The sequence below is a fragment of the Peromyscus maniculatus genome, chromosome 1 (genome assembly GCF_049852395.1).
Source record: "Peromyscus maniculatus bairdii isolate BWxNUB_F1_BW_parent chromosome 1, HU_Pman_BW_mat_3.1, whole genome shotgun sequence".
NCBI classification, from domain to species: Eukaryota; Metazoa; Chordata; class Mammalia; order Rodentia; family Cricetidae; genus Peromyscus; species Peromyscus maniculatus.
In genome coordinates, this window is record NC_134852.1 from 149,577,517 (window position 1) to 149,707,005 (window position 129,489).

General features: G+C 50.4%; 2 protein-coding genes and 1 non-coding gene across 4 annotated transcripts in view; 1 reads left to right on the forward strand and 2 right to left on the reverse strand.

Annotated features, from left to right (window-relative positions):
* Window positions 1-16,306, forward strand: part of Dpysl4 (dihydropyrimidinase like 4) — a 16,377-nt gene extending 71 nt beyond the window's left edge. The window contains exons 1-14 of one of the 2 annotated variants that reach the window (XM_006987576.3): window positions 1-81; window positions 3,804-3,892; window positions 4,676-4,860; window positions 6,447-6,611; window positions 8,124-8,185; window positions 8,285-8,365; window positions 8,885-8,953; window positions 9,366-9,486; window positions 10,730-10,886; window positions 11,237-11,378; window positions 12,298-12,468; window positions 12,942-13,121; window positions 14,204-14,369; window positions 15,425-16,306. The exon at window positions 1-81 is cut by the window's left edge and continues 71 nt beyond it. In XM_006987576.3, the coding sequence (XP_006987638.2) occupies window positions 43-81; window positions 3,804-3,892; window positions 4,676-4,860; window positions 6,447-6,611; window positions 8,124-8,185; window positions 8,285-8,365; window positions 8,885-8,953; window positions 9,366-9,486; window positions 10,730-10,886; window positions 11,237-11,378; window positions 12,298-12,468; window positions 12,942-13,121; window positions 14,204-14,369; window positions 15,425-15,516 (1,719 nt within the window). In that variant the 5' untranslated portion in view covers window positions 1-42 and the 3' untranslated portion in view covers window positions 15,517-16,306. Of the gene's footprint in view, window positions 82-415; window positions 689-3,803; window positions 3,893-4,675; window positions 4,861-6,446; window positions 6,612-8,123; window positions 8,186-8,284; window positions 8,366-8,884; window positions 8,954-9,365; window positions 9,487-10,729; window positions 10,887-11,236; window positions 11,379-12,297; window positions 12,469-12,941; window positions 13,122-14,203; window positions 14,370-15,424 lie in introns of those variants that run through there. The other variant, XM_016006118.3, reaches the window with a different exon arrangement.
* A 1,850-nt stretch (window positions 16,307-18,156) lies between these two features.
* Window positions 18,157-103,697, reverse strand: Stk32c (serine/threonine kinase 32C). Its single transcript, XM_006987578.3, has 12 exons — window positions 103,266-103,697; window positions 54,147-54,202; window positions 35,309-35,460; window positions 31,841-32,014; window positions 30,873-30,910; window positions 30,697-30,786; window positions 30,152-30,255; window positions 29,137-29,253; window positions 27,910-28,035; window positions 27,679-27,810; window positions 19,813-19,880; window positions 18,157-18,878 (listed from the first exon to the last, which is right to left on the reverse strand). Exons 1-12 carry the CDS (start codon window positions 103,528-103,530, stop codon window positions 18,734-18,736), a joined length of 1,467 nt encoding a protein of 488 aa, XP_006987640.2. The 5' UTR covers window positions 103,531-103,697; the 3' UTR covers window positions 18,157-18,733.
* Window positions 103,698-115,052: 11,355 nt separating this feature from the next.
* On the reverse strand, window positions 115,053-115,157 carry LOC121826969 (U6 spliceosomal RNA). Its single transcript, XR_006069121.1, has one exon. It is a non-coding gene; the product is annotated as a U6 spliceosomal RNA (small nuclear RNA).
* Window positions 115,158-129,489: the final 14,332 nt, after the last annotated feature.

Sequence of the window (129,489 nt, forward strand, 5' to 3'; positions counted from 1 at the left end):
CGCAGCCCCTACCGGGGATTCACAGCCCGCCCGCGGATCAGGATGTCCTTCCAAGGCAAGAAGAGCATTCCCCGGATCACGGTGAGTCTGGTCCCCCGCCCCCGCCCCCGCCCCCGCCGCGTCTGGCGCCCCTTGCCCACGGCGGGAGAGGCTTGCAAGCGCAGCAGACGGTCCTCCAGGCCCAGCCTGTGAGTCCCACGCCTGCTCTAGTCCCCGGCCAGGCACCAACCTTCCCTGTCCTCTCCTTCGTGTGCCACCAGCAGCGGAGCTCTCCAGGCCGCGCGGAACCCATTGCTCAGCGGGTTCACAGGCCCGGGGCCCGCCAGCTCTCGGGACTCGGGTGATTGGCTCGGAGAGGCGGGGTGAGCGGCCTGCTACCCGGGGCGTAGGTGGCCGGCTTCCTGCCAGGTCTTGCGTGGGGCAGATGGGGATCAAGTGGACATTGCCTAGAGCTCTGTCTCCAGGATGGCCGGCGGACGCAGCCTTTGTTGGCCCCGGGCCTCAAGGCACTCGGATGTCGGATGCTGTTCCTAGAACAGCCCATGGGCAGCCTACCCCCCTGGACGCGCCGCTTCCGTGTCTTTAGTGCTTTGTCCGAGACAAAGCGATTTAGCCCTGACTACTAGATCTGGTGCCCCTGGAGGCCCCGAGTCCCTGAATGAAGCTGGGTTCGGAGACTCCACGGGAGGTGAGTACTAACTGACCACTCTGACCAGCATCCTTTCAGCACCGCCTTGCAGGACAGACCTCCCCAACACAGACATGCAGAAAGCAGAAGGTCAGTGTGTCCACCCGGCTGGCCAAGAAACAAAGTCTTCTCACGGGTCACGGGAGGGGGTGGGGGACGAAGCCTGGGAGGAAGAGGGGGAGACTCCTGGGATCAGCTGGACCAGGTCAGGGAGCTCTAGGAGTTCTCATCAAAGCTCTGGACTTGTTCTCAGCATAAGAGCTCTGGAGTCTAATCAGGCTGTTGGGGAGGTCAGCTCCCTAGCCTTCTGGGGGGAGTTCTCTCCTTTAGAAAGAAAGGGGGAGAGCCTCAAAGAGGAAAGAGGCCCCTCTCACAGGGACCAGAATTAGTTCCTGCCTCTTGACTGCCTACTACTCTTAGGGATCCAGGCCTAAGGAGGAAGTGCCATCAGCCAGCTGGCAGTGAGTGGAGATGGTGATGGCAGACTCCTGCCGAGTCAGGCAGTCCTGTTCATGATGATGGAGTGGGCTCACTGGAACTTCCATTCATCTAGATGGGGCCTGTCACAGCATCACATGTTCCTTCTGGTGCCTGAAAACTGGAGTCTAATATAGGGACCCCGGAACTCAAGACTTGTGGCTCAGGGATTTCTCCTAATGGCTGAGTTTTCCTGAGAATGGCTAGAACAAGGGGGGAGCGGAGGGGTGTGGTCCAGAGTAGCAGCCCTGCAAAGTGGGCGGGTGTGGTGGGCCTGGGTAGACACCAGTGCTCAGTGGGACTGGTCAGGGAGCACCCGCTATGTGCTTAGTGCTTTGTCCGAGACAAAGGCTATGTATGGTCAACAAGCTACTTCCACGATGGGCCAAATGGTAAGTCCTGTCAGCTTTGTGGGCCATACCATGTCTGTCTCACTTAAGGACTCCTGGGCAGGGTGGTTTCATGGACATGAATGGATCTGCGAACTTCATTGGTAGACACGGAAATGTGGATTTTATAAGATGTTTACAAGCCATTCTTTTCAGTTTTCCCCCAACCAATATAAAACTTGTTTGTGGTTCTGGGCTGTACAGGCAGAGGGCTGGGTGGCATGGGCTGGGCCATAGTTGCCAGGCCTTTCTTTGGAAGACTGTAGTAGTGGTAGAACAGGAGAACCCCAAGAATTCAGCCCAACACTCGGCTGTTGGTCAGAACAGTGAACTATACCCCATCCTTGTAGGCTCACAGGGTTCTGCTTGCCACACTCTCAGCTGGTTCTCCTGGCCTCAGACTGTAGGTATAACAGGTAGATTCAGGTAATACAGAACTCAAGCTGGCCTGGAGGCCTGGCCCGGCTGCCACATGGACTGCAGGAATTTGTGGCCAGGCCTCCTTGTTTATTTAGCGTAGAGTGCCTTCCCTGGGCTGTTCACAGGGAGAGTTGTGGTTCATGATGGGTAGGAAAAGGACATCAGTAGGTCCCCCCATCACATGTGGTTCTGCATGTGCATCTCCATTTCCTGTGTGCTTCCACTATTCTCCACCAAAGCTAGGCCATCAGTTCTGAGGTCCATGCAGAGTTCACCTGCAGTTTCCTCTTTCTGCCTGACCCGTCCCTCCTGGTTGGTCTTAGACATGTCTGTCGTATGGGTGCTAAGCATTGGGACCAATCCGATTCCATGCCTCCGTTTTGAGAAGGTTAGCCCACAGGGAGCTGCCCTTACCCACAGACCCTTTCTTTACCCATGTGAATGTCTTCACACTGCCTCAGAGCCTGTGGCCATCTGAGCCACAGCCCCTCCCTCCCACCCTTCACGCCCATGGCCTCTCTATCTGTTAGTTCTTCACATCAACTCCCAGCAACCCGTCAAATCTGTTTTCTCGTGCTCATGTACCTAACGCTGGCCAAGAGCCTCTCACTTTCCCTGAACAACCCAGGAAGCCGCTCAAGCAGCTGCCATGCTCCCCTTTCCATATCCTAATCCATTTTCTTCCCGACAGCCCAGGTGATCTCTGCATCAGTGAGAAGCAACCAAATGCTTCTGCCCCCAGTGTCTTCCCATCGACCCCCAGACCTTGGGTGTCCCAGCTTGCATAGCTCTGATGCCTGCTCTTCCTCTTGCTCTTCCCACTAGTTATAGCCCTCGTGTTCTTCTGAGGCTTAAAACCAACCCAAGGTCGAGCGGCAGTGACACACGCCTTTAATCCTAGCACTTGGGAGGCAGAGCCAGGCAGGTCTCTGTGAGTTCGAGGCCAGCCTGGTCTACAGAGTGAGTTCCAGGACAGGCACCAAAAGTACAAAAAGAAACCCTGTCTCGAAAAACCAAAAAAACAAACCAATAAACAAACAAACAAACAAAAAAACCAACCCAAGCACTTTCCTGCCTCTGGGGCCTTTGTACACCTGCTTCTAATCCCTCCACTTCTGCCACACCGCGCTAGTTCCCCAGAAAAACCCTTGTGATGCTCAGGGTGGCCTGAATTCCTCTCATCCTATCTTTGTGCTCTTCTGTCTGTTCTGAGGGACTCTGGACGAGGAGGTCTTATGCCATGAACACATCCTGTAATTGGTCTTCCCACAGAAGCTGCCCTGACCATGCTGTCCTTAGTGGAGAGTGGTAAAGACACACTGCCTCCATCTGTCTGTCCCTAGGCTACAACCTCTGGAGTCGAGGCTAAGGTGTCCGCTCTGCCCCACACCTCCTGGCACCGCCATGGGCCTGTAGCACTGTGGTGTAACAGTTGGGCTCTGTTATTGCCCACCTAGTTTTGTCGGTACAGCAGCGAGGGATGCAGCCAGGTGCCCCTTGAGAATGGTGAGGTCACCAGCGCTGCCCGTAGGCGGGTCTTCTCTCTGATAGTCAGATGGAAGGCTTCAATGCCGCAGCTGCTTCCTCACACTGTCACCAACACGGCTTTGCCGCGCTGTTCTCACTCAGCCCCCGCCCTCAGCATCTGCTAACAGTTAGTGCCAGGGCCACAATGCTCTGAGCACCCTGTTTTGGAGTACTGCAAACAAACCTTTGAGCGGGTTCTCAGGGCTACAAAATGCATTGAAACATTTCAGTCATTCTAGGGGGGACGTTCCTAATAGTCCAGAAAGTCTCCATCAGCAACCCCTTGTTTTGTCTCTTGTCAGAGTGACCGCCTTCTCATCAAAGGCGGGAAGATTGTGAATGATGACCAGTCCTTTTATGCTGATCTGTATGTGGAAGATGGTCTGATTAAGTAAGTTTCTACATGGGGCTATTTATAGATATGTGTACGTGTGAATGTTGGTTACCTGGAACCCAGGTGTCTGCTTGGGAGTGAAAACCATGCAAATGTGTTTTTTTTTTTTTCCCAAAACCCTGACCCTGGGAACAATCCTTGAGGCATGGTAGTCTTGCCAGATAATCACAAGGCCTTGAGTAACACAATGGGTCCAGTGTCCACGTATCTTTATATTATCACAGCACTTAGTACAAGTCTGGGCTCCTGCAGATGAGCAGAAAAAACTGACCTGTTCCCTTCTCCGCTTTCTGTGTCACGGAGCTCCAGTATGGGTGTAGACAACACCAGGGACTCCAGTTGTGGTCAGTAGACAGCAAACAGGGCCTTCAGTGGAGACCAGGAGGAAAGCCATGTTGGCACAGCCCTGGGCCCTACACACTGCCCTCCCGGGATAGTGAGTTTTAGTCTCTAGCATCTGGACAGGCAGGTGGTGGTTGTTCTCCTCCTCCTCCTCCTCCTCCTCCTCCTCCTCCTCCTCCTCCTCCTCCTCCTCCTCCTCCTTCTCCTCCTCTTCTTTTACCAAGACAGGGTTTCTCTGTATAGTTTTGGTGCCTGTCCTGGATCTCACGCTGTAGACCAGACTGGCCTCGAACTCACAGAGATCTGCCTGGCTCTGCCTCCTGATTGCCGGGATTAAAGGTGTACATCACCACTGCCGGGCTAAGCCCTCGCTTCTTAGAACTACAGCATGGAGCTTAAGCTCTCTATGAAGTGACCACTCTTTTTTGTTGCTTCCAGACAAATTGGAGAAAACCTCATCGTCCCTGGGGGCATCAAAACCATCGATGCTCATGGCCTGATGGTGCTGCCTGGGGGAGTTGACGTCCACACCCGGCTGCAGATGCCTGTGCTGGGCATGACCCCAGCTGACGATTTCTGTCAGGGCACCAAGGCGGCCCTAGCGGGCGGGACCACAATGATACGTGAGTGCGCAGGCTTCTTGCCAGGCAGTCATGAAGTCTTGACTGACACAATGGCTCTGGCTTCTGTGCGTGTTTTGTGTTATCACAGCACTTAGTATGAGGCTGGGTTTCTGTCGATGCTTAGGTGTGCTGAGACAGTGCATGGCCATTTCTTTGTTGCACGAAGTGGTTTTTCTTAGTTCTGTTTCTCTATTATATCTCCATTTAAAACATGCTGGGCACACCCCTGCCGTCCCTGCTTCTCTTTCTGGCCCAGTTGCCTTGGCTAGCCCTAGGGTGCTGATGGGCTCTGGATAAGCAGATGTGTGCCCACTTACTCCTTCCAGGGGACTGGCTTCTGGCCAGGAACTGGGGTTCAGAAATCCCAGTGCTCTGAACCAGGAGAGCTGAGCCTGAGCCTCGCCTCCGATGTCTGTTTGCAGTAGGTTCTTGCCTGTGTTAAGAACCGAGGCTGTGCTGTTGGAAACAGGACATTTATACCACCCTGTTTGAACTCCTTCTGTACACATCTCGGGATTTGGTCTCAATATCATGACCCCACATACTCATGCTGTATGCCTTCACGGCAGGAGGAAAGGGTCTCTCCTCTCCTCTAGTGTCTGAGGATGAAAGATGGACCACACAAATGTCTTTGTGCTCCTGGAACACGGTAAATACTGTCCCTGCTGCTACCAGGGAGTACAGTCTGGAGACGCCGGGTACTTCACAACAACACTCAGCCATCGCTGCCACCACAGCCTGGTTTGGTTAACTCTGTCACAGACTGGAGGAAAATGAGCAGCAAGGTGGTCGCCTCAGGCTCCTGCTGCTGGAGGGCATGTGGTGGGCCAGGGCGGCTAGCACAGCGGCACTGTTAACATCACCTGTTTGGGCGGCATCTCCAGACACACCAATGGCTGAAGCACAGGCTATGTGGTGCTTGTGCCCACTCCCAGGGTCCTGGTGGGTGATCTGTGCGATGGACAAATGGAGTGGGGTACAGGGAGCATGGCATGGAGGTGAAACAGCCGCCGGTTCCTGGAGTGCACCCTTTTGTTTAGTGGCCCCTCAGCTCTCTCCTGGCACATCCCAGGATTTGGCCAGTGGGCAGTGTTTGGACCTTGGAATGGGAAGGAGACGGCATGATGGCCATGTACAGGAATGATTTGTGCTATCTGGGGCTTGTGGAGTCAGTGAGGCCATGGGGACTGACTCAGTGCAGGAAGTTTTCTAGAAGCATGCATGTCCTCAGGGCCAGCACTGTGGACAGCTAAAACCCCTGACTGTCGCTGCTGTTCTGCGAGGAGCCAAGGTCTGCGGGAAGTGGGGTGATGTGAACTTAGGGTCCCTTCTTGGTGCTCTACTCAGAGAGGCTGGAGAGAGGTGTGACAGAAGATAGCTATAAGCTGATGGGAATGGGGGACAGAAGGTACCTGTGAGCTGACTGGAAGGAAGTGGGAAGGTGGCAGGGCAGGACCTCCCTTTGCCCTGTCTTCCTCAAACCCCACTCTGGTCTCCAGAATGCAAAACCACATCCCCCTTGAAGACAGTAGTGGGACATCTTGGCCAGGCTCGGAGGCCTGGCTGAACATGCCGTCCCTCCACAGTGGACCATGTGTTTCCTGAGGCTGGTGTGAGCCTACTGGCGGCCTATGAGCAGTGGAGGGAGCGAGCGGACAGTGCGGCCTGCTGTGACTACTCCTTACATGTGGACATTCCCCGCTGGCACGAGAGCACCAGAGAGGAGCTGGAGGCCCTAGTCAGGGACAAAGGTGAGCGGCAGTGATGGGGGGGGGGTACCTGAGGATCGCTATACCTACAGGCAGACTGAGGGGTCCCTTCTAGATCCCCTGGGAATTGCTGCAGTCTGCCAGCCTGATCTGAAGGCAGGCATGTAGGAACTGAGTTGGAGAAGAATCGCTCAAAGTCAATTGTACTTTCGAAGACTCTGGATGAGGAGAGCCTATGCCATGCACACGTCCTGTAATTGGTCTTCTCACAGAAGCTGCCCTGACCATGCTGCCCTTGGCTCTCTGTTTTCTAGAAAAGAGATGCCCAGAAGACAAAGAAGCGGCCACGCTTCCTATCACTTGGGTTTTTCTATTAAGAGGTTCTTTAAAGCTCTGTATCGAAACTGACTCCCCTGTAAATAAAGATTGGCTCCATTCTGCACAATCGTCCTAAAGCTAAAACCACACCAGAGTTTCTCAGTGGGCTCGACAAAAGGTCATAGTGTGCTGGATGCTTGTCATATCACGGCGTTCCACACAGTGTCGGTAGTTCATAGACGAGCACGTTCATAAGGGACACTGCTGCCTGTGTGCTATGGTCCCGAGGCCATCTCCTTTAGGCTGCAGTTCCCAGAGAATGACAGTCCTCACACTGGTGCCCTTTGGAGCCTAGGGCCCTACACCTCCTCCACCTGGGGATAGTGGAATCTGCTGTCCCGAATCAGACTCCCTGCAGCCTCGTACCTCTGAACCGGGTGGCTGCAGAGCTCCCTCTCCCTGTCAGGATGGCCTTCTAATCAGAAATCGCCGTCAGGCATCACGCGCAGGTCATCACCTGGGAGGATGGCAGAGGATGACTCCGTTCTCCCCAGTGTGATCCACATTATTACTGCCTATCTGGCAAGGGGGCCAGGGCTCTGGGCTGGGCGGGTTTGGGGCTGCCTTGAGGCCTCAACGGACCTTCCTAGGTCCTGGTCCTGGGAGGTGGGCAGATTCTGGCTGTCCCAGAGTTAGGAAGGCTCAGCCTTGCTCTGCTCCTGACTGGACTCCAATAGTGTGAACCTCAGCCCCTCTTCCTCCTGTGTGTCTGAGGTCTCAGCCCTGCCCTTCTCAGAGTTATCCTGAACATTCGCTATGAGCTGTGGTAGAGTGAAGCAGGACTCAGGACCTGTAGGCAGGTGACATGCCAGATGGCCCAGGAGAGGCTCCCCCAGCATGCCAGGCCTGGCTGCCTTCCCCGAAAGGGAGAGGATGGGGCTGCCAGCCAATTACACTGCTCTGTGTCTTACCGGAGTGGAGATCTGCCTGACAGGGTGGTGGTGATGGTGGGTATAGTCTTACCTGTGTGCCCACTAGGTGGGCAAACAGTCCCGATCTTGAGCAGCAGGGAGGGAGTGGCTGGGGCATAGCGGACTCTGTCCATGTGGCTTGGCTTGTTGATGGGGAAGGTCTGCCTCCAGGAGGCTATGCTATCCAGCACAGCTTCTGTGGGAGGCATGTCCCTGTCTCTGGGCTCCTGGCCTGGTGTCTGAGCCCCTCTAGCCTCTTTTCCAGGTGTGAATTCCTTCCTGGTCTTCATGGCATACAAGGACAGGTACCAGTGTACTGACGGTCAGGTGAGGCCAAGTCCAGAGGGAATGAACAAGTGGGGTGTCTTGGGCTATTGCTGGAGGGACAACCCTACAAACACAGGACTCTGTCTTCCTTCTTCACAGATGTATGAAATCTTCAGCCTCATCCGGGACCTGGGAGCCTTGGCCCAAGTGCACGCAGAAAACGGGGACATTGTGGAGGAGGTGTGAGAGGCTATGGCGCCCCTGGGCTTGGCTGGGTGGGTCAAGCTGGTGCCTAGTATGTGAGCCCCAGTGGGCAGGCAAAGCTGAGTGGAGACCTTATGAGAACTGTGATCTCTGTGATACTTGGATGGGAGCAAGATGTCTAAGGAAGAAGGGAATATTATAAGTCAAAGGTCAAACAGCCCGTGAGTTAGGGGGTCTTCAAGGACACTGAAACCACAACATCGGTTTTTCCATGATGTCACAGATCTTACCAAAGTACCCTTACCCGCCCCTTGGAAGACTGCAGTGTGATATCCAGGGTCAGGAAGGGTAAGGGGGGCTGGCTGGCTGCCAGTCGCCTGCACCGTGGGCCAGCCTTCCCCAAGTCCACTCTGCTATGCGTTCTTTGTGGTTGTTCTGTTCTGGGATGTTCAGGGCCATGGTCTATGGTTAAGGTATGGGGCTTGCTGCCAGGCACCTCATATCCAGGGCCTGGGATCCTTGGGGCTGGAGCAAAGCATCCTATTGGTCATTTAGGAACAGAAGCGCCTCCTGGAGCAAGGCATCACTGGCCCTGAGGGCCATGTCCTCAGCCACCCAGAAGAGGTAAGTCTGCCCTGCTGAGAATACCATTTCTCCCCTGGCCCTGGGCTAAGATGGCCCTGCTTCATGGCCTAAGCTGTACCTTGCTCATCCTCTCATCTTGGAGGCTTTTAATACAATGACCTTCCAATATCCATCTTAATACAATGACCTTTCCAGTATCCATCTCAACCACTTGTTACCCCACAGCCCTTACCTGAGGCAAGAAGGCAGAGTGCACTTGGGCCCTGAGAACTGTGTGGGTCAACCCACATTCTAGACACTGAGCCCGAGGCTGGGCCCTTGCTCCAACAGGGATGCATACCTCCAGTGCCTCCAGTCTTGGGGGTGATCTTTGGGTATCCCAGAACTCACCTGGTCAGGAAGTCTCAAGGATTCTTGTGTTCTGATGGTCCTCTCTCTTCCCCATCTTCAGGTAGAGGCCGAGGCTGTGTACAGAGCAGTCACCATTGCCAAGCAGGCCAACTGCCCACTATACATCACCAAGGTGATGAGCAAGGGAGCAGCTGATATGGTCGCCCAAGCCAAACGCAGGGGTGAGTGCCGGCGCTCTCTTCCTACATATTCCTACCCTCCCTGAGCTCTGCTGAGAATTGAGAACCTCTAGGCGCTAAGGAGGGAAGAACCAATGGGAAAGTAGGACTCCTCATGGGGTACCTGCTTATGTTAGTCCTAGGGGAGCAAACTCAAGGGATGTTTAGGAGTCCTGTGTCCCCGTGAGGGATGGGGCTGGACCTGACTGAGTCTCCAGACTTGTTAGAATAATAACTGCCTACTAGAGGTCCTTAGCAAACTGGGACCCTGTGTATCTGTTCCCGGGTGACCTAAGGGCAGAATTCTGAGTGTGTAACTAAGAGGAGTTCTCAATTCCACAGCAGGGCTCACTTTCATATTTGCTATGGGTTCAGGAGCTGGGGTACACATCCTGAGGGCTGAGGGGCTCCCTGATGGTTATACCTAGACTAGTTAGAGGCAGACAGGACCTAAGTCCTGGCAGGTCCATAGCTATGGTTTCCAGGGGCTAGACTGTGTGGCTCAGAGAGAGTCCGTGAGCTCAGAGGGCCAGCAAAGGCCCAGCAGTCACCAGGGCACCGGAGAGGGTCAGGATTGGGGCATAGGACCAAGGTCACGTATAAAGAGGCAGCGTGTTCAATGGAGGATCTGGCATCCATTCCCCACCCTGTCTCATGATGAGACCTCATCTCCTAGGCCTGCCTTGAGACTGTGGAGTCCCTGGGGTGGAATGGATAAGCACAGGGACGAGTGTTCTCCCCAAAGATTGGCACAGAAACCCACCAGGTTTCCAAGTTACAAGATGAGCAGCGGTGCCAGCACAGGTCGAGCAGGGCCTGCAGGGCTCACCCAGGAGCCTCACTCCCCCCCCTCCCAAGAAGATGCTCTGCAGCAGGACCAGTCCCCACCCCACTCTGAGCCTGGTGCTTTCCCATCATTTACAGAAACAGCCTCAGCCTAGTTCAGAGCGCTGCTGGTACAATGCCCAGGCCTGGGACTCGGGCCTCTCTGTCTGAAGTGACAGGTTTAATTGGTCAAGTTCTATTCTGTGGCCCAGAGGGAGTGCCCAGCAGCCTGACCCCTAGTGGAGGTTGTGGGTATGGAAAGGATCGTTGTCCCAACCACTATCCTGAGAACCACCCCACAGGGCCAATGTCTACATGTAGACAAGGAACAGAGAGGTAGCAGTGTGAGACCCCTGCTGTGCTCAGGCTCCTAGTGGGTGCAGGTTGGTGGGGTGCCTGCCACAAGCCTTGCTCACTTTAGGGGTGGTCGTCTTTGGGGAACCTATCACTGCCAGCCTGGGCACTGATGGCTCACACTACTGGAGCAAGAACTGGGCCAAGGCTGCGGCCTTCGTCACTTCACCCCCTATCAACCCAGACCCTACCACTGCAGACCACCTCACCACCCTGCTGTCCAGGTGAGCAGCCACCCCACCAAAGCTCAGGTCAGCCTGAGGCCTCCAGGTGCCCCCCCCCCCCCCCCCCGAGGAATCCCAGGCTTCTGCAGGAAGGCCGGTTAGGGAGGTACAAGGCGCTCTGGTCCCAGCTGGGGTTCCCCACCCCCCTACACCCTGCTCTTAGCCCCTCATGATTCTGTTCTTGCCCTCCATATTATGCCCGCATTGTCCATTCTCTCCCTTCCGTACTTAAGTACCGGCTCAGCTCTCTCCTAGCCTTGGCTGGCTGCCTGGGAGGCTGGAGCTGACCCAGCGGTGGCCGGTTCGGGAGGGCCAGCCCCTGGGCCACTCTGAGCCTGGCTTGTTCGCAGTGGGGACCTCCAGGTAACGGGCAGTGCACACTGCACCTTCACTACTGCGCAGAAGGCCGTTGGCAAAGACAACTTCACGCTCATTCCGGAGGGTGTCAATGGTATAGAAGAGCGCATGTCTGTGGTCTGGGAGAAGTGTGTGGTAAGTCTAGGCCTGGGGGCATGGGGGTGTGGCGAGGGCTGTCAGCAGTATGCTGTGGGAGGACTCCCCCACCAGAAATGCTCGTGAGAGAGACCAGCCTTATCTCTTCAAGCTGTAACTTAGCAGTCCACAGGCACCTGGTATCCTCGGGACGGTACTGTCACATCTGTGGAGTCCCCTATGGAGGTTAATATTGTCATATTCATCACCCTGCACACCATAAGCATGTCACTGTTACATGTTAATGAAAAACTTTGAATTTTTAAAAAGAATTCGTTATAGCTAGGCAAAGTGGTGCAGGCCTGCAGCCCCAGTACCCTGGAAGCTAACATGGGGATATTTAAAGTCAGGCTGAGCTACGTAGCAGAACCTTGTCAAGAAGAAAGGAAGGAAGGAGAGGAGGGAGGGAGGGAGGGGGAGGGAGGGAGAGAGGGAGAAAGGAAGAAAGGAAGGAAGGGAAAAGGAAGGAAGGAAGGAAAGAAGGAAAGAAGGAAGGAAGAAGGCAGACAGGCAGAAAGCAGGCAAGCAGGTATACAGGCAGGCATGTACACAGGCAGAGGTTTAGAGGACAGGTCTTCTTCCTCTGCATCTTGGTCCCTGTCTCAAGATGTCTTGAGATCATCCCTCTGCCACACCTAAAAACCAAGGTGACTTTCACAGTGTCTCAGGGGGCACAGGTGTTGGTACTGAAGTATCATCATTTATTCACAGAGGCAGCTAGAAATGAGGCTGTGTCCACAGGAGCGGTCACACCATTGGACTGCCTAGTCACTGTCCTTGGCGCCCCTGTCGTGGGGGGCGGGGGATTCCGCTAGGCTGTTGCCATGGCGAGGCCGTGGCTGGAGCCCCTCTTGAGCTTGGGATACTCTGGGACACCTACAGCCCGACCTTCCCCTCAGCTGGCTCTCTTGCTTCTCAGGCTTCGGGGAAAATGGACGAGAACGAGTTTGTTGCTGTGACCAGTGCGAACGCTGCTAAAATCTTCAACTTTTACCCCAGGAAGGGGCGTGTGGCCGTGGGCTCTGATGCCGATCTGGTCATCTGGAACCCCAGGGCCATGAAAGTCATCTCTGCCAAGAGCCACAACCTGGTGAGGCCTCCATCCTTAGCAGGGCCTAGCTGAGCCTGCTTCCCAGGGGAGTTACCAGGACAGGTTGGCAGGTGTCCACCCTCCATGTGGCTCTTGGTAGCCTTGACCTGTCCAGAGCCATATCTGCCCAGCACCTCAGCACCTCACTCAGCCAGTGTCTTGTCTCTTGCCCCCAAGGGTATGTGACTGGGTCTGTTGACCCATCCTATAGATAAGGAGACTGAGGCAGAGGGTGCCACACCTGCTTAGGCAAGGACAGGTGACCCCTTTGCTTGCCTCCCTTTGACTCCATAGGAATCCCATGAGTCAGGGTGCTGGGTCGGCTGTGGGTAATTCCTTCAGTGTGTCACTTGTCTGACTCGGTTGCCTTTTTTCTGGGTGGGGCCTGAGCACAGCACGTGTAGGTTACCTGTAGTGCTGGCCAGCCCGGGGGTCAGGGCTGAAGGGAGCTGCACATGTGGGCCTCTCCCCAGAATGTAGAGTACAACATCTTCGAAGGAGTCGAGTGCCGAGGAGTGCCCACGGTGGTCATAAGTCAGGGCAGAGTGGTGCTGGAAGACGGGAACCTGTTTGTCACCCCTGGGGCCGGCCGCTTCATCCCCCGGAAGACGTTCCCTGACTTTGTCTATAAGAGGATAAAGGCTCGCAACAGGGTAAGAAGCTGACCTGGGTGACGGGACATTAAGTGGGTGGCAGGCGTCGAGGTCTCAGTACAGCTGGTGAGCCCTGGTGTGAGTGAGGGTCTGCCTCCTGGCTGACGTGGCTTTGGAAGGCAGAGTGGAAGCCATCACTTGCCCAAGGCCTACGGTTCATTGCCTGTTGTAGGGGAACTGGCCAGAAGGCCCTCGGCAGGCCTGGTCCCTCCTGTGTCCATCATCAACTGCCTACTCGGTGGTGGTATACACCTCCTGTTACAGCTGTCTGTAGAAAATACGGGCTCGTTTATAACCATCTTCCTGAGTAAATTACCATAAAGATGCTCATGCCGTCTGGAGCTCCCTCCCTGAGGGGTAGGGCAGGATTGGGGACCCGAGAAGGAGCCTGTAGAGGACAGCTCTGTATGAGGAAGGCCCAGTTCCATTTGCAGAGGGAGAGGGGAACATGGTGGTGGGAAATGGTTCAGTCTTGCCCACTGTCACCTGCTGTGTGGTGACACCCCTTCCCCCTTGCCAAGAGGACCTAGTCCTGCAGGGCTGGCTCAGACCAGATGGTCAAGTAGGCCCAGGAGTCCAGGGGGAGGTGCCAGCCAGGAGCACAGGCCCATCGAACTTCACTCATTGGGTCACTGGTCTGTGCTGGGGCCCTGGGAAATGCCTCGGGCTTTGGGAGCCATTTTCAGGGCAGACAGGACCTAGAACCTGACATCCCAAGCTGCCTCCTGACCAGTTGTGACCTGGGTCTGGTTCTAGTTCTAGATGGGGTTGCTTTGCTCTCAAGTGGCCTTCCCTGAACATCTTTGTGACTGAGGTTACACTGTTCTGTGTGTGTGTGTGTGTGTGTGTGTGTGTGTGTGTGTGTGTGTGTGTGTGCGCGCGCGCTCACACATGCACACGCATTCAGGAACTCCTGAGAGGTATAGATGTAACCATGTGTGTAGGCTGATTGATATGCTCCTCTGTTGCAGGGGAGCGTGGGATTACTGAGCTGGGACAAGTTGGGGTGCAGAGCAGACAGGCAGGGTACTGCCCCTCCATCAGCTTAACTGGCTAAACCCCCAGCTCTCTCGGCCCCACAGCTAGCAGAGATCCACGGTGTGCCCCGAGGCCTGTACGATGGGCCTGTCCATGAGGTGATGTTACCTGCCAAGCCAGGGGGTGGCACACCAGCTCGTGCATCCTGTCCGGGCAAGATCTCAGTGCCACCCGTGCGCAACCTGCACCAGTCGGGGTTCAGCCTATCTGGTGAGTTGGGTCTGGGCATGGGGTAAGAGGCTCTTCTGCCAGGTCCAGCCTGTGCCGAGGGCTCTAAGCTAGGGACTTGGGCCTGTACATACACAGGGCAGATCCCAGGGGTGGGCCTGTGGACTGTCAGTGTGGGTTCTGTAGAGTAGGAGGCACTGACCTTGGTGAGGGGTCTCATTTGGGGCCTTGTGAGGGACAAAGAGGGGGTGCTGCCCTGCTGTGGAAGCCCATGTCTGTCCCAGCATTTGCCTTTAGGGTACTGCTGAGATGAACCTGCACCTTGAACCAGTCAACCTGAGGGGGACATGTCATCCCAGGACTAAACACAAAATGTCCAACCTCCATGGAACAAGAGGTGTCACCTCTGTGGGGACCCAAGTTATCATATAGCTAGCTCCCTCAGCCCCACAAGCTGAGAATCACTAGTGAAGTATGAGGCATGGGTCTGAGGTATGTCCTCAGCACTTGGGGACACACTAGAACCTACCTGCCATGCTGACCTATAGAGTTGGCTTTTACCGGCTGAGGGGCTTCCCAATCCCCCATCTGGCCTGCAGACCAAAGCCAGACCCTCCCCATCACTTTCCCCACCCTTGAGTGGGGGCCACATTGCTATATTATCTTTGCTCTCTCATGTCTTTGCTTGGGAGGTGATGATAGTTCCTGGTCACCTGGTGATGTAGGGTAAGGGGGGAGTCCTTCAGAATCCAAGATCATCTTGAAGGGGGGGGGCAGATCCTGCTATCACAAGGACTCAAACAGCCCAGGCTTCCTGGAGAGATGGTCTTTGCCTTCCTGACCCCACAAGATTGTAGGGTCTTTGCCTATACTTTTCAGCCTTAGGGATAAGCAGCCTGCCTGGCCACCTGCCCTATCAGCCATGACTTTGGGGGAGCAAACCAGCCATGCATATTGTATGAGGTTGCATGGCTACTCTGTGGTCCTGGTTTAGTGGGTGCAGCCAGCCACGTCTACCTTCCATTTTGGCTGGAAGGAGAGTTGGTACTCCCCACACCCTCCACCCCCCTTACCACACTTCCTTACCCTTTCCTCAGGGTCTCAGGCTGATGATCACATCGCCAGGCGAACAGCTCAGAAGATCATGGCACCCCCTGGAGGACGCTCCAACATCACTTCCCTTTCCTAGACGTGGGGGTCTGGCAAGCTGGTGCTTCCCCCACTGGCAGGGTGTGGGGACCACTCACTTCAGTTAGCTCCTTCCTTTGTAGATGTTATTGTGAAAGGTGCTCAGCCTTGCCCTCCCGTACCCCATAAACTCTCCCTCTGGGATTCCACTAAGAGGTACCCCCTCCAGAGGGCTGAATCCAGGGAGAGTTCACTGCCAGAGTGAGAGGACTAGGCGTGGCAGTGAGCAGGCGCCTCTCGCCCACCTGCCCTTACCATGAAGGCCTTCCATGGGAGCTCTCTGCCTTGAGCCTCTGAGCCTTCCAGGGTCTGGGACCAGGCAGGGTGGGCATTTGCTGCTGCCTCCCCCTAAGGAATCACTGCCCTGTGGAAGCCCCCAAGCTTCCACCAGCTCCATGTTTCCAAGGTGCAGCTACCCCTTGGGGGCCTGTCCCCCTGAATCCCCTGGTGTAGGGAGGAGAGCCAGTGAATGGAGCCTCCGCCTTGCGGAGCTGCTGTGACTTCAGGGATCCACCAGTTAGTTCCTCAGTGCAGGTAGCTCCCTCCCACACAGACACTTCCAAGGACCAAACCTGAGCTCCTATAGCAGCCCCTTCCTTCTAGGGACTTTGATGATCCCTTAGCTAAGACACTTTCCTTTTCCTACAAAGTGTGTTTCCATAGGTTTATTTAGAGTAGCGGTTTTGTACTGTGAGGAAACCATAGCCAGGGATCTGCATGCTGCTGTACCAGATGCTGGCCACCGGCCAAGCCTGATGTGAGTCGGGTCAATAAAAAAGTCTGGGTGAGAAGCTGCCCGTGTGTTACCAGCCAGACTTCCCTCCCTCACAAGCATTTGCACAGGGACCGGGGAGCCCCTGCCACTACTGACACTTCTGGCCAGCTGCACGCGATCTAGCAGTGTGGTCTCTGCCTGCTCTGTGCCGTGGGCATTGCTGGACCTGAATGGTGGAAAGGGATCTTCCTCTGAGAGGGTCTTTGGCTGTGACACACAGCCAGATGGTCAGCAGGAGGACATCCATGCTCTGACTGGCCGGACTCAAACCACTCCAGCTGTGGTGAGGCAGTGAACGGGAAACTGAGGCATGCCCTGCAGGTGAGATGCAGTGTGGCGAGCAGCCCAGGAGACCAGTGCAGCCGTTCATAGCCAGGCCCCACCCCAGAAGGAAAGCAGCTGGCAGTTCCTATCAGTGCCTTCCGGAGGTTGGATTTGCTGGGCTAGCCTCCTGGCCTTAGCCTCTTCTCACGGAGGTGGTCTCAAGTTCTTCATTCCAGGTAAGGGACCCCCCTCCCCAGAAGCAGGAGGTCTTTCCCACACTGCCTGTCCCTTCTCCTCCCCACGTCCATCCTCAGCTGCAGGAACATTTCAGTGGGAGCTGACAGCAGTTGGCATCCAGGATCATAGAGTTTCTCTGGTCTTAGCAGCAGCTCTCCTGAAGACCTACCCTGCAGCCTTGACACCTTTGGGGGGGCACTTCCTCTGGGCCACATAAAAACATGGTCAGTAAGGCTTCAGACTTGATTTTTTTTTTTAAACACAGTCTTATTATGTAGTCTTGGCCGTCCTGTAGACCTAGCTGGCCTTCTTGAACTTAGAGATCTGCCTGCCTCCCGAGTGCTGGTATTCAAGGTGTGCACTACCATGCCCAGCAAGGCTTTAGAGTTGAACCCTGGGTTTTGGCTGGATGCTGTGCTCTATGCCAGTGTCTTTCTACTTCCCCCAGCAAGGACAGGGGTGATGAAGGGACCCAGGAAGTGACTACATCCCTGTCAGAATCAAAAAGGAGAGTGCACTCTCCCTACAGTCGCCCCTTACACACTTAGACAAACCCCCAGAATTATCCCTTATGTGTGTGCCTGACCTCAGAACCTGGCTGCCTGGAGGGGCTGCAGGGAAGCAGTGGTGACCGGGTTCTGTGTCCGGCATCCTCTGTGTGCCACGCTGTACTTAGGTGTGGGCCTCACTGGGAGCCCTATGGTTAGTCATCCTGCTGGGTGTGGGTGGTGGTGGTGGTGGTGGTGGTGGTCAGAGCTGCCTTCTCTCTCCTGGGGCTTCAGCTCTGTTCTCAGCACAGCCAGAAATTCAGATACTGTGGTCACTTTGGCCCCTGGTCACTTCACAGCCTGGCCAGGCATTTACCGGGGTTGGCTGGAACCACAGACATAGGTTCAGATACTCTGTGTGGTAACCAGGGTCGGCTACTGTCCTGGGAGGGCACCATACGTGACATGGGATCTCCCAAGTGAACCCACATCGGCCTGTGAAACCCTGGAATAGAGGGGCAGAACTCGTGCTCAGACAGGAGAGGTCAGCGTAATGACTTAATCAAAGTGCCCTCTGGCCACAGAACCCTGGAGCAGTGAGGGGTAGATGTCATATTTTTGGCTGTATTCCTCCTGCCCTGTAGAAGCCACTCCGAGGCTCCTCAGCTTTTGACAATTTTCACTTGGCTTGGACCTTGAAATTGCGCTCAACAGCCCACTTCCGGTGTCTGTAAATGCTGGGGTAGCCACCACAATGCCACCGTCTTGTGGCACCCGCTACCCAGTTGCCCCAGTCCAATAGACTTTCTCCATGGAAGACTGCAGGCATTGGATGCCATCACTCCACAGGCCCAGAACACACACAGCAGGCGACACAGCAGTTCTTAGACTGTAATTCTCAGAGGTGAAAACTATACACAAATTGCAGAAATTGCCAGAGCAGCGTGTATCTCTAGAAAACGTTCTTTGCCATCCCACCCACTCCCTCCCCAAACCCCCACCCTCAATGACATATCAGAATCAGCAAGACCTGTTCCCACCCCCACAGCCTTGAGCAGCAAGCTCAGGGACATTCTGGCCAGGCCACAGCAAAGACTGGCCACACGGCTATGTACAGCCAATTCCAAAAGGGTCCAGAAAGCCAAGGGCTCCTGCCCCAATGTACCACTCCGGCCATCTGTAATCTGCCAGCTTACAGTTAGAGGGGCCAGCCATCATGACGGCTGCCGGACTCCCTCTATGTTGCAAGTAACCATGGTCTAGGTACCCAGGGCCCTCCTCGCCCAACCACCACTCTCGACGGGCACCCATGGCTCCCAGCAGCTTCACCATACTGACAGCCTCACGGGCAGGCTGGGCGGTCAGGTCTTTGCCCCACTGCTGCCTCCTCCTGGCCGTCCTGAGTCTTCAAAGCAGCCTGAGAGAGAACTGCCCTTGGACACAGTCCAGATGGCCTAGCTGCTCCCAGATGAGGGGCAGATGGAGCCACACATGGGCAGGGCTGTGGGCTCTGCCTCGCTGTCTGCGGTGGAATCTGTCATATCTGAAGTCTCGGGGCATGGGAGAGGCTCATTCATGAGTTCCTGGCTCCTCTTCAGCCTAGGGAGGGGGAGGGGGACGACACACAGGTGTATCTATGTAGCCCACCAAACGGCACAGCATCACTGGCATCCCCAGGGCCCACTGATGTAGACTATATGGCTTTTCCTAGGACCCATGGGATGTGCCCTTCAGGGATGTGGTGTGGGATGATAAAAATGTCCCTTGTTGGAAGCCCTGTGTCTGGCACATGCTGGGAACACAGGGAGCTGGAATGTGGATGTGGGTGCTGAGAACATTAGAGGTATGGGAGGCTCAGCCCTCTGCTGCTGGCCACAGAGCCACGAGGCTGGGGGCCACAGGCTGTGCATCTCAGCTCATCCAGAAGCTGTTTCAGTGGGCAGCATTGGAACAGCTTTTCAAAGACCATGGCCAAGCCCATAATTCATCCTGTCCTCCAACCACAGGATGGGGCCAGTGTCCTCACCCAGACCCAGATCGCTCTCTGCATCCTCCCCAACCTAGTACAGAGCCACTGCCTCCAGGAAGACCTCCCTGCTTCCCAGGCAGGGGAGTGTTGACCCCTTTCTCAGGCCCCACTATACCAGGCTATCTCCACTGAGGCAGCTGTTAGCTGTCTGTGATCTGTCTTGCCCTGTCAGCCACCCATGCCCTGTCTTTGCCACTGGTACTAGATACTAAAGAAAGCTTTTCTGGGTGAGTGGCCAAGTGGCAGATGTGACTGGAGGGGCCACTGGGAGGTGACTGGCTCTGGTCTGAGCCAAGTGTGTCCCTGAGATTCTAACCACTGGATTTAAGTTCACCTGGAAGGTCCCCAGGGAGCCCCTGCAGGGGCCTGAGAAGAGGCCACTCAATTCTGCCTTCCATATCCACTGCTTGTCCTTCCCAGCGAGCACAGGCCACATGGCTACTGGGTCATCTGTGCTGGGTAACCCCTGTGCCCCTCTATGGTCCCACACATACATGCACTCACTTTTCTCGGTTAAAAATCACAAAGTCTTGCTGGATAGCATCCAGGCAGTCTTGCAGGTACTCATTCTCCTGTGGACAGAAAGGCCATCTGGTGACTTGAGCTGGACGCTATGGGCCGTCCCCAAGCACAGCTCCAGCCACCCATTCCTGAGCTCTGGGAAGGAAACTCCCGGCTTCCAAGGAGCTCCGCTCTTTAGAAGCCCACCTCCTATATTTGAGAGCAGACTCACTAAAGACCAGCTGTGGGGGCAGGGGCATGACATGGGAAAGACAGCTTCCTCAACTCTCCCATTCTCAGTGAACTTGTACATGGCGCCTGGTAGAGAATCTGGTAGGGATGCTGAAGGTACATTGCTCCCTCAATAGCTACCTCCACTTACCATTCCCCCTCAGAATCATATTTGTGTCTCCCAGCAGCACAACCAAGCTCAGAGGTGAGGGGCCCTCTGGGGAGCTACAGGGCACAGCTAAGGAGCACCAGTGAGAGCCAGGGCAACAGCCTGGGAGTGGGCATTAAGGCCGTGGGTGGGCTGTAAGTCAGAACATGAGACTAAAGAGTGGTGTCTGCAAGAGACTTTCCTTACTTGGGTTCGGTTTCCTGGTATGAGCACCCCACTTGGGTTTCAAAACACTACAGGACAACTTTTGGAAACCCGGTTATGGGGTTCAAGAGAAGATCCCAAATCGTCTTGGAAGAGTGCTGAGAAGTGAAAATGCATGCATGGGCAGGCTGAAGAGTAAAGGCTGAAGGACCTACAAGATGGCAGCGTTCTACCACAAGGTGGTAAGCTGGCGAGGGGGTACAGGGATGGGAGATACTGCAAGAACCCGGCCCTTGTGTCCATGGTGACAATGGCACATCCAAGAAGCTGAAGCCCAGGGGTGCACTGATTCAAAAGGAGCCTGTGGTGATAGCCAGCAGAGCCTGGGGCTCTTGGTGGTCAGAGAGATCAGGGTTAGATCGCAAAGGCTACCAGCTGCCTTGGGGCAGGAGACACAGTTATAGATTTGCTTTCCAGATCCAATAGCAGTCCTACAATCCTTTACCTGGGAGGGGTTAGGTCCCCTAAGGGGGAGGACAGGTAGGTCGCAGCAAATGCACACTGTGGGGACCAGGTGCCTGCTGCTGTCTCCACAAAGGGGGTGTCTAGTGCTTAGAAGTCTGCTTAGCTAGCTCTCAAGCCCTGCTCACAGGGCCCAATGGCCACAGACCCACCCTTTCTCTGGGTGCTGAAGGCAAGACCCGGGTAAAGCTAATGGCATCTGTCAGTGCTGCCTTTCCTGCCACCTCGACCAATGGGTAGCAGCTGTTGTGATGAGGGAGAGGAGGGGGAAGCAGATGTAGGTTGAGAATAAAGTGTAAGTTGTGCAGATCAGCACATTTTAGAGACCAAGTGTGTAGCATGGTAACAGTAGTTAACAACGCTGTACTGTATACTTGAGATTCCTGAAAGGATAGACTTGGAAATTCAGCCTTTTCCCCACATGCATACAATAATGATGTGGAAATGGTGGACACATTACTTGACTTTGCTTTGATGATTATTTACCATCTTTTCTTGAAATAACATAGCAGCTTGTACACCTTAAGTGTCTATAGCTTTTTGGCCAATGATTCCTAAATAAAACTTTTAAAAATAGCTATTGTAGGGGGCTTGAGCTCAGTGTATATAACACTGCAATACCAGGAGGCGAGGCAGGCAGATCTCTATGAGTATGAGGCCAGCCTGATCTACAGAGAGAGTTCCAGGACAGCCAGGGCAGTTTTGCAGAGAAACTCTGCCTTGAAAAACCAAACCAAAAAACAAACAAACAAACAAAAAACACATTTCAATGTAAGCATGAGGCTGAGGATTCCCAGCACCCACATAAAAAGTCAGGTAGGCATAGAGGCCTGCCTGCAATCCCAGTGCTCAGGAGGCAGAGGCAAGGGATTGCCAGGACAGGCTGTCTAGCTGGCCTAGCTGCATCAGTGAGTGAGCTCTAGGTTCATCAAGAGATCGTGCCTCAGTAAATCAAGTCAAGAGAGTGAAAAAGATACAGGACATCAGATTCTGTCCCCTCCCTGTATACACATGTGCCCACATACCCACACACATGTGCTCCCTCCCTCCCCCAGAACACATACATTAAAAAACAGATGCTATAATAAATACCCCTAGACCAACCAGCCTACACCATCACCAGGAAGCATGGTACCCAGGCTGAAGTAACCAAAAAGAGCCACAGAGACTTTTATCTTTACCTCTGTTTTTCCATTATGGTGTCTCATAAATTTGCCATTCTGCTCGCAAGACATTCTGCAAGAACCAAGGTCCCCTGGGAACAGCCTTCCAGGGTCAAGGATGGGTGGCTATACCTCACACCTCTTCCTACTGAGAATGTGGCACAGACCCTGGCCTGTAGGAGGCAGCTAGTTTTCTTCATTCCTGTCCAGTGCCCTCCAGAACCCTTCTTGACACCATGTCAAGGGTAGGAACATGAACTAGGTGTGTGTGTATGTGCGTGTGCACGCACACACACACATGAATGTTCACGTGCTGCTTGATTCTTTCTTGTGGCTTTGTTCCCTGACTTGGGCATCTCCTCTCCTTGTATCTACAGCAGGTACAGACCAATCAGTACTTAGCTGAAGGCTTGATGGGATCCAAAGACCTCCAGATCTCTGCAGGTCTCTCCTTTGCATGAGATATCACACACCCAACATTCTGTCCTGTTGCTGTGGCCACCCCGAGAGTGGACTCCATTCCAGCAGAGGAACTGACTTTGATCACCAAGAAGAGGTTGGGCTCTGTTCCTAGATGGGCCTAGCTATGTATGTCTATGTACTGTCCAACGGTAAGCAGACAGACACAAAATTCTAGGTAAAAGCCATCTCAGGGATGAGGGTCTGGATCATAGCCTTAGACAGGATTCATCCAACAAAATGCTGAGATTGGCAGGGGTGTGTTGTGAGGGTGGGGAGGAACCAAAGTGGCACTGAGGTACTGGTGAAAAACCCAAGTATCAGCCGTAGGCCTGACCATGAGAACAGCACCAGAATAGAGGTGGTGGTCTATCCACTAAGCTCCACATGGGCACATTCCTAGGAATTCAAGTCCCCGGCGGCCCGAGGAGCCCCTACAAAGACATCTAGTAAAAGTGGTTCTGAGTGAGACAAGAGGTAGGCTGCTGTGGGCTCTGAGAGGCCCCATGAGCCTCTTTCCTACAGACTGTCCTCTTGAGTAGTCCAGGTGCTGTTCCCAGGAGGACTCCTATGATGTCTTCCTGTGCTGGTTCTTCTGGGCCTCCCTGCCAAGCGTTCACATTCAGCTCTTCTCCAGTGGCGTATGGTAGGCTGTTGAGCCCTTGCCAATGCACACAGAGCCACCAAATCCTAGATCAGGTACAGGAGCGTGAAAGCTTGGCTCCTTTGGAGCTGGTCATGTCTGCATCACAGTCTGTACCCTTGCTGGCTCAGGCTGAGGCCTGGCCCCTCAGCAATTGCTCCCAGGCATACTTCCTTAGTGGCTCATATATATGCATAAGAATCTTCCGGTCAGGAAGACATCAGCAAGACTGAATAAACGCTCAGACTCAGCACTAGACTGATGTGTCACTCATGCCGACAGAGAGCCTGGGGAATGGAACCAGGTCCGACCCCTAACTCTGTTGCAAACAGATGTGTCAAGGAGCTCAGGTACTGTTCCTAAAGTGCTCAGAATTCACTAGAAATGCAACAGACCTAGACCAGTGCAATAATCTCAAAAGAACAAAGTGGCCAGAGTCACACTTTCTGGTTTCAACATTGACTTCAAAGCAACAGTAGCCAAGACAGCATGTGCTAGATGAGGACAGATCAATGGGGTAGGATTAATCCATAAATAAACCCTGCTATTTATGGTCAGATTGATTTTTGAAAATGGTGCCAAGAAGTTCAGTGGGAGAAGAATAGCCCTCTCAACACATTTCTGCAACCATCTGATATCCACAGACAAGAGAATAAAGATGAGCCCTCCCCTGACACCACACATAAACATCCGCTCAAAGTGGATCACAGACATAAATAGGAGACCGGGAGCTATCCAACACACAGGCAAAATCCTCCTGACTACAGCTTCGGAGATTCTCCCCCTCACAGCAAAACAGAAGCAGTGGATGCTCCCAGCGGCTCGGCACGAAAGACTCCAGCTGCAGATGACACACCCACAAAGAAAGACAGTCTAGCAAGCACATGACTGTCACCCATCTGACAAGCATTTGCACCCAAAGTATAAAGAATGAAACAAAACGTAAAGATTTCTGCACTGGGTTCTGCTCTGTAAACAGCTTCCACATTGCTGCTCCCATTCTTTCCACCAGAAAGAAAGAAGGAAGGAAGGAAGGAAGGAAGGAAGGAAGGAAGGAAGGAAGGAAGGAAGGAAGGAAGGAAGGAAGGAAGGAAGGAAGGAAGGAAGGAAGGAAAGAAAAAAAGCTGATGCTCGAAAGATCAGTGGCTTTTCTTGGACCTGTCAGAGCTGAAGACAGAGGGTCCCAGTGCCCCCAAATCTACAGAAGACAATAGAGTCCCAGATGAAGGGCTTCCCTGGAGCTGAGACCAGGGGATCAAGAGCTGCAGGAGTGCTTCCTGGAGGACCTCTGAGGCTGTATTCTAGGCTCCACTCACCCATTCCTTCCTGGGTTTCATTCCAGGAAGCCAACAAGTATTAATGGAGAACCCAGAAAGGTTCCCCACTTAGGCCTGGAAGAAGAGGGAAGACCTGCCAGGTGAAACACACCCAGGGTCCCCTGTGGAAGTAGAAATTGGTGTCCAAGGGAAAACCCACTGTAGTGGGGAGGAGATTTTTCTGAGAGCAGACTCCACTAGCCTTGGCACGTCAGCCGAGGAGAGGAACAGCTGGGAAATGTTGGTAAGGGCGCAGAGTTAATACAGACGACAGTCTCTCCCCACCCGACTTCTGCACCCAGCGAATGGCGGGGGCACAGCACAAGGTGAGCAGTGCTGACAGAAAGGGGCTTCTTCCTACGAGAACATTCTCCCACTTGGGTGAAGAAGCGGTGTTGTTTGAAGGTGAATTTTAATTGGCCAAAGACATATTGCAAGTTCTACTATAACTACTGGAAAAACTTTTACATTGATTTATGTGTCTGCGTACACACACACACACACACACACACACACACACACACACACACACACACAAACACACACACACACAAACACACACACACACACACACACACACACACACACACACACACACACATACATGCCAGGGGACAACCTTCAGAAATCAGTCTTCTCCCTCCACCATGTGGGTTCCAGGAATCAAACTCAGGCCACGGGCTTGGCAGCAAGCACCTCTACCCACTGGGCCATCTCGCCAGCCCTCCTAAAACTACTATGGAAAGAACTGTGATTGGTGAGCTGAGGGAGAAGATGGAGGAACCTCATGTAAAGGGCTTGATGAAAATCTGAGGCAAAGCTGGGGAGGAAAGAGCAAACACAGTAAGTAAACTGGCCACAAACACAGGAGATAGGAAGCCGACCGTGTCAACGTGAGTGGTCCAAACACACCCGGGAGAGACAGATATGGGCACAGAGGACTTGGAAAGATAACCCAGCTTTAAAAGAACAGGAAAGGGCAGCTCTCCAATAAGATACGTAGTAAGCACAAAAGATGTTCGTTAGTCAGTAAAACTCAAATAAAAAAGAGCTGTGGGAGCTGGGAGTGTAGCTCAGTTGGTAGAGCACCTAGCATGCATGGAACATTGTGGGGTATGGCAGGGCATGCCCCTAATCCCAGCACTTGAATGGTAGAGGCAGGAGATCAGAAATTCAAGGTCATTCTGGTTCAAGACCAGCCTGGGTTACATGAAACCCTGTCTCAAAACAAACAAACAAACAAACAAACAAACAAACAAACAAAAATCAACAGAGCATGCAAACAAACAAAATATTCCAACAACTACCAAAAAAAAAACCCTAGTAAAATAAAAACAAAACAAAACCTTCACTGCTTCATACTCAGTGTAGCAGTTACATTGAAGACACAAACTGAGCAATAAGAACTGGTGAGGACATAAGGCATTTACAGTCCACATCCATGGCCAGTGCGGGGATAAAATGATGTAGCTGCAGAACACACCAGGGTGGATTCTTGAAAATGGAGGCACAGAGGTGGCACAGAGGCCAGATGTCACACTAAGTTCCCTCCCAGGAAAAAAATGAGAGCACACCCCCACAAGGACCTACACACAAATTCACAGCAGTGCGACAATGATTCAAAATCAGAAGTGGCCCAAATTCCAGTCAGGTGACAAAGGGCTGAGGGGAATGTGTGATACAGTCTTGAAAAAAATACTAAACAGAAACAGGATGTTTTTCACAATCAGAAGAGGGGAAGTGCTGGCCTTTGAGACACAGCATCCAGTGCAAGAAGTGTGCAGGACCACACACTCTGATTCCATCTAGGTGAAATGTCAGAGCGGGGGACATCCACAGGGACAGAGGCAGCTGCCATGCCTGCAGGGGAAGGCTGGAAAACAGCGGCTTCTAAGAAGGGGCTATGAGAAAGCTCTCCATGTAGATTCTGGTGGCAGGTGCGCGGGAAGCCAGCAATGATGCACTTCGTGTGTGTGTGTGTGTGTGTGTGTGTGTGTGTGTGTGTTGTATGCTATGTGATTGTAAGAAAATAAAGGTATTCATTAAGGGGCCTCAGTCTCAAGGTTCTCAATTTTCCCTAAGAACGTTGGATGTTTTCCCAGTGTTAGCCGACTTCCAGAACACTTCCCACCCTCCAACTAAAGCTCCCACCAACTGCTGCAGGATGGCGCCAAGTTCCTCCTGGTGCAGGTGCCTACCCATTCATAGCCTCCAGAGGTCAGCACAGCAGTTAGAGTCTGTCCGTGTCTGGATTCTCACACTAGGTACCCACTCCCACACGGAGCCAGTTTCTATTCCCCACAGCCCTGGTTCTAAACACCCCAACAAGAACCTCTGCCATCCCTACTCTTGGTACCTGGCCCAGGAACCGTCAGGCTGAAAACCAACACACAGACGCCAGGGGTACCATGGGCAGGTGACGGAGAGAGAGGTCAGGAGACCCACCTACCTATCTAGGCCTGAAAAATCAGGGCATCTAGAGGATGACCCCAGCCTTGCATGCCACACCCACTCAGGAACAACACAGGGCCCATCAGATCTGGGAGGGTATACTCCAGAGAGACAGGCCCAAGTATAAGGCAAACACTGACCATTGATCACTACTACTCTGACATCAACACATAATGGTTGTTCTCACCAGCTGCACCGTGGTCTTAGGTACTAAACTGTGACCCCACCACCACCACCACCACCACCACCACCACCAAAAAAAAAAATGTTCAGTATCTAAACCCTAGAACCTGTGAATGTGACTTTATGTGGAATGCTCAAGATTGACAGTCACCCCCAAAGCCAGAAAAGCAGGGAAGGATTTCCTTGGAGCCTTCGGAGAGCAGAGCTTTGACAACATTTTGATGTTGGATACTGGTACACCTGAGCCCTGATGCACCAGGACACAAGTTGCCTGAGCGCTAATGCCCCTGGGCATAGCATCAGGGGATCCTCACTCTCAGTGCCAGCCGTTGCTCACAGCTGGTTCTCCAGGTGATCACTGTCCAGAGGAGCAAGCAGCTGAGGGCAGGTGTGTGGAAAGGCCGGGTATGACAAGGGAAGCTGGTAACGGTAGAGGGGAAGTCCTCAGCCTCCTTGGGACCCTGGGAACACTATTGCTGGACTATAGAGTGCATGCTGTGCCCAGAGGCCGTGCAGAGTGCTGTGACGGGACCCTGCACACCACACACACGGGGTGGGGAAGACCCACAGCCTGAGCCCAGCACTCACCGACTGTGAACTGTCCCTGCTGCTATCCCGAGACTTGTTCTTAGCCAACCGCTTTTTCTTCTTGTGCAGAGGCCTTGACTCCAGGATCATCTCCTCCAACTCGAAGGTGGGGTCACAGTGCAGGCGGCCTTTCTGTGTAGAGACACAGGGTACTGAGCCCTGCCTGTGGGCCACCCACCCACACACACCCAATAGCCTGGGATTGCCTGTCTGAGTGCACGGGCTTCTTACATTGGGCACAAAGCCTGGCTCCACCTTCTTTTCACTCAGGTCCTCCCAGAGCACGTGGGCCAGCGATGGAGCTGTCTGCATGTCCTGGAGACTGGAAAACCGGTGCTCAGGGTTCACGGTGAGGAGCTGCAAGGAGACCACCCTCTCAGACAAGTCCCACAGAAGAATGGTCACCTGCCCCAGGTTGGAGCAGCCCTTGAAGGTGTCTACAGGTATGAGGCTTGGAACCTCAGGATCGCCAGCGGCACGTGAGGAAAGGTGGCATCAAGCAATATGGCCCAAGGGACTATGTGATCCCAGTGCCCTGATGCCCAAGGACAACAGGACCTGCAGGGACGTCCTGCCAAGATTTGCCAGCAGGTGGCAGTGGTAGCCTGGCTAATGTCCTCTCACTAGCATATGGGCCCAACTCGCTGTAAGGCAAAGCCTCTTCCCGTTATGATGTGGAACTTCCAGGCTCCGGAAATCCAGGCATCCACATTGGGTTGGGACATCAGGTCACCAGGGCCAGGTGCCTTCTGTTCAGGTGTCATATATAATAACCCTTTCTCACATCTGTCCTGACCATGGGCTCTGCTTTCTGGACCCACCCTTTAGGATACTCCAATCAACATATTTAGAGAAAAGCTCTTCATGTGATAAGCAACCCCTAGTGCAGTCCCAGGACATCTAGTGTCCCTGTGTCCCTGATAGCTGTTACCCTCCATCCTTCTTCCAGTCGTTATAGACAGAACTTGGCTGTGAGAAAGGGAGGGGGGGCTGCCTTTCTCCTTTGCTCTCTGGGAGTGGTGACCCAAGCCCGGGCACCTTTCAGGGTGGGTGGGGGCAGGGGCAGAGGAGACTAGAGCACAGTCTGAGTCACGTGCCAGCCTGGTACCCTCTCCCTCCTACATGTGTGATGCACAAGGTTTGATGCCTGAATTCTTTGCCTGGGTCTGAGCATCCTGTGAAGTGGGAGATAGCCACATCCTAACACATGGGTTCCTGCCGGGGTTACAGAGAGGGGTATGCATACCATCATGAGGGCCCAATCAGGCTGCTGGAACTAGAAACCCACTTCTCTGTGAGCCAGACAGGGTCTCAGAGTGGTTGTCCAGGAAAGGTTACGGCTGTGCTAGTGACGGGGTCTGTGCCCATGGAAAAGATGGGGTGCCTCCCTGAGATCCTCAAAGAGTGAGGGCAGAAGGGATGGGACTCTGGCGGGGCGGGGGGAGGAAGGAGGCTCACCTTCCGCAGCAGGGCCACCATCTCCTTGGACCAGGTGGGCACATACTGGACACTCACAGTGCTGAACAGCTGAACGAGCGACTCCACAGCATTGTTCGAGTGGATATCATAGGGCCTCTGTGGGCAGGGATGCACTGCACTGGGTGCCCCTCCCCACCCCTGCACCCAGATGCCCTGCACTGGGTGCCCCTCCCCACCCCTGCACCCGGATGTCCTGCACTGGGTGCCCCTCCCCACCCCTTCACCCAGATGTCCTGCACTGGGTGACCCTCCACACCCCTGCACCCAGATGCCCTGCACTGGGTGACCCTCCCCACCCCTGCACCTGGATGCCCTGCACTGGGTGCCCCTCCCCACCCCTGCACCTGGATGCCCTGCACTGGGTGACCCTCCACACCCCTGCACCTGGATGCCCTGCACTGGGTGACCCTCCCCACCCCTGCACCAGGATGCCCTGCACTGGGTGACCCTCCACACCCCTGCACCCAAGCACAAGTGTAGGCACCCTGGGAGCCCATCTGCAGTCCCAGATGCAGGCCCAGCTCTGAGAAGAGCAGCTACCCGATCCAGAGCCTAGCGGGGAAGGCTTGCACCAGGACTGAACTGGGTACCACAGCCCAGAAACTCATCTGTCAAGAATATGCATTCCCTACCACCACTAAGACCTAAGGTCTGGGTGGGTCAGTCCCAAAGGCCAGGAGGTGCTGTGTTCATCAGGGCTGGGGTTTCATGGAATGGTGGGGGTACCCCTAAAGAGGATACCGAGGGCAGTATGTGGCCTAAGCACATCAGTGTCTCTGCTCCTAGAGAAAAAAAGCAATGTCCCTCCCAGGAACCTGCTGGACATACATCCTGTCCATCGCTGACCACCCCAGGAGACTCGCTTGCTCAGGCATCTATCATGCTTTGCTAAAAGCCTGAGTCCTCTGAGGTTTAGGAGTGCCATCCTCCCTCCCTGGCTCTCAGCCAGTCTGGGGCGAGGAAGTGGCTAGCTTAGGGTTACAAGGCTCCGTACCCATCCTCGTAGCAGCTCGTAGGCCATCACCCCCACCGACCACCAGTCCACCTCGAAGGAGTAGCCAGTCCCGCCATTGACGAAAGAGTGGAAGATCTCTGGAGCTTTTCCAACAAAGAGAAGAAAGAGCTGAGCTGTGGGGCTAGAGGGCCTGATAACCGGGCAACTCACAGTCAGGCCTGGAAAGCAGGCTGCACAGATCTAAAAGAGAGCCCTACCCACCATGATCCTGCACCGTTCCACCCGCAGGGAGCAGCGCCCTTCCGGAACAGCCCACAGCAGTTACAACATCGGCCACAGCTAGACCATTTGGTTCCAGCCCAGGTCCTCTGTTCTAGTGAGTGTGCAGGGACAGAGGGCGCCATCTCATGTTTCCATCCCATGACTCCCATGTACACCCGCAGATTTTCTGCATGTATCAGATCGATCATATAAAAAAGCCTTTCTGTCAATCCTCTTATGACTTTATATCTGACCCCGGAGGAAAGACTGAGGCGGTGGCATGGCCCTGCATGGCCGGGTGTCACTTGAGGCCTTTGGCTTACCCATGTATGGTTTGGTCCCAGCTAAAGCTGTCGCCCTCTCCCCATCCTTTATGATGGTGGCAATGTTGAAGTCGGTCAGGTGTGCGTGTCCTGTGAAGAGAGGGCAGGTCTGGTTTTCCAGATCCCGGGCAGGGTGCCCACGCTCCTCTCAGTGTCCCAGAGCTCCAGACACTCACCTTGCTCATCCAGGAGAATGTTGTCAGGCTTGACATCTCTAGGAGGACAGAAGGTAACAAGAAAATCAGCTCGAACCCATGCCATTCCTGCCCTGACATCTCTGACAGTCAGGGGCTCTCCAGATGCCTCACTAGAGGCAGAGGCCCGGAAGGCATGACTTGGTATTTAGGGTGGGTTCTACATAGGACCTGGTGTGAGGCAGAGAGGACACTATTCAGAGGGCACCAAGGCCACCCAGAAGCCAGCTACAGGGAAGCCACCAGCAATCCATCTTCTGGGTCTTGGTGGCCAGAGAGCATCTAGGACTGTACAAAAGGGCACCTACAGCTGGAAGCCCCCAAGGACTGCAGAAGACCCTCAGGGCCAGGTCCCCATGATGCCCTCACCAGAGCCCTGGAACTGCAAGGGAGCGAACTCATGTACATTGCTACCATAACTTGTTTTTGGTTCTCTCCCCTTGACTTCCAGACACAGAACTAGTGTTCAGAAACCATCACACACCTAAATTATGTCCGGACAACAGAATCCCCAGGGCAGAGAGGCAGAAATCAGATTTATTAGACTTCTAACACACCTCAGTTTACACCGAGGCTGCAGGATTTCAACCTAATTTCTGCTTCCTAATTCTACCTGCTTGCTAATTAGACATTTTCCAATTCCATCTGCTTTGCAAGAACACCGCAATCAGTGTGAAGTCCCAGGATGTGGTCATTGGACAAATACAAGCCTGGATGTAGCCAGGCCCTGTGGCCCACTCGTGAAGACTAAGTCCTCTGTATCCAGCCTCAAACTGGGTTGTTTGGACAGGGCCCACCACTGGGAACATCCCACCTCCTTATGAGAGGGTGGGATGAGGAGCCAGACCAGACTCTGCTAGACTAGGGATACCCCCTTAGGTGGTATGACCCAAGGTTATTACCAACCATTCAGCCCAGGTGGGTGCCTCATCCCCAAGGTGTTCACACACCTGTGGATGATGTGCTGGCTACGCAGGTAGTCCAGGGCCAGGGCCATCTCACAGATGTACAGCCTCACTGTGTCCTCTGAGAACTGGACATTCTGCTGTAGGTGGTAGCGCAGGTCTCCACCCAGAAGCAGATCCACCACCATGAACATGTCCTCCTCATCTTGGAATGAATACCTGTGGGCACCAGGGGAAGACTTGGCATATGAATGTCTGAGGAGCTAGAGCAATGGCTTCTGCCACACCTGGTCCTTCCTCCTTCCAATCTGATCGCCATCCTGCCTAAGGCAGTGACTACATCCCTCCCTGCTCAGAACTGCACCGGGACACTAGGGAAAACAGAATAGCCATGTCCCAGAGGGTGGTTCAGCTATGGAGCCAAGATGCCCATAAGTGACACGGGAGACCCAAAACAGTACACATTCCTGGGCTGTTTCAGGTCTCCCTGGTTTCTTCTGCGAGAATAACAAAACAAAAACACTGGCTAGTAAAAGAAGAACGTGAGTCAGTGCCAGTGAAATGCTTAGTACAGAGCCGGGCAAGAAATTGGTGTTTAATGACCAGAAGCCATGGTGATGATGGTAGTGGTGATGGTGGAGACGATGCTGGTAGCAATGGTGATGATGGTAGTGATGATGGTGATGGTGGTGTCGATGAACGTGATGGTGATGGCAGTGATATTGAGGGTGGTGGTAATGATTTCAATGGTGGTGGTGATGATAACGATGGTTGACAGTGGTGACTACGGTGGTCGTGGTGACAGTGATGGTGGTATGACAGCGATGGCGGTGATGATGACTGTAATAAGAGATGCTGGTGGCAGCTTCTTGCATGTTGACGATAATGAAAACGATGGTGACAGCAGCAGAACAGTGTTTTAAGGACTTCCTTCCGCTCAGTACTCTTTTGTGAGCTCTCGGAGGCAACTCTAATTTTTATTTTTATTTTATTTTATTTTACTTTTTTGGTTTTTTGAGACAGGGTTTCTCTGCATAGCTTTGCGCCTTTCCTGGAGCTCACTTGGTAGCCCAGGCTGGCCTCAAACTCACAGAGATCCTCCTGCCTCTGCCTCCTGAGTGCTGGGATTAAAGGCGTGTACCACCACCTCCCGGCTAGGCAACTCTAATTTTTAAACAACTGACTCTTTCATGAAGAAAGTCACAGAGAATTCCGTTTCATGTGATGTCCCACTTCCTGCCCTCCGTAAGCCACCCTGTCTCATCCTCAGTGGAAGGTGGCCTGGAGAAGGTGGCACAGGCAGGAGTCTGCAGAAAGGGTCAGGAAGAGGGCCAAAGAGCAAGAAACTTGGGTTGTCGTGGTGGCTCCAGTACACCCTAGACGGCAGGTGACATCCCCAGAGGGCTGGTGTGTGGAAAGTGCAAGAGCAAGAGGAAAGGAAAGAGCCAGGCGGTGGTGGCACAGGCCTTTAATCCCAGCACTCGGGAGGCAGAGGCAGGCAGATCTCTGTGAGTTCAAGGCCAGCCTGGGCTACAGAGTGAGATCCAGGACAGGCACCAAAACTACACAGAGAAACCCTGTCTTGAAAAAAAAAAAAGGAAAAGACAGACTCTGAACTCCTGGCTTGTGGCCCCCAAGTCACACCAACACCTGCACAGTTGTGACAGCCTCACTGGGGACCTCCTGTTTCACAAGTGAGAAGACTAACAACAAAGAGGTCAGGAGTGTGGTCGACAGCAAGGTAGGGAACTCAACCAGAATCCATGAACCCGACCATTAGGCAACACTGTCCTTTAGAAAGCCTGGGGAGGCTGGGTTGCTAAGGCCCCAAACAGGAAAGTCCTGGGCTTCCAAGATGTTTCATTGTCAACACTGTGTTCCCACCTCACAGCAGAATGCCCCCCTTTCTCCTGACCCTCCCCCATGCCCAGGCCTGACCTCCTGAGCTACATACAGCATGATGGGGCAGGTCTGAGGGGTACTTCTCATTTAGACCTCCCCACTTTAGATGTCGCTCAGCATGCTGAAAACAAGATGATGTGTATCATAAAAATGCTCTCTGGAGCCGGGCGGTGGTGGCGCACGCCTTTAATCCCAGCACTTGGGAGGCAGAGGCAGGTGGATCTCTGTGAGTTCGAGGCCAGCCTGGTCTACCAAGTGAGTTCCAGGAAAGGCGCAAAGCTACACAGAGAAACCCTGTCTTGAAAAAAAAAAAAATGCTCTCTGAATCTATCACTCTTCAGCCTGCCTGGAAAGCAGCAGCCACAGCACACCAGAGCTTCTGAGGAGGAAGGAAGCCACTGAGCCATGCTGTGTAGCTGCTGGGAAATGGCCGCTGTCCACTTTGAAGTTTCTTGACAACAGCAGGTTGCAGTTTGGGGGATGGGTCTGTGCTCTAAGCAAGTCTTAGGTTCACTGTCAAACAGAACATACTTGCTTTCCACTACCCCAAACAGCAGTTGGCAGCTCCTTCCTGAAGCTCTGCCAAAGGACACAGGGTCACCTACAGGAGAGGGCCACCTATGACTTCTAGAGGCTACTTGGTCAGAGATCCCTACTGTTGGAAAGGCGGTGGCTCACGGAGCCTTTGTCAATCATGCCTGTCCAGGAGCACAGCCCAGAACAGTCTAGATAGGAAGTCTACATAGCCCACTATAGGAAGTAGTCAAGGAGAGCCCCTGGGTCAGGGAAGATCCATGTACTGGAGAGGACTCCAGTGTTGGGAAGGCCCCCTTTGGGTCAGGAAGCAGTCCTGCAATGGAGAAGACCCTGGGTCCTTCCTGGAGAGGAAGGAATCAACCTCCCAACAGCTCATAGGTTCTTATGCGTCTGGCACTCATTTTGTTCAGTGTGGTGGCTTGAAAGAAAATGGCCCCCATAGGCTCATAGCAAGTGGCACTATTAGGAGATGTGGCCTTTGGAGTAGGCATGGCCTTGTTGGAGGAAATGTGTCACCAGGAATGGGCTTTGAGATTTCAGAAGCTCAACCTCAGCCCAGTGGCTCACTCTCCCTTCCTATTGCCTTCAGATCTAGATGTAGGACACTCAGCTACCTCTCTAGTACCATGTCTGCCTGCATGCTTCCATGCTTCCCACTATGACAATAATGGACTAAACCCCTAAACTGTAAGCTAGCCCCAATTAAATGTTTTCCTTAGTAAGAATTGCCATGGTCATGGTATCTATTCACAGCAATAGAAACCCTACCCAAGACATGCAGGAACCTGAAGGTCCTCCCCTAACTTGGTTGTACAACTTAGTGCTAAACCCTGGGATCCTCAAAGATTCTGGGGAGATTCTGTACAAATCCCAGCATATCATTGGTCCCTGGGCCCAGCAGGTCCTGAGCACAGAAGCTGAATAGATGGTGGGGGACACAGAGGCCTGAGGGGGGCGGGGCAGGGGAGCATCCCAGTGGTATTAGAGCCAAAGAACAGCAGGGCCCCTTATCCCATTCCAGAAGGCAAATCACACTGCAAGGAGCATCCGTGGCAGGCCCTGGGGCGGGCTCACCAGAGGTTCACCAGGAAGACATGCTCGATCTCCTGCAGGATCTCCAGCTCCCGGAAGACATTGCGGACCTCATCACGCTCGATGCATTGCTGCTTGTTCATGTACTTCATGGCATACATCTTCTCAGTGTCTCGCTTCTGCACGATGCACACCTGGAGGGCCAAGAGCGGTTGAGCAGAATGCCAGAAACCAAACTCTTTAGCTCCCTCCACCCTGAGAGAGCCAGGGTCCGCAGCCAGCAGAGGGACAAGGCAGTGAGCGGGCCCCTTCTACAGACTGGCAGAACCCTGTCTCAATGTGCCCAGACAAGAGTCCTAGCTTCATGGTGGGCTGCCCTGTGTGGAGTGCTAAGCCCCTCACCAGCCATGACCTGTGTAAGTGGTCTCACCTTATCAGGCTTCAGCACCCCTTCATAGCATGTAGCTATGAGGGCCACTAGGGGCTGCTGTGTGGTTTAAGTGTGAAATGCTCCCTCCACAGGTTCAAGTGTTTAAGCATCTAGCCTCCAGCAGGTGGCTCTGTTTTGGAAGCGGGACGAAGCTTTAGCAGGTAGAGCCTTGCTAGAGGAAGCAGGTCACTGTGCTTGGGAACAGGGGTGAGGTGTATGGCTTAGTCCTACTTCCTGTCTGCTCTCTGCTTCCTGGAAATGCCCTCACAGACCCATCCAGAGGTGCGTCTCTTAGTTGATTTCAGATCCCATCAAATTAACATTCCAGATAAGCATCTCGGGAATGAAGGAGAGAACCCACTTAGCACAAAGCTGTGCGTCCAGGAAGCCTCCATCCACACCACAGGATCACCGTTTCCACTGAGCAGGGACTGTCCTTGATAGCAGGTCCCTGTGCAGTCAGCCCTTAAGGCTCGGCATTTTCTGAGCATGGCACTGTCGTGGTCAACTACCAGCACCGGTACTACTTAGCAGAGAGGAACAGGTGAAAAGAAGGACTAGGTGAGGAGAAAAGCAGCTGGTAGCCCTTGTGGCCAAGAACCAAGGACAAAGATTCCCAAAAGAAAACAGGAGGTCAAAACACAAAAACCAGGTGCCCAATCAACACCCACCCTCACTGCAAGCCACAGTGGAGGACAGGTGACTCAGATAACCAGAGCCATTGCTGAGGGTTTCTACAGACTATGGTCTCCAGGTCTCTGTGGAACACTAGCTGCAGGTCAGAATGATTCTGGACCTCAAGGTGGGTGAGACTCCCAGGTGTCACCAGAAAGCTCGGCACGCACCATATACCTCAGTGTCACCGGCCTCAGACTACCCCAAGGGGACCCACATTCCTTTTCCTGGGAATACACACAAGGTAAAAGGTCTCTAGGATCCTTTCAGGAAGCTGACATCTAACCCTATGTCCAGCAAGGCCTCCTGGCACTGAGTGGTAAGCTTAACGACTGCCACTCAGCCACTGAAGAGTCACCAAAAGGACTTTTAATGACATGCAACAACTGTGGGACACCAAGCAAGGACACTAAGCGGTGCAGGATAAACATCGGGGCGACGCACACTGTCTGCCTAGGAGCTAGAAGTGAGCCATGGAGATGGAAGCAGCTGGGTGGATGGAAAAAGCTGTGCAGACACTTCTTGGCTATGTTTCTGTCACTCTACTGTGAAGTTCTGGTGACGGCTGCTGGTGCTTCTGTGGCCCCTGCCCTTATAGTGGCGGCGGTAGGGCTGTCTGGCACTCTGATCTTGGATGGAGGGTCTGTGGATGAAGTGGTTGAACAGCTTCTCTCAGTCCTGAGCCCTACATATCCTCCCACCATCCAGAGACACACCCTCTGTATCCACAGCTGCAGTTTCCAAGGCAACGCTGAATACATAGCACCTTGCCCACAGGCATGGTAAGCCCAAGGGAGCTCAGCCTGAGACATGATTCCAGCAGGATATGGAGGGGACATCTGACTGCCTCTAGGAGCCCACCCACCTCAGCATAAACTTGCCAGTGGTACAAACATAGCCAGGTTCCCCCACAGGCCACAAAGACTCTTGCGGAACTCTTCTGGAAGCTTCCTGTGCTGAGTCTGATGCCCCAGGGATGGGAGCTCACCTGAACATACACCAGCCCCTACCTCCAAGGTTCACCACCACCCCTGTACCCCAGTCTCAGAACTGCACTGACTCTGAGGAGTAGGCCTTTGGGAACAGGTGTGGGGTCCAGGGCCCGTAGAGGACATACAGAGAAGGGGGTCTTGTCTCTGAGGGTGACTTGGGGCAAAGATCCTTCTCAAATCTTTCTTTTCATTTTAAAAAAAAATTTAAAGCCAAGAGGAGCTATACTCAGTAGACAGAGCAGTTGTCTAACATGCACAAAGCCCTGGTTCAAGCCCCAGCACTGCATAAAACTGGATGCAGCAGTGTATTCCTGGAAACTCAGCAATGAGGAGATGAAGGCAGTCCAAGATCATCCTTGGCTACAGAGTGAGTTCAAGACTAGCCTAGGTTATATAAGACTCTCTAAAACACAAGAAAGAAAGAAAAAAGGAAGGAAGGTGTGGCGGTTTGAATACAAATGGCCCCATGGACTCCTAAGGAGCGGCATTATTGGAGGTGTGGCCTTGTTGGAGGAAGTGTGTCACTGCGGGGTGGGCTTTGAGGTTTCAGAAGCTCAAGCCAGGCCCCGTGGCTCACTGTCTCTTCCTGCTGCCTGGGGATCCAGATGTAGAACTACCTCCTCAGCTGCCTTCCCAGCGCATGGTGCCTGTGTGCCACCATGCTTCCCGCCATGATGATATTGGACTGATGGTGCCCTGCTCAGCCCTGCTCATGGTGTCTTTACAGCAATAAAACCCTAACAAAAACAGAAGGGAAAGAGAAAAAAGGGAGAAAGACAGACAGATAGACAGACATACACAGAGGGGTGGGGGATGAGAGGGAGATCAAAGGTTGTTCCCAAAAAAACCATACAGCTCACCAGCTGGCTTCCCAGGACATATAAGAATATAAACCTAGGCCGGGCGGTGGTGGCGCACGCCTTTAATCCCAGCACTCAGGAGGCAGAGGCAGGCAGATCGCATTGAGTTCGAGGCCAGCCTGGTCTACAAAGTGAGTTCCAAGACAGCCAGGACTGTTACACAGAGAAACCCTGTCTTGAACCACCCTCCCCCCACCAAAAAAAAAAAAGACTACAAACCCAGAATCTCCCAAAAAGGCCTCAGACAGCCAAGTTTAACTTGCCTTTCTGTGTCCCTGGACTATGTTCTGTGGACTGTCAAATTAAGTCAGTCCCCCAGAAATCAGGCTAACATAAAGGAGAAGGTGAAAATCACGGCTACTGGGCAGCTGTGCACATGTGTCTGAATAACCACAGTGGCACTCAAAGCCAGATCATGTGCTTGTTCATACTTGCTCTGCAAATGCTCTCTCAGGACTTCTGAGACTGCCGAGAAGGCGGCTGGATCCTCCTCTGCCCTCTTGCTAGAAGAACCACATGTCCTGAAGGGAAAGCTGCAGGCAGGGCCCTGGGCAATAGGTAGAGATGACCCAAAGGCTCTGGCCAGGGTTCAGAAAGAAGGAGAACTCAGAACGTTTCAATAGCCCTTCAGTAGTATCTGGCCACTTCTCAGAGTCCACCCACCCCAAAACCAGCACCGGCACAAGCCCAGGCAGGTTTGTGTACAGGCCACCAAGATCCCTGCAAAGCACTGCCTGGCTCTCAGACTAGCTGGGTCTCTTGGGCATTCTGAACTTGGATAGACTGATACCAATCCCACTCCGTGATTCTAACTGTACAGTTGCAGAGAAGGACCCACAAGCTTACAGCCTGGAATAAAGTGGCCTCTGGATACATCAGCTCAATCTAGGATGGGGGGTCAAGCCAAGTCAGCCATCCTTGGCTACTAAACAATATCTACCCATTCAACAATCCTGCCCACAAGGTTTCCCTCAAGTCAAGCACGGAGTTGTGACTGAGCACAATGACAGCCAGATCAGTGATGGAGTTAAAACTATGCCACACTGGCACATCGATTATTTGGAATTAAAGGTACTTTAAAAAAGGGGGGGGCAGGCATAAGCCAATAGCTGACTATCGTGCCTCCTAAAAGCAAGAGCTGAAATCCTTTCCCTAAACTGGAAGGGAAGCAACATCCTGACTCAGAACCCAAGACCAGAATGGGAGGGCTGCCTAGACCTTTCTTGTAGCTGTTCCTGTTTAATCCTCCTACATGATCTGGTTGCTTCTTTGCAGGTCAGTAGCTGTGTGATGCCGGGAGCTCTTGGTCAGACCACCTAGACAGCTAGCTGCCTTGGGTGCTGCCTAAGCCTTGGCCTTCACCCCTACTACCCTGCAGACCACAGAACTGCAGCCCTGTCCAAGGGTTCTGTGCTCTCATGGGGTCCCTCCCCATTGGCACATGGGTCAGGTCAGCAGCACCCACTCTCTCCTGGCAACAAACAGGAAGTCGTCCCTTTGGGGGATGGCACCTGGAGAGGAGCTTATGACATCTCTGGTTAAAGACGTCTTCAAAAGAAGATTGTGACTCAGACCTTCCCGGTGCCAGCAACCACCAAGGAGACCCAGGAACCTCACCCTCCTGTCTTCTGTTTCCCTACTGGTCACAGCAGTCCCTGCAGGAGCCATGGCCTTCAGGCACAGATGCAAGGGCTGAACTATCATGTGTCACCTCAGTCCTCTGCAGTATGGGGAGAGATGCTTTGCAGGGTTTTCTAGTAAGACTGCCAGGCTAGACCTCTTACCCTGTAGACAGCCTTAGACATGGCCCTCTGGCCCGGGCCTCCTGGCCCCAGCTTTCTGGTCATGAGATTGGCTGCAGATGAATGACCCCCACCCCCCTTGGAGCAAAGAAGCGGAAGGAGCACTGTGCTCATCTCTAAGCTCCAGGTGGCCCTCCCTGCCTCAGGTGTCCTCACAGCCGTCCCCAAAGCTTCTACACCAAGATGTTTTTAGGTGTCTGTTCACACTCTGCCACCCTCTCTTGCATGTGAAACCCACCCTGGACCATTCTGGAAAGCTTTGGGGGCTGTTCTGTGATCACAGAGGAACCCGCAAAGGTCAGCATGTGGCCCCTGGAGTCACCTGTCTGGGTCCGAGGCTAGTTCAAGGGTGTCCCTGGAGTCCCCGCTCTGAGACTCACTCTTCCATCACTCTTTCTCTCTTTCCAGGGTTATGGTGGAGGGGGCCGTGCAGGAGACAGGGCAGCTGCAGAATGCTTTGCAGAGGCTGGCAGCAAGCCCTTCTGATGGCATGTGAGGGACAGCTTGTGTGGACTGGGGCTGTAGGGTGGTGGGTGCTGGAGAACGTGACCCAGTTACTCACACAGGTCCTAAGTGAGACCGCTCCAGAAAGTGGGCAACACAGATCACTTTGCCCTACTCCGTGAATGTGACAGGAAGAGCCTGGGTAGGGGGCACCACTGAGACATCAAGTGTGTGGATAGAGGACTCCTGAGGGTTTGAGAGGCCACACCTGCTCCAAGACTGAGCCAGTGGCAGGTTGGCAGGCCACAGCGTCAGAGCGACAGGGGAAAGCACAGGCGGCCAAGTGTTGAGCCGCAGTTTTTTTTCCCCTGAGCTAGTTACAATCCTTTTTTCAAATTATTATTTTGAAAGCCTATTGAAAATTTCAGAATGAAAATAAGTGTCAGCCACAGCAGGCCACCCAGCCTACCTGGTCCTGGCTCCAGGCCCTTCTCTGAGTGACGCTTCATTCTGCTCCCAGGGAGCAGAATTAGAGGCCTGTCGGTCAGAGCCCAGGCCAGTCAGGGGAGTATGGGCACCGGGGCTTCTTGTCCCCCCCAAATACACTTTCAAGTATGAGGCAGAGAATGCCAGTTACTTCCAAGACAGAAGTGAGCAGGCTGAGAAACTACCCACGGAGGGCCTACCTTTAGGGGGTGGGAGGGGTCTTTGCCTAGCAAGTCGAGAGCCTTAGGTTATTCTGTCCCATTTGTGCCTCCCCTATGAAAGCTGCCTATATACCCCCTACCTAGGGTCAGCCATATACACCCACACACACCACAGGCCCTTTCTCCAGGACCCAAGAAAAGCCAAGGGTCCCAGTCTCCAGAGAGAGTATGAACTGTGGCTGTTTGGAGCTGGCATGTGGTAGGACTTTGCTTCAGTCCCAAGAAGTCAAACTGCATGGCCATCCCAAGCTTGCCTATCATGATACACCGGCTCCCTAGGGAGCCAAGACCTTGGCCTAAACTTGTAGCACACCCTCACCTGGGGCACCTTCTCTCTCTTTGGAACCTGCTGATCTAGTCCTTCTCTCCTTAGCGATCTGAACCTTCACTCTCTTCCCACACAGGCTGGCCTGCCCAAGTCATGCCGAGTGGGGCTGGCTGCAGAGTTCTGGACTGTGGACACACTTAACACTTGCTAGGGACGGTGCTGATTTTGCCCTTAGAATGGGTCATTAATTGCATCTAAGTGCCCTTTGGTGGCGGCAGCTGAGCAGGTTTAAGCCCAGCTGGAAAAGCCTGGCTCTGCTGGCTTCGAATGCCACCCCCTACGGGGAGGCTCCAAGGAAGAGTTTTAGGCTGCCCTGATTTAGAGGGACGGCAGGTGTGGCCGGTCCGGCCATGCAACACTTCAAAAGGTGAATGGAGACCCAGGGCCTCTTACAGCGAAGCCTTTGCAGCAGGCCCACTGAACTGTTTCCTCAAAGGAAATTGGTCTGGACGTTCTGGGCCACTTCCTCAGTAATCCACTTACACCAGACAAAGAGGAAGTGAGATCAGATCTCAGAGGAGTGAGCCCTGCTGCTCCTGGGCGGCAGGGCGCTCCGCAAAATGCCACTGCTCAGCCTGGAATAAGCTGGTGACTAATGGCGGTGTAAGCGCCATTCTAATTGAACACTGTTTACGCATCTTGCAGATTTAAGTGATTCACCCCAAGCTTTTTTTCTTTCTAAGTCATTTTTGTTCCCCAGAAAGCAAAGGGCTGACAACAGGTACTTAAAGCCTTGAAACACTATAATGAAAGCACCTCCTGGGAGTAGCAAAACCCAGGGAAGGCAGACTGGACCACAGGGGACCAGATAAGGATCCTGCCTTTCCCAGGATTCCGTTGGTTGCCAATGCCAGCAGCACAAAAATCACAGGATGGGTCCTGGAGAAGGTATATGTGGTTGTCAGACCTAGGGAGAGGTGCCTGGGTAAGGCACAAAGAAAACAGTGTCCTCCCCCCACCCCCAACAGAGCCAAGCAGTTCATGCAGAGGAACAGCAGGGCAGGGGCTAGACAGAACAGAGAAGGGTGCTCCGATGACTCACAGGCGTCCCTGACAGAGCAACAGCGACTACACCAGTCTCCTGCTTCTCCCAAGAGGGTGTGATCTTGAAGATCTCTAGGAGGTCCGCCCTCCTCAAATTCCATCCTGGGCCCCTTCCTGGACCAGCTCCTGCTGTTCCCTAGTACCCAGCACCTGTCCTCAACCTAGACCCACCCCCTTGCCTGTATTGGTTCTCCCTTACTGTCCCCTGACCTCTGTCCTTCAGAGACTTCAGAGGAATGCTTGTCCTGGAAGAGGTACCATTTGGAGGGGGTACCTAGCTCCATGTAGTGGGGAGAGGGACAAAAGAGGAACACACACAGGGAAGAGGGGGGGCAAAGACTTGGCTTTCTCAGCTCTTAAGCACTGTTCCTGGGGCAGCAGCTGGTGGGACTAAAGAAGCTTTGGACGTCACTATACATTAGTCACTTCTTGTCATTGTAACAAGACACCAGACAGAAGCATCTCAAGGCTCGAAAGATTGATTTTGGCTCACAGCTTAGTAAGGTACAGTTCACCATGGTGAGGAAGGCATGGCCAGAGTCCACGGTAGCAGACACTGAGGCTGGGACCTGCCATATCCCTTAGAATTAAGAAGCAAAGATGCATGCTGCTGCTCAGGTCTTTCCTCTTTTCTTCCTCTTTTATTCAGTCTGGATCTCCAGCTCATGGGATGGTGCTGTGCCCACTGAGGGATGGGTTTTCCTCCTGAGTTCAAACTCAGCAAACACTCTCATGCACACCAAGTGGTTGTTGCCTCATACACTGATACATAGAGACAGAGCAGGCAGCGGAACAGAACAGAAAATCAAGAAACAGACCAAGCTGCACAGAGATACTTCTTTTGTCATTACAAGTGGCTTCTCAAACTTAAGTTAAAAAAAGAAAAATGACTTTTTAGTAATTGATGTTGGGAACAACTAAGTCATTGTATGAAAATTTGATCCATGCCTGACACTACAAACCAGGATAAGCTCCAGGTTATGAGTTTTAACCTGACACATAAAACCTAAAAGCAATAGAAGAAAACATGAAGATGTCTCTCAATGGAGGTAGGGACAAATTTCTGTGGCTCTGAATCCAAAAGCAATTTGGAAAATAACTGATAAAAATGGTTGCATAAAAGAAAATTTCTGTGCATGGGAAAGGGTGTATAAATGAACCTGAAAGACAAGTAAACTGAGAAAATATTTGCAACTTAGGTCAGATCAAGGTTTTCATTCCTAATACATGTATATCAAGCTCTAGAAACAAACAGAAATACCAACCAAAGAGGAATGTGAACAAAAAAATAGGCAAATTAGCCTACCATAAGAGAAATGCAAGGCAAAGCTGTGAGTTGTTGTGCCTTTTCTGTCAGGCTGGCATAAATCCAAGCAGCTGGCAACAGGCCCTGTGGCAGGCACCCTGCGGACGACATCGGTGCCACCCCCTATGCGGGGAGACTTGGCAATTTCCAGCACAATTCATGTGTACCACCCTCCAGCCCACATACTCCACTTCTAGGAACTAGCCCAAAGACAGACTGCAGAAGCACATGGGCATGGCTAGTGCATGAAGCATGGGGACAGTGGGGCTTGTTGATACAGCTTCAGACGTAACAAATCGTGACATAAATGACTGGCCGAATGATGGCCTCCAGAGGCGCATGTGACCTAATCCTGGAACCTGTAGATGTGTTCCTATGCATGGGAAAGGGACTTTTGCAGCTGGGATGCTGATCTTGAGAGAAAGACAGCATCCGGGACCAAAGGTATCTGATGCTGCCACATGGTCCTTACCAGTGGGGTGGGGGAGCTCAAGTCAAAAGAGAGAGACAAGACCGAAACAAGAGACCCGAGTGGCAGCAAGACCATCAGCCAAAGACTGAGGAACTCCTCTAGACGTGGGAGGCAGATCTGAAATGGATTCTATCCTGGAATGTCCAGAAGGAATGCAATCCAGCCCACACTAGGCTGTAACATATAAGTGGTCCGCACTCATGGAAAACGACTGCCAAGGTCAGATGCACACAAGTCTCAGGCAGGAGCAAGGCTCTCTGATGATGAAGGCTTGCTTCAGTCACGGACCATAAAGACATCTAGAGATGGAGAGAAGCTCACAGGTAGGGTCTCTCAAAGACAGAGCAACCCGGGCCACCGCTAAAACCACACAGCAGGGGAAGGAGGGGCAGATACAGAGCAAGGAGACCAAACCACTCGTATCAAGATGCACTGTCAATCCAATTCAGAGAGTAGTAAGAACAACAGTCATGAGTGCTGACCCTGACCACTGCTCACAGGCCCACCGTTGGCTATCTTAGGCGTGAAAAGGTTCTGTAGCTGCGTTTAAGAAAATGATCCTTGTGTTTTGAAGACGCCTACTGTAGCACAGAGGGAAGAGGTGGGCTGTTCTCTGTAATTCAGTTTCATGCATAAGAGAGTCAAGGGAGAGGAACGACTTCCACAGGGGTGGTCAGGTCTACTTTTGCTCTGTGGATAGACCCAAAGCTACTGTTCACAGTCGTCAGTGGAGAGGTACAGTCAGCATTAGCTCTGCTCTATGCAGAGGCCTGGAACCCAAGGCTTAGGATGAAATGAGGACAGCAGCCTTCCACGGCAAGGGTCCACACTTGCTCTACTGTCCTGGCCCTAGAAACTTGTGAATTATCATGAGGCTCCCACAATGGCACGACACACAGAGGCAACTGATTCAGCTGTCTCAGAGCAGAGATGGGCTTTTGGAACCACCCGGGGCAGAGAGGGAAATGAGGTACATGGTGAGCAGGCTCAACCTCATGCAAGATACCCACAGCCTCCTGGGAACCTCAGAGCATGGCCTGACTCCTGGACAGCTGTGTTAGCCAGCCCCATGAGCTTCACCAGCAAGAGGAGATCCTCCAGGCCCAACAAGCAGGGGGCAACTGCTCCTGGCAGTCAGCAGGGCCACCCTCAGGACACCCTTGTTTGGTCTTCCCAAGTCAAGGCTACACAAGGACCAGGTTTAGCGGGAGGATGACAATGGCCTTCACACGCCTAAGCAGGGAAGAAAGCAAGAGCTCTCTGCCTGAGCCTGTCTCGAGGGAAACAGCTATTTTTAAGGCACCAGCACTGCCTGGGTGACCCTGAGAGGCAAGCCTGGCACATTCACATCGTGTTTTGGCCCACTTAGGAGCATGTGATAAATGCTCTGCTGCACGCTGGCTCTGTGGGGCAGTGGCTAGGAGGCTTTCTTTGTCCTATGGCGGCAGCAGAGGCAAGTCCAGAACCGAGCTGTTAGAAGAGGGACTTGCAACAGGCTGCTGATGCCCCAGACCGCAGCATTCTCAGCCTTCACAGCCCCCATGGCATCCTTGGTGCTCACGGTACCCACAGTTCCTGTGGCACTCCTGGGCTGCCACAGCCCTGGTGATAACCCCCAGCCAAGACTCAGAGCACAGCCCCTCTCAGGAAAACATCTCTTCCGATCTAGTAAGGGAGGAAGCCCCTCTCCTCGGTCAGCCTCTTGCGGCTGGTGTGGACCTCACCTCCTGACCTTTGAAGAATCCCGCAGTAGCTATGCTCAGAACTCCCATGGGCTTCTTTCACCTCCAATTCTGGAAGGGATGGAGTCCTGTTTGATCCTCAGCATTTTCCCTTCTTCAAAGCCACTGCGGCCAGCAGCCCTGGCTTTCATGAGAAAAGGCCACTGGTGCCTCCCCCCCCCCTCAGCGTGGGAGGGCACAGAGAGTGTCCTGGGGTGAGGACAGGGTCCAGATGGCTTCTAGAGAGGTCTGTGCTCAGAGGCCCACAGAAGAGAAGTTCATAGGACATCAGGCAGACTGAGTGCCCCAAGACCACTTCTCCAATGAAGGTCCGAGGCAGAAAAGTTCACAGTTCACTCAAAATTAAAACTCAGAGCCAGCCTGGGCCTGAGTGGCAGAGCTCTGAAGTGGTGGGGGTGGGGGTTGGGGGCAAGCACCCTGTCGCTGGGCCAGCTGTATGAGACTCACTCAGACCTGACAACCGTCCACTCTGGGTGTCTCTACTGCCCTCCTGAAGCCAACTGCTGCTGTGATCCCTTAAGAGGACATCAGGTCCCACTAGGAGTCTCTCACCTCTCTCCTCTTCCACTAGTGAGAGCATGTTTTCTGCCCTCTTTTTTTTTTTTTTTTTTTTTTACAATCAACAAAATCAGCAAAAGTACGAACAAGAGTCAGTTTCAAACCATCTCAGGTCACAACCAATATAGTCAACAGCTGCCATTGTTTTGAGGTCTCTGGGGCACACTCCCTGACAAATGAGATAGCCCACTCAATGTGCTTGGCCCTAGGAAGTTCTCATCCACCTCTGCCAATGGGGTAGACGCCACAGGTTGTCTGTAAGAGGGGACCAGGTTGACACTTTAGCCAGAGCCTGCGTGCTGCAGGACCAGACGGCCACGACTGGGGAAATGAGGCTCAAGCACGAGCAAGGAACACATGTGCTCAGGGTCAGCAGCACCTGGAGCAGGCAGAGACTTCTGTAGCTGTCACTGACATTGGTGACTCTAATGGCCACCTTGAGCTTACATTAGTGATGCTGGCCACAGACGCTACCCACATTGGGATAGCCGTTCCCATGATGGGACCACAAAGCAATGGCCCTGACATCCACAGCACAAAGATTTGAGATGCTAGACCCTAGAGTTCAGGATCCAAGGTCTGACTGTCTTGGGAGAAAAGAGTGGAGCTGACGGGAAAGTCAAGACAGTCACTTGACATTGGCACAAGCACCAAAGGGTAAGTTGCTTCCATCCTGCTGGTGTCAGAGTCCACTGGCTGTGAAGATGGAGGCTAGATGGTACCACCTGCCCAACTAAGCTGACACAGGCCGCCTCCCAATGACCTTCTCATCCTGGTGTCTTGGGTGATCCATACGGGCTGTAGGCTAAACTGGCTCCAGCAGCCCCAGAGGTGACCCAGGACCCATGATTCAGCATTAACAACTGGGTAACATCTCAGTAGTCAGGCATCTATGAGCTCTCTGTGGCCATGAATGGCCTCCCGCTGCTGTGTGGACCAACTTAGAACCTGATTCTCTGCAGACAGACTCAGTGAACCATCGGCTCAGTGATGTCCCACAATACTCCTGGCAGGATGCAGCCGCTGAGAGGTTGCCATGGCAACCACAGTGCTGTCTTGTCTCTGAAATGCTGGGCAAAGCCATAGTGTCATCACTGGGGGGCCACATTAACAGATCTTTCAGGGAAAGGCAAGGGGGTCCTGGCCCAGCCTCACACCAGCCCAAAGCCCCCAAATTGCACGTCCACATTGAGGATCATCTTCCTCTGGCTGGAGCCTCTCCTGGATCTAGCTGAAGATTTGGGGACTCAGCAGGGGCAGAACTGCTGGAGTGGTTGGGGACTATGTCAAAGGCATTTTGCCCCCAACTCTCTTAGTTCTTTCCCCATAAGCTTAAGGACACAGAAGCTGTCTGTGTGTTGGGCCTGAGCCTTTCTACCGGGGTGCACTCTCTCCTTTCCCATATCATGCTCCATCAGTTCTTCTGTGAGAGCTCTGCAGCCACAGTGCTAGGTCCAGCTCCTTGGGGTGAGACCTCATGCCCAGACTGCAGAAAGGGCAGAAAGGGGCCAGGTCTCCCTCCCCAGAGATCACTGTGTCTAGGCACCCTGGAGCCTCTGTGTGACTTGTGGCTGGTCATAGCCTGGGGACAGAAAGAGGGAGAAAGAGAGTCTAAGGAACAGAGAGTGACCAGGGCAGTAGGGAGGTTAGAGAGAAAGGTGGATGGAGAGATCCATCCAGTTTGAAACTGGGTCCATAAGGCCCTCGGCAGAGGAACATTCCTGCCATAACAACAAACTATGCCTGCTGTCCCAAAGCCAATCCAAGTACTAACACCCCACCTGGACTAGGGCCCCTGCACTCCCTAAAGGACATCCAGACCCAGGAGTCATGCATCTCCTTGGATCTTCCTAGGGCTCCCTTGATCTTCCACTTGCTGATGACACTTTTCAGAGGATCTTCAGAACCGCCACTTTGCCCTATAGATAGCACTGACTGACATTAATGTTCAGCCTTGAGCGTATTTGGCACATCATAGGAAACATGCTTCTAAAACTCCCCACACCTACTGGAAGCCGGAAGCTGGTCCTGTCTTCCCAGTAAGAACTGTCCATAGGCTGCAAGATCACTACCTGGACTGCCTGGACCCCTGACTGGGTATAAGTCCTAAATCCAAGGCTGTCCAGCCTCTTCCCAGCCATAATGGAGCTCAAGGAAGCAGGCTTTCCCTTCACTATGGGGAGGTGTTACAGCGAGGGTGCTGATGGGCAGGACCACGGCCGGGAGGCACAGACCAACCAGGTCTCCAAATGGAAAACTGAATTCCTCACTACAAGAATCAACACCATACAGAACAACACCACACACGACTCTAAGAACAACAAAATATGGGGCACATAAAGGAAGGAGTCAGGTGACATCCCCAAGCCTGCCACTTTGTGGTACTGAATATTGTGAGGTAAAGGACAGAGAGCCAACAACTGCAGGGAAGGCTTTCCAAGAATGCCCCAGAGCTGCTGAGGACACATCCTCCAGGGTCTTTCCTTGCCACCACAAGCTGGCCTGCTCCAGGAGGGCCTGCCCCTCATAGAGACCCTGGGAGCAGACCTGCCCCCAGATAGGCTTGATCACAAGCCAGCGCAGCTCACCTGGGCCAACAAGGACCTCTGGGTGCTCCCAGATATGTCATGTACTCTCCCTGAGTGTCCTTCTCCCAGGAAGAGGGAACGCTGATTCTCAAATCTCACCGCATTTTGGGGATACTCACTTTTGTTTGCTGTGATGTCACTATACATAAGAAATTATGTATATAGTATAAAAATGTTACTATACATAAGAAATCCTCTGTGGTCAGTTTACACACACACACACACACACACACACACACACACACGAGAGAGAGAGAGAGAGAGAGAGAGAGAGAGAGAGAGAGAGAGAGAGAGAGAGAGAGAGAGAGAGAGACTCCAGCAATAATGGTAGCTGGGGCTAGAATCCAATTTCCTGGAATCTGGAATTAAAACAAGAACAGTTTGGGGAGGGTGAACTTCTCAGATACAGCCTCTTTCAGCCTGAGAGGATACCAAGGTTTTAGTCAAATGAGCGAAAAGTGAGAGAGGACAATGCGGAGAAAGGTAGGCGCTGAAGTCGAAAGGCCGGACAAGCATCCATACCAACAGGAAAGTAGATTGATTTTCTCAGAGCCCTGATTATTCTCACCTGGATGATATGTCTTGGAATTAGTTATAGCCACATCACTCCCTAAACATCAGTCAGTGGAGAAGATGGGGTGGGGTGGGGGGGTGTTAAGTGTTGTGCCACCTCCTGCAAAGGCCCTAGAACCCTGGGGCAGGTGCACACTGACCACACACTCACGGGGAGGAACTTGAATGCTCCACAGCTCTGAAAGAGGCGCTGCAGCAGACAGGAGAGTATCCCATCTGAAGCTCACTCCCTCCTGGCATCCTCTGAAAGTAGCCAGGCTGTCATGATGCCCCAGAGGACCAGAAAAAAAAAAAAAGGCTTTATTCCATCCCCACACCTATGCGGATTTCATTCCCATGGATGAAGAATGAAGCTGGCCCAGCCCCAGCCCCCTTTCTTCTTGGGGAATAAAACTCCCTGCGCTAAGACGCGCCTTCTCTCAGTTCTGAATTACTGGTAGGTCTGATTATGTCTCCTGCTCTTCAAGGCCAGCCTACCATTTCCAGAATGCATGGAAGCCTGTCAGGACAGCAAGTCTGTCCAGCAACAGCACCCTTCCTACAGGAAGTCCAGGATTCTGACAGGATGCTTCTTGGGGCTTTGGTTAAACCGGAAAGCCGAGTGTGAAGTTCTGACACCTGAGTCAGGGGGCTACTGGATCCTGTTGCCACATGCAGGTGACCCTGGGCACCCAGTTCACACTTGATGAAGAAGGACCTTGCAAAGCCCATGTTCAGAGGGTGTCTCCAATAGGTGGTCAGGGCCAAGGTCACTTGTGCTCACAACGATGATGGTCATTTCAGCTAGTGGGTTCTTCTAACCTTCACCTTCACTGCCACGGCAGTTGTTTGTCTTTCTAGTCTGTGTTTCTGACTTCAGCTGTATTCCCAAGCAACTGCCTGTGTGTCCCAGTTCACTCCACCTTATGGAAACAACCCAGCAGATTCTGTTCCCAGGAAAAGCTTTAAGGTGCTTCCTGCTCAACAAACCCATTACAACAAAATCAGCCCTCAATACCCCAGCAGGAGGCCAGGGGAGCCCAGAGTTTCCAAAGCAGAGGCCTGAGTCCCAGACACCTAGACATTGCCCTCACAGGCTCCTATTGAGACATAAGAAACTTCATCAGCCCAGCGGCGGTGGTGGCGCACGCCTTTAATCCCAGCACTCGGGAGGCAGAGGCAGGCGGAACTCGGCGAGTTCGAGGCCAGCTTGGGCTACAGAGTGGGTTCCAGGAAAGGTGCAAAGCTACACAGAGTAACCCTGTCTTGAAAAACCAGAAAGAAAAAAAGAAACTTCATCAACAGACCTGTCTATCACCATCAGGGAAAACACGCAGAGACAGCCTCCCCCTTCCACTGGGAAGGCTACAACCTGACAAGTATGGGCAAGGATGTGGAATGGTGTGCCCTCTGTGGTGGCAAGGTAACATGCTTTAGTCTTTGCTGAAATAGTGTGGCAGTTCCTATAAGGTCATAGGTAAGACTGCCCTGTGATATGGCAATTCCACCTCTCAGCAACAGAATTTAAAGCGGGAAAATCCAGCTACTGTTGTAGGCTCACATTCATGGCAACAGCAGGACCACAAATGGTCCATCTGTGTAAGCAACCCAAGAGTTCATCAACAGGAAATCACTGCACACAGGATCAGTAGGATCGCTCTACCTTCAGAGGAAGGCATTCTGACACATGCTACAGCAGACACACTTGGAGGATATTTTGCTACATGGACCCAACCAGAAACAAAAGACAGGTGTTGTATAATCCCACTCACTACAGCATACTGAAGGCTTGTGTGGCCCCAGATTTGTACATTGACATTTTAAGCAACTAGGTGATAGTAGCGGATCGTGAAGGTGTGGGGGAGGGGGACTCATGAATAGGACACACCCTGATGAGGGACCCAGGGAACTCTGACCTCTTCCCACCATGTGAGGACACAGCCAGGAAGTCGGTCCCCACCAAACACCATATCTGCCTTCATTTGGGACTTCTGGCATCCATAACTATGAGAGATATTTATTGCTCGAGCATCCAGTATGTGGTGCTTCCGTCACAGAAGCTAGAAATAACCAAGGCAAGGTGTCCTGAGTACTCAAAACCAGAGATAGAAGCAGAACTCTGCTGCCAGGGCCTGAAAAGGGGGCAAGGGAGAGTTATCACTTAACGGAGACAGCTTCATTCTTTTGCAAGATGAAAGTAACTGAAATCAGTCACACAACATGACCATGGGAACATGGGACTGTACACCTGAAACCGCATAGATGACAAACATATGTTAAATGTAGTCTACCAGTTTCTTCTCAAAGAAACTGGGGAAAAAGTCAAGGACTAGTTATAACACATTGGTATAGCCCATCCCCAAGAGTCATAACCCCAACAGGTGAAGTAGCCCTTGGTTAAAGGAACTTTGGGTTGGAAACACTGATCTCAAATGCACACACTCTGCCACCACCAGGCACTCGGCAGGGCTTCCGTGGGCTTCACCTCACCTGTAGAGAGTCCTCTGCCGGGAACACACCCTCTGGAGCACAGCGCACAAGTGGATACATTCTCAGATCTACCAGACATCCCAGCTTCCTTTCTAGGGCCCCATTGCTTCCTGTCTGGGTCTACTACTGTGGCCACTGAGAGTAGCTGGAAGAACAGAACCCAACCTGTGACAGGCCTTATTCTCTCAGACACCCACCAGGCAGCCAAAGACCCAGTGGCCTAGACCCAGTGGCCTAGGTAGGCAGCTGATTGGGATCAGGAAGGAGTGTCCCAAATGTACTACCTGCCATCTCAGAAAATGTGCCTGTCTCCTCGACCCCACAGCAGCCTGTTCCCAGGCCAACAGCTTTCAAACCCAAGACTTGGTCAGAGGACCCATAATCCTGGGGTTCTGCAAATGTGTCACAGGACAGGATACCCCAGATGCCCTCTTGAGGATCAGGAATGTCCCTCCCCCAAGGAGTGTGGGGGACAGTAGATGAAGGAAGGGTTGGATAAGGAGTACCCTGAACTCCCCCCCAGGGGAAGGAAATGGGAAGATTTCCAGAAAACAGCACCTACTTCCTGTTCCCCATGACCCCAGCTTAGCCCACTAACGGTGGTCTTCATCGTGGGGTGCTACAACCTAGCCCTCTTCAGACCTAAGTTCTGAATGCCCCCTGATCCCAGTACGTCCATCAGCTGTTTTCCTGACCCCAGTTCCAGCTGCTGTCCTCTGCTATTCCACAAACCCCACCAGCCTGTCCCTCCTGCCCACACCCGCCATAGCTCTGGCGACATCAGCACAAAGGAGTCTCAGTCAGGCTAAGCATCTTCACAGCCTCCCAGCAGTAGGCCTGTAGGAACCTCTGGGACCCGAGGATGTTAGCCACGCCTCCCTGTGGAGTGTTTTCAACCCTGTGCAAAGTGCTCATCTGCTTTGACTTACATTCACCCCAGGCTCCAGCCACCAGGACAGCCATCCTTTGTGATACAATGAAGTAGAGGCAATTAATCACCCTCAATCACCCTGTGCTTTGTACTCTGGTAGCTGTACAATCTCTTTAGAGAGGACTTTCGGAGCCTAAATAGACACAGAGCCCAGACAGCTGTGAGGTCGGAGAGGAGGGAAGTGCCCGGACAGCTGAACAGAAACGTCTGTACAGGAGGGGTCCATCCACAGCACACCATGCTGCAGAAGCCGAGGGCTAATTCCAGCCTTTTCAGAGCCCTAGTTAAGTCTCTTTGAGTTATAATTACCCCCAATCTGTAGCTATCACAAGGCAGCAATCAGGAAGTTAGATCTGGCCAAGAGAGAACAAGGCAAGTGAAGACAGGCTCAGCGGCCGCCTGCTTGAGGGACAAGAGCTTCAGGGTTAATCTGAGAGAAGGCAGGCTGGGCCACCACACTGGGTTCTGTCACCTTGCACCTAAGAAACAGACCTGAGTACAGCCTGGCCTCTGGCCTCCAGTGTGGCCTGAGCTGCTGTTCTGGTTGGCAGGCCGATCAGATGTCACGGTAACCTCTTGAACCTTGGGGAACTGCCACACAGTGCAGCTCTTCTAAGATACACCCCCTGCTAGGCCACAGTGCGCCCCTTATTGAGGAAATCCGCTCAGACTGCAAGATGGCTACAGTATTGTGAGTGGGTGGGTGACAGGACCTTACAGGGTGACCAGGCCACTCTCTGTCCTCAGCTGAGCCCAGAGCCCCTGCCTGAAAGTTGGTGGAGGGCGGCACTGACGACCCCAGAAAGGCCAGAGCCCCTACTTCTTCCCTGACAGTCCTGAACTTTTTGCCCCAGTGATGGGGCTAGCTTCTCTGAGGAGAAATGGAGCAAGTCTGTGTGGCTCTGTGGTCCCATATGTCCCCACCCTCCACTGGCCCATCCCGAGAGACTCTTCCTTACCTTGCCAAAGCTGCCCTTCCCAATCGCTCGAAGGATCTGGAAGTGGTCGAAGTTCACTGTGGAGTGAAGCAAAGAGACACCAGGTGAGGTGGTGGCAAGGCCCTGTGCCAGGCGCAAGCGCCACACTCGAGAAGTTTGCCCCTGCTTGGCAATCCTGCAGCCCATCAGGGATCCATCCACTCAACCCCTCGGGAAGGCTGATCATGTCTCTGGGTGAACTCCAGCTGTACAAAGGATGGCTCAGACCCTCCTTGCAGGATGGCCATGGGGTGGGGACACCTATACGATGACAGGCAGGACTGGGGTCAATGGGCCAAGGCAGGCTCCCCGACTTCCTCTGCTGCAAAGCTGCACCCAGCAACTCCACTGACCTCACACCCCATGAAAGAAATGCAACCGGAAGCCCACGCATCTCAACACTTGGGGCACCAGCCCCTGGCTCTGGGCTTCTCCAGCAACAGGAGGAGGGAGCATTTGCCCTGGTGGAGCTCACTGGACAAGCCTGGGGCTGCAATGATCTCTTGATTAACAGTGGGGAACAGCACAGGACAAAAATACAACACAGCCTGGTTGTCCTCTCCAGGGATCACCAGCGCCCTACTGATGAAGCCTCTTTGCTGCCACAGCCCTGGTGAGTCAGGCACCTCCTGCCTGTGCACCACATCTTTGTCAGTGGAGATTCTGAGTCCCAGACTTCCAGTTGTGCCCTGACTGAAGCTTTCCCACGGGGTCAGAACGTGTCAGTCTTTTTTACTGTCCTTTTCTCAGGAAGGCCTGTGGGATGGACTCAGGCAGCCCTGATTTCTGTCCAGCGCCACTGAGCCAGGCCCCTCCAGGCCAGCAGCCTAGGTCCCCAAGTGTATAACTCCACACTGCACCACTTAGAGAGTCTACCCAGGGTCTTGGGCCTAGCTGCATGGACACTTACCCTGAAGAGGACCTGGGCTGCCTGTGGCTAGTGATACATTACTAATTCATTCCATAACTACTTTCCCCCTGGAGATTTGGGGCCAAGTGGGGCTCTCACTTCTAGATTATGGGCATGAGACAGGCACTCTGCTGCTGCTCCAGGGTGGAGATCTGATTAGTATAGGCCTAAGTGGAAATTGGGTTGGTTGTTTGGGGGTGGGGGGTAAGATGAAGTGGGCAGGGTGCCAAGCATCTGGACTGGCAACCAGGTCGGGAAGGCCTGTAGGGAATGGGTCCACTTTTCACAGATGAGAACGCACAGCCATCTGATTCAAGCGTGTGCAACATTAGACAGTATGTTGTAGGCCGCTGTCTATTGACCCCAGGGCTGCCTAGCTTGTGACCACGTGCCGGAAACCTCAGCCTCTGCCCACGGTCTGTCTGTTGCCCTCAGTACCCAAACTCATCTGAACCTCATTCCTCAGCCACTCATCACTTTACAGCATTTTTTTCTTTTGTTTTGTTTTTTGGAGAAAACTGCAGACTGCAGAGAGAAAGCAACCACAGCAGGGTGGGTGGCGGCCAGTCCCACAGCCCCTCCTTGAGCAGGAAAGCATGGTTGCTGTTTAGTGTAAGCCACTGCATCGACCAGCTCGGACTGGATGCCTGGCTGTCCAAGGCCATTCATGTGGCGAAGACAAAACTAAAAGAATTAAGGGAGAGAGTGGTGAGCACGTGGTGGGTAAGGTGGGAATGTGCAGACAGCGTCCAGCGGAGGCGCACATGTACCTTGCTCTTCTCTTAAGCCCTAGCCCGTCCCATAGGCACGGCTCTGCCCAGAGCTATGAAGCGAGGTGAAGATGCCATATGCTGCAATCACCACCAGAATCTCTCCAAACCTTGCGGTTTATGTGCATCCATGACAAACACTAGTACTGACTGGTGATGAGGTGCTACACAGGGTTCCAGAACGAAATGAGCAGGGCTCCAGGAAGGGGTCTGGCATCAGGTGTGGGAGCAGCAGGCTGGGAGTGGAGGCCAGACACTGACCTTAGGGTCTAAAATAAGGTCTGCATCTGGATGGAGGAGAACAGTATCAGAGGAACAAGCCTGGGCCAGCCACAGTGCAGCTTCTGGAGATGGGCTCTGCTAGCAAGCTTTGGCCCAGGGTTCCTCTGCCTGCCTAATCAGAACTCAGATACAGCTGCTGCTGCCTAGAGGTCCTTGGCCTCCTACAGCTGCACAAGAAATCTAACACACTCAGGCCCCCATAGTTAGGCAGCCTCACCCCCTCCCAACAGTTGAAGAGAAGTGTGGCCTCCATGTCCACCTCCAGAATGGCAACTTGGAGTCTGCTGGACCTGACCCTGGTCCCATTGGTGCCCAGAGTCCAGCCCAACACCACTTGAGAAACAGGTTAGGCATTCCCCTGCCCATGGGAAGCTCACTGTAATGTCCCTGGCACCCTCAGCAGCCAGCACAATGTAGGGCATCAAGCGTCAGCCTCACAGCTATGAGTTCACGCAGGAACTCAGCCGAGACAACTAGTCTTTGCAGAGTCCAGGCATAATTTCCTGATTTAGCCTTTACTGGAGAAAAAGGATGAGAAATAAAATACATTAAAGAACAGGTCAGAGGCATGTGGGAGTCTCCGAGCAGCTGTCCTGCTCCACGCTCAGACACCTGTACAGCCGAAGTCACCATTCAGGTTTGTGGGGATGCAGCCTCCTAGGAAGGCTGGGTATAATTAATTGCACATGCTTTTAATCCCAGCACTTGGGAGGCAGAGGCAGGTGATCTCTATGAGTTCAAGGGCAGCCTGGTCTAAATGTTAAGTTAAGGCCAGTCACGATACATAGTGAGACCCTATCTCAAAAACAAACAAACAAACAACAGGAAAGCCTCTAGGGTCCTAGAGAAGAACCGGCAGGATCAGCCGAGGGTCAAGGCCAGGGGGTGCACAGTGAGAGCTGTGGTTTCCACACTGGCTTGTCTGCGGCCTCTCAGCAGCTCTCAGCTTCCTGCCATGGGCCGGAGTAGTGCTGGCGCTGCTGCCCATAGTGTGCCCACCTCCTTGGATCCTTGGTCTCCTCCTATACCTAGGGCACATGAGGATCTTGCCTGCCAGCTCCTGCAGTGGGTGAGGGAGACAGGCAAGAACGATACTACGCTGGCTGCAGCCTCGAGAAGAAGCAGGTGCCAGGTGGCTTCAGGTTTCAGTACGCAAACCTCACAGGCACATTCATTCCATAGCCAATTCATAAAAACACCCAGAGACGTGGCTGCCACGGGAGTTTCCCCGGTGATGGAAGTCAACAGGGCCTGTACAGGAAAAAACCCTATCAAGACAAGGGTGCTGAGTTCATTAAGTTGACCCACCCTCCCAGGAATTGGCCAATGGCCACATGAAGATGCCCTTGGTGTGGGAAAAAAAAAAAAAAAACAAAACAAAACAGAGATTCTTGACTTTCGCCAGACCTGCCTCATTCACAACAGCCTTGTTCTTCAAAGTGACCAGGGTCACTTCTACTTGCCATCAATGCTAGCAAACTTAGCTGGCTTCACCTCCAAAGATTCTTAGAACCCAGCCCTGCTGCCCAGCCCCAGATGCAGGTTCCCATTGCAGCCAGAGGTCTGGCTAAATGCCCCCAGCACAGAACAGTCCAAAGCTCTGGGGTGTCTTTCCAGTCTTTTCTTCGTTGGGGAGACACAAAGAAAACTCTGGTGTGGAAGAAAACACACTAGACAAAGAAGTAAGTGGAGGACAAGACAGGGAAAGGGGGTGCAGACTGCCTGTTTTTACAAGGTCACCACAGGGGACACTTTTGAAGTGGACCCTGAGCTGAAGAAAGAGCCCGGGTGAGAGCTGATCAAGACAGCGTGCACAACTCCAGGGCTCTTCGCTGTGTGATGGCGAGGTGAGATCTCCCCCAGCGTTCAACACCCTGTGAATTATCAAGTAGATAAAAGCAAACACTGGCTCAGTTCCCCACAGGCCCTTCTTATATGTACACATCTCCTGCTCGAATCAAAATGGGTGTTTGAAGAGGAGACGGTCGGCCTTGTACGCAAGGAGAGATGGCCCAGCTCCGAGGTCCAGGCCCCCAGATGCTCTTCCTGTCCTACAACCGACTGAAGCGTGTGGGTACAGACTCTTCCTGGGGCAGATACATATTTCAAAAATCAAGGGTTTTTAAAATATTTATTCTTCGAAGAAGCTTTCATTTTGCAGAGTGTGGCTGGAAGTAGTCATTGCTATATGGGGACAATCACCTCTCTTGTTCCTGTAGCTCTGTAGCCGTTTTCTCAAGGACGAGGCACCATGCGAGGTATCAGAGAGTCAGTCACACAGAGTGCTGTTCAAGTCATTGGCCGGGGTCACAACTACTAAAATAAACCCAGCAGGAAGAGACAGGGCCAAACCCACCAGCTCAGAGAACTTCCATGTTCTCTCAATGTGGCATCTAAGATTCCGAGTGCCCCCATTTGATACTGAGGCTTCCCTGGGTGAGAAACACCCACCACAGGAAAGACAGGCAGGGCTGCCTTCTTCCTCTCTGGTTTCCCTGTGACCACCGGCTGCTTGACTGAGGGGCCTGAGCAGGAGTTTTCTACACACAAGAGTCCTTGGCACCTTTGAATCATGCACAGAGTGCTGCCCATTGGTCCTGCTGCGGCAAGCAAATCAAGGGTGGCTGGAAGGAGCGGAGGAAATATTCATTTTGATAACAACATCAAGACCATATATCAGCTTAAAAAAGCGGTCAAGAAAGAGAAAGCCAAAAACATAGATTCTTACACAGCACAAAATCCTAAGCAAAACCTACAGGTCTTCTTTGAACATGCTTCTCCTAAAACCAAACACATACCCTGCCTGTGACAGGGCCAGGCCTCCTCCCCTGCCCCACCATGGCACCTCAGGTCTGGCACTGGGTTCAGCACACAGACTGTGGCAGGCACAGAGGCAGGTAAAGCTGCAGAAATGCTAAGTCACTAGGTTCTCAGTTAAAGCCGACAAAAGCGTGCCCCTGTGAGGAAGGCAGAGGGAAGATGGTCCCTGGGAAAGTAAAAATAGACCCGCGGCTGCACTGTGAGTCATGCTATTGTTATCAGTGACACAATCAATTCCCAGCCTGGAGGCCTCCCCCGCAGGCCTGGAGGGGCAGCCATGCTCTCCACATCCCGGAGGAGACATCTCCAGAGAATCCTATCCAAATCCAGGACAGACCCGGGAAGTTAAGTGCTGGACAGAGAAAAGCCAGGGATGAGGGTGCCACCCACGGCCCCCCATGGATCTGAGGCTGGAAGCCTTTCTTGATACAGACTGCCTCTCCTGGTCACCTATGAGAGCCTCCTGACCTCAGCACCCTCCTACAGAGCCAGCCCCTCGCCCACAGGACAGTTCCACACGAAGGTAGAAACTGTCTGAAGGGATCATAAAAGACATAAAAGATCATAAAAAGGCAGGTTATAAGCCGAATTCGCCATTATAGCCTATGACCCAGAAAACTCTCATGAGGAAAATCTCCCACCCCAAATGACTCAAGGCCTGGTTCAGCATAGTCCTGTGGCTTCTATGAAATGTGTGGCCCAACAGCATCACTGGCTACCTGGGGTACAGGCTCTTCCCTTAGGAGGAATCAATGAAGAGTCAGGCAGCCCAACCCTGTCCTGCAACAGGCCACCTATATGGTACAGACAGGACCCAGGAGTGTCCCTCAGAGCCGCTCAAGGCTGTGGTGGCTCCCCTTTCCTACGTGAGCAAGCTTGAGTGGGGCAGACCAGCTAGCTGGCCAAGGCAATCAGGTATTATAAGGGGTGAAAAAGAAGAATGCTCTCTACCCTGGCTGGACCTCAGGCTACCTCTTTCCTCAGCCGGAAGATGTCTCTGGCCCCAAGGGAAAATGTTCAGATGCTATAGTAGGGAAGTAGATGTCTGTTCTGGCTCTGATGCTGGATTCCCCAGTTCAAAGTATCAAGGGGCAGGCGACAGTGAGTGTACTTACTGCTGTCTCAAAAGACTCGCTCAGCCTCCTTCCCCACCTCCCACCACCCTGGCCCCAGGCAGAGTAGGGGTGCAGCCCTCTAAGGCCATGAACTTGTGGCCTATGCTATGGCCTGGATGGCCAATGATGCTCTCAGCCATCACCCCAGCTAGCCAGGCCACACAGGGAGGCAACCACCCCCCAACTGGGAACTGCTCCTGAGATCCTCCTTGCCTGGCCATCAGGGGCTCACCTTCAAGCCTTCTCTCAGAAGCTGGCTGAGGTCTGGCACCCCTCAGAGCCCTGCCTTTGTATCTTCTGTTAGTCTGTGTCTCTAGCCCTGGGGCTGGAGCAAAGGCCTCTCCCTGTGTTTCCCTGCAGCTGACACAGGATTTAGAAGTAGTTGAGATAAAGCTGAGGTCCCAAGGGACCCTGGATCCCAGAACAATCCGGTCTTCTCATAGCCAGGACCATGCTGAGAGCCTGGGGGCCTGGTGCACCCCCACCACTGAGTCCCTGGGGCCAGTGACCTGGCCCATCCCCCACCTTTTGTTTACAGTAAATGCTCCCGGTAATGGCTTCCCAGACTGCTCTGCCCACCCAGGCCCCGCCACCTGAGCCAATCTGGAATCCTGTTCCCGTGTTCCATTCTGACATCCCCAGACTGCACCGGAAACTTCCATAAATTAATGATTAGGGCAGCAGCCAGATCAATACAATGGCTCTGGCCAGCCACAGCTCAGCTCCTGGGGCCTGCGGGGAAGTTGCCTGGAATGGGCAGAGAGCCTACCCCACAATGGTCGGAACGTGGGGTTCTCCCGCAGTTGTGGGCAAGCACTGCTTCCCCTAAGATTGCCCAGGGGAATCCTGTTGTCCAAAGTCCGACTTTTGCTAACCCTTCAGGTGCTCAACACCCTTAGAACCACCAGGGACAAACCTAGGGAGTCCCAGGTCCATTAGTATCCCATTAGACAAGGATCTACCTTGTTAGGTTCACAGTCAATGGACACAGGCCACACTGTGACACAGGTGTGTGTGTGTGTGTGTGTGTGTGTGTGTGTGGTGTTTTACTTTCCCTGGCCATGACTTAACACTGAGACCCAAGAGAGCACCCCTGCTGTGATACCCAACTAACTTCAGTCACCCCTGGCCTTGGGCCTCCACCACCTCCTGGGCTCAGGTGTTTGGGGAGTCTGAGATCCAAACCTACCGGAAGCTCCATCCTTCAGATCTCTGAGCTGGGAAGGCAGGATAGAGTGAGGGTTCTTATCCAGGCTCCCTTCCCAGAGACCATGAGGATTTGGGGTTCAGCTGTCTCACAGGATCCCAGAATTACAGACAGGAGGCCTGTGAACTCACCTGCTGCCCCAGGTTCCTCCCCTCCCCAAAGCTGAACACAGCCACACATACTCTCCGCAGACCTCGCTGCTAACGGCTGTCCACGCCCCAACTCTGCTCAGGGTCTCTGGAGCTCCCTGCACGGTGAGCCCTCCTGACCCTTTCCGGTACCACAGGGCCCCTCTCCTCAGCAGGTGTGAACTCAGGTTTGGAGTACACGGGCCTCTTGCGTGCTGGGGTGGGTGCTGGGGAATAGCAGTGGCTTCACGCAGCAAAAGTCCAGGCAAGGGCCCAGAACAGCAGGCAGCTCTCCAGAAGTGGTACCATGCCAGGCGGTGGTGGCGCACTCCTTTAATCCCAGCACTCGGGAGGCAGAGCCAGGCAGATCTCTGTGAGTTCAAGGCCAGCCTGGTCTACAGAGTGGGATCCAGAACAGGCACCAAAACTACACAGAGAAACCCTGTCTCAAAAAAGAAGAAGAAGAAGAAGAAGAAGAAGAAGAAGAAGAAGAAGAAGAAGAAGAAGAAGAAGAAGAAGAAGAAGAAGAACCAAAAATATATTAGCCTCACATGAAGGTACGGAGCAGTCAGGCCAGCCAGAGAGGAACCTGGGATGGCCTCGCCAGGGACTGTTTTTTCGTTTTTTTGTTTGTTTTGTTTTGTTTTTATGTGAGAAACAAGTCCTGTGCCTGAAGCCATGGTTGGAGAACAAGGGTCAGGGTAGGGTGGGGGGTGTAGACAGACCAAGGGCTGAAAGGAGTCTTCCCAAAGCTGCCCTTCCACTGGCCACTGCAGGCTCTGGACGTCCGCTGTAGCTCCACCGGGCTCCAGGCCATCATCCCCTGAGAGGAAGACAGGGGAGCTCCTAGGAAGAGGCAATAGGTACTGGACTCCCAGTTGCAGGCCCGGGCTGGGCCTCAGCACTTCCAGACCTCTTCACATGTTGGGGAACCACATCCCTGGGCAAGCATAATAAGGGTCACCGAACCCAGGGAGGCCCCACACCTGTGCTTAGCTCTGCTGCCTCTGACATTGATCAGCACCTGAGATAGCAACTGCCAGAGCACCCTGAGGGCAAAGCAGCCGCCAGCACTTTCACTCCCCCGTTCCTCCTAGGGGATGGGAATGGAGGCCCAGCTATGTTAGATCCCAGGGCTACTACGGAAGGAGGTAAAACCCAGCAGCAGGTCATGCACAGTCCTGTGCCCAGCACCTCCTCTCCACCATCACCTGCAGACGCTCACTGCACAGTGGTGCAGGCCGGAGAACTGCCAAAGTGGTACTGCGACGGCTGCCTAGTGCAGCCGGGCTTCGCACCCAGACAGGCGTGAACTCACATCTTACTCTCGCACACATTAGCACTTCCACAGAGGCGAAAACACCTTCCCGGGCTGTCAACAGCACCTTCCCCACAGCCTCCTCTTTTCCTGGAATGAAGGGCACAGAGGGAGCAACTGGTGCCCTGCCCCCCAGGGCTGCTGGCGGAGGACAAGGGACACTTCTGTGCCCTTTCTACTTGGTCTATGAGAATGGCACTGCCCCCACACTCATGCCCTGGCCCATGAGTGACAGGTTCAAAGCTTTCTCGACCATTCCTCCATACCCAGCAGGGACAAGAGTTGGGGCTCTGGGATGGTCCGCCGTGCATCTCGAGACCCAGTTGCCAGCTCCTATCCACACAGTATGCACAGACTCCTTTTCAAAAGGAGCCACTCACTGCCCCCTGATGTTTACATCTCTGTCCTACCTACATAGGCTAGGGCACATGGCCACGCATCTGAGTGCTTGCTGAGGACCCAAAAACTATGGCCCCCAGATCCCAGAGAACCAAGGACAGGGACAGAAAACACGTATTTCAACGCACTAGAATCTCATCCCACACACAGACTAGGGGTGAGAACAGGCCATTTCATCACGAAAGGGTTTTGTTCTAAAAATGTTTAGCAATAAATGGTAGGAAAATATCAACTTGCTAAAAGCTCCACATTGGCCCAAGGACGTGACTCACTGCTGGAGATCCCTTCAGGGCATAGGGACAGCCATCTCCTCCTCGGTGGCCCACGGGACTGAACCAGGAGATGCCAGAGTTGGACACTGCTGCTATGACCCTGAGGGACCAGTCACCTCCACCTTTTGGGCTCAGAAAGTAGAGGGGTTCCTGGAGATGAGCCAGGTCACAGCCAGAGTAGAGCCACCCCAAGGCAGCCCTTCATAAAGCCCACATCCTATGCAGCCTCCTCCCTGCTAGGGTACCCTGACCACAGGACAGCTCACACAGATTAGTGAATGGTGGAACTGTGCCCCCTACGCATGCTGCAGGTACAAAGACCTTGCTCAGAACAGACGCTGCTCTCCTTTCCCATTTGAGAGGAAGGATCATAGCTTACTTTGTGGTCTGAGCAGCCCAACACTCAACAAGAGCCCAAAGGATCTGCCTGAATTCAGCCTTGGTCTCTGAAGATCATGGGACAATTCCAATCACAGAACAGGAGACCCCATACATGTCTCCTGGAGGTGAGGCCCAGTGGCAGCATCCAGAAGAGAGACATACAGAGAGAGAGAGAGAGAGAGAGAGAGAGAGAGAGAGAGAGAGAGAGAGAGAGAGAGAGAGAGAGAGAGACTCTGAAGGAATAACTACCTTCTGAGCCTCACCACCAGGCACTGGGATGATGGTATGTAGCAGGAGAGAAATGGAGGAGGTGGCCAGGTTCACCTGACCTGAGACAATTGTTTATCAATTCCCAGGGTACCCACCAAGTCAGGAGGCCCCTGGGGAACAGGCTACAGTTCTCAGAAATGCAACACCATGTGGCCCCACATCTGGGCTTCATCTCCCTGTGCTTTGGCAGGTCCTGTCCCACCTCCCACCCCCACACCCTCCCCATCTCCTCCTACTGGAGGGTTGACCATGAAGGAAGCATCCAAGACTCAGCAGGATGCATCTTCTACATCCTTTGACAAGACAGGGGCTTGCCAGTGCTCAGAAAGTTGCTAAGGCAACGGGCAAAGTGCAGTGTGAAAGGAGTCTGTGGGGCGCACATGAGCATCAGTGTCTGTACATACACCAGAGCAACATGAGACTGTCTCCTCACATTCATACCCATTACAACCCAGGGCCCAGAACACAAGACACAGTCTTACACACTCATAGCACAACTCACACCCACACACTCACACATTCGTCTTACCCACACTGGCACAGGCACACTCACATTTTCACACATATTTCTATGATTTCACACCCACGGCATTCACACCCGCCCAAGACACACACAGACTCTATCTGCAGAGCACCCAATCCAGAAGCCTGGGTGGCTTCATTTCCCACTGGTCACTTAACGCCCTTCCTGCAATAGCCAGGGAACTTAAAACTGTGCTTTTCAAGTTGCCACCCTGTAGGGACAGGAAGGGATCTGAGAAGTCCTACCTGGTTCCATGAAAATATCAACCACGAACGGATAACACCAAAAAGACTAGACAGGCTAAACTTTACACAACAGGATCGGTCAGCTCTGAATCTCTGGGATTCAAAGAGAGGAATAGTTGGGATCCTGAAACCCAGGCAATGTCCTCTTGGGCACTTGGGGAATGTCCAAGGCAGGTGGAAGGATCACACCATTTTATCTGATTTTTCCTGGCTCTGCCCAACAGAATCCCAGGGGACACATACTGCTGACCTTAACAAGCCTCCATTACAGCCCAGCTCCCAGAACTTACTATGTTGGGGACATTGGGACACAGCAGCCAAGTTGGGCATGCTGGGATTCCCTCCCCACCAACAGAGTCCCACACTCTTCGATTCACATTGGTTCCTCAGTCATTTTTAAACATGTCATGGAAAATTTAAGGCACTCAAGTAAAAACAGAAGTCTCGAGGCCAGACAGGACTGGTCCAGAGCCTGGGGGCCCCTGCACACACCCTTACTTCTCCTCTGCCAGACATCCCCTCTCTAAGCCACCCTTGGCATCCCAGTTTTACATCACAACACCAAGAGTCTGTTCGGCATGCTCCTCAAACCTTCTCCAGGACATGTTTCTCCTAGAATTTCTTTCCTCTTCCCAGCTGTGGATCTACCTATACCAACCTGTGCGGTTCTTTCCACATCTGTATAGCTTTCTGCTGTGGGTGCACCCTCTCCCGTCTCTCCTACTGGGGTGTCTGTACCCCGAGATACCATCAAGAGGAACCCTTTGGTTGAGTCCCTGGGCTTCTTTCTTCACTTCCTACGAACACTGTGTGGCTTAACAGAGTACCCATTTGTCCTCTTGTGGTTCTGAGAGCTGGAGTGTCGTGCGGGTCTCACTGAGCTATAAAATCCAAGTGCTAACAAGCAGACGGCATGGGTCTGCCCAGACGCATATGCTGAACCTCCCCCCCCCCCCCTGCAGGATGATGGTACTGGGCAGTGGGGTCCTTTAGAGGTGTCAGGTCCTAAGAGTGGCTCATCCCTTGGTGCATTTATAAGGGAAGCCTCAAAGGACCTCCTGCCATGTCCACCAAGTGAGGGCATGGCAGAAAGACACCATTCAAGAACCAAGAGGCAGATGACCTCAGCAGATGATAAATCTGCCAATGTCTTCATCTTGGACTTCCCACTTACCACACTGTGAGATATAAATGTTTGTGACAACAGCTGTGGGCACCAGGACAGCACATCTTCCTGATGCTCCAGCGGAGAATTCTTCCTTGCTTTCAGCTTCCAGAGAGGGCTGAACCCTCGACAGCTCCCCTTCCATCCTTCCTCTAGTCACTCTCTCCCAGCCTCTGTTTCTGCTCTCCCAGCTCCTGGCCCTTCCGCCTCCCACCTCCTGGTCCCGAGGACAGCTGCTAAGGGCCCACCTTGGTGTTGCATGGCAACCTCCTGGCCCCAAGACCTTCCGCTTAGTCACATTTGCTAGGTCCTCTTTGCCATGTAAGGTGACAGTCACAGCTTCTGCAGATTTAGACACGGACCCCCTCAGAGCACGGTCTAATCCGCAACAGCAGGTGAGTGAATACTAAAGCCCCTTGGAGTCGCTGAAGGGAGGTAAAGGTGATGAGGGCCCAGAAGCTGCCGAGCAGAGCGCTCCTCAGAATCGGCAGGCTCCTGCCTCATCCCCAGGCTCTGGACTCACCGGACAAACACGACCTAAGAAGATTGTCAAGTGGTGACCTCTCCAGGCAGACTTCTTATGAGGCACTGTCCCTACCTGTCTTGTAGGGGTTTTATTGCTGTGAAGAGACACCGTGACCACGGCAACTCTTATAAAGGAAAACATTTAATTGAGGGGGGCTTGCTTACAGTTTCATAGGTTCAGTCCATTATTATTATGATGGGAAGCATGGTGCCGTGCAGGCAGATGTGGTGCTGGAGCAGCTGAGAGTGCTACATCTTGCAGGCAACAGGAAGTTGACTGTCACACTGGGAGGTATCCTTAGCATAGGAAACCTCAAAGCCCACCTACATGGTGACACACTTCCTCCAACAAGGCCATACCCACTCCAACAAAGTCACACCTCCTAATGGTGACATTCCTTGAGATTATGGGGCCAATTACATTCAAACTACCACATTCCACTCCCTGCCCCCCATAAGCTTGTAACCATATCATAATGCAAAATGCATTTAGTCCAACTTCAAAAGTTCCCATAGTCTATCACAGTCTCAACAAATGTTTCGAAAGTCCAAAGTTCAAAGTCTCTTCTGAGATTCAATCTTTTAATGTAATCACCTGTGAAAATCAAAATCAAAAAGCAGAACACATATTTCCAACATATAATGAATGGCACAGGATATGTACTACCATTCCAAAACATGGGGCAGGGAGCATAGTGAGGAAATACTGGACCAAAGCAAGACCAAAAACCAGCTGGGCAAACTCCAAACTCTGCATCTCCATGTCTGATGTCAAAACGCTCTTCAGATCTCCAACTCCATTGAACTTTGTTGACTGCAGCACACTTCTTTCTCTTAGGCTGGTTCCACTCCCTGTTAGCAGCTTTCCTTGGCAGGATCCCACAACTCTGGCATCTCTAACATTTGGGTTCTCCAAGGCAATCCGGGCTTCAACTTCACAGTTTCATGCAATGACCTCTCTACTAGGCCTCCATTCAGAGACACCCCTGACACATGCCTGGTCTCAGTTTCTTTCTTTAGTCATGGAGGCAAATTCCATAACCCCTTTCTTCTATCCTTAACTCTAAAGTCAGAACCACATGGCCAAAGCTGCCAAGTTCTGTTGCTCACTGGGGCTGGAACATGGCCCCCTAGTTCAATTACATCTTCACCAGTTTTCTATCCTTCACTGCCTAAGCTTGGCTGTCCTGAAACTTGCTCTGTAGACCAGGCTGGCCTCAAACTCAGAAATTGGCCAGCTTCTGCCTTCCCAGTGCTGGGATTAAGGGCATGCACCACAACACCCAGCTCTAAGCTTTTCTTTAGTTCCTTTTCACAAGTTGGAAACTTAGCTGAGTGGGATCCTGCCCTGAGGTCACCACTCCCCTTATTCCATTTCTTAATCTATTTATCTCCTTGAACACAGGATTTAGCTCCATTCTACTTCCTGGTGCTCCTTTTCTCCTCAAAATTTACATTTCATAATTTAATTACTCACCTTGTTTTTTTTTTCATTATAAATCTTCATTAGAGTTACCACTAAAATCTACATGACAGAGTCTACATTAGGCTGTCTTAGGGTTTCTATTGCTGTGAAGAGACACCATGACCATGGCAACTCTTTTTTTTTCTTTTTTTCAGTTCTGAGGACTGAACCCAGGGCTACCACTGAGCTAAATCCCCAACCCCCCCCCATGGCAACTCTTAAAAAGAAAACATGTAATTGGGGTGGCTCACTTATGGTTTCAGAGGTTCAGTCCATTATCATCATGGTGGGGAGCATGATGGCGTGCAGGCAGATGAGGTACTGGCTACATCTTGACCAGAAGGCAGCAGAAAGTCAACTGGCAGTCACACCAAGGGAAGCTTAAGCAAAGGAGACCTTAAAGCTCACCCACCCCTCCACAGTGACACACTTCCTCCAACAAGGCCACACCCACTCCAACAAAACCACACCTCCTAATAGTGCCACTCCCTGTGAGATTATGGGGCCAATTACATTCAAACTATCACACTACCCACCACTACCTGCCTGCCAAGTCGGCTGCTCTGGCAACTGTGGGCAATCAGCAATGCTGCCATCTCCCAAACCCATCATTACCCATTCAACCAGAAACGATTTCCATTTGGAGACTAACTGTTCTCCGGAGGAGGTCCTACCTTGCCCAGCATGCCTCCAGTGGGACAGGCCTCAGGACCTGAGCCACCAGGGGCAGTGCCAGACTCACTGATGCAGTGGTACTGCATAGATGCTAGCCAGTACCCGGGAATGGAATGTGGGTCCTGGAGCCATTTGGAAGAGTCAGAGAAGGCTTCCTAGAGGAGGGGGCTGGGCTGCCCCACAGCCAACATAGAAGGGAGTCAGGTACTTTGCGGGGGGAGGTTCAGGAATCCTGTGGGTGTGGCTACATTAGCAGAATGTGGGAGCACACACTATAAAAGGAGATTCAGGATCTCAGTACCAGAAGTAAGGCTGGACCCATGAGCAAATCCAGGGTACCAGGGCAGCAATGATTTGTGCTATCTAACTGGTAAGATCAGAGAATCTGAGCTCATGTGTGCTCACTGGTATATGTGCACATATACAGTGCTTGCATGTATGTGCCCATTTGAGTATTCTGGCATGGGTTGTGTGTGCCTGTATATTCATGTATGTATATTTATATCAAACACATGTCTGCATGTTTATGCTTAGTTAAGGTGTGTGTGTGTGTGTGTGTGTGTGTGTGTGTGTGTGTGTGTGTTTCTGTGCCCCGTGTGTATGTTGGTATATATGCATATGCAAGTGTGTTTGCATGTGGGCGTGTCGTGTGTATCTGTATGTGAATGTGTGTGTCAAACACTTTTGTTCCTGCACGTTGTGCTTAGCTGTGATTGCCTGCATGTGTACTCATTAGTGTGTGTAAGTTTTTAGTATATGTGCCCACCTGAATTCTAGCTTATTAATGCCCAGTGGGACTCTTACTCCAAACGGATTGACAACAGTCAGCTCAGGCTGCAGGTGATGTTCCCACAGCACTGTGGACTTCTTCCTGAGTACTACTTTGACCCACTTTATCTAAGGCCACAACCTGGGAAAGTGATCCAGACCCAGGGGGAGATTCTCTGCCCAGGTGGAGAAACTGACTTTGCACCTTTTCTCTTTTCCAGGACAAAACAGGGTAAGATAACTCATATTTCAAGAAAGCATCCAGAAGTCTCTCAGCTGGGTCTATAGGTCCCCATGCATTTTGGTCTTTCTGGGACATGTACCCTGCTGAGCAAGTCACACTAATTGGGGGGCATGCTTTCAACCTTCCTTAACACACACAGCTGGTCATTAGGGAGTGGTTGCTATAGTTCTCTGATGCCAGCGAGTCTTCCATGTGGGCTCCTGATGGAAGCCGTGTGTCACCAAGGCTGCAGTATGCACATCACAAACACAAACAGCACTGAGTTTAGTCCAAGGAAAAGAAAGTCCTGGTAAAACTCTGGTGCTCAAGAGTGATCACAAGGCTTGTGACTCCTGTATTGACACTATCCCATAAACAACTGCTTGACCTGCGCTGTTCAGACACAGCCCCTCCCCCGGGACTTCTTCAGTCCCACCCAAAGGACCCAGCCATCAGTTAGAACAATGGCTGTCTGTGCAAGGACAGCCGGCTCAAAAGAGAACAGGGCATCCATCGTGAAGCCTGCCCCTAGTGGGGCTAGGTGAGCAGCACCACATCCCTCACAGCCAAGCCGCGGCCACTGTGAAGTCCATTCCCTGTCACTCCCTCAGCCTCCATCAGCTCCTATGGGGGACAAGAGTGGGCACTACCACAAACTCCGGTGCCCTGAGCCCCTCCAAGTAGTGAGGGCACTATCCTAGGAGTGGGCACGGGGGCCTGGTTCCCACCCCTACTCTGGGAGGCCCCGACATTAAAGGAGGCAATGCTGCTACCACAAACACTCTAGCAGCAGGTACCGTCAGAGGCCATTCAGGCCCGCAGTGCCGCTCTCCCAGAGCGCCTAGACCAAGCTTCAGCCTGTGCCCTGCTTATACGAAATAGCAGTGGTCACAGGGCACTGTTTAATCCATATCCCAAGAGACATGCCATCACCCCAAAGCCAGCAAGGTGTATATGAGTTTCTCTTTGTGCAAGCTGGTTACCCTAGTTGGACAAAGATTAACCATGAACAGTTAAAGCAGCTTTATTCTGGCTTTTTTTTTTTCCTTTTCAAATGGCATTAAACTGTGTTAAATTAGAATTTGAGCCCTGCTTATCAAGCATGTACTTATACTGTATTTATACTCAGCCAAGTTCCAAGAAAAAAATTGGGGATGCTGTCATAGCTGTTTGGTGCATCTCCACATCAGAGAAACAAGGGAGGCCATGGGCAATGTGACCATGCCTTGTAACTGTGGTCCCATGATCCAGCTTTGGGGTGGCGGGGGGGGGGGGGGGGGGGGGGGCTGCGGGGACGGGACACCACCAGAGCATGGGGCCAGATCCTGTGGTTGCCCTGCCATGTGCCAACACCCTCCCCCTTTCCTGCAATACAGCCCAGTTCTCCAGGGCCCAGCTCCCGCTCCCGGACACACACTGCCCTGGGCTGATGGCTTCTAGACCATCATGGTAGTCATTGAGATAATGGGCAGAATATGAGCCTGAAGGAGGCTGGGGACATTCCCTGCACTTGGGAGACTGCACCAGAACCTGAACCAGTGGAGAGTGCAGCACATCTGAAAAACAGAGGCTGAAAAAGCAGTTGGCATCAGCCAGCCTGGGAGTAGTCGACCACCCAGGCCAGTGCAATTCCTTCTTACTGAGGCTTGGAGTGAGGGTCAGCCCCCAACCAGCCAACACATTAACAAACCAGGGATTAAAAGCAAGCAAAGGACTCAAACAGAAGACCCAAGACAAGAGAAGAGACGCTGGCCTTGGTTATTCATCAAGAGATGCCAACTAGACCCCAACCACAGTCCTGCCCCTACAGCAGCCGTGAAACCCACGTCACATGTTTGAGCAATTCAGGGCACCACTGGGATCATACATCACGACGGGAGTGTGACAGGCTGCATTCACTGGGTAAAACGTGCGCAGTTTCTTAGAAAGTCAAGCATATACTGGCTGAACAGCCCAGGAATTTCATTGCCTGGATATCAGCCCAAGAGAAATGAGGCGTGCTGACGGCCAAGTGCCGGAAACCACAGGGTGTGGTCACAGGACAGGCGCTCAGGGGACTCTCGCTTTCTGTACTCACGCAACAGACACCGCTGGAGGACTTGTTGAGCTGCTAAGATCGCTGATACTGAACAACGGGGGTGAATCTCGAATGTACATGAATGACAGAAGCCAGACTTAAGTAAAAAGCACTTATTACACAATGCCATTTGTGCAGGCTCAAGAACAGATATGCGGATCCATGAGACGAGCCTCACAGCCAGGGGGGTGGTACACTCTCTAACTCCAGAACCCAGAGTTATAGGAGGATGGCGAGTTTAAGGTCAGCCTGGACTACACAACGAGAAACTCTCGAAAATGGAACGAGGAAGGGGAAATAAAAGGAAAGAACAGAAAAAAGTTCTTGATGTTTGTCACTGGGTTGAGAGAAATGCCTGGAAGAGAACTTTCTAGAATGATGACGAAGTTCTGTACTCTGAGGGACCCCAGCTTCAGGGGACACACGTTTGCCCACGTTTCTCAGCTCGTGTGTGATTTTGATCTGCACCTGTGATTCCAACTCAAAAAGTGCCTGACATGTTTATGGGTCTTCTGGGGAATGTTAGGCATTCAATCTGTATTTCTGGAGAAGTGTTTGCTGTCTGAGAACAGTGACCCTTAATGACCTTGGTAGTTAGAATGACCTCTTTACAGTCAGCTGATGGGCAGTGCCAACAAGACCCAAATCTGTCTCTAGGATGAGCATCAGAGTCAGGCAGAAGATGAGAGAGTCAGACCACAGAACTGATCTGAAAAGGGGGCCAGTGTGGGGTGAAGAGGGAAAGAGACCAGGTGGCAGGGTGTTGACCCTAAAGGCTGCAGAAACCAGGAGCACTGAAGATGGGTATGACTGTGGGAGGGGCTACCAGGAAAGCCTTTAAAGCAGGGCTATTGTGGGTCAGAGCAGCAGAACTTCTGAGCCAGCCTGGGCTGGGGATGGCAACGGAGGCTGGAAGGGCTGGGGAGGGGGCTGCTGGAGGACAAGACCCCAAAGAGCCAACGCTCCATCTCTACCACTGCCTTGAGCTTCAGAAACTTGGGTCATCTGAGTGGACACCAATGTCCACAACCCAAGGCTGGGCCTATGGTGACCCTGAAGTCCCCTCTGGCCCATCCCCACACTACCTCGGCCCTCTGCCCCTGGGCTCAGAAGTGCACATCGAACCCGATGCACCGGGAACCACGCTCCCCCTTTACAAGCAGGGCACTTAGTATGGGTTGCTGGTCTGTCTTTGAAACCCCTGGGAAACTGGCTATAATGGGAGATGTCTGTGCACAGAATTCACTAGAGTTCTTAGGTAAGCCTCAGACCATACAACTCTGTATGTGCCAGTGAGTGCAACTCTGTCCATGTGTGTGCATGTGCATGCTGTATCTGTGTGTCATGCATGAGTCTGAGGGTGCAGCTCTATGCCCATATCTGTGTGTGTACATGCATATGTATGTATGTGTGCATGTGTGTGTGCATGTGTGTGCATGCACTGCACACACAGTGGGGCACAGAGGTCTCTGAGTGGGTTCACTTTGCTTCAGGCCTCACTGACACACATACCCTTTCCAAAGTCTGGACGCAGCTCAGCAGTCTGAGCCATAGGGGATATGGGATGAAGATGCTGCTAACTGAGTCAGTTCTTCCCTGGAGACCTCGGAGGCTCACTGCCATCCCCGCCTGCTGTTGAGGGAGAACATGGGGCTCACAACCACTTATCACCATCACTACTCCACCTGGAGCCACCACCTCCTCCCTGGGCCGGCTGCTGGGCCACAGCCAGCCCGCTGATGAAGGCTGCTCACTAGGCTGACAGGCAGTAGATGATCTCACCCCCCACAGTCTGGCTCATAAGTCAGACATCAGGCTGTTCTGCACCACACTCATCAGGAGCATTCTGAACCCCTACCTCATGTTGAAAAGGTAGGATAGACCAGGTTCCCCTTCATCCTAGGCTTTCTCCTATGGGATCACAAATCTTTCTGCCTGTGGAATCACAAACCCTAGCTGCAGAGGCTCAGAGTCAGTCGTGGGGAAAATCTAGGTAAGGCCATGGCCACTAACATCTGAAGGAGGCCTCTCTTGGATGTGACCTGCTGTTGTTCTCTCGAGCCAGGCCCATCCCCCAAGGCCTGCATTGTAACTCAGCTCCGCATTCCCACTCTCTGGTACCTGCCAGCAGGGCTCCTCACCCATGGCCACAGTTTCCTGGCAACCATGCAGGAATCTGCCAGCAGATCCCTCATCCTGGCCTCATCGGCCCAGTGCCGACTAAGAGTAGCACCCATGGATATGAGAATCTAAGGGGGCTGCCATGCTCAGCATGTGCTTGGCTGAATGATACCCAGAAGCTCTCTGGACCCCAATCCCTGGAGCCTGTGAATGAGTCACCTTCCACGGCAAGGAGGACTTTGCAGATGTGACAAAGTGAAGGATCTTGAGAGAAGATAAGGACCCTGGATTATCCTGTTGAGATAGAAGTAATCCCAATGTCTTTCTATGAACCATGAAGCGGGGATGCTCCCAGGAGAAATGAGGCCAGGGGCAGCTCAGGAGAGAGGCGGCGGTGCTGCTGACTTGGAGAATAAATGAAGAGGCCACAAGTCACAGCCCACAAAGAACGGAGCCTCCAGAAGCTGCAGAGACAAGTAAGAGTTTTCCCCCAGAGCCTGTAGAAAAAGGACGGCCCTAACCACCTGATCAGCCCAAGCACACTGATCTTGTCCGGCCTGGAAGGCAGCTGACAGCCATGCCTGATTGCACTCTGGGGAGGGCACACGGGGTCTTAGCCGAACATCAGCCCCACGTCAAATGGGATCAAGAGAAGTGACACATCACTGTTGAGGGAAAGTTGCTATTTTAAATTCTACCTCACAGTAAATATATGGTTTTATTTCAGACTTTTTCTTTGTACACGCTCTGACGGAAAGTCGATATTTGAAGATTAACAAATCACATGGTTATTTATTTTTACAGGAAATGTATGTTGATAAAGCCTTTTACTGGGCTGTGGAAGCTGAATCAAAGAGCTGACATTTACTCAAGGTTTGAAATCTAATAGGATTGATCACAGACCCTACCCTGACCCTTGCCCAGCATATACTTACAGGCATCAATCCTTCAGGTACTGGCCTGTCCAAGTGCCAACCGGAGATAGCCCAGTCCAATAGCTCCTCAGAATATAGGGCATCTCAGGCTCCAGGTCACCTGAGACTTTTCAGGGTCAAGAAAATTGGCCTGGAACTGGGTCATATCCAGAGGTCCTTTAAAAAGAGCCTCAATCCATCTTTCTCCCACTATTGGGAAAACACCTCAGATTTAGAGAGAAGCAACATCAGGGAGACAGTCGGGACAGGGTCTGTAAGAAATCAACCGCAAACCTCCACCACACACAAGGCCAAAATGCATGCTCAGATGGTGAGAAGCCAACCCTTCCTGTCAGTGCCAAAGGCCACTGAGGCCCTGAGGAGCTGTCCCTGGCGCTGCCCGCCTACCCTCCCCTGAACCAATTCCACCCAAGCTTGCTTTCCCAGGCCTCGGCCCAGACTACCATCCTAGGGGGCTCTATCCTCCTCCCCACACTCACTGTCTCCCAGGACCATGTTGCTCCTTGAGGCCCTCACATTCTTCCACATGGTCCTACAGCACAGCAAATGGAATCTAAGATACCGGGCTCCACAGAGACAAATCCAACATCATCCAGAGACCACAGCAAGGCTTGTGACGAGAAAAAGAGAAAAGGATGAATTCTCTCATCTGCCAACTGAAGAAAGCCAGGTTCCTGGCCTGGATTTGAAAAGTCTAGCTCAACACCAGGGATTAGTGATGAAAGGCAAGCCCCTTTATCTGAATCTTAGCAATGGGAGAAGCCTGCAAGCCCTGAACCCAAACTTACTCTCCAAAACCACACCAGTCTCCCTAGGTTCTCTGCCTCATTTCGTTGAAGTATATGAGCTAGGTCAGTATGAACACCCAAAGCTAGTTCTAAGGTTTTAGTGGGGTGCTGCTAGTATCCACAAATGCCAAGACACCCATCCACAAGGAACAGCTGTGGTTTTTGTGTGGCCAAATGCCTTTAAAATACAAACACCTTCAATCTCAAGGATTCCTCTACTGCCCTTGTCTGGCCTGACACTTCCTGGATATGTCCACAGCAAAGAAAGGGTTCCCATTATCCCTGAGGATCTCAATCACCCTGGCCTGGTCCACCCCTCCTTGTCTGTCCAGCAAACACAGAATGTATTGTTCCCAATGGCATCTATTACCTTGGCATGGCCCATCCATCCCTGACTATCCAGAGCAAATACAGCATCCAGCTATCCCTGAGGGCCCCAGTTATCCTGGCCTGGCCAATTCATCTCCAACTGACCAGAAACCACAGAGTCTGATAGCCCTGAAGACTCAAGGCCACAGCTAGGCTCCAGCTCACTTTCCAAGGGAACAGCCAGGGGTGCCCCTCACCCCAGCTCCTTCCCTCCCTCCTCCACCAGCTCAGGAGATGGGATTATTGCCCTGCAAAGGGGCATACCTATTTTTAACCAACTGAATTGAATTAAGGAAAGGCATTATTTCTACACAGAGCATAAGACTTCTGTTCTCTTTGATGTTTCCAAAAATAAGAGTCAAAGCCATCACAGAGCTAGGAGTCAGCTGAAGCCTGTGGTTTCCAGGATGAGCGTCTTGGCCAGACACAGAAGCCTGTGAGGGTTAGGACAAGGGCAGCCAGGAATTCTGGGATGGTTAGACAAGGACAGCCTGGTCTGAGGGCCTTCCCCGAAAGCCAATTCAGAGTCCAGTCCCGACATGAGCACTTACTTAGGCCTTCAGACCCCAATGCTGATGCCACAAAACTAGCCCCAGGCCCATCCACACTCAGTTCAGGGAAGGGGGCCAGGTGGATGGGTGGGGCCACCCACGGTTCTGGACCTTCAGACTGTGCAGTGCCTTCTCTCCAGCCCTCCTGAGCAGCTTCTCTCTCCCAGACAGCTCTCCAGAGCCTAGAAAGTCGGCCCGACTCCAGCCTCGGCACTGCACCTCAGAGCCCCACAGGCAGCCACAGTTAAATCACCTTCTTGTCTACAGTCCCCATGGTCTGCGTTCCCAGGTCTGGAGGGGTCTTTATTTGGCCCTAACTTGGGCTGGATCACATTGCCTTCATGCTTCAGGTAACTGGTTACTTATCCAGTGTTCCAACACACCAATGCAGCATCTCAGGGTCAGCCTTATCTCTGCCAATTGTCCTGTAGAAGCAGAGCCTCTGAGTTCCTCCTGGCCCTCCAGGGTCAAGCAGGAGTGGTCATGATGGATAGCATCCAGGGACAGAACCTAGACACAAAGTTCTCTTAGCGTCCCCTCCATCACTCCTCCTTGCAGACACATCCTATGCACTTGACTTTCAGCTGCGTATTCAAAGGAGATACAGAACCAAAGTGGTCACTACAGAGCAAGGTGAGGCAGGTCATCAGTCCCTGCAGAGTCTGGAAAGATCCAGAATCCTGGGAACTCAGTATGTGAGTGACACAGGAGGCGCTCCATCAGAGAGGAAACACTGAGGAAAGCTGGAGTTCCACCGCCTTCCCAATCCCAATGACAAAATAAACCGCAGATGCAGCAAAAGTCACAGACACACACACACACACACACACACACACACACACACAGAGAGAGAGAGAGAGAGAGAGAGAGAGAGAGAGAGAGAGAGAGAGAGAGAGAGAGAGAGAGAGAGAGATACAAACATTCTGTGGTCATGAGAAGTGGTGAGATTATCCTTAGCTCTGTGGCAAGAAAAGCCTTTCCTAGTCAAAAGTAAACCCCAAAGACTAAACAGGAAATCACTGGATTTTAGATGGATGGACATCTTGAAGTGCCTAAAACCTAACACTTCTGAACAGAGAAAAACCAACACCATTCTGCAACCCAGAGCACTACAAAATGGAGCACTGTCTTACCATGCGGTGCCTGCAGGCATGGGAAAATGTGCCAGGAAGCCCCATGGGCTGGCACTAAGCTGAGCTCTTGGGATTCTCAGCCTCCAGAACCATGAGCCAAATTTACCTCTATTCCCCATAAATAAACAAAGCCAGATGATGGTGGTGCATGCCTTTAATCCCAGCACTTGGTGCATGCCTTTAATCCCAGCACTTGGGAGGCAGAGGCAGGCGGATCTCTGGGGGGAGGGTTGAGGCCAGCCTGGTCTGCAGAGCAAGTTTTCCAGGACCACCAGGGCTACACAGAGAAACCCTGTCTCAAAAAAAAATCTAAATAAAATAAAATAACTAAACAAAAAGAAAAGGAAAATAATATGAAGTGGGCAAAAATGATACATCAGTGCAAATTCTCTTAAAGTACAACAAACCTGTACGAACCAATGAGAAAAAGAACCCACCCGAGAAAGTGAAGATGCTGTGGGGACCAATCTGCAAAAGCCACATGTCAGGTAGGAGCCTGCATCCTATCTGTCTCCAGTTTAAATGCAGCTGAAATTCCAAGGAGACACTGTTCTGACTTACCAAATCCAACAGTGCTCACAGCCTGTATGGGCCACCCACACACCATAGTGGCATGTTATCAGCAACCTATACACCATGGTGGCATGTCATCAGTGACCAAAAGTTGAGATAACATTGTAAACAAACTCACAACTTCAAACTGATCTCATCTCCCTGGGTCAGAGAGCAACACCCACAGTTACTAAGTGCAAAGTTAGAGCTGGGCCCTTCTAGGCAGCTATTTTCCTGAGACAGAGTCCGAAAATGGGACACAGTGTTAAACGTGAAGTGGATTTAGGCTAAAGAGATGGTTCCACAGTTAAGAGCATGTACTTCTCTCCCAGAGGACCAGGGTTCAGTTCCTAGCACCCACACCGGGTGGCTCACAATCACCTAGAACTTTAGTTCCAGGGGATCCAAGATCCTTTTCTGGCCTCCTCAAGCACTGAACACACATGGTTCATGCAGGCAGAACACACATTCTCTTTCATATCTGAGACTCCACTCACAGCTGAGGAGCCAGTGACAGCTGACAGGCGCCAGAGGCAGAAGAGTCGATTTTCTTTAGGAGTTTGGCTCCTGGTAGGTTGACCATGTTCCCGCAGAAGGCCCTACACTCAAGTATATAGGCGGCAAAATTTGGCCTTGGTGGATTGTAAAAAACAAAAAAAAAAATTTTTTAAGGAACATGAAGTTGGGATGGGGGTGGGGGAGATCTGGGAGGAGTTGGGGGAGGGCTGGTAGTAAATGTTATCAAAATAAATTGCATGCATGTGTTAAATTCTCACAAAATTAATAAAATATTATGTTTATGTTATATATATGTTTTTATGATATATATAACATTATTATGTTTTAAACCCATTGACAGGCTGCTTAGAAAAAAATCACACGGTGACAACATAATTTACAGAAATTCAGAGCACGCTTCATGGGATACCTCTCTTCATGCACACTAGACGCTCTCTGTAGTAACCACACATACATAAATGCACATGTGTAAAATACAGGAGAAGAAACATGTAAAGACACATAAAGGAGTGCATGCAAAGACACACATATGAACAAAGGAGCGTGAGATGTGTGTGCACAGAGTGCACAGATGGTGAGAGCCTCACATCCCACCTGCTCGCCTCTACTATGTTCATGTCTGAACTTGAACATGAGGACCCTTTCTCTGAGTGTGAGTCTAGGTCTCCTAGGAGTCTCTGACAACTAAAGCAGGGGCCTGCTGACCTTGTACAGAAACAGCCCCCAGCATCCGCAGCTTACCTTCCTGTGCCCCTCCCCACTGGGAAAAGAGCGGCCATTGATGGCTCCGTCACTGTCGTCCTGAACAAATAACTGCAGGTGTTTTTAAAGGGGGAAAATGCTTTAAGAATAAACACACACACTCAGTTTAGAAAACACCATCTTCAGAAACTGAACTCTTGTTGGGTGTTTTACAATTGTTTTGTTGTTGTTGTTATGGTTTTGCTTTTAGATGGGTCTGGGGATTGAACCTAGGACCTTCTGCATGCTGGACAACTTTCTACTTCAGAGGTACACCCCTAGTCCTCTTCTGTAAGTTCATTTTGAAACAGGGTCCCGCCAACTTGCCCAGACTGTTTTTGAACTTGCTTTGTAGTTAGAAAATAAAATCTTGCCTAGGGTAAATGTCTCCCAGGTACAGGCTGCTCCCACTAGCAGGAAGTTCCCAGGTCTGCTTGTTACTATCAAATGAAAAAATGAACTTTGCAGAACACTTGAAGGTCCTTTGGTTTTTGACTCAGGGGTCTACAGAAGCCCTGAAACACCAGTGAAAAAAATACCAGCTGTGGTCAGCTGGATTCCCCTCAAACAGTGGTCACCACAGACCTACCAGAAGAACCCGGGCCAGCAAGGGGAGGATTTGAACACTCCCTGGACTGCATCTCTATGGGAGCTGACTCTCCAGTGAGGGCTGTGGTCAGACGGGCTGCCAATTGGCCACCTGTGCGCATGGTACGGTGTGGGGTGCCTCCCGCTAAGGCAGCCCAAGAGCAGAGTCACCATCTGTATCCTACAGGTCTGGGGGTACCACACGTGCTGGGTGGGGGAGAGGTGTTAAATTGTATAACACTCCAGCCAGTCAGTGCATTGAGCAAGAGCTGGGCTGTGCTTAAAATATTCAGGCAGAACTTCAGAGGTGCCAATGATCTAGCAGCACCCTCGGGGCCTCACAGAGCCACCCACTGCCGCTCTCCAGAGAGAAGTGACACACCATGCAGCCCCTCCTGAGCCACGTGTCCTCATGGAGCAGAGTGCCAGTCCTGGCCTTCCCTGGGTGCCAGGAACAGTCAGCCAGGAACACTGTTTTTATTTCTGTTTTGTTTTTTGAGACAGGCTTTCTCTGTGCAGCCCTGGCTGTACTGGAACTCACTCTGTAGACCAGGCTGGCCTCAGACTCAGAGATCTGCCTGCCTCTGTCTTCTGAGTGCTGGGATTAAAGGCGCTATGACCATCACCCAGCTTGTCCTGATAGTTTCTTGAACACAGCTTCTCAGCGGCCAGATCCACTCATCTGTGGATTCCTATTTACCATAAGGTTGAGGCCATGACAGTGATGCTTAGAGATGGCCCAGCATCAGTCAGCTGTCGGGAGCCAGTTCTCATCAGCTTGTCTCAGCCTGATAACTGAGAAGGCCAGCCCCGCTAAGTTCTCTGGATCAAGAGATCCTCCCCACAAAGGATGAGCATCAACATGGCATTCTGCACTGGGCCCTCCAGGAACACATCTAGTCATCTCATTTCAACCAATGGTGCTGGATCAAATGTACACTAGACTGCAAGGGAGAGAAGAGGAAGAAAGAAGGAGAAAAAACCCTCAACCTTACCTTATATGGAATGCAAACAAAAATTAATGGCTATAAAACACTAAAAAGAAACAGGAGAAAATCTTTGTAACCTTAGTTAGGCAAAGATTTCATAGCAGAGTACAAAAAGAATAAACTACATAAGAATTGAAAAGATCAAAACACAAACACACACCTTTTTTTTTTCAAGACAGGGTTTCTCTGTCTAACAGCCCACTCTATAGAGCAAGCTGGCTGGCCTCGAACTCACAGAGATCCGCCTGCCTCTGCCTTCCAAGTGCCAGGATTAAAGGCATGTGCTACCACTGCCCAGCTATAAGTACACCTTTATCACAGTTGAAAGTGCCTATTTTTAAAACCATCATTTAAAAAAGGAATGTTGGCCAGGTAGTTGTGGTGCACAGCTTTAATCCCAGTACTTGGGAGGCAAATTTAGGTGGATCTCTATGAGTTCAAGGTCATTCGGGTCTACAGAGTGAGTTCCAGGACAGCCAGAGATACACAGAGAAATCCTGTCTCAAAAAAAAAAAGAAGAAAGAAAGAAAGGAAGGAAGGAAGGAAGGAAGGAAGGAAGGAAGGAAGGAAGGAAGGAAGGAAGGAAGGAAGAAAGGAAGAAAAAAAGAATGTGGCATGTACAGAATTAGTGGACTTCTATGTTAATTATGGCTCCTATGAGCAGTAATGAGCTACACATATATTGAGTCAATGGAAAGAAAATGTCCAAGAGAATGAATGTCACAGGTGACAAGAGTCTTCACGCTCTGAGAGCACCCATCATCACATGGTGGTGTGATTCTGATAAAACCCACTGAAAGCTGGGTGTGGTCACTCATCCCCTTACTGCCAGCACTCAGGAGGCAGAAGCAGGCAGAGTTTTATAAGTTCAAGGCCAGCTGAATCTAGTAGCAAGTTCCAAGCCAGCCAAGGATACATAAGAACACCCTGTCCTCAAAAAGTAAAATAAAAAATCAAACCACTCTTAGAATGGATAAAACTTACATTTTTGCAAACTATACTTCAATAAAACTGATTTTAGAAATCAACTGTATTCATGTGTATTGGCAACAAAATATCATATGAAAATGTCACTTATAATAGCATCAAATAACCATAATTACTTAGAGACAAATTTAACGTGAGTTGTATATGACCTGATTACCAGAAAATACAACCCACTAGTCAGAGAAATTCAAGAAAATCTAAATAAATGGAGAGAGTGAGTTCCAGTCCAGCTCTGTCTCAAAAATGAATGAATGAATGAGTGAGTGAGTGAGTGAGTGAGTGAGTGAGTGAGTGAGTGAGTGAGTGAGTGAGTGAATGAAAGATATATTGTGTTGATGGATTGGAAGACAGCTAGGAATACAGACATCTGGTCTCCCTAAAATTGGTTTGTATATGTAATATAATCCCAATCAAAACATCAGCAGGTTTTATGTGGACTCAAAACAAACCGATTCAAAATTTCTATGGAAATACTAAGGACCTAGAATGGTCAAAGTAAGTCTGGGGTCTGGAGAGACGGCTCAGTGGTTAATAACATTGCTGCTCTTGCAAAGGATCGGGTTTGGTTTCCAGCACTCACATGGTGGCTCACAAATGTCTCTAACTCTAGTTCTAAAGGCTTTGACAGCCTCTTCTGACCTCCACAGGCACTGCATACATGTGGTGCACATACATACATGCAGGCAAAACACTAATAGCCATAAAATAAAATAAATCCTAAAAATAAGTTTGGAAAAATGAACAAATTCGAAGTATACACACTACTACTTCCATTCAAGATTTACAGTAAAGTTAAATGTCCGAGGCAGTGTATTGCTGGTGTAAGGAAAGACAAGAAGAGGAACAAGAAAAAGACACTTATTTGCTGAGTTTCGTCCAAGGTGAGAAGGAATCCAGAGAAGAAATGTTAATTCCTTTCAGTGAGAAGGGCTAAAATGACTGGACTTTTACATGAAAAACAAGAACCTCTATGTACATCCATCCCAACTCACACTCTCTGTACAAAAAATGCTATCTAAATGCATCTCAGTCCCCAGAGGATGGGAGTGCAGCTCTGTGTCACGTGTTTGGAATGGAGTTTGATCCCAAGTGCCACAGTTGATTGAAGGACAAATAGAGATTCCTTAGTCCAAAATGAAAAAGATTGCTCATCAAAAGATAATACTGAAAAAGAGTGGGAAAGTGAGCAGTAATCTGGGAGACAGGATCATCTCGTATATTCATCCAGGAACTAGAATATGAGTTTAAGAAGTTCCTATGACTCAATATTCACACACACACACACACACACACACACACACACACACACACACACACACACACACACACGGTGCAGAAGACTTGAACACACACTTCACAAAATGACACTCTAATAAGTCCAGGCTATCAACAAATGACCATGGTCTGGGTAGCCTAAATACTTATTTTTCTTCTTTCCCATGGTTCTGGAGTCCAGAAACACAAGGTCAAGTCTAGAAGATGTCACAGCTGGTGAAAGTCCATTTTGGGGGTCATTTTGGGGGTCATTCCCATCCTTTTCTACACCCTTATATAATAGATAAGGACACTAATTCCATCACGAGAGATCTACCCATATGACCTATTCACCTCCCAAATGCCACACCTATTGTCTTAGGATCTAGGATTTCAACATATTGGGGGGGGGTGTCAACCATCCAGTCCATTATAGAAACCAATAAGCACATGAAGGAATAGTCAATATTATTAATCACCGGGAAATGTAGATGTTCCCAAAGCCAGAGTTTCTATGTCTCTACCTCTGAGAATGTCTGTCAGTGCCACAGAAGAAGCATCACTCTCGGGATCACAGTGCAGTCCTCTAGCAACAGGAGAATACACTACATGTTCCATGACACACCCCAAGAACACCTCAAGCTGTATGACATTCACGTGGCCAAACTTTCACAGGGTGCCTGGGTGTCTACTCAATCGTCTTTTTTCTTTCCAGCCCAACTTAGTTCACTGCAGTGATGGTTGACTAGTGTGCACAGACACCTACTATGCTAAGCTGAGTCAAGTCTTGCGTGAACATAACCTGGCCCCCTGACTTCACAGCTTTCTCAACCAGGTAGAGAAATGAATTCTTGACTCAGGTGGTTCCTGGAAAAGTGTTCACTGAGGGTGTGTAGGGGTTCATGTAGCTCCTAAGAGCTATCATTTCAAAGCAGAAAGCCAGATCCCATGGCTGGACCATGTGGACTGACACTCATGATGATGCCATCAGAAGGCCTTCAGGAGCCCAAAGCCTCCAGAATTCCTTTGTGTGATGCCTGAGGAACCCTCTTGCCCACAGCCTGAAGCATTAGTCACTGTTGCCCTGAGGGCCCAAGGCTGGAGCTCTTTACCCAGGAATATTCAGTTACCCAGGGATACCCAGGAGCACCACACACAAGGAATCATGAAGGATATCACACCTAGAGATACCCATTCAGTCATTCACCAGACATTGACCCAGGGACACCAAACCTAGGGATGACCACCAAGTGACACCCACCCAGGACACCCAAGGAGGTCAGCATGGGCAAGGCACCACCAGACCTGGAGGGGGACTTCTGCCTCATCCATCTTACCTGGCCGCTTTTCAACTTTCCCCCGATGACTCATTTGCAGCAGCTCAGTGTACAGAAGGAAGCCGGCAGAGAGAGTAACTGTACTACTGGGAGAAGAGGCTGCTAGACGGCAGGTGTGATTAACAGAAACTTCTGAACTTTCCAATTAGCTCAGTCTGTGAGGAGCAGGCTGTGCTCTCTAGGGTACTACAAGTGTAATTGAAAGGAATCTTCATTCATTTTAGCGAAGGTTTCTGAAGATTACCCCATAGCAGAGCCCACTGGACACCACCACAGACAAAACCAAAGCCTAGAAGGACCCACCTGGCTCTAAGTAACCACTGAACCCTGTGGTCCCTATCAGTCCATCTGTCCACTCCCAGACTGCACATATGGGGCCTTAAGATGTGTATAATTCTTGGGCTGGAGGTTACGAGCACTAGCTTCTCCTCCAGAGGTCCTGAGTTCAATTCCCAGCAACCACATGGTGGCTCATAACCATCTGTAATGAGATCCAGTTCCCTCTTCCGGCATGTAGGCAGAACACTGTATGCATAATAAATAAATAAATCTTTTTATATTTTTGGTTGTGAGCCTAGCCTTTAATGGCTGAGCCATCTCTCCAGCCCAAATAAATCGTTTTTTTTTTTTTGTTTTGTTTTGTTTTGTTTTTTTAAAAAAGATGTGTATCATTCTTGTGAAAGGGCAGACTCTGCCTTCCAAGGAACCAGGGATCCCCTGGACAAGACACATCTCCTGTCAGCCTTTCATAAGCCTCTGACTAAGCTCTGCTGACTGAAGCCAAGAGTCAGTGCTGCCTCTGAGGAACAGGCTCCCAGGTGAGGATGGGCAGTGCCATGGATCATCACCCCACTGCTGACAGAAGCAGGCCTTGAACCTTCCAGAAATCCCCTCCGTAGCCTGGTGTTAGTGTTACACCATATAACATCTGCCCTCCTCTACAGACATCTAAGGTCCTTGTCACCCACACAAAGTTGAAGTGATGCACTCTCACCTGGCCAGGTACAACCAGCACTGCCAACCCGGGCATCTGCCAGAGCCATTGGGTCAGAATTGGGAAGCATCATTACCAAGAACAAGCGTGTAGAGAAGCCACTCCTGGGGCTCTGGCTACCCAGGACCATCCCCGCCCCCCCAGCTCTGACCATGACTGCTACACTGGGGCTCAGTGTGCAGAGCTGGCAGACTCGGAGTGTGTGCCCACATATTACCAGCCTAACCCCTTGCCTCAGGCAGCCTAAAGAGGTACGTGTGTATGTGTGTCAGGGGGCGTCCACCTCCCACATGCCTCACAAACACCTGCAAGGAAAGCAGGAGGCAGGGCTCCTGAGGTGAGGCCCCGCACAGGCTGCTCACCAGCCTCTCTTCCCCTCCCCAGCTTGGGGGTGGGTGGGCATGCTTTAGACCCAAAAGCTCTGGCTGCTATGGGACAGAGTACCTTCTGGCTCCGGCCTCAGGTCCTAGCAGACACAGCACCTTGATGCTCCACCCACCTTCCTGAAGATGCACCATGTAAAGACTGCTCTGGAGAGCAAGATCCACCATAGGTGCCTGCACCAGGTATCCACACATGAGATGGTCAGGGTAGCAGAATCTTGAGTCCAGGAGCCCCAGCCTAATCCTGGCCTGCAAACCCTGGGACCACTTGACAGCCAAGGCTCCTTGCAGACACCACTGGCCTCCGTTCCCATGCATACACTCAACATGCTATGAATGCTCACACTCACACCACCATGCATGCACACAAACATACCCACATGCACGGTCTTGTGCATTCATTCTCATGCTTACACAACAAGCGAACACTTTATTTATATATGTAATCATACCTTTTTTTTTTTTTTTTTTTTTTGGTTTTTCGAGACAGGGTTTCTCTGTGTAGTTTTGGTGCCTGTTCTGGATCCCGCTCTGTAGACCAGGCTGGCCTCGAACTCACAGAGATCCGCCTGCCTCTGCCTCCCGAGTGCTGGGATTAAAGGCGTGCGCCACCACCGCCCGGCTGTAATCATACCTTTACACACTCACTCTTACACAGGCTCACCACAGACCCTCAGTAATGTCCTGGTTCTCTGGAACCCTTCCCCACCCCCATCAAAACAGGCCTTGTAGTTGGCAAACAGGCCAGCAAGGATGGGCTGTCCCATACAGCTAGTGTATAAGCCCTGGGAGAGCTGGTCCTTAGCCAGACTCTGTGATAATCAGGAGGCCAAATGCTTCTCACAGCCTTTTTAGGACCATCTCTCTCCGGTTTGCTTTCAGCCCTGGAAGTCTCCGGAGCCTGTGGGCCCTAGTCAGGCTCTGGAAGCAACACCCACCTGCCACACTCAGCCAAGGCCGCAACTGCGCCCCTCCCCAGCAGTTACAGAAGTAGCAAGCCTTGGGGTTCTCACTTGCCTGCACAGCTGCTCTCAGGGTATGTGGCAACCAGTTGCAAACACAGAGGAGGCTGCTACTGGTGGCAGTGGACAGAGGCCAGATGCTGCCAACATCCCACAGTGCTGGAGGGAGCTTCTCGCCTATGGAGCTACCAAGGCGAGAATTTCTACAACGTTGGGGCTGGGCCCAACCTAGGCTAAAATGGTTCAGGAACCCACTCAGCATGGGAGCCTCATCTCCAGCCATTCAGGGACGCTCCTCCTTTCGTTCAGGGGCTACCTGTGATGACACAGAAGAAAGCCTTGAACATGCATCAAAGCTGCCCCAGCACAGGGCACGAGGCTCATGCCCTTTTCCTAAACCAGATTTTCAGCTCATGTTGACTCATAACCAGCTCCATACAGAGCATCCCTCCCACCTCAAGGAAAAGACTTCCAGGAAGATGGGCCTGCAGTGACCAAAACCCAAGAGTTATACTCAGATTGTCAGCTCCTGGAAGGTCCAGGCAGCCACCCACCAGGCCACTCTCCTAGTTCGTCCTAGCACTGAGATGTGTCAGTTTCTTCACGTCATGGGCTGGCCTGCAGGGTGGTAATAGCACTGGACAGAAGACACGCCCATAAAATGATGGGCAGGAGTATGCACAGCAGCCCAAAACTGATCTGCAGGCCCCGAGAGCCTGATAGCTGGGAAGGCATGGATGGCCAGACCCCCATGACCACTTGATACCAGGTCCTCTCTACCCGCCACAGGAATCACAGCTCAAGTCACAGAACTGCTAGGCCCTATGGGAAGGGACAGGGCGAGGACCCTGGGAACATTAGCTGAGGTCCGACTGAGTGCTATTCCCTGGAGCCTTCCATGGGAGATGTAGAAAGAGGGACATTGAGCTGACAACCTTTGGCTGCAGGGAAACAGCACCAGAGTTCCACACTCCATGTCCATCACCCTACAGACATCCCCAACACTGGCAGGAGCCACATGCTCTAGGAACTAAGCCCCCCAGGATACATCAGTGATGAACCCCATAGGTCTGTGCCTCAGGAGCCACCTTCTTGAGAACACGTGAGATGCACTGTGGTCAGCAGCATGGGAAAGCATGAGGGAGAGCAGGTGTGGCTAAGCCAAGAGGAGGGCCGGTGGTGGCCATTCTCCAACATCTGGCCTGGGCTTGGCGAGTGTCCCTGCTGACCTCTGAGACTGCCACTGTGACTTTTTTGACGGCTAAACTGTGAGCCACTCTCAGGTCAGGGGAATCCTTTGCCAATAAGAGACCTTCCAGAGTCCTACGGTCCCTCTGACCCTCTCCTTGGGCTAATGTGACAGAAATGAGGCAAGTTGTGCCCCTGACTGGAGACAGACAAAAGTTCTGTGATCCTGAGCAATGACGAGGGACTTGTCACCCAAGGGTGTCCCACCATCCTGACTATCAGATGAGCCAGGTGGCCACCAAGCAGACAGAGCAGGAAGATGGAGCTAGTGCCCTGAGAACACTGGGGAGACCCCTAGGGACACAGTCAGAGCCTGGGTGAGGATGGGGCTCAGGACACACAAGGAAGCAAGGCAGAAGGCCATGCTGTGACATACTCTTCTGATTGTGGAGCCAAGAGGCTATCCTACAGGATGGCTCAGGGACATATGAGAGAAGAGAGACCCTGAAGATAGGTCAAAGGTCTGGCCCAGCATGGGAAGAACAAAGGGGAGCCATTGCTTTGGGTGGTGGTGACCCAGGGAGGTGCCAGAGAAGGACTTGGCTTCGGCCATGCTGAATGTGTGGCATTTTCAAAGACATATAGAGAACCACATGAGGTCAGAAGCTGGGCAGAACGTGTGGGACGTGGGAGACAGGACCCAGCTGGGGATGTAAATTTGAAATTGCTGGCATATAGACGACATTTGAAGCCATGAGATCACCAGCACATGGTGGAATGAGAAGAGAGAGGGTGTCCCAGCCTGATACAGCAGCCATGGAGCCAGGGGGTGGAGGTAGTCAGCCAAGAAGGCTGAGAAGGGTCCTAGAATGTGCATCACCAGCCACTGGGCAAAAAAGAAGGCATATCAGGAGCAACTGATCTTGTTGTGGTAAAGACTGTCAGTGCATTGAACATTAAGTCACGTGGAAGGGACCTTCACAAGACAGGGAGCAGTAGACAAAAGTCCTGTCTCATATTGCTGAGAAGGTGGGGGTGCTAAGAAATGGGGACATAGGGCCAAGAAAGTCTTCCTTACCATGATAAAAATAAGACATTGCCTATTCACTCAGCAATCACACATGGAATGCCACCCAGTGACCAGTGCTATGCTCTACTCCAGGGACACAAAAATACATGGCTCACCCTCATACATCCTCTGGAGCTTGTGGCATGGCAAGTCAACAACTCATTCAGCACAGTCCCCAGCTAACAGTTCCATCTTGCAGCTCCAGGCACCCCCTTTGCCCAGGGGATGCCGCCCACAGCTGGTACCTTGGACAGCTCACAATCCACCAACACCACCTTCACCCCAAATCCTTGCACCCACGGTTCTCTCCAGGGTCACTAATGGTACCTCCTTCGGGGTGGTGATGACTAAGAGTCCAGGGGTCTCTCTAACTTTCAGGTTGAGTTGTGAGGACAGGAAGGGCACAGAGAAAGCTCTGGTCCTAGACTGGGGACACCGACTAGAGGTCAAGATTCTTCTGGGTCTGTAGCTGAGAGGGGCTATAGATCCACAGAAGAGGGGGAGTGATGTGACAGGCAGGGGTCACAGGGGCACAAGGTCACATGTGGGGAAGAGTTTAAGGGCAGATGTGCTGGGATGGGATTTACAAAATTTTATTTTGTTCGTTTGTTTGTTTATTGAGACAGAGTCTCACTCTAACCCAAAAAAAGCCTTGAACTCATAGCCATTATCTTGACTCACCTTTCAGAGTACTGGGATTACAGGCAAAAGCCACCAAGCCCGACCACAGGACTTGCTCTTGACCACACTGAATTTGGGACCTCTCACAGGACATGCAGAGAAGGACGTCAAATCAGAGGCTAGAAAGTAAAAGACAAGCCCCAGCGGCAGGTGGCAGCTTGAAACCCCTCCCTTGAGCTTTCTTCAAGATGGAGCTGAGCAGCAGGGACCCTGTGCCCAGCTCCTTTCTTCAGAAGCATGGTTATGAGACTGTCATGTGTAGTGAGTTTCCTGTCCCATTAAGAAAGGGTTCTGCGGCATAAACACACAAGAATGTGGCATACATGTCATCTGGTTCCAACTCTTAGTACCACACACAGAGCCACGTGGGCATTCCTCCTGGTGCCTCTGAGGACAAAGACACGCACATCTTGCTGAGTCTCTACTTGGGGATACATTTGCCGGGCTATAGGCTCAACACTGCAGACAGACAGAAGCATCCTGTGGTTAAACATGGTTGATGTAAGGCTCATTGCAATAGGAGAGAACACACATCATGGAGAATATAGGGTGTCTCAGAAAGACGGTGCTAAAAAGACACGTGACAGGTTTAGGGCTTTTTGCAGGTGAACTCCAAGAGGGTTCGAGGTACCAAAGCCTCACTGTACTTAGCATATGGAGTAACCTTATGATTGGCATCTCCATAACTCTTCGTGGGAGCAATGAGGCTACCTGGAGCTGTGGCTGGCAAAGCAGCCGCTGTCGCCATGTGATCCAGTATGAGATAAGCAGCAGCTCTCACTCAGGTTAGCCCAGATGGGAGCTCATCATTTAGGTTGAGACATGTCATGTTTCAGGCTGTGTTCAGATGTGGAAGTCTTGTTTTGTACCGGTCCTAGGTAGCACAGGACCATAGGGTGTTCTGTGAGTCTTTTGTGTTCTACGGAGAACAGCAAAGCCCCATCGGGAGCGTCAAGCCAGCTACCACTGGCAGCGGCTGCTGCCCATCCCATAGGACATACAGAAATGCAGCTTCAACAGACAGACTGCTTTCCAAAGTGGGGCATCAGCCCACACGCCCACAAATAATGTGCAGTGAGTGCACAGGAAACATGATGAGCTGAATGAATGAAGCGATGGGAAAAGCAAGATCTTAAGTAGACAATACAACCAGGCTTGTATTTTAAAGACAACTGTCCCCAGAAGCAAGGAGCACACCCAGTCACCCAGTACATAAATCTCAGCTTCTACAACTTCCTTCTGAACACAAACAGAAGCTAGTGTTCCTTAGAGAGTTGGCTGACCCTAGGGTTGGGTCAGGAAATGTGCAGGCTAAGCCAGGAATAATGTGTGCCAGGAGGTAAGAACATTTTCAACAGGCAGCAGGCACAGTGTTGATGAGGCATGCCAACAGAGTCAGGGGAGCAATGCGGACAGCATACTGGGTAGAGCTGGATCATGTCCCCACACCATGGAACAAATGTCTATATGTAACGGTAATACAAGCGACAGAACAGCAAAATAATTGGAGAAGAAACAAATCCTCTATGCAGAAACAGGGGTCCCCTCAAGAAGGCATCTCTGTACAAAATCCTCATGGCTCACCAGTTTGTGCATGCTCACATCCTCTCTCTCTCTGTCTCTCTCTCTCTCTCTCTCCACACACATACACACACATATACACACACACATACACACACACATACACACGGACACACACACACACACACACACACACACACACACACACACGCACGCACACACATACACACACACATACACACACACACGCACACACATGCACACACACATACATACATACACACGCGCGTGCACACACACAGACACACACACATGCACACACACACACACACACACACACACACACACCCCTCACTGTGAACCACCCCACTGTTGTCTTCTCCCGAGCCAAGACAACGGTTCTTCCTCCCGCCCGATTCTGGGTTTTGAGCCTCCAGCAGTGTGAACTAATAACCCTTGTTCTCTGTAACAGAAACCTGGGTCAGGTATTTCATTACAGTACCAAAAGGCTGACTCACACAACCCCTTGGCTGTGTGATCTAATCTGTGTCACGATGAACGGGGTGGACTGTGTGAGCTCATGACCAATGGTCCTTTGCCTCTGAGGTCTCCCTCCCCAAATAGCACAGCCCCTGACTAATCCTGAGGCAAAGATGGAATTACCGCTGACTGGGGGTGTGCTACAAAACGTGTGAGTGGCCACCAAGAACACAGGACGTGAGGTGCTGCTACAACCATGAGAGGCCTAAGGAGACACAACACTAAACCTCATGTGGGATCCAGGTGGGGGTCTAGGGACAGAGGGGACACTGAAGAAATCTGAACACAGCACAGACACTGTTCATCACAGCAGATCCCTACTGTGTCGAAGGCTTGGACACACATTGAGCTTTGTTTGGAGAAGGGTCCCACTACATAGCCAAGGCCAGCCTCAACCTCACAATCCTCCTGCCTCAGCCTTCCCAGTGTTGAGATGACAAGTGTGTACCATCACACCAGACTGCAAATATACCATATTAATGTAAGATCTTACTGTGAAAGAAAATAGACATTGGGTGGGTTTGCAGGACCTCCACCAGCTTCCCAGCTTTCCTACCCATCTAAATATTCTAAAATAAATTTATTAGAAAAAAGTTGTTAAGAAGAACTGCATGCGTTGTGTATGTTCAAGTGTGGGTGGGACAGAGAGATGACAAACAAAAAAAATGGCTGCTCCACGAGAGCTGGGGTTACATAAGACAATGGATTTCTTAAGGTTTTTGTCACTTTCATTACATAAGAAAAAGCTCTAAAGGGGGGGAGATCGTCTGGCGAGTATCTGGCAGTTAAGTAGAGGATCTATATAATTTATCACCCAAACCAGGACACTGTCACCAGGGAAAGGGGACACTATTAATAACCATGCTAGGTCAGCAGCTGGAAGCCCATGTCCCAGGTGACCCTAGGTGCCTGATCACCGTATGGAAGCGTAGCTCACGGGTCGGCTTCAGTGACCCCAGGAAGGACTGTGAGGGTCAGCAGGGAGGTCAAGTTCGGCAAAGAAGGGCAGGAGGAGTCTCTGGAGATGGGAAGAGGGGATATGATCTAGGAGAATGAGGTGAGGGCCTGGGCCTCCCCCTGTCCAGAACAGCTCCTCCTCGATTGCCCCCATCCACACCCTGCCTGTCAGGGCCTGTACCAAGCCCAGATTCAGGGTGACAATTCTCTCCGTCTTCCTGTCTTATGGGATAGATAGGCTTGTCAGAACTCAGTCATGGAAGACCCATTCAGATTTGCATGCTACCCCTTCTGAGGCGCCACCTCAGCTCAGGGCACCCAGGGTTACCCTCTCGGCAACTGTGCCCTGTATGTTCAGAATAGCCAACCCGTTCATGCCCTGCCCACCTACTCCTGGTTCTCAGCCCCGCCTGTTGGGGCCACCACAGCACTGATGGAAGGGCCTGAGGTCCTGCTACCTCTTCTAAAGCCTTTTGCATCGCCCCTTAAAAAAAAAAAGTTTCATTTTTCCCCCTACTTCCTCTCTGTCACTGAGTTTTATAAACTCCCTTTTCTGCCTATGGAGCTAAAACAGGACTCTAGAGATACGAAGTAATCTTAATAGTCAAAAGAAAATGAAGAGATTGAGGTGGTGGCATATTTGGAAGTGCCTCCAGGGTAAACGGGAGGATCCGAGTTCAGATCTCCAGCCACACACAAAAGGCAAGGCATGGTGGTGCACACCTATAACATAGCACTTAGCAGGCAGAGACAGGTGTATCCCCAGAGCTGGCTAGTCAATCTATCCCCAGCCAGTCTAGCCAACCTATGAGCTCTGAGCTGAGTGAGAGATGCTACCTCAAAAAAATAAAGTGGAGAGAGCCTCAGAAGACACTCAACATTGACCTCTGGCCTCTACACATGTGCACATGTACCCACAGGAACTCATGCGCATACTACACACATATACACAAACACAAAAATAAATAAATTGGAGGAAAAGGCAAAATAATGGGACTAAAACTAACAAGACCCATGGACAGCCATGGGCAGATCCTACAGAGGCCACCCAGGAACTGAATCCAGAGTCTTTAAGCGGTTTCCAGAAAAGTCCCCACAACCAGATGGAGACAGGGCCACAGCTGAGCAGCGACTCCCCACCCCCACCTCATACACACACACACACACACACACACACACACACACACACACACACACACACTCCCCCAAAGGCCTTGGTGTTTCAGGTACTGCGTGCAAGCTGGTTGGGGGAGGGGGTATTGAGTGTGCTGAGTAGCCTTGGCCAAATGGGCACCGTGCATGGTCCAGGTCGGCACTGCCAGGAGAAGCCTTGTATAAGGCTCTCTAAATGGAGGTCACTGTGGGTAGATGTGCTAACCATGGTGCTTCCAGCCTGTCTCAGCTACTCCCTGCCCCTGTTCAACTCTTGCCAACAGCCAGCCTTGACCCACAGCAACCTCAGTCCACCTGTAAGTGGGACCTTGGCCCTGTGAAGTTCCTTTCCTGGGTCCAAGTGGAACCTGGAACTGACCTCCACATCAGATGTAGGAGAAGGGATTCTGCCGTCAAGCCGGCCCCTCAAGAAGCATCTTCCACGTCTACCCTGATATCCCACCACAGAGACTATGGGAAGTGAGAAGCCCGAGACCATGAGGACAACTGAGTTCAAATGTGTCCTCTGGTTCTTGGGTGCTCCCTTCAGAAGGCCAAGTCCAACCCCCGACCCTCATGCCTAGTACACACTTAGTTCCTTGCTTCTAGAAGGCTGAGGCTTAAGGCGGTGTGACTTCTGAGGCTGGAAGTTCATTTGGTGGGGACTTGAGGCTGGAAGCAGATCCCACAGCCCCTCCACCCCCAGAGAACAGCATCCCAGTGGACATATCAAAGTCTTGGGAGAGACCTGAGCAGCTCTACTGTGGAGGTCACCGGAGGAAACTACTACACTGTGTAGCAGAAGGCTACTAGGTCTTGAGGTGACCCATAAGTAGCAGGATATCCTAACACACTAGCAGCAGCAGCAACTCTTGGGTTCTGACTCCCAAGTGAGGAAGCCACCTTGATGCACGATCCCCACCATGAATGTCACAAATTCCCTGGCCACATAATCACCACAAGAGACAATAAAGATATTTCTGAAGTCACGATGTTTGGGGGTACCTTATCAGGAAAAGATAACCAGCATGATGGTCTCCAGAGCACCAAGTGAGTCTGCCTTGAGAGACACAATGCCACAGGGTCCTGTCAAGGGCCATGGATGGTTTTACCATACATAGTAGCTCCAAGGCTAGATATGTATGGCAAGTGACAATGGCACCTGGGGAAAAGCGGAGGTGCCAAGAAGATGGCACTCAAGGCTGCCATGAGCCCTTTCCTACCTTCGGGACCTCATGTCAAAAACAACAACAAAATAACCATACACACAAATGCTGGAAAGTGCCGGTGACACCCATGATGAACTCAGAGAAACTCCACACATGCTGTTTACTTCTTGCTGTGGTCACAAGTGAAACCCTCTGCATTCGAAGCATGAAGAGTCATATGGTAATTCTTAAAGCCCAGAAACCTTTCCAAAGTCAACTTCTTAAATCACTGTGAAAAAATGGAATGTGCCTGTTCCTATTTTTAATAAATTGGGGGCGACACTGCCTCCCACCTACAGCATCTCCTTGGCTTCGGGACCGAAATAACAGCGAGCTGGGGTTTCACACAATCCACGCGGGCCAGAGTATGCGAGGAAACATGCTGGAGATCAGCGTGGGCTCCCAGGTCACGTTTGGGGGGACAGGGATAGGAGGAAGTCCTGCCTCACGGCTGGACCCAGGCAGGCTGGCAAGCATCCGGCATGTGCTGATTTCCCAGCCACGAAGACCTCTGTAACTGCCTCGGCTCTCTCAAACATCAGGTTTCCAGCCAATGGGAAATGAGCTTTGTGATGAAGCAGGCCGCTTTTCCCTAAGTGCCATGGTCATTTGCCATATCTATTTTAGTTTTCAAAAATAACAAAACTGCATTAATTACAGTTTCCCCCACATTGTCCTAAATTTTGATCCCTCTTATTATTCAACATGTGGGACGATGGTGATTAATATCAACAATTGGATAGGATGTAGAATCTGGAGAGACAAACTTCTGGGCAAGTCTGTGAAAGAGTTTCTGGATTTGGTTAACCGAGGTGGGAAAACCTACCCTGACTCTAGGTGGCGCCGTTCCAAGGGGCTTAGATCCCTGCACAGCATGAAAGGGAGACAGCGGAGCACCAGCCTTCATCTCTTCCTGCTTCCTGACTGCAGATGCCATGTGACCAGCTCCCTCACGTGCCTGTCATCATGCCCTCCCTGCCACGATGGATTGTGCCCTCAAACCGTGATAAATGCTTTCTCGGTGGCTTTTGTCGGGTATTTCGTTACAGCAATGAAAAGAGGAACAGGTACAGAGGCCCCGCCTGGTTGAGGTGGGAGAGAAGCATGGGCCCGACCCCAGCAAGAGTGAGACACCTTGGGAGAGCTCACCCTGGGGAGACAGCACCATACCCAATCCAAGGGGGACAGCTGAGAAGACCAGGGCCGTGTCATGTGCCAGGGTAGCAGTAAAAGCTCAGTGGCCCCGGAACTTGTGGCACAGAGCAGAGGGCGGGGCACAGAAACACAGCTCATCATAATTTCAGATGCAAAGTTAAAGTCCAGTTAGAAAGGCGCCAGCCTTTTGGCTAAAGTGAACCACAAATGCAACTCTGAGCATCCTCCCGAGACAAGGAAGCGTGACCAGGACCACAGGGCCCCAGGCCTCAGCATCAGGACCAGGGGCAGTGTGGACAGCCCCCTCGGCACTCACTGGTTTGGAGGCTGGGGGATGTGGGAACACACATCCCTCCTGTAGCTACATCTGCAAAGCAAGATACAGTGACCAAAAGGACAGCTACCCCTCAGCGGCCATGCCTGGAGTGGGAATACTGAGCAAATGCTAAGGCCCAACCTAGAGGCAAGTGGTTGAGCTGCCCAACAAATGGACCACATGAGCATAGTGTGCCAGCCATGGTTTGGTTACACACGGGAAAGGAGTGGCCTGCAAGCATGCAAGGGGCAGCGTGCGAATAACACACTGACGACGAGGTCCCAGTGACAGTGGGGACACACGGCAGCTCAGTGAGAAGTGCCAGTCGTCACAGCTGTGAGTCTCCTGTGGAGCCAGCACCCAGCAAAGCCACGCAGGCGTCTACCTCCACACTCACAGCTCATGAGGGCCCAGGGCGTGCAGGCCTTACCAGCTCCCTGTCCTCAACAACATACCTGCTGTAAACTCACTGTATACTCGAAGTTCTTGTTATTTGAACTGCGTCCAGGGACCAGTGACACATCGTGGGATTTGGCTGGAGATAAACCTGTCAGGCTTCTAGACCCCCATGAACCAAAATCTGTGCCTTTAAACCCCTCCCCCAGGGGCATGTGGGCACCAAAGATGCTTTGAGAATCTATGTGAGCTATCCAATCCAACTATTTGGAAGCAATCCTTTCCCACAGCTTGGCTTCCCTCAGGACCCCCTCAGCATTTCCATCTCATCAGCAGAGAGAAGCCCTGAAAAAAATCCGACTTCCAATGCTGCCTGCATTGCTTCTCCACTGAAAACTGGGTGGCTAAATTTTTAAACAAAACGCTGGCTTATTTTTAGCATTGTAAACTGCACAACCAGATGGATAGACACACAGAGATGACATTTGTTACATAAAAACGCCTGACAGTGGGTCCCAAGTCCACTCTAGAGGGGCCTCATTTGCCAGAAGGACAAGGAGCACCGGGCTCCACAGCCACCCAAGGATCCTCCCGGGCCTACGCACTGTACCTGGAACCCAGGAACTCAAGCGCGAACATCCAGAGAAGCAGCAACCAGTGACCAAGAGAGGAACTCCTGGCCAAGACCACATGGCCTCCTTCTCAACCTCATTATCTGCAGCCAAAGGCTTCTGGACACCAAAGCCTCTCCAAGGTTGGGGGGAGAGAGAATCGTTAACAAGCCAGGCCCGAGCTACACAGAGTCCTCCTCCTCTCCCTCACCCAGAGTCAGAGGTGAAGGGCTGGGGAGACAGTTCAGTCAGGAAAGTACTTGCCATGCAAGCACGATGGCCTGAGTTCGAGCCCCAGAACACACGTTTTAAAAGCCAGGTGTGATGACACTCTTACTATAAACACTGGGAAGGCAGAGACAGGAGGCTCCCTGGAGCTCACTGGCCAACCAGTGTAGCCTGCTTGGCAGGCTGCAGGCCAGTGAGAAACCCTGTCTCAAAAACAAACAAAACGAAAGGTGGGTAATGACTGAAGGACACCACCTAATGCTGTCCTCTAGCCAACCACACACACACACACACACACACACACACACACACACAAACACAGAGGTGTTCAGTGCCTAAAGAACAACACAACACACCTGGACTGGAGAGATGGCTCAGAGGTTAAGAACACTGACTGGTCTTCCAGAGGTCCTGAGTTCAATTCCCAGCAACCACATGGTGGCTCACAACCATCTGTAATAAGATCTGGTGCCCTCTTCTGGTGTGCAGAGATACATGCAAGCAGAACACTGTAAACATAATAAATAAACAACATAAAAAAAGAACAACACACCTAAGTCACCTAAGGCTGTCCTCTAGCCTACACACACACAGTGCACGCACGCACGCACGCACGCACCCACCCACCCACCCCTCAAGGCTACAGCTGCCTTGACAAGATCTCTTAGTAAACTGGGCCAAACAGACACTTTGAAACAGCGAAGAGCTTGAGCAGGGGCCAGCAGCCTGGGGCTCAGCCCCTTACGCTCTGCTTCCTGAGCTATGGGTAATAACAACAAAAGAGAAGCCTGAGCTATGGGTAATAACAACAAAAGAGAAGCCAGTGTCACCGTATAACTAGAGCCATGGGCTGCAGGTGGCACAAAATACCTCCCGGGACACCCAACCGAAGTCACCAGAATACTACAAAGACAAGCAAGGGTCTCAAAAAGTATCCATATTCAAGATGAGTAGATTTCGGTTGGTTGGTCTGCTCTCCGTTAAACAGCCTCACTACATAGCCCAGCCTGGTCTCAAACTCCTGATCCTCCTGCCTCAGAGTTCTAAGTGCCGGGATTACAACCAATGCTTGGCAAAGGAATGTTTGAACCAGCAGTCTCTTCAGCCAGCATTAACCATGTGAAGCAGAGCCAGTCAAAAAGCCCCAGCCCAACAATGAAATGTTACTGACATACAGGAAGACAGAGACTCTGAGCCTACAAACACCTTCAACGTGTTCAACCTAAGAACATTCGGAACTCAGAAAACAAGGAGTTGTTCTCAGTGGGCAGAATTCTCAATGTAACAAGTAAAACTGGGCCCGTGAGATGACTCAGCAGGTGAAGGCACTGTCCACCAAACCTGACCAGCCTGAGTTTGAACCCTGGGACCCATATGTCAGGAGAGAACCAACTCTCTCAAGTTGTCCTCTGACTTCCACATGTGTGCCATAGTATGTGTATGACAGCTGTCTGCTGTCTTTCAGACAGAGCCTCCATCCCTATCCAAGTGAGCCAGCCCTGGATACCTGTTGTAACATAGTTATTGTATCTCTAGAAATTCTTCCTAAGGGGACAGTGCCAGACACAGAGATGAGCATGCAAAGGCATTCATGGCCATATAGTTCATGATATTTCGAAAACGTCCTCCAGTAGGAAATCAAGTAAACAGAGCAGTCACCTCTACACAGAGGAACATACCCTGACTGCTTCTCAGAGTCCCAGGTTCTTAAGGAAGGAGATGCCTAGGCAGGTCATGGTAGCACACACCTTTAATCCCAGCACTTAGGAGGGAGAGGCAGGCCAGCCTCGTCCATAGAGCAAGTTCCAGGACAGCTACACCCTGTCTAGGAAGAAAGGGAGGGAGGGAACAAGGGAGGGAGGAAGGAAGGAAGGAAGGAAGGAAGGAAGGGAGGGAGGGAGGGAGGGAGGGAGGGAGGGAGGGAGGGAGGGAGAGAGGAAGGGAGAGAGGGAGGGAGGAAGGGAAGAAGGGAGGAAGGGACGGAAAGGAGATACCTGAATCTCACCATGAGCCAGCCTACCTCCTCAAGCTGAACCTCAGCTTCTACAGGAAGGGACTTGGCATCTTTCAAGAATGTCTGCTCAGGGATAGAGATATGGCTCAGCAGTTAAAAGGCTACTCTTCCAGAAGACCCAGGTTCAATTCTCAGCACTCACATGGCAGCTTACAACTATCTGTAATTCCAGTGATAGGAGATCTGAACCCCTCACACAGACATGCATATAGGCAAGACAAAAATGCACATAAAACGAATAAATAAATTTTAAAAACCAGATTGATTTAAAAAAAAAAAAAGAGTGTCCACTGAATGTGATACACCACCCAGGTGGAGAACTGCTGATGTGAATCCAGCAGCCAATTGATACTTCAGACCTCTTAGATGTTGGTGACATGTTGGTAAATAAAAACAGCAGGTTACAACAAAACAGTGTCGAGAACGTGATCCCATTTCTGTACAAAATGGGAAAGAAAAAAAAGGTGTTTCTACACAGCTGTAGGTGTGATTGCTTTCCTAGATCCCTGGAAGAAAGCCCGAGGACAGCACCCAGGCGTTCACTTGGGGACCTCACCATGCTGAATATGCACTTTGGCATCAAGTAGAATTTCCTGTACACTGTGATGCACCTATAATTAGAAAATGTTTTTCTTGTTGTTGTTGTTGTTAATTTGGTTTTAAAGCAGTGTTGTGTCTGGGTCCCTGTCCTATGCTGACTTACTGCCCTGGAGAGGCACCCTTACCCAGTCCAGGGTTCTGGATGGGAGCAAGCCTTCTCAGCTCTCAGGAACTCCCCGTTGTTAGGGGGACACTACACTGGGTCTAAGGTGGCAAGCCTCAGCCGCCGGGCTAGGATGGACCAATGTCTCAGCAGGTCACACTAGCGGGAAGGCGCTGGAACCCTCAGCATCACAGGAGCACCAAGGCAGTGACAGGAACTTCCTCTCCAGAGGAATCTCTAGCACAAGTCAGAGCAGAGGGCCAAGGCCAAGGGGAAGGAAAAGGAGCCCTTGGTTGGGGAAGAAGTGCAGGGAATTCTTCATTGCTCCAAATGCCTGTTAGGGAGGAACAGCACACTGGGGTTCCGGGAGGATTCCCGGGAACAGAGGCCATTCGAGATGCTATTTGGCCCGCCTAGACTCTTTCAGTTGCAATTTACCTGCTACTTTGTTAAATTGCCCTCCTATTTCCTTCCTTTTTTCCCTCCTTTGCTGAGCAAATTTGATATATTAATTAGGTGTTTTAATCTAAAAAAAAAATTCATCAGAAGGTCTCACATTACCATGGCAACTGTACAGTTCCAGTACATGCAAGTCACCAGCACAGCACGGCCGCCTCTGAGGCCCCACTACATCAGGGAAAGGGGGTGACTTAGGCACAGGAGTCCAGGCCCTCCTCCCTCTCTGAAGGCTGCTCTCCTGCCTAGCTGCACCCTTTTATGTTAGTGAATCCTACCTAACACCTTCACACTAGGCACTGTGGGGAAGGAAACACCGTATCCTGAATGGATGTGTGCCCTGCTAATGACCCAGACAAGTGGTCACTCGCCCAGAGAACATTCTCAGCCTCCGGGCCCAGTACTCCACTTGGTCTCTTAAACCCACCCAAACCCAGTTCAGTTCTGGAGGTATGTCAATCCGGGGCCACACACCAATGATGAGCACCACCAGTGTGATACATCATACAAAATAAGGCCTGGTGAGCCACATCAGTGGATCGTCTTCATAAGCCTGGAACATCCTACTATAACACAAGACATGCCGGGTTAGGTTCCCAAGTCACAGCGAGCACCACAGCTGACCTTGCTCCCATGCCCCTCTGGGAACCCTCACAGCACACTGTGAAGAAGCGAGAGTGGGCTCACACCACCGACCGCAGCAGCCCTTGTACTAACTACATCAATCTCTGTTTCCACCCTGCTGCCTTGGAGACATGACGCAGAGACAGGGAAGGGTAGCCAGCCCTTGGCTGGCACCAGCAAGTACTGAAATCAAATGTGTTTCCCAGACCACTCATCTTGTAGCCAGAAACCAGATGCAAGCCCATTTCCTGATCTGCTCCTTCCAATTGGGCAGGGTTTTTGTTTGTGTGTTTGTTTGTTTTTAATTCTGAATACTGATGTTGCAAATGAACACGTAACATGTGAGTCCTGCTGTCCCCAAGTTCAGAGCACAGTGACCAGCCACCTCAGAACACACTGTGCCTGAAGCAGACAGACTTGAACGCCCATCCCCCACGGAGGATACTCAGCAGAGGCCTGGAACTCACTGGCCTGACCCCATGCCTCCCATTCCGGAAAGGAATGCCAGCATGTAGCCCCACATGCTCTCCAACACAGGCCTGGGTTCTGATTATTGTAATTTCCTAAATGCTTAAATTATTTATTGGAAATAAGTAGCCTGGGCTCCTGTGCCGAGCTGTGTTCTAAAATTATAAAAAATAAAAAAAAATCCATCATATCTCTGCAGGCTGCCTACAAATGAAAATGCATATTTCAACTATTTTAAGAAAATGTCAAAAAAACATCAAATGTGTCATGGTTGTACCATTTAAAATTATCCTTATGGCATCTGTAGAAAAAAAAAAAAAGCTATATGTTGCATGTGATTCCATCACAGTTCCCCCAAAGCCACATCCAGCAGGTGCTAAGTGAAAGGTCCCTGGACCCAGCATGGACCCAGCGGTTGTGCTTGCAAAGCCAGCAGTCTGGCACCTCTCATCCTCGGCTTCTCATCAGAGGCTACCTTGCCTGAGACACAGGTCCTCCAGGTCAACAGTTACTCTTGCAGAAAGATTTCACTGAACCCGAGTTCCCCCGAGGGCGGGTCTCTGCACAAAGGCTGTGCAGCACAATCCAGTGTATGTTCTGGGCTTGCAGGGTGCATGGCAAACTGAAGGGCCCAGGCCCCCGTGCCACCTGTAGGGCAGACACCTCACTTCACAAACTGCACACCAAGCGAGCACCTCCTGGAATTAAAAGTAACCACGCAGCCTGCACACCACCCGTAAAGGAAACTGAAAACATGCGGTGTGCCTTAGCGGGTGGTGTCGCGCCCGAGCCTGGAGCCTCCACGGATCACCCACTCTCACCTCGCAGGGCGGGCCAGAGCCTGCCCTGCCCGCTGCACTGTCACTGGAAACAGGACGCACATGGGGACTTCAGGGGTGGTCTAATAGTTTCTCCGGAAACGCAGACGCCCCACGCGGTCCCACCCAGGTGGCGACTGTGTCCCAACGCAGAGAAATGCCACCTCCGCGTCCGCCCTGCGATAGTGCGCGAGGTCTCCAGGGGCCCGGGTACCCGGCTGTCCCCGGGAGTCCCCAGTGGGCGGTTTCACTCACCGTCCTCCTTGTCGTCAAACACCGGCCTCCGCGTGCTGGCTGCCGATATGGACGACATAGACATCCTCTTCTTCCACTTGCTCCACTGAAACAGGGGGCGCGGCTGCGCGCGGGCATCGCCGGCGTCCCGGGCCCGGGGCTGGCTGGCTGCGGGCTGCGGCAGGGCGGGGGGCGCATCGGAGCCCGCGGGGCGCGCGCGACCGGGAGGAGGCGAGCCCGGGGGCGCCGCGGCGCTGCTGCCCCTGCGCTCGGCGCCGCTCCTCATCGCCAGGCCTGGGTTTGCGCAGCGGCCACAGCCCGGAACATGGCCCGCCGCCCGGCCCGGCAAGAGCAGCAGAGCTAGGGGCCGGCAGCGCGGGCAGTACGCCTAGTATCAGCTCTGGCTCTCCGGGGCAGCCGACCCGCGGATTGTGAGCAGCGGGGCGGGGCCGGAGAGGTGGACTCGGGGTGGAGTCCGGAACCTGGGCGGGGCCAGGCGGGGCCAGGGCGGGGCAGGTATTAGATTCAGAACAACGCGCTCCGCGTGGGTTACCGGTGGAGAAGGGTCTGGTTCGCTTGGGCTCGAAAACCCTTGCACCGAAAAGGCAGCGGGGATGAAAGCGAGAGCGGACAGATGTCAGTCTCCTTCCTTCTATCCTGAAGCGCCGGAAAGGCCAGGGACAAGGACTCTTTGCTTCACTGGGCAGCGGAGACTTTTAGGGGCCCTGCAGGAAGGCTGTGACCGGCGAGCAATCGGGAATCCCCTAGGCTTTCCAACCTCCGCTGACTTTGTAGAAAAGGTTGCGTGCAGATTTCTGCCACTCAGTCCTTAGAAACCTCAAACTTAAGGCCGTGGCTTTGCGTTGTGCACATAATGGGGGTCGCAGGAAGTGGCTGCGCTGCCCTGCGGTGGCAGCAGGGTGCTATCCCTCTCGCAGGCCACAGGAGGCGCGGGATCTCGACGCTCGACGAGGGTGGGAGCAGGGCGGTATCTGGCACGCAAGCTCCGCCCAGCGCGGACACGGGGACCCTGCCTACGAGAGCGCGCATACACACAGACGCTTGTGTCCTGAAACTTAGGTGTGCAGTACCCTAGTCTAGCTCCTTTAACCTCTCCTAGTATGGCTCAATGGACACCGAATAGAGTCCACTAGTGCAGGTTCGGGCCATAGTCCTGGCGAGGAGCACAAGTCGTCCAGGGTCCTGTGTCTGCCCCAAGATTCCCCTAGGCTCTTAGCTGCACATTGGAAAGCCTGGAGCGCAGTTTAGCCTCTCTTGTCTCTGTTCCTTCACAAGGTCGGGATGCTTGGCTTCCAGCGTCTAAGGCCTGGTCACGTAGACCAGTGAGTAACCTTTTTTGGTTACTCACTGGTCTAACTTTTGGAAGTCTGCCCGCTTCCGTCCTGCCCTAAAGCCTGGTCACAAAGATAGCCCTTCTCTCCACCACCTGGAAGTCTGGGGTGGCCTTCCTTCTGCCCCCATGTGAATTAAAGGTGACCACAAGGCAGCAGGTTCCTCCCTCAGCATAATGTCTACAGCATCCTTCCTTCAGTCACGGCAGGTTCTTCTCCTGGAAATTCAGTAAGGCCTCCCAGCTTTATTGGCTGGAAAAAAATCTAAGTACAGGTGACCTTAGTCAGTAAGGCCTCCCAGCCTGCTTGGCTGGAAAAATCTAAGTACAAATGACCTGACTCTCTTCTGGGCCAACATTTTAGGAGCTAGAACCCCATTGGTTTACAATCCCCTCACCTCCCCGCCCCCTGCTAAACAGGAGCCCCCCCCCTCCTTTTCTTTCTTGGCCAAGACAATGGATGACACCGAGGACAAGGTACAAGGGAGGCACCAGCTGTTTGGAGGTTTTAGGGAGGATTTGCTATGTAGCATAGCTGAAGGTCAGCCTGGCTTATCTACCGCAGGTCTCCATGGAGTCTCAAGGTAAACTCTCCAGGGCAGAGACAGTGGGATATATCCTGGCTGATGTCTGTTGTTTTCTGCACTTGGCACTGTTTCCACTGCCTAGACCTACACCCACCTGCTGCATGCCCTGCTCAGAGGAGCTCCTCAGCTTTCATTGTGGGGAAGAGAGTGGAGGCCAACCAAGCCACCCTGTACATCAGAATTCCCCGAGGACCTTGACCCAAATAGTGGCAGCCTTTCCCTCCCCAGACCTCTGCAAATGGCAGGAAAGAAAGAATCTACAGTTCTGTGGTCCCCGCGCTCCCCACCACCACCACCACCAAGAGACAGGGAACAGAAGGAAGAGAGTTTCCCAGACAAAATACTAATGGGAGAGAGGCTGGGAAGAGAGCTTGTCTGCCACAGAAGCAAGCGTTCCATCCCCAGCACTCACATAATGAGTTCCACTCCCAACACTCACTTGCCTGCCACAGAAGCGTGAGTTCCATTCCCAGCCAGACAGCATGAGTCTGTAGTTCTAGCATGGGAAGGCCAAGACAGGAGGCTCTCTGGGACTTGCTGGCCAACCAGTCTAGCTAAATTGAGTGAGTTCTGGATTTAGTGAGAGACCTTGTCTCAAAAAAGTAAGCAGAGAGTGAATTAAGAGGGGCAATGTTGATGTCTCTGACTGTCCAAGTATTATAATTAATACTTAAGGCACCTAAGAGGCTAATAAAGCACACTTCTGTGTGTGTCCTTGATGGCGTTTCCAGAGAGGACTGACATGTGGGACCACAGCTGAAGGGTAAGGTCCACCCTGAATGTGGGCCACACAAACCCACAGGGTAGAGTCCTGAGTGGGATAAAGGGGAAGGAGGAGGAAGCCCACCAGCACAGACGTGCTGTCTCTGCCCCCTGCTCACCACAAGAGGAGCATCTCTGCCTCACCACTGTTCTAATTCCGTTCTGCTGTTATGGAAAGACACTCTAACCAAAAGCAACTCAGGGGAGACAGGGTTTATTTCAGTTCACAGGTCACACAACCCATCATCCAGGGAATTCAGAAGCAGACACCACAGAGGAATGTTTCTTCATGGCTCACTCAGAGGCTTTCTTATACAGGCCAGGATCACCTGTCTAGGGATGGTGCTGCCCACAGTGGGCTAGGTCCTGCTGTGTCAATTCCAAATGACAGTCCTCTACAGACATGCCCTCAAGCCGATTTTATCCAAGAAATCCCTCAACTCAGATTCCCTTCTGAGATGACTCTGGACCATCAAGTTGAGAATCAAAGCTAACGAGAACACTCAGATATTTGTCACAATGACAAAATATCTGACTAAAAACTGGGTGAGCCAGGCTTCCAGCCATAGCTCAGGGTCCAGAGGTGTGTAGATCAGACAGCAAGAACCAGGCTAATGAAGGGCTTACAGCATAAACAGACAGGAAATGCTGCACTGAGATGTACCTTGCACCTAACTCCCCACCAAGAGGCTGGAGTTTGAGCCAGCCATGATTAAAAAGAGAGCTAGAAGGCCAGTAGGGGGTTCCCAAGCTCCCTAATATCTTCAGGAGTCTCAACACAAATGCCAAGTCCCAAATCCCACCTGAGTATTTTCAGCTCAGATGTCTCGAATCTCCTCATCTAAATCAGGCACACAGCCCCTCCCCTCCATCCACACACATTTTCGCTTTCAGCAGCTCCAGTTATCCTGGGTAAACTGCTGTCCAAAAATCTTAGCTACAGAGGCTGAGAAGATAATTCAGTCAGTAATGTGTTCACAGCACATGCATAAAGACCTCAGCGAGATCCCCCAGAACTCATGTAAAAAGCAAGGTAGGATGTTGCACACTAGTCATCCCAGCTCTGAGGAAGGAAGGGCAGGCGAGTGCTGAGCTAGCCTAGCTAAACCACTCCCCCCCCTCACTTGGTGCCCCCTCTCCATTATTAGATTCACTGTGGTGATATCTGGTACTCATAGTTAAGTAATCCTTACTTTACTTCACACTGGCACCAAAGAGTAAATGTAAAAGTGACATTAGGATTTGGACATATGCCCAGGAGAAGGTATAAAGCCCTTCCTGTAAATAAAGGGGCAAAGTGCCTCACTTAGGAAGGAAATAAACAATCCTGGATTGAGACTGCTAAGATCAGTGATAAGAATAAACCTTGCCTGTGAAATTATGAAGGAACGGGTGCTGGTTTTGCTGTCTCACCAAACTGCTAAACTTACACCACAGTGTGTGACCAGTGCTTTGCCAAAGATGGGAAAGCCAGTGAGTGAGTGTGTGTGTGTGTGTGTGTGTGTGTGTGTGTGTGTGTGTGTGTGCCCTCTCTTTAAGGCTCTTCTGGGAGTTTTGGATAGACTCAAATCTGCTCTCCACCTGGGTTCCCCGCAGCTAGAAAACAAGCTATCTGCTTCCACACTGCAAGAGCAGGAGGGGTAAGAGGTAGACATTTCCATCCCAGGGGAAGAAATAAGGGATGAAGGAACCACCAGGCCCAAGTAAGATGAAACCTAGTAGGAAAAACCTAGGCCTGTGCTACACTTCAAGCTACTCTGCAGCTCCATGCTCCACTCTCTAGGCCTGGGGAGACCCCTGAAGCCCCTGGATGGTCCAGAGGGTGTTTCCTGTGGTGATATTTTGTTTGTGCTCTAACAAATAAAACTTTCCTGTAGATGGGAGTGAGGAGCTAAGTCACTAGTTAACCATAGAGGCCAGGCAGTGGTGCCACACACCTTTAATCAAAGCACTTGGGAGGAGGAAACAGGAAGATCAGGAGTTGAAGGCCACCCTGGGCTACAAGAGATTGAGCCTCTCTAAAAGAGAAACAGAGTCAGGCGGTGGAGGCTCACGCCTTTAAGCCCAGTACTTGGGAGGTGAAGACAGGAAGTGATATGGCTGGACGGAGAAAGGAATATAAAGTGGGAGGAGACAGGAGCTCAACCCCCTTCAAGCTGAGGAGTTGGTGAGGTGAGATGTGGCTGTGGCTTGCTCTTTTGTCTCTCTGATCTTTCAGCATTTACCCTGATATCTGACTCTGGGTTTTTATTATTAAGACCAATTAGGATTCACGCTACAGTGTCCCTCTGTCTTGAAGTGTAGCACAAATTTTCAGGAAAATAATGGCAGCCCATTTTCTGCTTGCAGAATTGTGGAAGTCCAGCAGCTTCCCGCACTCTGTCCTGAATCTGTCCATTCCAGTCAAGCTGAGGGCATTTCTGCTGACAGAACGTTCTTTAAGGCCTAGTGAATCTCCTAGTTACATCAGAAAAGCACTCTGAAGATCATCCCGAACATCTCATCTCTGCTCCTCACTCAGTTTTATCACTTCAGCCACCATTTAGGGTGTATTTTCCCCACAGTGGATTTTGTAAATTTGAATAACTTTTGTGACCTGGATAGGCCAGGAAGCTCCCAGATAATTCAGTGCTCACTTATTTTCATTTAACAGATCCTGTCTGTCTTCCCTTTCTTCCCTCTGCCTTCATAAGGGACAGTGAGAAACCAGCCCAAACACCTTTAATGCTCTGCTAGAAAAATCTCAGCTAAACATCTAAGGTTCATCACTCCACATTATCCTTTTCACCAACAGCAGGACACTATTTTCTCCGGGTGCCTGCTGTATTACTTTGGGGAAGCTTTTCTTCCCATTTCTAGGTATGGGTTTTCACCTGTCCCCTCTACCCCAAGCACCTCCATAGTCTGCATCTCTAACCATCACTCTCAGAACATTGAGCCCCGTTTCCTGTTGTGGAATATTATTTTAACTGGAGAAAGATGTGTTACATTTGTTTAATGAGGTAAGGATGTGTGTTTAATTATTAAAGATGTGTTACATTTGTTTCACCTTGCCTGCCTAAGGCACCTGATTGGTCTAATGAAGAGCTGAATGGCCAATAGCTAGACAGAGAAAGGTCAGCCTGAGTGACTGGCAGAGAGAATAAATAGGAGGAGAAATCTAGGCTCGACAGAGAAGAGAAACAAGAAGAACGAAAGGAGAGAACGAGAGAGGTCATTCCCGGGGGCAAGAAGCCAAGCAGCTGCCAGACAGACATACACAAGAAACAGTGAAAGTAAGATATACAGAAAGAAAAAGAAGAGAAAAGGAAGGAAGGACAGAAGGAAGGAAGGGAGAGAAAGAAAGAAAGAAAGAAAGAAAGAAAGAAAGAAAGAAAGAAAGAAAGAGAGAAAAGAAAGGAAGAAAGGAAGAGAAAGAAAAATGTAAAAAGCCCCGAGGCAAAATGTAGATAAAGAGAAATAGGTTACTTTAAGTTAAAAGAGCTAGCCAGAAATGAGCCTAAGTTGGTACGAGCATTCAAAATTAATAAGTCTCTGTCATCATTTGGGAGCTGGTTGGTGGCCGAGAAGCAAAAACCTGGTATAACTTCCTATGCTTAAAGTCAGCAACAACCACATGATGCCTTTCCAGACACACCTACATCAGGGTTTGCTTGAGCTCCCCCCAGACAAGTGGGCACACACAACTAGCTCCTGCCCGGTAAAGGATCGGCTCTGTGGGGAAGATGGAGTAGAGTATCTTGTAGTTCACACAGGGGCATGAGATGGCCATGGGTGAGACAAGAATGTTACTCAACCATGCATACAGATCTTAATAAGTAGACACAATTTAATTTGTCAGTTGACAAGAAGATAATAAATTTGAAGAAGATATTATATACTTTAAAAAATCACTTCTATAAGCCAATATAGCAGAGGTGGGAAGTTATAGTCAAGGGAAGACAGATGGGTGTGAAGAAAGGAGGAAGGGGAGGAGCTTCAAAGAAAGAAGAATTTAAACACAATGGGAGTAAAAGGGTGGGGAAACAGAGCCTATCATAAATCTACAAAGCAGAACATTACAAATGATATCAAAATGAAAAAATGGTCAGTCCTTTTATGAAATCATGAAGGGGCAGGCAATGAGGCTCAGCTGGTAAAAGTACTTGAAACTGATGACCTGAGTTTGACTCCAGAACCCACAGTGCAGGGGCGGAGCTGACTCTCAGACTGCACTCTGACCCCTACATGGGCACCAAGGCTGGGGCCCATGCGCGCACGCAAACACATACAGAAATAGACAGAGACAAAGAAACAGATACAGAGGCAAAGAGACAGAGAGATCTAAAAAAAAAAAAAAGTAACAATATAAAAACTCTAGCATTATAGAATAAGAAGGAAATTTTCATATCAGAAATAAGGAGGGGGGCTGGAGAGATGGCTCAACAGTTAAGAGCACTGGCTGCTCTTCCAAAGGACCCAGGTTCAATTCCCAGCACCCACATGGCATCTCAAAAAAACTGTCTATAACTCTAATTCCAAGGGATCCAACACCATCATACAGACACATAGGCAGACAAAACACCAATGCACATAAAATAAAAAATAAATAATAATAATAAAAAAAGAAATAAGGAAGGGTCAGCACTAGAGTCCCTTAAAAAGACACATTAAAAGAACATTATGAAAGTTTCCCACCAATATAGCCTCAACTTGGATGATGAATGGAGAAATTCTTTGAAAAATGTAATTCTTCAAAACTGTCAGAATAGGAAATAGAGCAGTTCCATATTACTGCGTGTGTAAGTTTCCCAAAGGGTGAAGTAGTGAAAGCTTGGACCAAAGCTGGTGGATCACAAGGCCACTTGTGTCATTGATGGGTGAATCCGCTGAGTGCAGTGCAGATGGGCTGTGAAGATGTGGGGATCGATTAGAGGAAGCCGATCATGGAGTCACTCCAAGTGTGTCATGCCTGACCCTTCCTGCTTGTCTTTCTGCTTCCTGGCCATCAGGTGAGAAGACACTTTGTTGTACCACAAACTCATTGCTGTGACACTCTGCCCGAAGCAGTGGAGCCAGCCAGGCATGTGTGAAGCCGTAACTCAAAATGTCTTATCTTTTTTTCTCTCTCTCTTTTGAGACAGAGTCTCATACTGACCTCCAGTCTACTATGCAGCTAAGAATAACCTTGAACCCCTGGTCCTCCTCTCTCCATCTCCCAAGGGCTAGAATTACAGGCATGTATCATCACACCTGGATTTAGGATGATGTTATCTTAGGTATGTGTACACGTGTAAAAGAAGCAGTGTAATTAAACTGTGTGTGGGCACACACCTGTAATTCTACCAGCACTGTAGAAGTTGAGGCATGTGGGTTCAAGGCTATTCTGGTTCTATAACAAGGCCATATAAGCTGTATTTGCTGTTGTGCCTGAATCTACAGAATGAAAGAAGAGAGCCAACTCCTGCAGTTGACCTCCGGCCTCACATCCCCTGGGGCACGTATATGCCAGCATGTAAGCACTCTCCCCCACACTCACAAAATAGATAAATGAATGTAATGATGATTTTTTTAAAAAAAGACTCTGTCTCAAAGAAAGGGGGAAAAACAGAAAGAAAACAAGACATGTAATTAAAAACTTCCCCACAAAGAAAACTAAAGCTGCTGAGGCCTCGAATACCCACACAAGAACAATAAATAAACCCTTAGACAATAATGCAGAATGAAGAGGCCAGACTAAAGCCCAGCACTTACAGAAACTAGAAGAAAGGTTTGATTTGGGGGTAGACAGAAGGTAATTAGATATAAAACAAAAAGCACGATCCATAAAAAAAAAAAAAGTAAACTGATCCTGGTTAACATTAAAAACATTGGTGCTGCAGAGAGTACCATTAAGACAATAAAAAGACAGATTGGGCCAAAGGCAGTGGGTGGGGCCAATAGCAAATCCTATTTCTAGAACCAGACTTGTCCCCACAGCACATGAAAGACTCTCACAGCCAATTTCAAGGAAACAACTCAGCCACACAGTGGAGAGAGTTAAATAGACTACACCAAAGAAGTCCTATAAACAGCTAACACACCCATGAAAATGGGACCCACGTCACAAATCACTAGGCAAGGAAAACCTAAACCACAACAAGGTGCCATTATCCACTCATAAGAATAAAAAGGCTGTAATCAAAAGGACAAACACCACCAAGGGCCGGTCTGGGGTTCACATTTTGCTCAGAAAAATGTAAAGTACCACAGCTGCTTTGGAAAACACTGCCTTAAAATTTTAAGCACACTTACCATGCAACTCAGAAATGTAGGAATATAAAATATATGCCAACTCAGAGTATGAATATTCATAGCAGCATTATTTCATAATAACCGGAAGCTAGAAATAATCCAAATGTCTGCCCCCTGGTGAATGGATACACAACAGCATATCAATGCCCTGGAGCTCAACTGAGCAAGGCACAGCAAAGGAACTCTGACACTCGCGAGAGCACAGATCAGCCTCAACAGCAACCTACCCAACAAACAGGGCCATGTGAAAAGACTGCACACTCCAGGATGCCGTTTGTGAGAAAGGCCCGGAAGAGCAAGGTACAGAGACAGCCAGGGGGTCAGTGCTCATTGGGCTGGGGTGGGATTGATACTGACAGGCTTTGGAGTGTTGAGTACAGAGGTCTCAGTGGACTGAGGCCGAGGTCTTTCTTCCCTCTTTCCATCATCTTTTCATCCCCACCAAGTGCTGTGGTTAGAATGTCAAACGTCCCCCATAGGCTCATGTGACTGACCAGCTGATCCCCAGCTGGTGATGCTGTTTGGGAAGGTTGCAAAACCTTTGTGGTGTGTGTCCTGGCTGGCAGTGGTGGGTTATACCCACTTCTGGTTCTGGCCCAAGTCCTCTACCTCCTGATCTGGCTGACATGGGAGAAACTCAGACACACTTTTTGCTGTCATATGGCACACACAAACCATACACATCATCACCATCATCATCGTCATCATCATCATAATAAATAATAATTTCAGATAAATGAAGTAAAGTCTTGAATGGTGAGAGATCCCACCTTCTTGTGCTCTTCTGCTCTAGGATAGGGAAAGCAAAGTACCTGGAGATTGTGCAGATCCTGGGCACTCAGGAGCGGGGACAATTTGCTACCTTCCTTCTCACTTCCAGGGGATGCCAGAGTCACTCAGTTTGTTAGGTATCAAATCAGAGCAACAGCTCCAGCTTCCAGCACTTCGGAGGTTGCTGCAGGGTGCAGAAATGTGTGGTTGGAATTCAGATAACTATGACAAAAGCTATTACCTGGACGGTCAAGGACTTTCCAGAGGAAGCCAAGGCCCAAGGAGAATTGGTGTTGTTTGGCTTCTTTAATATATCAGCTGTTTTCTGCTATGAATTTCATGTGTGCTATCATAGCTTCGCCAATTGATTCTTTTTCCTAAGAACTTCTAAACAGTGTGGATTGATCATTCCTTGGGAATATATGATTAAGGTGTTCGGATACAGTCACGCAGGCAAGGCTTCCTGCTTCCAGGCTTCCTGCTTCTTCTTTTTAGCATTAGAATCAGATGTCTGCCTTCTGCAATTATCTCCTTTAGCAAGCATCCAAAACCAGGGCCAGCTCCGGACAAACGCATCCAAGGACAAACGGCAGACAGAATAAGCTTTCCAGACCACCCGCTAGTCTCCTGAATTAAGATCAATACCTATACCGAGACACTGCCTAGGCCATACCTCTGCTTCTAGTACAAATTAAGTCAGACCCCCCCCCCTTTCTCTCACAGCCTAAGTGGCACCTCTAGACTTCTCCTCAAGTAACTAACTTAGAAAAAAAGGGCTTTTTCATACCAGGTGATTCAAGCTACAACTCAGGTTTCCTAGCTCGAGTAGACTTCCCCGCAGCAGAGTATTGCTGATTGTAGGTGTATGGAGACGGGTCACGGGGAGAGGAAAGGAAGGAACAGGATGGAGAGAGGAACAGAGACAAAGATGAGAACGAGATGGAAAGAACTTAGAACTATGAGAGGACAGCAGGAGAAGGGAGAGAGAGGAGCTAAGTATGAGAACGGAACTGAAGCCGCATAGATAGAATTTTGTCTTAGAAGAATAAGGTGAGTGGACTAAAGAGTTTCGCGTAGGTAGATTAATTTGATATCCCTCAGATTACTATCCCTGCTACTTGTAGCGTCTTCCCGGGACTCTGGGAGAAATCTCCTCAGGCCAGGCACCTGAGGGGCTTTCAATAGGAGGTGGTTATGTGGTTCTCTTTCGGAGCATCCAGAACCACTCTAAATTAAAACTGAATTGCAAAATCTACCTATTGGCTTGTCAAGAGCGAAAACCCCACTGAGGCACTGGGAAGGAAGCCATCCTCCCTTCTGCATCAACCCCACCCATGCCTTGCTTCTAAGGGAATCTTGTTCAAATGCTTCCAGAATCTTTAGAAAAGGGCCAAACCAATTCCTCGCATCATCTGGGTTTAGCAGCCCACGATCCTCTTTTCAAAATAGGCTTAGTGTCTCATCCGCTTTTGACACTGACAAAAAGGGCAAGTTCTGTCTTTGGGAGTATTGAGGAAGCGCTGTCACTGGGGGGCCAGCCCCCCACCATGGCTGAGGACTTCCCAACAGAAGCTCCTGGGAAGGCTTAGGTCTCTCCAATAGGCATTATTTGCCAATGATACAGATCATAGCCTTCACTAGAGAGGTAGTAGCCCCAAGGTCAAGGTCATTGTCCATAAGTCATTCCTATATACTGGACAGCCCCAGCCCAGCATCCTAACCAGATCAATGGGTCGTTCAGCTCAGAGCCTGCCCAGAACAGACACCTATGAGGAATAGAGGCAAGACTCCACAATACAGTTACTCCTTGGATGTTCGCCTGGGTCAGGATCCCAATGGTATCATTATTCTTGATTGAGATCTAATATTGTGGTCAGAACCACTACCTGGGCGGGGGATGCTGGGCTGTAAAAAGTGGAGAAAGCAAGCTGAGCTTAATTAAGTAGGCATGTACTTCTTGATTGTGGATACAGTGTTACCAACTCCCTCCAGTTCCAGTCACTGTGACTTCCCCACCAAACGGACTGTAACCTGCCTGAACTCTGAGCCCAAATAAACTTTAAAAAAAATATGGAACAGTTTAGAAATTTGAATGTCTTCCTTGCAAAAAAAGGCCATGCTAATCTACTTGGTATCATCCCTATTTTAGTATACATGCCGCCAAAGCAAAATTAACTTGTAAGTTGCTTTGGTTGGAGCATTTTGTCAGAGCTGTAGTAAAAGTAACTAAAAGGCTAGCTGAATTTTTACATTTCTGTTGTGTTAAGATGGGTATCTACAAAGGAAACATGACTCTGTGGTTTGAACAAGAATGGCCCCCATAGGCTCATATATTTGAATGCTTAGTCACCAAGGAGTGGACCTCTTTGAAAGGATTAGAAGGATTAGGAGGTGTGACCTTGTTGCAAGCAGTGTGTCACTGGGGGTGGGCTTTGAGGTTTCAAAAGCCCATACCAGGACCAGGCTCTCTCCTTCTCTGCCTGTGGATCAGGATGCAGCTCTCAACTACTCCACCACGCCTGGCATGCCTGCCGCCATGTTCCCTGCCATGTCCATGATGGACCAAGCTTCTGGAACTGTAGGAAAGCCCCTGATAAAATACTTAAAATACTTTCCTTCTAAGAGTTGCCCTGGTCATGGTGTCTCTTCACAGTAGCAGTGACATATGAATGTCCTGAAGAGTAACAAGGAAACACCCATAGGTGGCCTCCGCTTGCAGCCCATCTTCTTGTTCCCAGTCAGCTAGCTAGAACCCTCTTGCCTTGACAGGAATCCTGGGTAGGCAAGGACAAGCTTGTCAAACGCTGGTGAACATGAACAGTAGCTCCAGGCCTGCAGGAGCGGCAGCCAAGTGCTGCCCTCTAGTGTTAGAGCTCCGGCGCAGCCCTTGGTTAACTAAATCCTTAAGACCCTGGGTCCCCCTCTGGAAGTCCAGGTTGCTTAGCCCTTGACCGTAACTGCCATTACAGCTTCAGAATCTGGGGGTGTCCGAGACTTGTAGCCCTAAAGACTTGACAGCTCCAAGGAACTCTTCAGTGACCAGGACCTGAAGTTCCTCTTCTGGCTTTTTATGGCCTTCTATCCTCCTTCATCTTCTCTCTACTTCTGCTTCCTCTCTTGTTCCTCCCCTCCCCTCTCAGACGTTCAACTATGTCTTCCTGTGATGGCCATTGTCACAGCTACCGCCATTCAGGGTGTTCTGGAGGCGGCCACTGCTGCTCTATGGCTGGTGCTGTCTCTGCCACCGGTGCCACCACCGTCACTGCTGCTGTTCAGGCACTGGTGTTTCTTTCTTCATATTACCGGCTCTGCACACTCAAGGGAGCCTAAGACTGGAATACCAGAGAGGGAGCACAAGAGGCTAGCTCTCCTAAGAGGCCCTGAACAGCACCAATCAGAGCACACTGCCCATGCAAACCAAGGCTTGAGTTTGAACCAATGGCAGAATTGACTTTAAAAAAAACAAACAAACAAACAAACAAAAAACAACCAATAATGTGCCGGGCAACGGTGGTGCATGCCTTTAATCTCAGCACTCAGGAGGCAGAGGCAGGTGGATCTCTGTGAGTTCAAGGCCAGCCTGGGCTACAGAGTGAGTTCCAGGATAGGCTCCAAAGCTACACAGAGAAACTTTGTCTCAATAAAATAATTTTAAAAAATCACTTTATTTCTATCTAAATACACATTGGAGCATTATAGGAAGATTTCAACACCAACATAACTGCAAAAAATGAGCAGATTTGTTTTATTAAGCTTAATAGAGTTTCATTGTGCTAAAGACCTATTAACCAACTTCTTTTCATCTGTTGCCTACAGCAGTAGATACAATTAGCATTACTGAAAAGCAGACAAGTACCTGTGGTCAGGCTGCAAATAACAGCAAACATCATTTACCTTTTGGACCACTTGTCTCACTGTTCATAAAATACCAAGTACCAGGGGGGCCTTTATTAACAGTATTTTTAATTGAAGTTTTAACTTTAAATATATAATTATACCTCAAATACTCAAAGCCACTTGGGTGACCCTACAACATTAAACTCCAGGCTCTCTGAACAAACATGATATGGTTAATATATAACATATATCATCTCACCCAACCTCTTTTAAGTTAGGCGGTAATTAAAAGGTTTAAAAAATTGTTTTCAACTGATGCTTGGAAGAATGATGTGGTATCCTAGCAACAGTGATACTATCCCATTATTACAACTGCAGAATGTATTCATGAATTATAGTTGCAAAGAACTCTATGGGCACTAGATACACGGCCCAGTGGTTAAATGATCTTGCAGAAGACCTTGGCTTGATTTATAGCCCCCACATGGCAGCTATAACCTATAATTTCAACTCCAGAGAATCTGATGGCCTCCTCTGGCTCCTGTACTCACACGATACACATAAAGTCACACAGTCCTTGTTATGTGACACTCTTGTGTTTATATCTTCTTCCAGAGATATAAACAAACATCTGCCTGTGCCAGACAGGGCACCAATGACAAACTAACGCAAGGGTGCCACGGAAACTCAACTGGGCAAGCTCCTGAGATTTGTTGAGTAATATGAGCAATGGGTTACTTACAGGAACAGAAATGGCTCAAAGGCAGCTGTATCATTGCAAAGCCCTCCCCAGCATGGGTGACAGTTCACAAAATCTGGAAATCTAGAGCTCACTGCACAGCCTGCAGGCAGCTCAACAAGTTGAAAACTGTCTCCTCCAGGCAGCTCAGTGAGTCTGAGCCTCCTCAAGGAATCTCAGCTTGTCTCAGCAGTCCTTACTGCTTATATATGTGTGGAGTGGAAGAAGCCTCGCGAATCTGCTCAGTTTTAGGGACTTCCTGAAGCCCTTCATTGTTTACTCTCTGAGCTTAATGAGTTTCCCTGAAGGATACCATGTTTCACGTCTTCAGATATCCTGCTGTTTCCCCCTCCTTTCTAACATCCTGTGTCTTAAGGAGCTTCCCTCTAAGATGGAGAGTTTAATCTCACAGGAAATAATAATATAATAAATAATTTTAGGTACAATGGGTCTATGCTCATTTTAAGTATTCTTTTTTTTATTGGAAATACTTTTTTCCACATAATATATTCTGATGCATTTTCTATCCTCCAGCTCCTCCAGCTCCTCTAGCTCCTCCCACATTCTCTGTCCACCCAACTCCATGTTTCTCTCTCTCTCTCTCTCTCTCTCTCTCTCTCTCTCTCTCTCTCTCTCTCTCTCTCTCTCTCTCTCTCTCTCTCTCGGTTTTCCGAGACAGGGTTTCTCTGTGTAGCTTTGTGCCTTTCCTGGAACTCGCTTTTCTTTCTCTCTCTTAAGAAAACAAACAGGCAAAGGAAACAAACAAACAAACCAGAATTTAGAAAGAAAAAAAGAGCACAAGGAAAACACACAGAGAAACATCATAAAAACACAAAATCAGGGGGCTGGAGAGATGACTCAAAGGTTAAAAGCACTAGCTTCTCTTCCAGAGGTCATGAGTTCAATTCCCAGCAACCACACGGTAGCTCACAACCATCTGTAATGCATTCAGGTGCCCTCTTCTGGTCTGCATTGCAGGCATACATGCAGGCAGAACACTGTCTACATAATAAGTAAATCTTTAAATAAATAAAAAACAACCCACAAAACCAGAAACCATAATATACAAGCCACAGACCAGTAAGACAAAAAAATGCCCAAACAAAGCAATGTAAGTCAAAAAGTCTACAAAAAATACCACTGAGTTCATTTTGTGTTGGTCATTTACTGCTGGACATGGGGCCTGCCCATGTGGGAAGTGAGACTCCATTAGAGGGAAATCATTTTTTCCTTTGCAAGCAAGTGTCAATTAGCTTTGTGGTGAGAGGTGGGCGATCGTGTCCACTTCCCCCTCTCAACATTGGAATGTAATCTGTGAGTTCATACGTGTGTCTGTCCTGTTGTGTCTGGTAGATACTTGCTTCTTGCTGTCATCCATCCCCTCTGGCTCCTAAAATCTTTCTGTCTCCTCTTCCACAAAGATACCTGAACCCTGAAGGGGGCAGGGGTTGATGAAGACATTCCGTTTAGCTCTAATGCTCCAAAGTCTCTCACTCTCTGCACTTTGTCCAGTTGTGGGTCTCTGTGTTAGTTCCCGTCTACTGCAAGAGGAAGTGTCTCTGATGATGCCTGAGCAAGACACTGATCTGTGGGTAGAGCAGAATGTCCTTACCAGTCATTTTATTGCTGTGCTCCTTTAGGAGAACAAAGGCATTTGGTTTCCCCCTAGGCCTCCATATGGTCACATGGTTTCCGCAGGATCCCTCAAATGGATCCTTACATCCTTAGTGTTAGTTGTTCTTCCCTGTACTCCCCCCTTACCTCTTCTTCCCTCCCGCTCTCCATTTAATCCTCCTGCTCCAGTCTCCTTCAGGTCTCTCCATAACTATATATTCTACTTCCCCTTCACTGGAAGACCCTCCCTCCCTCTTAGCCTATAGCTAACCTCTACAGTATATGGACTCTAACATGCCTATCAAAAGCTAACATCCAATATATAAGAGAATCTATACAATATTTGTCTTTTGGGTCTGGGCTACCTCAGAATGATTTTTCTGTAGCTCCAATCACTTATCTGCAAATTTTAAAATTTTGTTTAACAGCTGAATAATATTCCATTGTGTAAATGTTCCATATTTTATTATCCATTCATTTGTTAATAGGCATCTAGACTGTTTCTAATCTCTGGCTATTATGAGTAGAACAGCAATGAATATGAATGAGCAAGTGTCTCTGTAGTAGGATGTGGAGTCCTTTGGGTATATGCCCAAGAGTGCTATAGCTGGATCTGGAGGTAGATCTATCCCCAGCTTCCTGGGGAACCACCACACTGACTCCCACAGTGGCTGTACAAATTTGCGTTCCCACAAGCAATGGATGAGTGTTCCACTTTCTCCACATCCTGACTAGCATGGGCTGTCATTTGTTGTATTGATCTTAGCCATTCTGACAGATGTAGGATGGAATTTCAAAGCAGTTTTGATTTGCACTTTCCTGATGACTAAGGATGTTGGACATTTCTGTAAGTGTTTCTCGGCCATTTGTGTTTCATCCTTTGAGAACTCTCTGTATCTGTAACCCGTTTTTTATTGGGTTGTTTTCTTAATATCCAGTGTATTTAATTTTTTTTGTTTTGTTTGCTTGTTGGTTTGTTTTTGGTTCTTTATATATCTTTGATATCATTGGATGTATCTGGTAAAGACCTTTCCCCATTAGGTAGCTGGCTGCTTTGGCCGAATGATGGTGTCCTTTGCCATGCAAAAGTTTTTCAGTTTCATGACATCCCATTGATTGTTGATCTTAGTGCCTATGCTATCAGTGTCCTGTTCAGAAAGTCGTCTCCTGTACCAATGAGTTCAAGACTATTCCCCACTTTCTCTTCTAGCGGGTTCAGTGTAGCTGGCCTTGTGTTGAGGTCCTTGATTCACTGGAGTTGAGTTTTGTACAGGGTGATTCATATGGATCTATTTGCATTCTTCTACATGCAGTTTGACAAGCACTATTTGTTGATGATGCTATCTTTTTTCCCTGTGTACTTTTGGCTTCTTTGTCAAAAACCAGGTGCCCATAGGTGTGTGCACTTATGTGTGGGTCTTCAATTTGATTCCATTGTTCAGTGTGTCTGTTTTTATGCCAATACCATGCTGTTCTTTATTACTGTAGCTTTGTAGTATAATTTGAGATCAGAGATGGTGATATCTCCAGCAGCTCTTTTATTATTCAGGATTTTTTTTTTAGCTATTCTGAGATTTTTGTATTTCCATATGAAACTGAAAACTGTCTTTTCCATTTTCTGTTAGAATTTTGATGGAACTGGTTGAATCTGTAGATTGTTTTTGGTAAGATGGCTGTTTTCACTATATTGATCCATGAGTAGTGATCCATTGATTCACTATCGATCCATGAACATGGAAGATATTTCCATCTTCTGGTGTCTTCTTTAATTACTTTCTTCAATGTCTTAAATTTTTTTATTATACGAGTATTTCACTTGCTTGGTTAGGGCTATCCCAAGATTTGTTTGTTTGTTTTGCTGATGTGAAAGGTACCATTTCCATGATTCTTTCTCAGTCTGTTTATCATTTGTGTACAGGAAGGCTACTGACTTTTGTGCATTGATTTTGTATCCTGATATTTTGATGAATGTGTTTATCAGCTGTAAACGGTTCCTGGTAGAGTTTCTAGGGTCTTTTATATATAATATATCATTTGCAAATAAAGACACTTTGAGTTCTTCCTTTCATATTTGTATTCCCTTAATCTTCTTCAGTTGTCTTATTGCTCTGGCTAAGACTTCAAGTACCTATATAATACATATGAGAATGGACATCGTTGTCTTGTCTTGTTCCCAATTTTAGTGGAAATGCTTTGAGTTTCTCCTCATTTAGGTTAATTTTAATTATGAGCTTGCTGTAAATGCCTTTATTATGTTGAGGTATATTCTTGATTGTGGTGATATATCACATACCCTAAATGTGGTAATATATTGTGTACCCTAGTAAACTTATCTGGGGATCAGAGGACAGAGCCAGCCACTAGATTAGACATAGAGGCCAGACATTGGTGGCACACACCCTTAATCCTATCACTTGGGAGGCAGAGATCTGTCTGGATCTCTGTGAGTTCAAGACCACACTGGAAACAGAGCCAGGCAATGGTGTGGTGGCACACACCTTTAATCCCAGGACTTGAGATCTCAAGTCTTTGCTTGGGAAGGATACACATCTTTAATCCCAGGAAGTAATATGGCAGGACACAGAAAAGCATATAAGGCATGAGGAAACGGGGACTCACTCTCTTTCAACAGAGGATTTCATAGGGGTAAGAACTAGAACTAGTGGCTTGCTCTCTGCCTTTCTGATCTTTCAGCTTTCACCCCAATATCTGGCTCCTGGTTGTTGTTTTTTTTTTTTTAATTTTTTATTAATAAGACAGTTTAAGATTCGTGTTACAGCTGGTGCCCAACTTTTTTTTTTTTTTTTTTTATTAATGGAAGACCATTTAGCAAATCGTGTTACACTTTATATCCCTAGTCTCTCTGGGACTTTTATTATGAAGGGATGCTGGATTTTGTCAAAGACCTTCCCTGCATCTCATGAGATGGTCACGTGTTTTTTAATCCTTTAGTCTGTTTTTGTGGTGGGTTACATTTATTGATTTATGTATGTTAAACCATCCCTCCATCTCTGGGATGAAGCCTACTTGATTATGGTGGATAATCATTTTATAGTTCTTAGATTTAGCTTGCAAGTGTTTTATTGAGAGTTTTTGTATCTATATTTTTAAGGACTATTGGTCTGTAATTTTCTTTCTTTCTTAGGTCTTTGTATGGTTTAATTATCAGAATAATTATGGCCTCATAAGAATAATTGGGCAATGTTCCTTCAGTTTCTATTTTGCAGAACAATTTGAGGAGCATTAATGTTAATTCTTCTTTGAAGATCTGGTAGAATTATGCCCAGAATCCACTGGGCACTGGTGAAAAGTTTCTTTGGGTTGGGAAACTTAATTACTGCTTCTATATCTCTAGGTGTTATGGGTCTTTTTAAATTGCTTATCTGATTTTGACATAGGTTGTATATATAAAAAATGTATCCATTTCTTTTTAGGATTTCCAGTATTCATTTCTTTTTAGGATTTCCAGTTTGGTAGAGTATACCACCTGAAGATGGTGCCACTAATATGAGATCTCTATTTATTTATTGATTTATTTATATGTATTGCACTTAATGCTATGAACTTGCCTCTTAGAACTGTCTTCATTGGGTTCCATAGATTTGATTATGTTGTTTTCTCTTTTTAAAATTTATTTTTTTTATTTTATGTTTTTTAAGACAGGGTTTCTCTGAGTAGGCCTGGCTGTCCTGAAACTCACTAGGTAGACCAGACTGTCCTTGAACTCGGACATCCACCTGCCTCTGCCTCAAAAGTGTTGGCATTAAAGGCATGTGCCACCACCACCCAGCTGTGTTTTCATTCTTATTCTAAAATGCTTTTAATTTCTTTCCTAATTTCTGTCTTGACCCATTTTTCATTCAGTTCAGTTTCCATTAGTTTGTATACTTTCTGTTGGTGATATCCAGCTTTAATCCATGGCAGTCAGCTAAGATGCAGAGTGTTACTTCAATTTTCTTTTATCTGTTAGGATTTGGTTTGTTGCCCAAGTGTGTGGTCAATTTTGGAGAAAGTTCCATGAGAAAAAAAGGTATATTCTTTTGTATTTGGGTGAAATGTTCTGTAAATGTCTACTAGGTCCATTTGATTTATGATGTCATTTAACTGTAGTATTTCTGTTTTGTTTTTGTCTGGATGACCTATCTGTTGCTGAGAGTGGGGTATTAAAGTCACCCACTATCACGGTGTGAGGATCCATATGTGATTTTCAGCAGTAACAGTGTTTCTTTTATGAACTCAGGTGCCTTTGTATTTGATGCATAAATGTTTAGGATTGCAGTATCCTCTTGGTGGATTTTTCCTTTGATGAGTATGTAGTGACTTCCCCTATTTCTACTGATTAATTTTGGTTTAAAGCCTATTTTGTCAGATATTTTAAAAGGCTGCCCCTGCTTGCTTCTTAGGTCCATTTGCTTGGAATATCTTTTTCCATCCTTTACTCTGAGGTAATGTTTATTCTTTACGGTAAGGGGTAAGGTGTTTTTCTTGGATGCAGCAGAAAGATGGATCCTGTTTTCTACTCCATTAGTCTATATCTTTTTGTTGGGGAACTGAGACCTTTAACACTGAAAGTTATCAATGAGCAGTGTTTATTGATTCCTGTTATATTGTTGTTATAGCTCGGGTTTTCCCCTTCTTTTGACTAGCTATTCTGGGATTATTTATTTCTTGTGTTTTCTTGGTTGTGTTCAACCTCTTCTGACTGGTTTTCCTTCTAGTACCTTTTATAGAGCTGGACTGATAGACAGAAATTGCTTAAAAATTTTTTTCATAGAATGTCTTTCTCATCTACTGTGATTGAAAGTTTTGATGAGTATAATAGTCCAGGCCAGCATCTGTGGTCCCTTAGAGTCTACAGAAGATGTCAGGTCCTTCTGGCTCTTCGAGTCTCCATTAGCAGTCCAGTGTTCCTCTAATAGGTCTGTATTTGTATGTTATTTGTCTTTTTTTACCTTGCCACTTTTAATATTCTTTCTTTGTTCAATGTGTTTAGTGTTTTGTTTTATTATGTGCCATGGAGGATTTCTTTTCTGTTCTTATCTATTTGGTAATCTGTATGCTTCTTGTGCCTTGACGGGCACCTCCTTCTTTAGGTTGGGGAAATTTTCTTCTATGGTTTTGTTGGAAATATTTTATGTGTCTTTGACCTGGGTTTCATCATTTTCCTCTATTCCTATTACTTATAGATTTGTTTTTCATAGTGTCCCAGATTTCCTGAATGTTTGGTGGCTGGATTTTTTTTTTTTTTTGATTTAACATTTTCTTTGACTGAGGTATCCGCCTCTTCTGCCTTATCTTCAATGCCTGAGAGTCTCTCTTCCAAGTCTTTGGTAGGTGAGGCTTACCTCTGAGGTTTTTGTTTGACTTCCTAAATTTTTTATTTCCAGTTTTATTTCAGTTTGGGTTTTCTTTAGTGTTTTTTAGTCTATTTCTTTGTTAAATTGTTTTATGTTGTGAATTATTTTCATGATTTCACTCCATTGTTTGTGTTTTCACAGACTTAATTAAGGGATTTATCCATATCCTCTTTAAGGCCCTTGAACATAGTCTTAATTGCCGTTTTGAAGTCCTCTTCGTGTGCTTCAGCTATAGTACATTTCTCCTGGGCTACTGTAGTGGTGACTATGTTCTGGTGGAAGGATATTGTCTTGGCTGTTAATGTTTGTGCTTTCATAGGGGAACCTAACCCAGACGAGGTGGGAGGAGGGACATCTGCAAGCAGGCTGCTACAGGGCATCTGTGAGATGGGGAGATCACATAGAGGCTAAGGAAAGAGCGAAACCTGCTGACCTGAGTCCTAGCCCATGGTGTGACTACTGCCGGTCACAGGTAGAAAGTGTTTCTAGAACCACAGGAGGAGGAAAGCTGGATCCACAGCAGGGATCAGCCCCCGGGGAATAGTGGTGGGGTGACAGGAGAGGCACCCGCAAGCCTCTTTTTTTTTGTTTGTTTGTTTGTTTTGTTTTGTTTTGTTTTGTTTTGTTTTCTCAAGAGAAGGTCTCATGTATTCCACACTGGTATTTTGAACTTTGGATCTTCTACCTCCTGAGTTCTGGGTTACAGGCATATGCCACAATATCAAGTTTATGCAGTGCTGGAGCTGGAACCCAGGGCTTTTTTTGTTTTGTTTTGTTTGTTGTTTTTTTGAGACAGGGTTTCTCTGTGTAGCCCTGAGTGTCCTGGAACTTGCTCTGTAGACCAGGCTGGCCTCAAACTCAGAGATCTACCTACTTCTGCCTCCTGAGTGCTAAAACCAAAGGCGTGCACCACCGCCACCCAGCAGAAACCAGGGCTTTGTGTGTGCTAGGAGCGCACCCTACCCACTGAACCACACCGGGGCTCAGGGCTCCGTATTCCGTGTGCTCATTTTCAGCACAGCAGATTTTCGTCAAAGCTGGTTTAACAAATACTGACTTCTGAATACGAACCATGAAAGCACTTCCCAAGAGTGGGCAAGCTGACGCTGACAGGAAGTGACACAGTTCTTTGTTCCCTTCACGTACCATGCCCTCCACCCTCCACAAAGCAACAGTTCCCCCAGGTGTGTTTGTTTCTGGACCCTACAGCTTGTGTGCTCTTTTTTTTTTTTTTTTTCAAAGACAGCTACCATCTGTTTTACAGCTTCTTTGAAAACCAGTATAGCAAGCTGAGTGGGCAGAAGTGAGCAGAATTCAAAAGAAATAGAAAAATTCAAAGTTCAAGTTCTTAGATAGCCGGGGAGACCAGAAATAAAACACTAAATAGTCTCCACGTAATTGAAAAGTCTCCCATTGGTCCAGGATGCTTTTACCAAATGTGGCTTTACCAAGGTTCCCAATGACACATATTACTCCAACACAGGTGGAAACCTACTTTCTAATCATCTTTAGCAATATTCAGAAACAAGAAGTCTAGACATCTGTATACCATGGGAAGCTATGTCTGGTATTACGCGCAGACCCCTTTCCTGAGCCTGCACCAATGGACTTCAGCTTTGGATGGCATTGTTGGTGGCCTCTGACCAGTACCAGCTGCCATGACCGTCTGTCTCTCTGAAGGCAGTTGCAGCCCTTCCCCTCATTATAGTCTCTGGATGACCAGTCACGGCGATTCTCTTCTGGGCCACCAGGGGGCAGTCTGCACCCTCTGGCCTAGGTGAAAATGGTTGCAGGTTAACTATTCAAACTCAGTGGGCTTTTTCCTTCAGGAGCCAGAGCAAGCAAGCAGTTGTAGTTGTCTCGGGACATCTAAGGGGTCTTCAAAAACAGTTGTGATGGTCTAAGGGTAGTTTGGATGGCAATTTGACTGACAGTCATCTGGCTCAAGACAGCAAGGGCAGTAGAGTCCAACAAAGATCCAAATCGTCCCCAACCTCCATGTTTTGTACTGACTAACAGGAAGATGGGCATCAGAAGGAGTGCTTACAGTAAGAAATTAAAGAACTTATCAAGAGCATTAATCATGATTTTAAGTGTCTTGACAGTGTTTAACTTCTGCCTAGTGCCCCAGGAAGACATGGATTCTCCCTCCCTTATCTGCCTCCCTCTGACACTATCACAAGCCTCCTACATCCATTTCCTGCCCCTCTCTGGCCTGGACTGAGTGACTCCCTCCTCAGTCAGCTCTCGCTGCCACAGTGAGTCCTGCCTGCAGTATGGTTCACAAACCAGGTTATTTCTGACTTTGGTGGTGACTGGGAGAAAAGATGCAGGTGTGTTGGGGCTGGTTCCTTTGGAGGTCTCTCTCCCTGACTTGTAGATGACATCTCCCTGTGTCCTCACATGGTCATACCCCTGTGGCAGTGTCCTGAGCTCTTCCTATGAGGACACTGGTCACTCTGGATCAGGGCCCACTTACAGATCCCCATTTTACTTTGAGGAACTCATTAGTGGCATTGTTTCCAAATGGTGACCCTATGACGAACTGGGGTCAGGACTCCAATGTGTGAACAAAGATTCTGCCCTTGGTGGAGCCCCAGCCAGGGCTCTTACAGTCAATAAAGACTTTTCTAACAGCTCAAGCCTCATTAGTAAGATGGTCTCCCCAGTACCTTCCTGGAACTCTCAAGACTGCCAAAGGTATTTCTTGTCTGTTGAACCACACCTGCAGGCTGACCACTTCTGTAGGGCCAGCGAGCAAACCCTGATTTTGGACCAGCCCTATCCCACTTTCTTGCACACTTCCTCTTCTCTGATCTCACTGAGCCCAGCTCCACCCTCCCTCATCCCTTTTTCTCCCTTAAGAGTCCTAGAGACCTAGAGGCCAGGATGAGCTTAATCCCCACCCCAGGCTCAGCCCCTGCCCCAGGCTCTTTTACCCCATTACAGTAGTTATTGCAGATTTAGCTTGTTCTGAGCTCTCACCAGTGTGGCCTTACTTATCTGGTGAAGAACCGAAGCACCCCGATTTCAAGCAAACCCCTCACCCCAGCTTGAAACAGGCCTGAGTTTAAAAATTCTCAGAGCTGCTGACATAGGTCCCAGGACAAAGTCAGGATGTTTGAAGAGCCAACTGATTAACCATAGAATGCCCCAATGCTGGAGATGGTCAAAGTACAAAGTCAGGATGTTTGAAGGACTGTCTGGTAACAATTGATTAACCACAGAATGCCCCAATGCTGGAGATAGTCTATAAAGTTTGACAAACAACCGGTTAAAACTACAAAGTAAGATAACACAGAAATTCTGGAAAGCCCCTGAAACTTGAACCAATTAGAATTGTACTCGTACTAGTGCCCCTAAATGATGTAACCTTATGGTTTTTGCCTTTAAAATCCGAGCTTGCAGAGGGGCAGGCACTTCCTCCAGCCTCTACTGCTGGATTGCTTGAAGAGGTCCCTACCTTGGCCTGAACTGCTTCATTAAACCTTGCTTTTGCATTTCAGTGAGTTCGTGTCTCTGGTGGTCTCTGGGGTGGGGGGTGTCTCGCCCCCAGGGCACAACACTGGGACAGTATGAGCTCATACCCTGCACATGGCCCCATTCTGCACTGCCCTGCCCATGCCCATGCCCGGCCTCCCTTCTTCCCAGCCATGGACTATGGGATGCTCCTCTAGGAGCTTTTGCTTTAGCCTTTTATCTTTCCACTCCTGTTGTCATTTATCCTTGTTTAGCTTTAGCCTTCATAAGGGTGTGTCATACTGAGGTCCCTGTCCACTTCCTCTAAGGTCCCTTCTCACGGCTGCTGGCAGCCATTGCTCACTCAGTACAAGGCGTGAGATGCTCCACGACTCATGGAATTCACTAATCCGTGTGTTCTCCTGTCCTTTGCAGTACTGTGATTAGTCAAGTGACCCTGCTGTGGACAGATTGGTATAGCAGAGACACATCTCTAACAGCCGCTCTAGAAAAGTCTAAAAGCATAGCATGTGACCATTGCATACAGAACTCAGATCTATACAGTTCCTGTGCTGGAGTGCCCAGTGGCTGCCCAATGTGCCTAGAGACGTCAGTTCCCAGCAGGGAGACCAAGCACATGGACATTACACCAGGATTCTCATTTTGTCAATCAAATGTGTAGAAAATAACATCGAATTTTGGGTGGGTTTTTGTTTGTTTGTTTGTTGAGACAGGGTTTCTCTGTGTAGCTTTGAAGTCTTCCTTGGAACTCACTCTGTAGCCCAAGCTGGCCTTGAACTCATAGAGATCTGCCTGTCTCTGCCTCCCGAGTACTGGGATTAAAGGTGTGCTGCACCACCACCACCACCACCACCACCACCACCACCACCACCACCACCCAGCTTTCAATTTTGGATAAAGTTTTATTTCTCTAGTAGTTGAAAGAGGGTGAATATACATATATATATATATATGTATATATTATATATATATATGTATGTATATATTATATATAACAATAAATACGTATAAATAAAACATAATAAATATATATATATTTGTATTTGCATTCTCCCTTTTTCTATTGTAAGTTTTGGTTCCTATTCTTTTACTCATTAACCTAAGTGTATTGTCATATTTTTCTTATTGAATTATAGAAGCTTTTCCTTATTTTATTATATATTCTGAATTTTGGGCTCAGTCAGTAAAGCACTTGCTTCACAAGCTTGAGGACCGGAGTTCAGATCCCCGAAATCCACATAAAAAGCTAAATGCAATGGTGGGCACTTGTGTTGCCAGTCACAGCAACATGGGAGGAGACTGGACAGCTAGCCTAGCCTATGTGAACATGTTTCAGGCCAATGAGAACCCCTGGTTCAAACAAAAAGAAGAAGGCACCTGAGGAATGACACTGAGCTTGTCCTCCAACCTCATGTGTGTACCCGAATGCACATATGCTGCATGAATGAGAGAGAGAGAGAGAGAGAGAGAGAGA

Bases quoted from the DNA above. Each gene is read 5' to 3' on its own strand.
- Stk32c (XM_006987578.3), bottom strand. From the start codon at position 103,530: ATGAGGAGCGGCGCCGAGCGCAGGGGCAGCAGCGCCGCGGCGCCCCCG. The intron at 30,911-31,840 runs GTGTGTGAACAC...CTGTCCTCCTAG, and splicing joins AGCCAGCACATCATCCACAG to AGATGTCAAGCCTGACAACA. The intron at 27,811-27,909 runs GTAAGAAGCCCG...GTCTCTACACAG, and splicing joins AGCCAGGCTTTGTGCCCAAT to AAAGGCCGCCTGCACTGTGA.